The 122,064-nt window shown below is 39.5% G+C and overlaps 10 protein-coding genes across 20 annotated transcripts; 6 read left to right on the top strand and 4 right to left on the bottom strand.

Annotated features, from left to right (window-relative positions):
• Positions 1-11,162: 11,162 nt before the first annotated feature.
• Positions 11,163-23,649, bottom strand: LOC111240026 (TNF receptor-associated factor 2-like). 4 transcript variants are annotated; one of them, XM_022769986.1, is made up of 11 exons: positions 23,564-23,649; positions 18,160-18,362; positions 17,081-17,159; positions 16,748-16,846; positions 14,433-14,594; positions 14,265-14,339; positions 13,679-13,753; positions 12,402-12,626; positions 12,004-12,307; positions 11,560-11,708; positions 11,163-11,465 (listed from the first exon to the last, which is right to left on the bottom strand). In XM_022769986.1, exons 2-11 carry the CDS (start codon positions 18,333-18,335, stop codon positions 11,247-11,249), a joined length of 1,563 nt encoding a protein of 520 aa, XP_022625707.1. In that variant the 5' UTR covers positions 18,336-18,362; positions 23,564-23,649; the 3' UTR covers positions 11,163-11,246. The 4 variants fall into 4 exon arrangements, with proteins under 4 accessions (XP_022625707.1, XP_022625706.1, XP_022625708.1 ...); XM_022769985.1 differs by lacking the exon at positions 23,564-23,649 and adding an exon at positions 23,121-23,194; XM_022769987.1 differs by lacking the exon at positions 23,564-23,649 and adding an exon at positions 21,554-21,574.
• Positions 23,650-23,765: 116 nt separating this feature from the next.
• On the top strand, positions 23,766-29,845 carry coq4 (coenzyme Q4). 2 transcript variants are annotated; one of them, XM_022769990.1, is made up of 7 exons: positions 23,766-23,909; positions 24,429-24,581; positions 26,815-26,911; positions 27,039-27,141; positions 27,299-27,428; positions 27,898-27,991; positions 29,149-29,845. In XM_022769990.1, exons 1-7 carry the CDS (start codon positions 23,843-23,845, stop codon positions 29,330-29,332), a joined length of 828 nt encoding a protein of 275 aa, XP_022625711.1. In that variant the 5' UTR covers positions 23,766-23,842; the 3' UTR covers positions 29,333-29,845. The 2 variants fall into 2 exon arrangements, with proteins under 2 accessions (XP_022625711.1, XP_022625710.1); XM_022769989.1 differs by having other exon boundaries at positions 24,426-24,581.
• Positions 29,846-30,735: 890 nt separating this feature from the next.
• On the bottom strand, positions 30,736-36,698 carry bspry (B-box and SPRY domain containing). The gene is made up of 6 exons (XM_022770004.1): positions 36,262-36,698; positions 35,490-35,588; positions 33,683-33,913; positions 33,465-33,490; positions 33,228-33,352; positions 30,736-32,402 (listed from the first exon to the last, which is right to left on the bottom strand). Exons 1-6 carry the CDS (start codon positions 36,631-36,633, stop codon positions 31,867-31,869), a joined length of 1,389 nt encoding a protein of 462 aa, XP_022625725.1. The 5' UTR covers positions 36,634-36,698; the 3' UTR covers positions 30,736-31,866.
• A 3,265-nt stretch (positions 36,699-39,963) lies between these two features.
• On the top strand, positions 39,964-44,349 carry zmynd19 (zinc finger MYND-type containing 19). The gene is made up of 6 exons (XM_022769992.1): positions 39,964-40,177; positions 42,049-42,108; positions 42,210-42,316; positions 43,056-43,196; positions 43,780-43,960; positions 44,145-44,349. Exons 1-6 carry the CDS (start codon positions 40,127-40,129, stop codon positions 44,286-44,288), a joined length of 684 nt encoding a protein of 227 aa, XP_022625713.1. The 5' UTR covers positions 39,964-40,126; the 3' UTR covers positions 44,289-44,349.
• Positions 44,350-49,698: 5,349 nt separating this feature from the next.
• tmem141 (transmembrane protein 141) lies at positions 49,699-52,494 on the top strand. The gene is made up of 5 exons (XM_022770006.1): positions 49,699-49,847; positions 50,043-50,109; positions 51,187-51,270; positions 51,374-51,484; positions 51,759-52,494. The coding sequence occupies exons 1-5, from the start codon at positions 49,794-49,796 to the stop codon at positions 51,818-51,820; spliced, it is 378 nt and encodes a 125-aa protein (XP_022625727.1). The 5' UTR covers positions 49,699-49,793; the 3' UTR covers positions 51,821-52,494.
• A 4,572-nt stretch (positions 52,495-57,066) lies between these two features.
• On the top strand, positions 57,067-69,762 carry sapcd2 (suppressor APC domain containing 2). The gene is made up of 6 exons (XM_022770005.1): positions 57,067-57,744; positions 61,697-61,830; positions 65,868-66,014; positions 66,813-66,914; positions 67,887-68,003; positions 68,099-69,762. The coding sequence occupies exons 1-6, from the start codon at positions 57,075-57,077 to the stop codon at positions 68,225-68,227; spliced, it is 1,299 nt and encodes a 432-aa protein (XP_022625726.1). The 5' UTR covers positions 57,067-57,074; the 3' UTR covers positions 68,228-69,762.
• Positions 69,763-73,846: 4,084 nt separating this feature from the next.
• LOC111240041 (proteinase-activated receptor 3-like) lies at positions 73,847-74,737 on the top strand. The gene has a single exon (XM_022770009.1). The coding sequence runs from the start codon at positions 73,847-73,849 to the stop codon at positions 74,735-74,737; it is 891 nt and encodes a 296-aa protein (XP_022625730.1).
• A 1,399-nt stretch (positions 74,738-76,136) lies between these two features.
• On the bottom strand, positions 76,137-80,882 carry LOC111240032 (zinc finger protein 436-like). The gene is made up of 2 exons (XM_022769993.1): positions 80,597-80,882; positions 76,137-79,222 (listed from the first exon to the last, which is right to left on the bottom strand). The coding sequence occupies exons 1-2, from the start codon at positions 80,835-80,837 to the stop codon at positions 77,634-77,636; spliced, it is 1,830 nt and encodes a 609-aa protein (XP_022625714.1). The 5' UTR covers positions 80,838-80,882; the 3' UTR covers positions 76,137-77,633.
• A 1,293-nt stretch (positions 80,883-82,175) lies between these two features.
• LOC111240034 (PH and SEC7 domain-containing protein 4-like) lies at positions 82,176-93,158 on the top strand. Of its 2 annotated transcripts, XM_022770001.1 has the most exons (17): positions 82,176-82,362; positions 82,652-82,727; positions 84,206-84,951; positions 85,264-85,336; positions 85,523-85,865; positions 85,996-87,045; positions 88,620-88,700; positions 88,795-88,907; positions 89,022-89,080; positions 89,212-89,301; positions 89,408-89,451; positions 89,587-89,759; positions 90,235-90,305; positions 90,459-90,604; positions 90,737-90,881; positions 91,637-91,783; positions 91,876-93,158. In XM_022770001.1, exons 3-17 carry the CDS (start codon positions 84,421-84,423, stop codon positions 92,161-92,163), a joined length of 3,354 nt encoding a protein of 1,117 aa, XP_022625722.1. In that variant the 5' UTR covers positions 82,176-82,362; positions 82,652-82,727; positions 84,206-84,420; the 3' UTR covers positions 92,164-93,158. The 2 variants fall into 2 exon arrangements, with proteins under 2 accessions (XP_022625722.1, XP_022625723.1); XM_022770002.1 differs by lacking the exon at positions 82,652-82,727.
• A 9,909-nt stretch (positions 93,159-103,067) lies between these two features.
• Positions 103,068-116,251, bottom strand: pax8 (paired box 8). 6 transcript variants are annotated; one of them, XM_022769994.1, is made up of 12 exons: positions 116,152-116,251; positions 113,195-113,352; positions 110,042-110,207; positions 109,656-109,853; positions 109,279-109,355; positions 108,927-109,052; positions 108,044-108,219; positions 107,674-107,818; positions 107,196-107,435; positions 106,602-106,703; positions 105,282-105,371; positions 103,068-104,118 (listed from the first exon to the last, which is right to left on the bottom strand). In XM_022769994.1, the coding sequence occupies exons 2-12, from the start codon at positions 113,214-113,216 to the stop codon at positions 104,048-104,050; spliced, it is 1,413 nt and encodes a 470-aa protein (XP_022625715.1). In that variant the 5' UTR covers positions 113,217-113,352; positions 116,152-116,251; the 3' UTR covers positions 103,068-104,047. The 6 variants fall into 6 exon arrangements, with proteins under 6 accessions (XP_022625715.1, XP_022625717.1, XP_022625718.1 ...); XM_022769996.1 differs by having other exon boundaries at positions 105,282-105,368; XM_022769997.1 differs by having other exon boundaries at positions 107,674-107,794.
• Positions 116,252-122,064: the final 5,813 nt, after the last annotated feature.

Below are 122,064 nucleotides of genomic sequence, written 5' to 3'. Positions count from 1 at the left end.
GTCCTTAAAAGTGAAAAAAACAACACAGTATAGTAAGGCCTTAAAAGTGAAAAAGCGACATAGTATAGTATGGCAAAAAAAGTGAAAAAAACTAGAGAGTATATTATGGCAAAAAAAGTGAAAAAATGTCATAGTATAGCAAGATATGAAGACGTCATAGTTCAGTAAGGCCTGAAAAGTAAAGAAAACTACAGAGTATACCATGGCAAAAAAAGTGAAAAAACGACATAGTATACTATGGCAAAAAAGTGAAAAAACAACATAGTATGATAAAGCATAAAAACATAAAAAAATGTCAGATATGAGGACGTTATAGTATAAAAAGTCCTTAAAGGTGAAAAAAACAACACAGTATAGTAAGGCAAAAAAAGTGAAAAAGCGACATAGTATAGTATGGCAAAAAAAGTGAAAAAGCGACAAAGTATAGTATGGCAAAAAAGTGAAAAAATGACATAGTATAATAAGGCATAAAAACATCAAAAAACATCATATTATAATAAGATATGAAGATGTCATAGTAGAGCAAGGCCTTAAAAGTGATAAAAACAACACAGTATACTATGGCAAAAAAAGTGAAAAGACAACATAGTATACTATGGCAAAAAAGTGAAAAAAACTAGAGAGTATATTATGGCAAAAAAAGTGAAAAAACGTCATAGTATAGCAAGATATGAAAACGTCACAGTCCAGTAAGGCCTGAAAAGTAAAAAAAAATACAGAGTATACCATGGCGAAAAAGTGAAAAAACGACATAGTATACTATGGCAAAAAAGTGAAAAAATGACATAGTATAATAAAGCATAAAAACATAAAAAAAACGTCAGATATGAAGATGTCATAGTATAGCAAGTCCTTAAAAGTGAAAAAAACAACACAGTATAGTAAGGCAAAAAAAGTGAAAAAGCGACATAGTATAGTATGGCAAAAAAAGTGAAAAAAACTAGAGAATATATTATGGCAAAAAAGTGAAAAAACGTCATAGTATAGTAAGATATGAAGACGTCATGGTCCAGTAAGGCCTGAAAAGTGAAAAAAACTACAGAGTAAACCATGGCAAAAAAGTGAAAAAAACGACATAGTATACTATGGCAAAAAAGTGAAAAAACGACATAATATAATAAAGCATAAAAACATAAAAAAACGTCAGATATGAAGACGTCATAGTATAGCAAGTCCTTAAAAGTGAAAAAAACAACACAGTATAGTAAGGCAAAAAAAGTGAAAAAGCGACATAGTATAGTATGGGAAAAAAAAGTGAAAAATACTAGAGAGTATATTATGGCAAAAAAAGTGAAAAAACGACATAGTATACTAAGGCAAAAAAGTGAAAAAATGACATAGTATAATAAAGTATAAAAACATAAAAAAAACGTCAGATATGAAGATGTCATAGTATAGCAAGTCCTGAAAAGCGAAAAAAAACAACACAGTATAGTATGGCAAAAAAAGTGAAAAAGCGACAAAGTATAGTATGGCAAAAAAAGTGAAAAAGCGACATAGTATAGTATGGGAAAAAAAAGTGAAAAATACTAGAGAGTATATTATGGCACAAAAAGTGAAAAAACGACATAGTATACTAAGGCAAAAAAGTGAAAAAATGACATAGTATAATAAAGTATAAAAACATAAAAAAAACGTCAGATATGAAGATGTCATAGTATAGCAAGTCCTGAAAAGCGAAAAAAAACAACACAGTATAGTATGGCAAAAAAAGTGAAAAAGCGACATAGTATAGTATGGGAAAAAAAAGTGAAAAATACTAGAGAGTATATTATGGCACAAAAAGTGAAAAAACGACATAGTATACTAAGGCAAAAAAGTGAAAAAATGACATAGTATAATAAAGTATAAAAACATAAAAAAAACGTCAGATATGAAGATGTCATAGTATAGCAAGTCCTGAAAAGCGAAAAAAAACAACACAGTATAGTATGGCAAAAAAAGTGAAAAAGCGACAAAGTATAGTATGGCAAAAAAGTGAAAAAATTACATAGTATAATAAGGCATAAAAACATCAAAAAACATCATATTATACTAAAATATGTAGGCGTCATTGTATAGTAAGGCCCTAACGTCATAAGGGAAATCATTAAAGTTCCATGCAGAATGGTCCTAGGTGGGTTTTGAACCAGCAGCTGCTCCTTGGAAGCCTGGAGCTTTAACCACTGTACTACCTTGTTACCTCATAAAAGCATCAGGTAAAGCAGTAAGTTGCTAAAAAAAATATTATCAAGGCCAAACACGTCATGGTATAGAAAGGCATAAAAACATCAGAAAATATCACAGTATAATAAGGCATGAAAACAGAAAAAAACATTATATTATACTAAGGTATAAAAACGCCAAAAAAGGTCATAATATAATAAGGCGTTAAAACGTCATAGTATAGCAAGGCATAAAAATGGCAAAATATGTCATAGTATAGTAAGGCATAAAATCGTCATAGTATATTAAGGTATAAAGAAGTCATAGTATAGTAAGGCCTTAAAAGTGAAAAAAAAAACGACATAGTATACTATGGCAAAAAAGTGAAAAAACGACATAGTATAATAAAGCATAAAAACATAAAAAAACGTCAGATATGAAGATGTCATAGTATAGCAAGTCCTCAAAAGTGAAAAAAACAACACAGTATAGTAAGGCAAAAAAAGTGAAAAAGCGACATAGTATAGTATGGCAAAAAAAGTGAAAAAAACTAGAGAATATATTATGGCAAAAAAGTGAAAAAACGTCATAGTATAGTAAGATATGAAGACGTCATGGTCCAGTAAGGCCTGAAAAGTGAAAAAAACTACAGAGTAAACCATGGCAAAAAAATTGAAAAAAACGACATAGTATACTATGGCATAAAAGTCAAAAAATGACATAATATAATAAAGCATAAAAACATAAGAAAAATGTCAGATATGAAGACGTCATAGTATACTAAGATCTTAAAAGTGAAAAAAACAACACAGTTTAGTATGGCAAAAAAAGTGAAAAAACGATATAGTATAGTATGGCAAAAAAAGTGAAAAAAACGACATAGTATACTATGGCAAAAAAGTGAAAAAATGACATAGTATAATAAAGTATAAAAACATAAAAAAAACGTCAGATATGAAGATGTCATAGTATAGCAAGTCCTTAAAAGTGAAAAAAAACAACACAGTATAGTATGGCAAAAAAAGTGAAAAAGCGACAAAGTATAGTATGGCAAAAAAGTGAAAAAATTACATAGTATAATAAGGCATAAAAACATCAAAAAACATCATATTATACTAAAATATGTAGGCGTCATTGTATAGTAAGGCCCTAACGTCATAAGGGAAATCATTAAAGTTCCATGCAGAATGGTCCTAGGTGGGTTTTGAACCAGCAGCTGCTCCTTGGAAGCCTGGAGCTTTAACCACTGTACTACCTTGTTACCTCATAAAAGCATCAGGTAAAGCAGTAAGTTGCTAAAAAAAATATTATCAAGGCCAAACACGTCATAGTATAGAAAGGCATAAAAACATCAGAAAACATCACAGTATAATAAGGCATGAAAACAGAAAAAAACATTATATTATACTAAGGTATAAAAACGCCAAAAAAGGTCATAATATAATAAGGCGTTAAAACGTCATAGTATAGCAAGGCATAAAAATGGCAAAATATGTCATAGTATAGTAAGGCATAAAATCGTCATAGTATATTAAGGTATAAAGAAGTCATAGTATAGTAAGGCCTTAAAAGTGAAAAAAAAAACGACATAGTATACTATGGCAAAAAAAGTGAAAAAATGACATAGTATGATAGGCCATAAAAACATTGAAAAATGTCACATTATATTAAGGTATAAAGAAGTCATTGTATAGTGAGGCCTTAAAAGGGAAAAAACAACACAGTATAGTAAGGCAAAAAAAGTGAAAAAGCGACATAGTATAGTATGGCAAAAAAAGTGAGAAAAACTAGAGAGTATATTATGGCAAAAAAAGTGAAAAAATGTCATAGTATAGTAAGATATGAAGACGTCATAGTCCAGTAAGGCCTGAAAAGTAAAGAAAACTACAGAGTATACCATGGCAAAAAAAGTGAAAAAACGACATAGTATAATAAAGCATAAAAACATAAAAAAACGTCAGATATGAAGACGTCATAGTATAGAAAGTCCTTAAAAGTGAAAAAAACAACACAGTATAGTAAGGCAAAAAAAGTGAAAAAGCGACATAGTATAGTATGGCAAAAAAAGTGAAAAAAACTAGAGAGTATATTATGGCATAAACAGTGAAAAAATGACATAGTATAGTAAGATATGAAAACGTCATAGTCCAGTAAGGCCTAAAAAGTAAAGAAAACCACAGAGTATACCATGGCAAAAAAAGTGAAAAAACCACATAGTATACTATGGAAAAAAAGTGAAAAAATGACATAGTATAATAAAGCATAAAAACATAAAAAAACGTCAGATATGAAGACGTCATAGTATAGCAAGTCCTTAAAAGTGAAAAAAACAACACAGTATAGTAAGGCAAAAAAAGTGATAAAGCGACAAAGTATAGTATGGCAAAAAATTGAAAAAAACTAGAGAGTATATTATGGCAAAAAAAGTGAAAAAAAACGACACAGTATACTATGGCAAAAAAGTGAAAAAACAACATATTATAATAAAGCATAAAAACATAAAAAAACATCAGATATGAAGATGTCATAGTACAGCAAGGCCTTAAAAGTGAAAAAAACAACACAGTATACTATGGCAAAAAAAGTGAAAAAACGACATAGTATAGTATGACAAAAAAAGTGAAAAAAAACTAGAGAGTATATTATGGCAAAAAAAGGGAAAAAACGTCATAGTATAGTAAGCTATGAAGACTTCACAGTCCAGTAAGGCCTGAAAAGTAAAAAAAAAACTACAGAGTATACTATGGCAAAAAAATTGAAAAAAAACGACATAGTATACTATGGCAAAAAAGTGAAAAAACGACATAATATAATAAAGCATAAAAACATAAAAAAATGTCAGATATGAAGACGTCATAGTATACTAAGATCTTAAAAGTGAAAAAAACAACACAGTTTAGTATGGCAAAAAAAGTGAAAAACGACATAGTATAGTATGGCAAAAAAAAGTGAAAAAAACAACATAGTATAGTATGGCAAAAAAAGTGAAAAAAACTGGAGAGTATATTATGGCAAAAAAAGTGAAAAAAAACGACATAGTGTACTATGGCAAAAAAGTGAAAAAATGACATAGTATAGTAAAGTATAAAAACATAAAAAAATGTCAGATATGAAGATGTCATAGTATAGCAAGTCCTTAAAAGTGAAAAAAAACAACACAGTATAGTATGGCAAAAAAAGTGAAAAAAACTGGAGAGTATATTATGGCAAAAAAATTGAAAAAAAACGACATAGTATACTATGGCAAAAAAGTGAAAAAACACATAGTATAATAATGCATAAAAACATCAAAAAATATATTATCATAGTTAGATATGAAGACGTCATAGTCCAGTAAGGCCTTAAAAGTGAAAAAAAAGACATCATATAGTATCGCAAAAAAAGTGAAAAAAGGACATATTATATTATGGCAAAAAAAGTGAAAAAACAACATAGTATAATAAGGCATAAAACCATCAAAAAACGTCATAGTATAGTAAGATATGAAGAAGTCATAGTACAGTAAGGCCTTAAAAGTGAAAAAAACTACAGAGTATACTATAGCAAAATAGGTGAAAAAACAACAAAGTATAGTATGGCAAAAAAGTGAAAAAAACGACATAGTGTAATAAGGCATAAAAACAAACAAATATCATATTATACTAAGATATTAAGATGTCATAGTACAGCAAGGCCTTAAAAGTGAAAAAAAGAACACAGTATACTATGACAAAAAAAACAAGAAAAAAACGACAAAGTATAATAAGGCATTCATTCAAGTTCCATGCAAAATGATCCTAGGTGGGATTTGAACCCAGTATCTTCTCTTCAAGAATCTGCAGCTTTAACCACTGCACTGCCTTGTTGCCTAATAAAATTAGCATATTATAGTAACCCATAAAAACATAAAAGTTTAGTATAGTGCTAAAAAAAATGATATAAAAGCAAAACATGTCATATGGGCATAAAGACGTCAAAAAAACGTCATAGTAAAATAAGGTATGAAGACGTCATAGTATAGTAAGGCCTTAAAAGTGAAAAAAACGACATAGTATAGTATGGAAAAAAAGTGAAAAAACGACATAGTATAAGAAGGCATAAAAACATCAAAAAATATCATATTATACTAAGATATGAAGACTTCATAGTATAGTAAGGCCTTAAAAGTGAAAAAAACAATGCAGTATAGTATGGCAAAAAAGTGAAAAAAACGACATAGTATAATAAGGCATAAAAACATCAAAAAATATATTATACTAAGATATGAAGACGTCATAGTACAGCAAGGCCTTAAAAGTGAAAAAAACAACACAGTATACTGTGGAAAAAAAGTGATAAAACAACATAGTATAACAAGGCATCAAAACATCAAAAAATGTTATAGTATAGTAAGATATGTCATTGTATAGTAAGGCCCTAATGTCATAAGGGAAATCATTGAAGTACAATGCAGAATGGTCCCAGGTGGGATTTGAACCAGCATCTTCTCATTGAGAGTCTGCAGCTTTAATTTGCACTACTCTGTTGCCTAATTAAAGCTGCATATTATAATCACCCATAAAAACATAAAAGTTTAGTAAGGTGCTGAAAAAAATTATATCAAGGCAAAACACGTCATAGTATAGAAAGGCATAAAAACATCAAAAAACATCAAAGTACAATAAGGCATGAAAATGGAAAAAACATTATATAATACTAAGGTATAAAAACATCATAGTGAAATATGGCATAAAAATGTAAAAAAAAACGTCATAGTGTAATAAGGCATAAAACTGCCTAAAAACGTCACAGTATAGTATGGCATAAAAAGTCAAAAAACAACATAGTATAGTAAGGCATAAAACGTCAAAAACAACATAGTACAGTAAGGCATAAAACATCAAAAAACAACATAGTATAGTTTGGCAAAAACGTTAAAAAACAACATAGTATAGTATGACATAAAATGTCAAAAAACCTCATAGCATAGTATGGCATAAAACGCTGAAAAATTTCATAGTATAGTATGGCATAAAATTGTCTAAAAACGTCGTAGTGTAGTATGGCATAAAACTGTCAAAAAACGCCATAATATAGTATGGCATAAAATCTCAGAAAACGCCATAGTATAGGAAGGCATAAAGATGTAAAAAAATGTCATAGTATAGTAAGGCATAAAAACACCAAAAAACTACATTGTTTATTTGAGCATAAAAACATCATAGTATAGTCAGGAATAAAAATGTCAAAAAAACGTCCTAATAAAGTATGGCATAAAAATGTCATAGAATAGTAAGGCATAAAAACGTCAACAAACACCATACTATAGTAAGGCTTAAAATTTTCATAAAATGTCATAGTATAGTAAGGCATATAAAAACATAGCATAGTAAGGCATAGAAATGTCAAAAAACATCATTGTATAGTGAAGCAAAAAAACTGCAAAAAACGGTATGTAAGGCATAAAAACTTAAAAAAACATCATAGAATAGTAAGGGATAAAAAATGCAATAAACGTCATACTATAGTCAGGCATAATAAAAACGCCAAAAAACGTCATAGTTTATTTAAGCATAAAAACATAATAGTATAATATGGCATAAAAACGTTATAGTATAGTAAGGAATGAAAACGCTATAGTATAGTAAAGCATACAATTGTCAAAAAAGGCCATAGTGAAATTACGCATAAAAACATTTCATAGTATGGTAATGCATAAAAAACGTCACAGTGTAATTATGGATAAAAACTTTAACCATGTCATGATGATAGGGTTTAGGTTCGCTAGATCATAAGCTCATGAAGGATGTGTTTGTGGTTAACATGCAGTGAGAATGACCTATCTGTTCAGAATGCAGTAACAGCAGAACTTCAGTGAAGCAACTCCATATTGAGTCATTGAGGTTTTGATCAGAAAGCTGAGGTTTCATTTACTTGAAAAATACTCGTCAAGAATTTGGTGATGCTGTCATCCTGCAAAATGAACTTGAAGCTGAGAAGTCTCGACGGTTGGCGGCAATGGACGCAAATAAAATTCAATTTAAACAACTAAGTCCATAGCCATGCTAACAGATCTGTGAGGCTGTAAATGCTGGCATTAACATGCTCACAGTCACAAGGTTGACATGCTTATATTAAGCAGATATAATAGTTACCATGTTCCCCATCTCAGTGTTGCATGTTAGCATGTTAAAATTTGCTAATTAGCTCTATGGTACAAATGGGAATGTTTTGTAAGAATTTGGTTTAAATCAAATTCAACAAATTAAAATTTTAAACTGATAATCACCAAATTTATTACCATTCATGCTTGCAGGAGTATGACTATGTGTACTAAATTTCACAAAAATCAATCAAATAATTGCCGTGATTGAGCCTCAAAGAGCTGCTAGTGTTATACTTGCGATACTGGTGAACTGATCCTTTATTGACATATAAACATATTAAAGTATCACATTTCCCAAGCTTGGTGTTGTGACAATGACAACGGCTTTGCATTTACCCAATAGTACATGTATAGTTGATGGTTGACCTGAACCTTGAACTCAATATCTTGCTGTGTGCATGAAGTCTGATTGAAGGAGGTTTTAATCCAACATGCAGCTACTGATCTTCATATGCAAAGCTGTGAACTTGGAGCTTGTAAGGAAGGCTGATAAACTTAAAGTTAGTAATTTTTTTTGTTTTTACACCAGTACCGCTTTGTATCAGCCTTCATGCAGCATTCTTCATACTTCATCGAGTTCTTCTATCTTGTGATGTCTTATATGCACCTGAACCTTACTCTGGCAACTTAGTACTGCACTTCCAAAGATTTACCCCCCCACACACATATACACACACACACACACACACACACACACACACACACACACACACACACATTTTGGTACTGTAAATGTACATGTCTTTAAAATCCAAGCCCCAGATTACAAGGCAGCCTTTTCAAGTTCGTGGTCTCCCAAGACAAGATACTGTTTTCTCAGACTAGACAAAACGAGCCACAGACATTACACAACTGTAAAGTGTGACTTCACCGGCTGTGTAGTTCAACACATAACTAAACTGACCTTTATATGTAAAATTCCCTTGTTTTGGGGCAAATTACTTCAGCCAGCACATGCTCTTACAACGTGAAGGAAAGAAACAGCACATCATGCCCACATTCATGTCAACAGTGTAACAGCAAACACTAAATACACCAGTAAGTGGGTTAACAAACCGCCCAACCTATTTTTTTTTTTTTTTTGGTGACATGGTTGGTGTGTGGTTATTTCCTTCAGCACCATGCTGCAAAGGAGGTGACAGTTTTGAGTTGATGCAGGCATAGCAGAAACCACCTCAAATATCTCTTGGCATAGAACCACATAAATCGCCTACGGTGTCCCACAGGGGAAAATCATCAGCATGGTTAACTGCAATAAAAGGGGACTTGGGTTGTCAGAATATTTTTGACCTAACCATAGAGGTTAAAGTGGAATTTAGCAGGTGGGGGAAAACTAAGATTTGCGCACTCTGTCTGGCTCGAGCAATAGTCTGGAAATTCTCACCAGAAGCACATGTGGAGCTGAAAACATGCAACCACTGTATGCAAACATAGGAACTGATGTATATATATTCCTTCATAATGGACAAAATAGCAGTGAAATAGCAGTGAACATGGCACAACATGCTGAATTAAAAACAATTCGTATATACTGTATATTTACATTTAGACAAAAGCAACAAGTATGAAGTTTGTGAAGTTTATTCGGATTAAGATGTATAAAAGACAGTTGACAGAACCCTTCAAATTAAGATGTATATCAACAATCAGTAAAGACAATTTTAATGTTGCAGGTAAGCATTCTTTATGTTAGTAAATAAAAAAAAATATGTAAGAACATGTATAAATCAAAGTGCCTAACCAATTTTATTTTGATATACAGTATAATCTATGGTAAAGAATATAATTTCTAGTGTTCATTTTTTGGTTAAAATTTGTTATCACATGTCACACAATAGTAGATTGATTAATAATAAATGTTATACATGTACATATAATACACCAATACACCAAAGCATTATTAGTACAAAGGATAGATATATATATGTGTGTGTGTTATAGTGTACATTTCTGGTTACTAGTACATCTTAAGCAGAAATTTGGGCTAAACAGTAAGCTTTTTTTTTTTTTTTTTTTTTGACAATTTTTCTATTATTTGTTATAGATCACACTTGCTAGGCAATTTTGCCTAAATTCTTTTGTTTATTTCTTATAATACATCTGAGGTATAAAGCTGTTTGCTTTAGGCTTGACTGTGTAAGTTTGCTATAGGGTTACAGCAGCTACTCATTTGGCAAAAAAAATGACTCATATAAGTATGTTAAGTGCTGCACTAGGAAACTAGAGATGACAATTGACTGATACATTATCCAGACATGAGAAACAGTGGCCTGCTTAATCTAAGGAACAGATCTGCTTAGGTCAAACAGGCTAAAGTCATGGAATTTAAATTGTGTTTGAAATCCTTTGTTTCATTGAAAGGAGACAGGTCACTATTTGCTTTGCTCTGATGTAAGGAAGAATTCCTGGTAAGATACATCACATTTGTATTGTTTGACAGAGGTTAAGTTTAACATGATGCAAAGCGAAGTCTTGGCTATTGTAACACGCACATATATATATATATATATATATATATATACACACATATACTTAGTAAAGATTTTTTTTTTAAGATTTAGTAATGAGATATAATATTTCATTCAAATGCCAAGAGTCACATTAGGATCACAGTACACAGATGATTGGAGACCTCTTATATCATGAAAGATCATAACTATTCGACTCAGCAGCTCTTAATGTTACTGGAACCCAGAGGTCTTACTGTTTTAAGCACGTCTTCTTAAAGCCTGCTGACAGCTCTATATCAAAATACTAACAGATGTATGTATTAATGTATAGTGTGTACACGATATTTTGTAATATGGTCACATATATAATATAATATAATATAATATAATATAATACAATATAATATATTATAATACATATTATTATCAAAATATTTTCATTCATATATATTATAATTATTAATCATTTAGTTTAATTTCATTGTTTAATTTTTATTTTTTGTTATGTGCATCTTCCACAGTGCACTTTATAAGCCGGTGAGGTCTACAATGGCTTTAATGAAGATTGTGTCATCTCTCAGATAGGGGCTCTTGCCAGCCAGTTTAGCCAGTGGACAGAACAGCGGGCAGCCACTGGCGATGTTCATCTCACTGATTGGCCGTTGGAAGGAGGTGGAGGTGACATCAGGGCGGAAAGCATCGATAATGTGCTCCCTGTTGTTCTGATCCAAAAGCATTAGAGTCACCTGGGGAAAGAGGAGGAGAAGGACTTTATTAATCTGTGTCATTTGTTCTAGTGACTATGGATCAAAATGAGTGGAAAGTTACACTTTCTCCTACCTTCTGACTGAATGGCCATTTGAGCAGAGCGTCATACTTGCCCCTCATGACAACAAAGAACAGTGAAAGGTGTGTTCCTCGACCGGTTCCATCACCGTTCAAATACAGCCTCAGACACATTTTGTAGCCATATTTGCTGGAGTAAAATGCTTTGGAAAGGAAGAAAAGGAAGAATCCAGAATGTAATCAGAGCCTTAAAAACTATGTCATATTAGAATAGGAGTGACATGAACACTCCCTAACACTCCCTAAAGGACAAAAAGGGCGTAGATCAGTGGAATTCCCCTTGCCTAAAAGCCAAGAGTAAAGGTCATGCAAACAATGTGAACTTAACACAATCAAATTCAAAAATAATCTTGAAGCTCCGAGATAAAATATGCCACATGTAAAGTAGACCTTTGAAATGGATGCCCGGTGGTGTCGGGTTATTTTCTTTCATCTTACCAGGTGAGAACATTGCAGGTGTTCGACCAGCCACAGCATCCTGTCTGCGGCGAGAGAATTCAGTAATCTTCCAGACAAATATTCCATCGTAAGTGCAGAACTGGAGTTCTTGCAGCAGCTGTTCGGTCTCAGACAGCTGCAAGTCTCTCATAGTCAGCGTTCTCTCTAGCTGTCGTACTTTGTTGGACAGATTTTCAATCTTTTCTTGGTCTAAACGATGTTGATGTGAGAAAGCCTCCAATGTTACTGAACTGCGCTCCACTTCCCGATTCAGGACACACACGATGTTTTCTAAAGCGTTCACCTGTTGAGAAACAGCAACAAATTCGTCATTCCTCATTCAATACCCATGAACAGTGGTTAACAAATAGCATTAATTCCATTAATTCCAGACTCACCTTTTTTTCCAGATCCACAGACTGTGCGGAGGCTGCAGCTCCAGCGCCCATAACGTCTCCCTCCTCAGGAGCCCTGTACAGGCTCAGACCAGAGTCCTCCTGCCACTCCCCGGGACCAGGAGCCTCTGTACGTGCCCGAGCCACTGACATCACCATGGGCAGCAGCAGACGCAAGTGCTCCATGGTGCTGCTGTGCTCATGGTCACTGAGCTTCCCGTTCTCTATCTGAGAAACACAACAAAGCTTATTTAGCTGCTACAAAGTCACAACTTGGGAAACTGGTCAAAAATTGTTTTTGTTATTTAGCAGATGGAATATTTATTATTTATTAAATTTAGTTACTTATTTTTATTCATTCATTTTTTGGGTAAACATTGGTAAATTTTTTATGAAATATCAACCGATTGTTATGTGTTTACATTAAAAACTAATCTGTTTAAGATTTCCTGAAAGTCTGGTTTCAAAGCTCTATGACATTAAATATTTAGGACTAAACATCCTCAGGTAATATTTTATTATCAGAGTTTAAAATTGTGTGGGTGTGTTTTGACAGTGCACTTGCAATGTCACAGTGACATCGCATTTTTCAAATTGAGTCCCACCGACTTCAAACCACAACAGCCCAGACAGAAATCTTATCATAGACTATGATGTTGTGTTTGTTCATATCTCAGTTGTGAAACATATGTACACAAATGCGTGACAATTGCAACAGCAATTTCTTGGTATTTTATACATATACGCTGCTACTGATACATTTATGATTAGATAAATTGTTCAATAATACTAGCCAGTTGGCGTCCACTGCAAAGATGTTTTACCCCCATCTTAAGTGAATTATTTTAGTGCAGACTGTAAAAGGAAATATGCTTATTGCTTTCTTGTTGAGAGTTAGACCAGAGGATCAATACACTTTCATATCTGTATGTGAATACAGCCAATGCATGAGGGCATTTAGCTTAATTTTGCAAAAAGACTGGAAGCAGAAGGAAACATCTCTAAAGCTCACCAATCAACTTGTTATATCTTATCTTTTCTGCATTAATTGATTAGTCATTTAGTCTATATCATGCTTTAAATTAATTGTGAAAAATTGCAAATTACTATTTCTCAAATAAACATTTTTTTTTCAAAATTTCTTAAAATGTTGAATTATTCCTTTAATATATAAAAAAAGGCATCTTACAACACTGTATTTATGTGAACACCTAACTTGTTTAAATAAAAGAAAAATAACACAATGAAAGCATTATATTTGAGTCGATTACCACACATACCACAGATTTGCAGCCCACTTCACTGAATGGACAGGCGCTCTTTGACTTGGCACAGGTTCTGCTGTGATCATTGAACTGAAAGGTAGAATGGACAAAGGAAATGTTAGTGGACCAGCTCCAAACAATACATCAACTCAAACTGAAAGTCATGCACAGGATTCTTAGTCTGAAAGAAAACTAAGTGGCCATAAAGGGAATTCTGAATTCATTTTCCAAACCTTTAATTAGAAAGGAGACTTTAAATGTTCAGGTGATCAGTATGTGGAACTCACAGGTATGCAATCGGCTTTCCTGGGATTTTATCTAACTTATTGGCACATTTGTTGTAACTTGGGTACTATTGCTTGTGTTTCATATAATTCCATGTATTTTTTTATAGCAGAGTATATAAGGCCCAGGTGTTCAGCGTTTGTTTAGGCTATAAATGTAGTAATTTGATAGTTTGTTTATAGTTTTATTTTATTACAGAGTGAAAACATTTAATAGCATTTGTTCAGAGAGGAAATTGTCAAGCATTACCACACCAAATGCCTCATATACAAATTTATATGGAAAGTTAAAGGGTAATTTGGGTAATTGCTCTGACCTTTTCTCTTGGGATCTTCTTCTTGCCACAGTCCTTGCATTGTAAGGGAAACTTCAGGCAGATTTCATCGTGGGCCTAAAATACACCATGAAAGGGAATGTTATTTTGTGTCCATTCGTGGAAACACATCAGGCAGCTGCTTTACTCTAGATAATCTCTATCTCTCACCTTGATGTCTTTAAAGTTGAAGGTCATTTTGCAGTATTTGCAGTTGAGCGTTCTTGCCTCACATTCTCTCTCATTATGTCGATCCTTCTCTGTACGAAGGATCAAGGTTTGGCAGGCGTCGCACTGTATCCGCTCAAACTCACAGCGACCTTCATGCTGAGCCTATACATGGGACAGATCTATTGTCACCACCACATAACTAAAGTTTGTGTTTCTCATGCAGCCCAGATGTGCCTATTTATTACCTTTCATTAATATTATCAAAGAATTCAGTTGAACGTTATAGTGTTCCAAGTCATTTGTGTGATATAATTTGATGGCATGGTAGAACCTGCTAATCTTTTGTCAGTCCTTAATGAAGATGAAACACAAACTGACACACCCTCATATATAAGCAGGTCTGGTTGCACTGGCTGCAGTAAAGTGGGAAACAAGCTGTTTCTTTTTTTCGCAACCATTTATCTCCAGTGCATAAAGGAAGGTCAGCGGTAACAACACAGTACATTCATTTAATTATGTATGCTATTCAGTAATTATGATTCCTTAATTGTGTGCCTGCAATACAATAGCATTGAAGGTATATATTATTATTATTATTATTATTATTATTATTACTACGTTCTTTTCCTGTAACCGAATTAGAAATATTCCAGGACTTAGTATTTAATTATTTGTACTATATGATTGTTAAAACACAAGTAATATACAAAAGAAGAGAGGGAAAAAAAGAGATCGTTTTCAAACACTTGACCTTAAAATAAACGAAAAAGAAACCAAAAAACAAAACTAGGAAGTCATTGGAAGATGAGGAAATAAAAGTACAAAAGAAACAGAAGCATAGAAATAAAAAGTAGAAGTACAGCAATAAATTAGGGGGGGAAAAGGCTGTTTTTGATTTAAGCTATAAGTTTGATAATGTTATTTTTAAAAATGCTGCACAATATTCTTTTTGAAAAATACCGGGAAACAAAAGGGGTGGAGCTCGACTGTGAGGTGGAGTCTGTTAACCGAGGAAGTAGTTGCTTTCATAATGACTACCAACAGCACTCTGAAGCCACAGAACAAGAGCCACAGGTAGGTTAGCCTGTTTTTCGCTTTGACTGCTCACTTTCGAACATGCTACACAGACAAACCTTGAACCGAATCACCATACTAAATATGATTAATCTCTAACAGCGTTTCAGTTAGATCCCTCTCCTCACTAAGCCACTCAGAAACCACGTTTACTCTATTTTTCCAGCTTCGTGAGACCTAGTTTTGGGTGTGTATGGCTAACTAACAGTGACTAAGACAGCCATCCACAAATATTCATACAAACATGGGTGTATCACACAACAGCAGTAATTTCTCCAGCACTGCAAACTATAGCACACTTTTATACCATGGTCAAAGACAGCAAGCACGTGTGTCATAAATAAAGAATAGTAAGGTTCATTGGCAAGCTACCCGGTCAGAGCCACATTTGCAAAGCACGCAAAATAATTTCCAGTGTCAGTCTAGTGTTTTCATTTTAAACACATTTCCTTCCATCACCTTATTTTAACGTTTCCTATCTAGAATCTCATTTAGAGACGCTCATAGGGTATGGTTAATTAAAACCACAAACAAACAACAACCACTATAAACATCCTATACATGGAATTAGCACCAGGAAGCCACCTCTTAAACAAACACACTGACAAACTCACCAAACACTGAAATATCTACAGCAGAAACAAAACTGCAGACAGATGACACATGCAAACCAGAACACAACCAGCTAATGTGGTTATGATGGGGCTTTCCTGTATTTGAACAAACCCTAGTCTGTCTGAAGTATATGGTTTTAATGCCTGTTTCTGTTCTGGGTTTTACAGCCAGTATAAATCCAGCACTTTCATTATCAAGTAATGGTCAGCTAACTGAAACGCCATCAGCAGTCAAATAGGGTCAGGCGGGTTGATGGTTAAGCTGCCTGTCATATCCTGGTACTTTCCAACTGAGCTGTTGTTGATAAGTAAGCTAGAGACGACAGGGACTTTCCAGCTTGCATGTTAGTTTCACTTCCTGTTCTCTGCAGCAATAGCCGCAGTGCATGAAATACAGCCACATTGTTCAACCATGATGTGAACTAAGGCCTCAAGGGGAATAAACACATTACCCAGGAACGTACAAAATGTGACAGAACAGAAAGATTAAAAAGTACTGACAGGACTGGTTTGGGTGTGGTAAAGGAGTAAACTGACTCTTGTACAAGGTTCAATATGGGACAGGTAGAGACAAACAGTCAAATAGAAACCATTCACATTTCCAAAAAGTAGAACATTATACTTTACCTCATACTCTTTTATTGAGCCTGTCCAATCGCAGCCCTGGTTCAAACACCTGGCTGGCAGACTTGCAATTTCTCGACCTGCTGCATTGTCTGGAAATGCCTAGTAAAAGAGAAAAGAACAAAGAGTTCAGTGAATCATAAAGCCAAGAGCAAACAGACAGTGGGTTGCATTGTGTGTGGTTGTGGTGTAGGAAATCCCCATCAGACTGCCCATCAAACAACAGTCTGATTTTCCTTTAAACCATAGTGGGAGTGAGGGAAGGGAAACTGATTACAAGGAAAATGTCTCATGAAAGAACAATGTTGGTTGAAAACTGAATATTTCATATCTTACCTCATTACTATTCAGAATGGAAATAGGCTCCTCATATATTTCCTCTTGGCGGCAGGCTTCACAAGGCTTTGGGCCAGAGCTAACAAACAAAACAGGTTTGTGACTATATAGTGAAAATCAGCTGATTGGCACTAACAGTCAGCAACAATTTCTTGCTGATCCATGACTGGAACAACTGCTGACCAAAATGGATCACAGCTCAAGTAGATGAATGATTAATTAATGCAAGAGCAGCGACAGAAGCCTGTAGAGCTATACAAATGCAGTAATTTGCTTGATAAAGTGTGGGATATTCATGAGAAAAATGTATTAGCTATTGAAGGGTTGAGGTTGAGGACAAATAAATGACTATTACTCACACACACAAACACACAAATAAAACCCAAACAAAAAGCACATGTGAAATTATCATTATAGCCAAATGAATTCACATAAAAATTCACGTGAAATCACCTTTCAAAACATCAATTTCAGCTAGCAATGCACACCCAAAATGACACATGCACAGCTTGTTTTTAGACTTTTTAGACAAATTTCACAAATGCTTTTTGCTGAAGTGTGAATGTTGGAAGATTAGCAAAATGAGACGCTGGTTCCTTTTTTTTTTTTTTTAAGTTTAGTTTAATATATTATGTTTTATATGGTTTTTGTGTATAGCTATTATTATCAATTTTCAGTGAAGTTCAACATTTTTTTTTCACCTTATGTCTAATGATACTGTCAAAGTATCATTAGACGCAAAGTGACAAACCAATGTATTCTTAATAAATTCAAAATGCATGAGTCCATTAATGAACAAACAGTAAGTCAGCGATAGGAAAAAACAATGGAGACCTTGAGAATGAGTCAGCATCCTAAGCCAGATCCTTGTGATCAGTGATATCAGTATTAGAGTCCAGTCATGTGAGGGATGAGGCTGCAAAAAGTAACTGATCTTGGGTGCAAACAAATCCCCAGAGGCGAGCAGAGGTAAGAACACAGGATGTGCTGAAGCATGTCCAGTAAGAAGGTAAGCATTAGGGTGTGGAGGGGGTTTGCATTTCACACGGTTGTAGGTGGTCTGACGACCTCCAGTCTACCTGGTGAGTTGCTTGAAGCAGTGCACACAGAAGCGGTGGCCGCACTGAGCCTGGACAGGCCTCCTCAGGACCTGGAGACACTGCTGACATTTGTATTTATTCTCCATGGGCACTGACAGCACACTGAGGGGGATCCCTGGTAAAGAGCTGGGACAGTCCAACGAGATTCGGGCCATTCTTCTCCATCAATCTGGTGCTATATCCTATGAATGAATAACACACGTCAACAGCTGTCAACAGCCAAACAATAACATGTGCAGCAGAAACAGACAGAACATCAACCACAATGTTTTGTGTTTTCCCTGACTATACCAGTAAATACTTAATGAACGCTTCAAACGGGTAGTAATACACCAGTTAATTACATAACTGGTAAATAATTATTGGTATGGTAGAATTATACCTGTTGGATGTGTCAGCACACGGGGAATTCAGCAGATATACTGAATATGAACAGCACCTTTAAACTGATCATTATACAGTGAAAATATGAGGCTGATTCATCACTGTGAAAGACCTTCTTAAAAGTGTGAGGTTTGGCAGCTATAGCCTCAAACACGTTTTATATGTCACAGCCAAATGATGTAGGCCTGTTATAATAATGTAGAATAGAAAAGAGTAGAATAGAATGCCTTCATTGTCATTTCACAATAGTACAACGAAATTTGGAGTAAAGGCAGTGGGGAGCCAATGATTTTCTGGGCAGTGTGGATCACTCTCTAAAGAGCTTTTCCTCTCAACTCCATATGCAATGGTCATAATGCAAAAAATTTAAATAAACGGTGTACAACCCTTGAGGCTACAGTGGAACCTGTGTGCCACTAAATTTCGCTGTGACATAATGCGAGGAATATATTTTGTTCTATAAAGTTATTGGCCAAACTGTAATCACAGCTTCATCCGTGGCCAATTTAATGTAAGCATGTCTTTGCTGTGAAAGACATGCTAACATGCACACCATGATGAAATGGCTCGCCTTATCTGCAAAGTCTATGCGAAGACACACGTAAATTCTTTTGGGGTATCTCACATCATGAAGTCTTACAGGGAAAGCTATCTATGGGAGAGATACTGATCTGCCTGAGAGCAGACATGCTGGTGACAGATTTATCTGATAAGTTTCTCTGGAATGTGAATGTAACATGACTCACTGACGCTACAAGAGCTTCGCTAATATACGTGTTAATTCACAGAAAAAGGAAGAGGTAGTCATCAAATAGTGTGAACTTACTTAACACTTACTGCATTTCAACATTTTTCAGACATATTTTCTGTTCTATAAACTAATGCACACTTCCAAAGTTTCACCATAGAGAAAAGGTTGAACGTTGTTGGTCAAAATCGGATGTTAATTTGGCTAAGAGTCGAAAGCCTAGTCCGAACAACAGACAACTCTAAAACTCGCAAATAAATAAACTATGGATACAACAGATCATCATGGCTGCCCTCTGTTCCAATTCAGGAGATGCAGGTCAAAACATAAAGTTGTGGGTTATAGCACCATCATGTGTTCAGCCTGTCTGTGCGTTTTTTTTTTTTTTTTTCGGGTAATGACAGACATTTTAAAAACGTTCAATCTTCCAAACATTGCTCTAGAACAAAGGTATCAAACTATGTGACATCAAATGTCATTGTTTTATCTATATGCTCCATTTGCACGCACTGAAGTTTGAAATAGGTTTACCACGTGGTATTTAGTGCTCAAAAGTTGGAATTTATTAATGAGTACCGAGGCTAATAATCGTGCTTGTGCTACCATCTAGTGGGTATTATATGCTCTGCCCACTCATATAACATAATCCACAATGGATAAAAGTTGTTTCTTTATATAATAACTGTGCTTACATGAAGCAAACTTTAAAATGCAACAATATGAAGCCACCATGTTTATGATTTTAATATTCCTCCATTTAGTGCCATTTAGTGGAAGTATCATGAATTACACTGCGGCAAAGTGAAGGCAGTGAGCAGTCACTAATAAATAACAGGTGTACCACCAGGTAATTTGTGCAGTTTAAATAAGGTTCCGAGACCCTGCAGGCTTTTCTTCGATTTAAACGAGGTAGTGCCAAGGGCTCTAGAGGAAGAAAAGCATTGTTATACTGACCTTCATGGGCAGAAAGTGACTGAAAGTTGCATGAATGGTGCAAAAATTCTACAGACCACACCAGTCAGCATAAAAGTCAAAGCAAAGTAAAAAGTGGTGGCAACTTTCCACCGCTGTCAGTTTTCTTCACTGATTAAATCTTGCTTGGCTGATGATACTGTTTACTCCTACTTAGCTTTATCTTTATCTTTTCATCAATGGCTATAACAAAAACAAATGGGGAGGCAAGAGTGCGTCATCTCATTAGCTGTCTATTTCCTACTCACAAACAATGCCAGTAGTGCTCATTTGATTAAGCTGGAAGTATTGTTGCCATACTGGGAATGATTTTAAGCTGTCCATAGATTGAATAATGAGTACAACAATGTATGCTGGGAATTCTGCTAATATGTTGATAATGATTCTTTAGAAACTTTAATGACTTGAAGTCAGAAAAAGGGATTTTAGTCTCAAAATAAAAACTGAAATTTTTAAGTTAAGTTTATAACAAAACATTACTTGATTTCACAAAATCTTTGTATGCTGTATTACAGTGTAGGGACTGAAACGAAATTCCTGCAGTGGTGTCGGTAAAATGCAATATCATAGTTAGTCATTGTGATAATTGTCCAAAAAATAATTTTTGTGTAAGAAATCTGCAAACACTTTTACACCTTCACAAAAAGTACTTTCTTTTGTGAGGGTGTCTGCTATATGAATATTTATTCTATTAGTAATGCATGATTTATTATTGAACAATAACTTTTTGGGGGAAAAAAAGTTTTTTTTCACCATAAACCAGCAGATGTCATCATATACCAACATATTCCCACATACCCACCAAACTTTTCTGTTTCACATCGTAAACTATACTTATGCAACAAGCAGTTCATGTGCGTGTCTTTCCAAATTTGATTGCAGTTTTACGTGTCCGGACATGAGAGTATAACCTTTGAAATACTTCTAGCAGGAGGCCAAAGGTTGCATCATAATTTGTAGTTTATATGATTTGAACTGCGCTATACAAAGGACAATTTGAACAGTGTCTGCACCTATTCATTTGCTTCAGTCAAATCATGTTTAAAAAAAGAACAATTCACCCATAAATTAAAATTCAGTCTCACTCAAAATGCCAGACTTTTGCAGAGCAGCAAGACTACCTGTTTACACTAGCAGAGTTAAATACCATATTTTGGTTACAAACAATGCGCAAACTAACTGGGGAAAATCAATGGAAATGTTGTGCCTCTTTGAAAAGACAGCCAAACAAACTTTAAACAGTTTGGGATAAGGCTGAGACAGGCTTACTCATTGTGCTTTTGCTGGTCATGAGTTTGATGAACTTTTTTGTTGACGTGGCATACAAGTAGGAAATATCCAAATCCTATTTTTGTTCAAATAGGAAAATCTCCTGAAACTTGTGTGTTGGGAAGTGAGATAAAGAAAATATATGTGAACTAGGAACATTAAAAGGTTACTGTGCACCATGAATGATTTCACTAGCATTCTGAAACCAAAACACAGCAGCCAACTTTTACATCACACTGACATACTGATCTTACAGAAGAAAATCTCATGTTCAAAAGACAAATAGCAAGAGAACTTAACAAACGCTTATCATGAGACATAGACATAATGAGTCAAGTGAACATATGACCAGTCATGCATCATAAGTCATCATAATTGTAACCATTCAAGCTACAAACAATATAATGTTTCTTTTCATTATAATGTTTTTTTCATGTTTTTAATGAACATTCCTTATTTTTAGTATATCAATATTACTTTAAATGAACATTTGCCACATTTTAAATTTCAGTCCCACTACATGGGAAGTGAAACAGCAACACTGGTTCATTTACATTGAATTTTCTAGACTAATGGTTAGAAATTATTCAGCTGTCTTGTTCCTCTCTGGATTACTTATCAGTTTCAAGAAGAACACCAGCCAAGGTGGGAAATGTTTAACATTTCACATCTAAGAAAAGCCCATTGCTTCTTTACTTTGGAAACTCTTTTCCAGGTATAATTATCTGACTATGTATCTGACAGATGAATACATTCAAATTTCATGATGACTAATTGTTAACTGCTATGATTCAGTTCACAAGTTTCATTTGTTCAAACCCGTCCAACTTGTTCATAAAGAACATGGTTAACAAGTCGAATTATTCATAATGCTGTTGACATGAGCTCTGCTGTGAGAAATGAGCTAGGCCCTAATTAGTAACAAAATACACCCAAGCTGTTGTTTAGTTTGTATCCATAGAAACATTGAGAGGGTGGCAACAACAAATGCAGTGAAAATAAGCATTAAATCAGGCAATCGCATGTAGAAAACATATTATCTTAGCCATACAACACCACTCCACTTTCCTGAAAAAATTAATAAACAGACCAGAACCTTTAAAACAAGAACTGAAGTGACATGGAAACAAGCAAACCACACAGTAAGCACAAACAGCGAAACACTCTGAAAACTGAGCTGTCATAAACGACCTAAACAGAAAATACTAGCTTAATTGCTGTCTGAACTGTATCCACACTGTCATCTGGACTGTAAGCTACAGTTGTGAAAAGTTTACAATCCCGTTTGTGAAAGAAATACCACCAATAACTGCTTTTCAAAACAATGCCCTGAAAAATAAAGTGCGATCAAGCTTTCCCTTCAGTCTGCCTAGCCATTTCTTTCAATGTCTCAAAAAGATGTCCCCGACAACTAGTTCGACTACTGTGTGAAAACACCCTCCTGCTCCCTGTATGTTTGTTCTGTCACTCCGCCATGTTCTTGCTCAATATTCGTCTTTTACTCATGCCAAGGGTCTCTAGACTATCTGCGGCAGTGTCGTGAATCCAAACCTGAAGCTTTACTCACCGAGCTCCCAAACAGTGCCTGTTCGTTTTATAATAGTCCACCACCTCAACGTAGTATATGTAGTGTCCTCCCTAACACGTGAGCATCTAAGTCTATAAAAGCCTCGTTCAGTCTGACTCAGAACTCTGACAGCATCTTAGTCGTTAACTTGTGTCTGCTTGGTACTGAATAACTTCTTCAATTGTCAGATTTACTTCTTTTAGCGTCTATATTATTGGTTCAAAGGGAGCAATGACGTAACATATCAACGTATTTAACTTACACTTTATTTACTTATGTGTATGAGTAGCAACGTAACTTTTATGCAGCTAGGTTAATGCTAAGTTAGGCAGTGCTTGACTGTAGTTACAGTCAAGTTATGGGTTTAGCGAGTTTAATTACCCAGTCAGCTAACTGCTAACCTATTTATTTGAGAAGAAAAAACATCGCCTCAGCTAACTAACCTTGCCGTCTGGATTGCGCCTCTGTCGACAGAAAGAAAACGAAACTGTCTGTCCGTTACGGCATGAGAAGGGCAACTCAACCTTTGGTGAGCTGTTGACAATTTTTGCTGCATGCGCTTACTTCGTAAAAGCAAGGCAGCTGGGAAGAACGGAGTCACTTTGTCTTGCAACTAAACATAACTTTCAGAAAAAACTAGCCAACCCCGCCCCTATATCAGTGCTGCCCCGGAGTCGAAAAGTAGTACACCGTTCCAAAGCGCATGCGCAGTAGCGTTCACAATGTGGCCGTGGATTCGTAAGCCTTTGCAATGGTTAAATCAGCAACAATGCGTTTTGATCTCCAAAGGTACGAGTTTCCATATGTTTAGTCTGCGTTATTTGACAAAAACAATAATATGCATTTTTTTATAAACCAAGATGTCTTAGCTGTTCGAATTTAAAAGAAACGAATTTCAAACCTAGCTGCTAGCATAACATACTAGAGAAAGCTTGAACTGGCTCCACGGCACACTCTTTAGCTATGTTATTAGTTAGCTCAGAGCACTGTGTTGAAATGAGTTAGCGTTATATTATTTTGTATGAATGAACTTATCTGGGTGTGTAAACAATAACTAAGGAGAATTACAAATTAACTAATTAATTTCAAATTTTTGCGATAAAATATCATATACAGGTATCAGCCCGAATACCATACACACGTTAAGTGTCAATATTCATTGTGACCTCTTTCTGTAAAACATAAGCATACACATTTGTACTCTACAGCCTGTATCATCAGATAGTTTAAATGTTGTTATGCATTATGACACTGTCTCGGTCCAGGAGCGTAAATCTCTCTAATGTTGCTCCACCTGTGCCTCAGCAGTGCGTGTCCAGCAGCTGCACAGTAGCAGCAGTGAATTTACAGACACCTGCTATAATGGGTTGTATCCCGGACACATCCCCACCACCCCTATCCAGAGAGCCCTGTTGGCCGTTGGGTCAGGTGTGGCTGCACTGCGGGACCCCTACAGACATGGTGAGACACTCACATCACTAGCATGATGTCTGGGCTTCATTCTCTGTTATTGTTTGTCTTTCTTTTTTCCCCAACATCCCTTCCTTCCTTTTTACAAAAAAATGCCATGGGGCAACTCTGGCTAAGGACCTTTGTTGCTTGTCACACCCCATCCCCCACCAATTTCCTGCATTCCCTGTCTGTATTACTATCAAATTAAGGAAAAAGTAACTTTAAAAGGAAAAAAAGCCTCCTTAAGGACAGAAAAGTATGGCAGTAAAGCACAGTCACAGATAATGTATAGTCACTATGTATGCATGTGGACACAGCTCTCCTGATGGTGTTGCTACAGAAAAGTTGCAGTCAAGTCAAAATTATGAAGGTCATCACTTTAATTAAAAGCGGTAAGACTTATATAAACTAATTCAAGTTTTATTTCAAGATCCACTTTGCCAACAAGGTTATGTTTTCACCTGTGCCTGTCAGCAGAATAGTACAAAACCGATTTGCACCAAACTTGGTGGAGGCATGGAGCATTGGCCAGGCAAGAACCCATTAAAATTTGATTAGGATCCAGCAATTTTTTTATCACTTTCAACATTGAGCGACAGGGCATTTTCCCGTATTTTTTTTAAAAATTTCTCAGGACGTATGGATCTTGATGTAAAAAAATCAGACATATTTATGGTGTTGAGATCTATGATTTTGGTCAATTTGGTGCGGATCCAGATCCAAATTTGGTGGAAGAGAATGCTGACTCTTTATTACACAAAAGAGTTGTACTTTTTATTAATAGAAAGTAACAGTGCACATGGCACCAGCAACATTCAAAAATGCTTACATCAGTATTTCATTCAACATGCAACCACTAAAATTACAACAATTACAGTTGTGGTCGCGACATGCCAATGAGTGTCTCAGACCACTTCCCTTTTCCTTTTATTATTCAATTATAATAGCTTAACAGATTTGTTGGATTGTTTCGCAGAGGTATGCGCCAGACTAGTTCTTTTTCTCTCTTTCTTCTTTTCCATTCTTAGTAGAAGGAGTTTGCTGATGAAGTGCCACAAAATGTGGCTTAAAGTACTGAAAAAGCCAAGTATGTGAACTTGTGTTGAGAATTTTTAGCCAAGCTGCTATTTCCAAAGTCAAGAATGAACCCTTCAAGCTAAGTTCACCAAACTGCTGTACAACTTTTTGAGACTTCAACAGGCCATCATGACTAAATTAGGTGTCAGGAAAATGAAAATTTTCATTACAGATATTGTGTTTTAAGATGTGCTCTAAATTAAGAACAACACACAGGACAAGTAGGAATGAAAACAAAGTGTGCCACATGGCACACTTTGTTTTCATTGGCATGTTGCTGAAAACCTCAGTTTGCCAGTCTACAACTGATACTTCTGTGTCTCAGAAAGTTTGTAATCCTGGCATGCCTCCAACAGTTACTGGAACTTGAAAGAATGTTTCATCAGCTTCATCATCAAGTGATACCAACAGGGACTGTACTAAAAGTTTTTTTCTCATGTTCTGATTTTATTCTCTCGAGACCAATGTCACTCTTGGAAACAGAAATGAGAATAAATACAAAATGAGGCCATACTATATTTCAGTTACCCTGAAACTCTCATGGAGGAAGAGAGCACTAACACCTGTCATCTGACATTCAGCTTGGAGACCACAGGTGTCTTCAAATGCCTACTCCTGACTCCTAGTGCATAGTATTGGTTGATCTCATAAAATGCTGGATTATTTGATTATAATCCCTTTTTCATTAGACCCTGTCTGCCTGTTAAACACCCAGGTCATTCAAACTCCACGGCCCCCTGTTTCTAATGCAGGCTTCCTGATAAACATTTGTGGTCTCCAGATCTGAACTAAGATAACTCTGATGACATCACCACACTTGACATTTTCAGACAATTTCTCACACTTAAAAAGTCTCCTCCAGATACGCAGATGACATTTACCAGCTGTTTCACAGACTGTGGGGTACTCTCCATAATGAGTAAACTGATGTGACTCATGTAAAAAATAGTCGAGTGCCCCTTAAGATCAAGCATGTGGCTAAATTTAGGCTATATCACAAGCTCTACTTTCAAACAAACTGCACAAGTTTGAGAATCTTTAAGACGATATGTTATTTGAGGAAATCAATTATTTAGCTAAAGGTTTGGCAGCAACAAAAGGTCACATCTTGGAAAATCTCTCTATTGTACATTTAATTCTCTGGGACTCTCTATTCACTTAACAGACATGGTTGCAGTGCTCGGAGAGACGACAGGACACCTAGCGTTGATAAATCTCAGGGACAGGATGAGAAATGACCCTGAAGGCTACACTATCCTAACGTGAGGCATTGTATCCCTATTTGCTAACATTCTGATTTAAACACTTTTAAAAAGCATTTTCACTACTGTGATTGAATTATGATTTTTTTTATTTTTGTTTTGCTTGGATATTGACTGGTGATTGCAGAGAGAGGCCCAGGATCCGGCTGTCTACACTTGATCTGAGCAAGATGGCCTCACTGCCCGACGGCTCTTTTGGGAGAGAATACCTCCGTTTTCTGGAGGACAATGTGAGTGTTCGCTGATGTGTTGTGAAACTCCCCATAAAGAAAATGTGATACTTTCACATTTTACGATACAGATTTCATTAGGTTAAATACCCAGATTTTTCACTGTTAACATTACTCTTTCATATTCACTTTCGTATTGACTTGCCTTTTCTCTCAGCACGTGACGCCTGACTCAAGGGCAGATGTGAAGTTTGTGGATAATGAGGAGCTAGCTTACGTCATGCAGAGATACAGAGAGGTCCATGATTTGTTACACACCTTACTGGGCATGCCCACCAACATGCTGGGTAAGTCAGGCTTTGTGTAACCAAAAAAACTACCCCGAATGTATTTTAAACCATCGTGGTCCTGCAGAAATTTGGCATCTACAGTCAGATTGTGTTGTTTATAGGAACTACCAATCCAAGCTAAGCAATTTTGATCTTCTATAATGTCTTATTGATAAAATGGCTAAGGCTCAGCAAGAATTATTGTGCACATGGCAGACAAAACCTTGCCAGTCCCTTCAAATCTCCTGCTTTCAAAAGGCCTTTCTTTCACAATGTTGAGTGAATTAACATTTTTGAAGATGAAATACGAGTGAATTGAGTCACCGTTATAATGAATTTGCTAAAAGAGAAAAAAGACTTTCGCAGTAGTGTTTCACAACAGAGGTTGGTTTTGACACACTGCACTGTTAACTGATTTCTTGCTCTTTCTTTTACTTAAATAATTGGCATGTTGGTCTCATTCTCCATCTCTGCCTGATGCTTTCAGGTGAAGTGGCAGTAAAATGGTTTGAAGCTGCTCAGACGGGGCTTCCCATGTGTGCTCTTGGAGCTGTGTTGGGCCCACTTCGGCTAAATGCAAGGTACAATATCTGTGTGTTTCCAACAGTGTGGAATCGTAGATTTGGACCACCAAGGTGTTAAGTAGACCATGTAGCAGTATGATCAGAGGTGGAGTTAATTACAGGTTTTGGGCTGTGGGGGAAATACAGTTTAAAAACCATGATAACAGTGCACATTTCCAGACAGTGTCAGACATTCATTCATTCACTATTCATTCATAGTGTTGCATTCTGTTGTTCACATGAAAAGTGACAGAAATAGGTGAATAAAGGAAGGAAATAAAGAGAGTTAGAGAGAAAAGTTCAATCCTTGTTCCCTGTCCCACCTACGCACAGCTGGCCAGGTGTGAATGGAAGGGGGTTTCCAAAACTATTCAACCGTCACATAAGTATTTTTGCTGAAGGATGCTGGCAGCCTTACGGTCCAGGTGTCATAACACACATTAAAGGACGTCTGATAGACTCATTGTGTTCACACTCAACATTTGCCCTACAGTCACAGCAAACAGTAGAGCTCAAAGCTTTGGCCTAGGGATGTAACTAATATTTGTTTTCAAAGCCAATTAACTTTCCATTTATTTTCTCACGTAGTTAATTAACAGTTTATTCTAAAAAAAAAAAAATTCCCAAAGGCCAAACTGACATTTTCCATCATCTTTTTTTGTCTGAACAAGTCAAAATCCAAAATTATTTACGTATTTAAGAACAACCAATTCTAAGTGTCATGTTTGGTCTCCTCCAAACACGACATGTAGAACTGAGACCTTTTGGTGCTAATCTGAAAACTTTCACTGAGGAGAGGCTTCAGTCTGGCCACTCTGCCATAAAGCCCAGGTCGATGGAGTGTTGCAGTGTTGCAGTGCTGGCAGCGTCTGTGTCTGTCCTGCCATGGCAGCTCTCCATTTTACACAGACATCAATCTGGCTCTGTGACTTCCTCCGCTGCCAACGTAAAGGCTGAACAACAGTGCCCCATTATGATGAACAAATACCTATAAACTGTGTCTTTACCTGCAAATCATTTATCCTTCCTCATTCCACAACTGTGAACTTCCCTCTTTCCAGGGAAGTGGGCTGTAGCATGTTTAAATAAAATATAAAATAGATGAATTGTGGCAAGTTTCCTCTTCACTGTTGCATCATGTTCAAATTTTCCGCTCTTGTTTCATCATCTTTCAGCCGTTTACAGTCACTGTTCACATCTTTGGGGCCCTGGGCTCTGCAGAATGGGCGGCGGGCCCGCTGTGTCCTCAGCATCTTCTACGAGAGGCGATGGGAGCAGAACCTCGAAGACCTCCGACAAGAGCTCAACATCGAACCACCTCCTGTCATACTCAGTGCATCCAACAAGAGGAGCACCTGAGAAAGATCAACTCGTTCAGGAATCATCAGACAAAAGACTTTTAATTGTGGAGGAACCATAAATATTTCAAGTGTGACAGTGGAATTTTTGATATTAACTACTGAGGAAATGGGGAAATTTCACACTTGGCACACTTTGGCTTGTTCCTTGTGTGTGAAAGCGGATGTGTTTATGTTTTAAGGCTAAAAATCTTCTAATTTCATACAGTTGTAAATTATTGAGAAATAGTATAAAGTGCACCTGCAGTTGTACAAACACTAATAGTTGGGAAAGGAGCAGATGCATCCGCTTCTGTTATCATTTGACTCACTGTGTCTGCAAATCGTGTACATTGGTCAACAGGAGTTTATGATGAACACATTCAGTGTCAAAAAAGCAACATTTCAATTTTCTTAGAGTGGACACAATGCACAAAGGTAATTCTTGATTGTACTCATATTATTGCTTTGTAGTAATGTGAAATATTAACCCCTACGAGGATGTGTTTTATGCCAAATAAAGGAGTAAAATCCTGTTGGAATACATTTTAAATATATACAGTAGCCTTGAAGCGTATAACCATTAGATGGCTGCAACCAGACCCTCCCACATATATAATATATGAATCCAAAAAGTATGGCATCGTTATCAGATGGAGCTAGTTACATATTCATTAAGGCTCCAAAACCCAACCTTACAAAACAATGGAGCCCTATCATGGCTTTATTGACGCAAAGTTTATTACCCAATGGTACTCTGCCCTCCTGTCTAACGCTCACTTTCACATGCACACACTGCACACCATCCTTTGCCAGAGTTAATATTGCACCTGTATTTTCACCTATGTTATTACACCCTGGAGCAGACAATTAGTAGTAACATTTCTAGTCATTTCTTTGATGGGTTTGTGTCTCTTGCATGACCTTCACTTTGGTGATGATTGGATCCTCAAGCGCTTTAAAGATGTTTATGAATTTCAACAGGATTATGCAAAGGGTGAATATTCTATTATTTCCACTTGGAGAAAAAAAAACAGTTCTCTGGCAGCACTACACCTATTGTCAGCTCAACTGAAAATAGTTAATAATGAGAGAGCTGTTGGGACATGTGCAACCAAGCCTAATCCATACTAGATTCAAATCTGAATCACCGTCACAGTAGGTTTCTAAATAGACTGTTGAAATAGCAGAGTCAGAATAAATGGGCTATTACAGTGTTACACCCCATCTGATTGCGAAGCCCACTGTACATTGCTACACTGGAAGTCTTGATTAAACATGTCCATCCCGAAGCTGTAGTTCACTGGTTTAAAATGCTGATATACAAAGAAGGCAGGTGTTATAAAGGGGATGCAGTGTACTTTATGGTTAATGGCTACAAACAATATGTTATTTGCATATAAAATAACACTGATTATGAGCCGGTGAAGCCACTACTGCATAGTTTTTAATTTCCCCTCAGTTTTGCCTCACCCTCTACTACCCTCTTCTCACGTGTTTAATCTGGTATGAGAGGAACAAAGTCACTTTAATTTGTGCCTAAATCAAATAGAAGTATATCCAGCCTCTGTCTCCTACTGATATCAAATATGTCATTTTGTTATTTAAAATCACACGCACATTCATTCAGCAGGTACCACACATGTGCTCAGTTTAAGGGTTTGCTGAGTTTTTCTCATATTGTAGTCAGTACCCTGAACTTTCGATTGGTCCTGGAATTACATTTTCACTCGATTACTTCACTGATCTGACATGATGCATATTCAAGAGCAGCACTGTTCAAGGCTTCATTTGACATTGCTGCCCTCTAGTGGGTTCATGCATAAACTACTGAGAAATAGCAGCGGTGTAGAAATCTGTTTCTCCCCCAAAATTTATATTATGACCTCATTTCCTAAAATGATTCTTTGTCAAATATGGACTCAAAATGGTTTTTTTTAGGAACATCCTGTTCACACTCATTTACATCTGCAAGCTCCCTAGTTGTTGCCCACTGGAGCAGTTGGGCGTATAAGCTGCCCCAAATATAAAAATAAGAAGAAATTGAAATGACAGTTACAGTTTTGTGTTTTTGTATTATTGCAGGGAAAAATTACAAAATAATTGTGCTTTTGAAATAAAACAGTCAACTCATAATAATTGTTTTACTAAGTATTTGCCACATAAGATTTACAATAGTCCTGGATCGACCAGTGTAATTAATACTTTCTATAACAATTCTTGGAGAAGCTTCATCACACAGATCAAACTAATTATACAAACAATCATATTAAAACAAACACAAACTCCATAAAAACAATCATTGTCAGTCAAAATAGCACAACTACTGTGTAATATGCTCAACAGATAATGAATTTTAGATCATTAAAAACAGTAAAAAAAAAAAGAACCAGCTACCACAGTAAATAGAGTAAACTGATGCTGTGTCTGGAGTTTTCATTATTGCACAGATGGACGATGTTTAACTGCTGGTCATATTTGCATTAGAGAAAGTCTCTCCCTTGCATTTCTTCACATGTTTAAGGTAATTTAGCTTTTGGCTGTGTGGACTGCCTGTCAGTGCAGTATGGTGATACTGCGGTCAGTCACAGCACACGCCGGCAGCAGCGGGGCACTAAAGTGTTGCGTGACAGAGTACAGCACGGCACCAGAGTCTGGCTCGTAAAACAGCAGTGTCTGACTCGGCCAGTCCAGCAGCAGGCCGATCTTCTTGGGTGTCCTCACCACCTGCAGAGGCACCTTCTTCCCTGCATGGACAAAGGAGTAGTCCCCATCATAGTGAGACAACACCCAGGACTGAGTGTTGTAGCCCAGCCGCGCCTCATTCCCTGAGCCTTTGCGTTCCAGAGAGGCATAGCAGACCCCGACCTTAAAGGCACCGCTCTGGCCTACATCCACCACCCAGCTGTTGGTGCCGGAGGACATAGACAGTGAACCCAGCGCGTTGGGCCAACAGTCGAATCGTGCTGGGTCGTAGGGAGGGGACTTGCGGACTTTTTTGTAGAGGAAGGTCAAAGTGCAGAAGTCGTCAGACAGGGACAGCAGAGGACTCAGAGTGCGCTCGTCAAACTTTAAATAAGGCGATCCATAGGCTGTGGGCAGAATGACCAAGATGAAGAGGATGTCACAAACTGCTGCATTACTATAGGCAGACATCATATCTGGCATTTTGAAAATTCTTTACCATAATGAAATGTTCTGAGTACTGTAAACCACCACAAACAAAGATGTCAAGATGAAGACATCCAGCTTCTTTTATCATGCTTGTCCTTCATCCAGATTTCAATGAGAGACCCTTGATTTTTGTGCCACCCTCTTTCAAATCTTCTATGGTGTAATTTCTCTCAATTTTCTCCAATGTTTAGATCAGTTTTAAAATCAGCTCCCTTCATTTTTTAAAACGGAACCACGAAGACATCCAGGCCCTACTCTGTAGTATCACTACTGCTGCTTCCAACTCTAAAGCAAAAATACATCAGGACAAAATTTAGACTCGCCAGATACATGTGTGTTATGTGCAATTTACAGTATTTCCAAATTACAACAAGTCAACAACTGTCAACGACAGTACTGAAGGCAAGGTATCTGCACATGTGTCTCCAATGCAAGCACCAGTATATGTGTGATGATGAAATTAAAATTCAAAGAGGATCAAAGAGGTTGAAATAAAGCAAAATGATGCAGTTACTCCTTTTTTTTAAAATTACTATTACTTTTCTTATCACAAACCCAAAAAGCGATCAGAATGTAGAAAATAAGCACTCCTCCTCACTCCCTGCTTTTGGTTTGAAAATCTCCCATTTTCTGGATTTTCATCACTTCACCAGTGCATGTAATAACCTTTTATGCTCCCGCTGGATCTGTCGTGTTTGCATCAAGCTCCAGGATGATTTACAGTTGAATAAAAATCTACTAACCGTTTGGCCCGAGCAGCACTGCAGTGGCCCACAGACCTCTCAGCAGCTTGCTGTCACTGCAGCCCGGGTTCAGGTTGAGCTGCTCCGTATCACAGGGCTCCCCGACCCCCTCTGCCTCCTCCACCCTGACACAAACACACACAGAGAGAAGAGATATTACTCCTCTGGTATCTCCTGAGCAAGGAAAAATATATATATATATAAAATTCACAAGCATGTCATGTGAGAATAGATTACCTTTCAGCTATGTCCTGGACACTAGTCTGAAAGATGAGACAGGAAACAACCAATTACTCTCCTGGGCAGTAAGATAGCGCAGTAATTTATGACCATTATGAAGACACTGATATTTGAGCACAACTTCCTCTATTCTTCAGAAAAATCTTCCCACAATGATTCCAAGTCATCACTGAACCTCCCTCCCTTCTTGCCACAACTGCCCCCGGTTCTCTCACCACCAGCTGTGCATCTGGAGTGTGCGTCAGCGTGTGCACCAGACGCGAGCGTGTTTGTGAAAGACTCGCCAAAGCCTGGCTCCAGTGGGCTCTCTGGGTGAGGAGACACTGCTCCACCCGCTCCTCCTCTCTGTGCACCTCCTCTAAGAGACGCTGCTCCTCCTCCTCCAGGGCTTCACGCGCCGCGCTGACCTGAGCCAGCACCGTCTCCCTCGCCCTCCTCGCCGCTGCCTACAGCAAGAGACAGGGGAGAAGAATATATAGTACAGTCGAGAGACATTAGAGACCTTTATCCTGTGAACCCTTGGTACAAAGCAGCACGTATGACCATGTACTTAGCTTTGCATTAGCATCTCAAGCAAGGGTGATTTTTACTTGACTGTTTCATCTGAAAAGATGAACCCCTTAGATTGTGTGGATTTTGAATTTAATTGTACAGTCAAGGATTACTGTATAATTATCACTATAGTCAAAAGTTTTAAGTCACCAAAACACTTTCTGAATTTATGAGCATCCATGTGAGTCCAATTTGAGCAGAACAAGTGAATAACTTTTGCACAATGGCTCTCAAAGTCAGAGTTCCTAGTTGGAGAGGGAATCATATTTTCTAAAGCTACAGTTCCCCATATGAGTTGTGTGGCCCACAAATGATTCAGGCCTCCCTTAAATCAAACCTTCAGGTACAAGTTGGTCAAACAGTGTCCCTGCCCAAGGTTCTGTTGCTCGTAAGCAGCCAAACAAACACTTGGCAAATTCACAGAAAGTTAAAAAGATTCACTCACAAGGCTTTTGACCAACAAAATCGTTTCCACGATGTCAAGTAAGTTTGTTTTATATTGAGACATATTGGCTTTGGTGACTTGATATCATCTGTTTTCTTTCTACAATGTTCTTGACGTTTGCCCAAGGTCTGGTTTTCTCTGTTACTTGTAAAACTGCACATGAAGGACCTGTGTCTGTGACCACTGTGGACCCATTATGTCAAGAGAGGTTAATAAATATGGGTGCAGGGAATGAGGAGCTTTTCTGCGACCTTTGCTTTGTTGCCTGGTGGTGAGAAAATGACTGAATCAGCTAACAGAAACTTAACTTCAAGGTAAGAGAACAAATTCTATTTTTATCTTACTCAACCATTTACAACGACGAAATACCTCATTATAGGAAATTTGTTCTAAGATAATTTATGTGTCAATAATTATATGTCATTATGATTGTTAGGGAGTAAGTGAATTGAGAAAAAGACACAGCCATACCATCCACCTAATATTCAGAAGAATTTAGACTTAAGCTGCATGCTCAGTATATTGATATTTTATGCTGCACCAAGTATTCACATATTGAATCACATAAAGAAATATGAAGGTATTCCAATGCTGAAACGATTAGTCCAATAACGGATGAATCGATTAAGTTATTTATTAGGCAAAAATGCCAAAGATTCACTGGTTCCAGCTATTTAAGTGTATCAATGTAAACTGAATATCTTTGTATTTTGGAACAGTTGGTCAGAGAAAAAAAACTCATTTGAAGACACCACCTTGAATAATCAAAAGAAGCAGTCAGAAGATTGATTGATAATGAAAATAACCCTTAGTTGCAGCCTTAATGCAAAGAGACTTGTTATAGGGGAGAGTATCCCCACACACAAACTCCACATATGTCCGCGAGCCAACCAATGTCAAAACACTGAACTCATGACACAGTGTGGGCACCACTGAGCAATGTGTAACATTATTATGTTTGGAACTGTGTCTATGTGATTATTAAGTGTGTGGCTGAGTGGGTGGGGAACAGAGGTATTTCTCACCTGAAGCTTTTGCTCCTTGGTTGTCAGCGTCTGGTCAATAAACCTTTCAATCCTCAGCGCCTTCAGTTGCATTTTCTCACACACATCCACCAGTTGGTTCTGGTGAAAACACACACACACACACACACACACACACACACACACACACACACACACTGCAGTTTTTGATTTAAACAAGCACATCACAATGCCTGAACATCACCAGCTGGAGACACAACAAGAAAATCCTGTCTTTTTAAATTCCATGCAGAGGAATCATAGAGGAAAACCATACGTAAAAAGTGACACACCCAAGACAGAATGATTAAGTTGATTAAGTACACACTTATTACAATCAGTCAAATAATGTGAACACTATTTCTGCATGCTATCAGTCAGTCCTCGTGGCTTCATACCTGCTGCTGTCCTTGACACATGACTGGCTGAAAACATTTTCTCATGTTTGGCATGAAAAATCTCCCAAAAAGAAATAGCCAATCTCTTTTCAAGGAAACTAGATTATTTAAACGGTGAAATACATGATAAAATCAATAATAATAGTAAATTATGAGTCTTATGAGCTAGTTAGAAACCAACCCCACTAACATAAAGTGAAAGTAACCTTCCTGGGCTATTTTTTAACCCTACAGGTGCCCTCAGTAAACAAAACAAATATACCTCGTACAAACAACCAATAATGTGCCACAGCAAAATCAATGGGCTACAATATCAAAGAGAAATAACTTTATGATTACACATACAGTAGCCTGTACGAGCTGCTCGACACACTTACCCTGACTGTGGTAACTCTGGTGGCCAGAGGGGTCACAGTGTGTCCGTGGCAGGAGCCCACGATGGCGCAGTGAGAGCAGATGAGTTTCTGCTCGGTGGCACAGAACCAGTCCAGCTCAGACTCGTGCTCCACACAGAGTTCACATTCACCGGAAAAGATCCCGGACTCGGTGTCAGAGATGGTCGCAGCCGGTGAGGCCGCTCCACCACCGCCACCGTCACAGGACTTCCCCCCCACCTCCATCTTCACACCGCCGCTCAATACCGAGAAAATAGGCTGCTCACAATCCATCCCCTTGCTTTTCAAAGTACCCCCTTGTTCACTCGATGTAGGTGAGCATATTAACTCGCACGTTACGAGCTCCTTCGACATGGCACATTAACACAACAGGTGCACCGGCTGGGAAGGAGTCGCACCTATAGTCTACAGCGCAGCGCTGTAACACAGGTGTAACAGGTGAGCGGAACAAGGAAGTGACATGGACATCAGAGGTCAGAGCTTTGCTGGTTTTCTGTTGTTTGGTTTGGGCGTCAGCTGATAACCGTCTTCTGAGTCTTTTAAGCCATTTGCAGGATGATCTACCACAACTAGGTAAATCAATTCATAGGGCATATAACAACCTAAAATACTAAGTTTTATATTTAAAGTTTCTCTCCTATCTCCTTCTTTCTCTCCCTGTTTTTCTTTGTTACTCAAATTTTGACTTGTAATCAACACTATATTTCAGTGGGAAATATTGTAGGCTGCTTCTTACTTGACAACCTGACAACATTTCTGGTAAATATTTATCAGGTAAATAATTGGTAATGGATGCAAATTTGAATTTAAGATTATAATCTATTGGGTAGTTTGTTCTTAACACCACTTGCTGGGTCAGTTTTAATGTAAACACACAACATGTTAATATTAAAATTAATCAGACATTAATGCATCAGACATTTAAAAGTACAACTCACTCTTGAATTTAAGGGATTATGTGCAAATCACAGGATTTGAACCTGCATTCTCATATAATTTATATGTCTTTTATTGAGAGTTTAGCACCGATCAGTTCAGCACAAATGCAGATTTTTCATCAATAACTCCAAATCCTCAATTACAAGTTTGCCTTAATATGAATATATGAATTCAGCCGTTACTGTGAAATTGGTCTGGGTGAGATATATGTTACCATATGAAACCATGCAAAACCACATTTGCAGTAATTCACATCAGACGAAACTCTTCAGATATAAAACAAAAGCTGCAGCTTCTCATTTTATGATTACTATTTGAAGTGATGTTGCTACTTAAGACAACAGGATTTAGCAAAATGATATATCATATCATATTATATCATCAATATGATTCTACTGAAAGACAATAGACAGTAATATTGAATTATTACCCATAGTATGAAGGAAACTGTACAAACTAACTAAGAAACTGCAGAAGAGTATAATTAAATTTTCCAGGGTGGATAGGTGTGATAGATACTCTGTTTCATCATATGAGTATGCGCAGGGATCAGAGGTGCAGCCACACCTCAGAGACAGCTCTGTTTTGCAACAGTAAACAACACCCAGTGTCTGGAAAAGCACTTAATTCCAGAGAGAATAACCTCAAGGAAGACCAAATGTAGGCTACATTATGAAAGATGGTCTGGGTCTGCTATTATAAACAGGTGCCTGGCTATTCACTGAAAATGTCTGGAGGTGTCGGTGTGTCAGGTGTGGCATTCCAACAATGTTTTTATTTCTAAAAGAACACTGGGGGCAACTAAAAGATATACAAAAATAATCTATTGATAGTGTTAAATTAGTAGAACTGTTTACAGTGTGATAATGTCACATGAAACTAGCAGTAGAGATATTCCATTGAAAGTAAACAGCTTTGTATTGTCTTTGCATCCTTTTCTCTCCCAAAACAGACTTCTTGTTTTTAAGTTTGAGAGGAAACAAGAACGACACATCTCCCACTCCTCCCAGCTCCACGTCTGTGGGTAACTGGATAGGAGTGACTGACAGAAGAGTGGCAGGCCTTAGGTGGGTTTCCACACATTTCACTTTGAAATGGAAACAGCAGAGGCACAGGGAAACCATTGTTATACCAGCATAAAAGGCTGTTTTGTGAAGGGTAAAACTAGTAAACACAAGACATATAGGATACAGGTGTTCAGATCATGTATCAAACAAGAGTTTTCTGTGTTTGGAAGAAAGATCTGAACATGTGAATCCTTGTACTCTCCTTCCTTACAGGTTTGCAGGAAAATAGTAAACAAATAGAAAACAGGGAGAAAAAAGCTATTTCTGTCTTCATGTCTGACATCATGCTTAACATTTTAACAGGTAAAGTATAGACGTCTTATTGCAGCTGGACAGCTTTTCGACAGACAATATACAGTATACAGTAGCAGCAATTACCTGACATTTCTTTTTGATTTGCATCATCATGTGATGACGTTTTAATTGAGCTTACATACACGTTTTGGTTCATTCTTATTTCATTATTACAAGGTTAAAATATCCCTCACCTGAGTCCCTTACTTGCCGTGGAGAAAGAAACATGAGTTTTACTTACCTTTAAGAAAATCTGAGGTGTGTTCAGGCTTAAGAAAATAAACGTGTTCTTGTACTTGTGTACTTGTGTTTTTAATGTCATGAAAAGATGAAGAAAAAAAGTAAGTTAGCTTTCTTTTCTAGTAAAAATTCTTAATTATCTTTTTAAACACACCTTTTAAATTTCCAGTTTTCCAGTTTTCTAAAGCAGCCCCTGACTCAAGTTTCCATTGCTTCTTTCTGTAATACGGCTCCTGATCTCCAGAGGGTGCTCTTCACCTTACTAACTGAACCATGAAGTCATCTTCATCATGGAACAGATGTGCAGGGATTTAAACTCAAGATGCAGGTGACCACATGACAGAAATCAGGCGCTGAAGCTTATTTAGATTGATGAATGCACTTATTAAGCTGCTATAAGATTAACCTTCTTTAATGCCCCTATATTCCAAACTTCAATCTCTGCATTTCTTTCTCATTTCCAGCTCATCCACTGTTGCTAATTGGGATGCAAAATGGCACATTGTGTTTTTCCTTCTGTTTTAACACGTGTTCAATTTTTTTCAATATTTCATTTTAAACTAAGAAATCATACCAAGTAGCCAACTGAATACCATCATCAGTTATATAAAAAGGTCAGAAAAAAGCCATATCTAAATAATTTATATATGCATGCACTCAACTTTGAAACCTTTGTTGCCGGTTATTACTTGATACACACCTCTAAGCACATAGCTGAGCAATAAGCATTCGTGTATAATTGAATAATTTTGCAGTAGCATCGATGCAGGGCAGTAATACTGATGTAAATACGCTGCATATTCAATGTCCTGCATCAAGCCTAATTTCGCAGTAAACGTCATAAACCATGACGTCAAACACATCTGTAATAAATCGGTTAGAGGTTTGAATAAAGGCAGATAATCCCACCCAGCTATCAAACATTTCGCGGGAAAATGGCTGGAAGTCACGAGAGTGTGTTGACGTAGTAACTGAAACAGGCGGTTCTTGGAGATACTCGTTTTCTATTGGACAGCGTGATCGGACGCCTGGCGTTAAAAAACGTAACGTCGAATTTGATTGGACGGTGTGGTTAGCGGCTCGTCCCGCCCCGCCCCCAGCAGCTCGCTCGGCTTTCCTGCGCCAGCGGCGGTGTGTCACCGAGGCTGGGCTGCTGCCGGAGAGACCCGGAGTCAGCGAACACTCAACCAGTTAACCCAAACTGGCAGCGCAGCTGGGGCTGAGGGGCTGCCCCGGCGAGTTTTAAACCTGAGTAACGTTTAGGTTGGAACCTACGCCTCTCTCTGTCACCACCGCCCGTCCTCCTGATGTCTGACTTCAAGCTCGGGATCGTACGGCTCGGCCGTGTGGCCGGGAAGGTGAGCTGGATCCCAGGACTGCCATGTGCGGCCGGGGGAGGGCCCGCGGGGACCACAAAAGGCGCTGGAAAAAACATATTTAGCGATGATGAGTCGCTGCTAGTCTACCGCGCAAATTGTTACCAAGCCTTTGCCGATGCAAGAGTGGTTCGGCTGTACCGATTTTAGCCGCATTTGAGCGGATTAGGAAAGCCGGCCGTGCCGAGCCAGACTGGTTTTCTATACCTCCGCCGCCGCCGCACAGTCTCGCTAGGAAGCTAACGCTAACTAGCATGTAGCAGGATACGTTAGCTGTTGGCTAACATTAAACGGTGAAATAATGTCACAAAGGTAAACTAGTGGGTGCTTTTTTGTCAGTACCCGTTCGGGTAGTGTGGAAATGGAGAATACTGTTGTTTTGTTGTCGGCGTTGGGTCATGTCACGTTAACGGTCGGTGGTTCAGTTAGCAGTGCCACGCTAGCTCTGTTATTTGGATTACACGGTGAAGAGTCTGCTAATGAGGAAGCCATTGCCATGCTCCATCAACTGATTCTTTTGTGCAACGTGACAAAGCACCGGCAAGACAGCACACTACTCAACAGCTGTGACCCAAAACTTAAACGTGTTTTTTGTTTTGGATAAAGTTACATAATTATCACAATGTTAAACTGTGACTGAATGTTGGTCAAGAAATGCTCCGGGTTGCTGGTGTCACAAGACCCTCACACTCGGGGGATGAACGGTGCAGACCGTTTTGTTTGCCCACCTGCTGAGTGACAGGGCTCCTGGGCTCCAGTGAGCAGTCACACAACTACTTTACATGATGTCACTCCGGTGGTTTAGATCAACACAATAGTCTGGCAGTCGAGACAACGTGTCACATTGCATGTTTCGACCTTTTTGGTATGTGAGCAACACCACCCGTGAGTTGTACCATGCTCAGTGAAGCGTGGGGCTACTGTGTTGGTATCTTGTCACGTGTATTTGTAAATCCCACCTACTAACTGAGGGGGCAGGTAGCTCTAACAAGGTTAAAACTATTGTCTCCTTTTTATGAAGGTGTTGTATAGAGTCTAAATATGGTTAATGTAAAGAAAATGAGGAGAAACATTCAGTTCAGTTGGTTGAAAATAGGTTGTCAAGATCATTTTCCTCTTGATGATATTAAAAGTTTTGATGGTTAAAAGAGATGTTCCTTCTTTTTATGTCTATGTTGCAGCTGTCATGTGCAGGGAAAACTCCCCAATAGGAGTTTGAACATACTCTCAGCTGCTGGCTTCCGTCAACATGCCACATTTAATAAGTAGCATTAAACCAGCAAAATTGTGCATGAGTATGTGCTAAAGCTGTATTTCAATGTAATTTTGCAGGGGGAGGTGGTTGGTAAAATGTTTAACCTGGTCATTGGTACCTGAACTCAATGTTGCGGGTAGCCATTGCTAAATAACAGATGGTGGTTCTGCAATAGACAAGCATTCTTCCCTGGAAAAACTGATGTTTTCCTACTACTGGGCTTGTCAAATTATTCACTTTGAAATAATCACTAATTTAATTTGGAAATCATTTTATTTATTATTTTATTTATTTAAAATTTAATTATTTGAATAGAGCTTCAAACTACTCAGACAGCTATTTGTGAATGCTTGGAGAGGGCAGACTAGCATGTAGCTGACATTTTGTTATTTGATGAGTTTATAGGGTCTTCCTCTCACATTGGCTTTCCCCCCCCTTTGGGCTCTTTGTAAAGGTTTCCAAAATGTTGGTTTTAACAAGCTGACAGTTTGCTAAAGAAAGCCATGGAAAGATTGCTTATCCTGAAAGAGTTGTGGTTGTTACAGATCTAAGTGTTAAGATAAAAATAAAGTATTTTCTCTCAATTTTCTAATTTCAGACAAAATACACACTGATTGATGAGCAGGACATACCGCTTGTGGAAAACTATGCCTTTGAGGTAAACAATGAGGATTCAACTGCAAATGATTATCACAAGATTTGCCTTTGCCCCTTTTCTGATAGTGCCAATATTAAACCATGATATTATTCAATTTCTAGGCACGCATGGAGGTAGATGCGGATGGCAATGGAGCTAAGATCTTTGCCTACGCTTTCGACATTGGCAAAGGCCGCTGGGCAGGAAGGCCATTGCATGAGCTGCTCTGGTAAGTAAATTGTTCATTATATCAGGTGCAGTATAAACAGTTTTTACTGTTGGAGCATCTGGAGTCAAACTCTCTGTGCTGGCAAGCATCCTTATTGTGGAATTGTCCTTGATGGGACCTACTGATCGTAATCAGCCCAGAAGTAAATCGTCTGTATCCAGATGTCTTACTATTGTTTGTACTGTCTGTTAAAACTGCAGAATGAGTGCTGTAGAGGTGAGCCGGAAGCAGTTGGTAAAACAAAGCAGAGATGAACCAGATGCATATCGCTTTGTGCATCTTTTCTTTACCAAACAAGATTTGGAATCCTTGCTAGTGCAGGCAGGTGCGTTATAGCTGACAATACCCCTGTCGTCCAAGACAACTCTCATGAAACTACCAGTAAAACTTTTGGCAAAAATTTGGTACCTTAAAAAACTCTGATGGTGGAGTGGACAAGTGATTCGTGTCTCAAAATGTGTCATTTTTTAGTTGCTGATAGGTTGGTATGATTGTTATCATTGATCTTTCATATGGTGATTGCAGTATCAAATTTTTCTCAACCACTTAAGTGTCTCTACACTGTACTGTTTTTAAAAAGTATTGAGTAAGCTGCTGATAATATTTTAATAGGAAAAAGAAAAAGTCCTGCTCTCAGTCCTTAGAAGTCATGCACTGTTATTGTCTTAATGAGCTGTGGTTATTTTGTAAGTTGTAGTGGACTGGCTGACTTATGATCTGGATACATGTCTTATCCCAGGGAGAAGCACAGAGGTGGCATTGCACCCAGTTTTCAAGTCATCCACATCAACTCTGTGACAGTGGACAACCGGCTAGACAACCTGCGACTGGTGCCAGTAGGCTGGAGCCCCAAGCCAGAGGAGATTTCCAGCAAGCAAAGGTCAGACCACAGCTGTACTAGTGCTACTGTACTAATGGCTGAATTCTTGTAGCACTGTAGGAATGTAGAGCATGGCACAAGCATGAAGTTTCATCTATAACAGAAGCCAGTCTGATTTATTGAGGTCCCAGCCTGTCCTGTGCAGAAGACATAAATGCATTTGCTCAGAAAAACAAGTGTCAATATTTGCTTTTCTTCCCCCCATGTCCTTTCTTAAATTAGCTTTGCGGTACGATCACATTGGGTTCTTCTTACATTTAGTGGTTCATTTTCTTGAAAATGAGTAGAAAAATATCAAGTTTTGTAACCTTGGTTAGCTGACACTTAATTCTTAAGAAGTTAAGAACTGGCTTCTTGCCTCTTAAAGAAGCAGTAGAAGTAAATCTAGCAATACTTACACAATATAGAGGAAGAAAGTGCTGTGAGTGGCCTTGGTTAAGAGAAGTGGAAGTTTGGATCACTGTCATCATGTGACTTGTGGAAAAGACAAATGTAATATATTTCACATGGCACATGCATACATTTTTGTTCTCAAACATGTAACATACCTAATATTTCTTTTCATATTCTCTTTCTTGTCCAGAGAGCAGTCTCTGTACTGGCTGGCCATCCAGCAGGTGCCAGCCGACCCTGTGGAGGAGCAGTATCTGGAGCTGAGCCGCACACGCTACTACAACGCTAACGGGGAGCTGGTGGAGGAAGAGGAGTGCTCCTGCACCTACTACGAGTGTCATTATCCTCCTTGTTCACTCATTGAGAGGAGGGTATGTACTGAAACTGGCATTCCTGTGAAACATGCATGATTTTCAATTATTTGAATTTAGACCTCTAGATCCCATCCACATGTTGATTTGTCCAGTGAAATTCTTGCCAAGGATCACAGTAACAAAGCGTTTGACAGTCTGATCCTCAAACCCTATAATGACCTTGTTCCCTGTCTTTCCACAGCTGCGGGAGTTCAACATCTGCGGTCGCTGCCAGGTGGCACGCTACTGTGGCTCCCAATGCCAGCAGAGGGACTGGCCCGCCCACAAGAAGCAGTGTCGTGAGCGCAAGCGGGTGCTGGCCCTGGAGTCAGAGCCCGAACGATGATTCGCCTTCATCCTCGCCTGGGAGAGGATGAGGGAGAATGGGGAGGGGGGCAGGGCTTGACTTGGGGAGGGGAGCGGGGATGAAGTGCAAAATGGGGAAAATTGCTGACAAGAGACTAACGACAGAGGACAATGTTGGTTGCTTGATTGTTTGGATTCAGGGGGAAAAGAAGATGGAGGAGGGGAAGAAGAATAAAGCAAAAAGACATCTGCCACTTCCCAGAACTGGTAGTTCTCCATAGCTTGCTTTTCATGTGGATGACGGGGAAAGGTATTATTTGTTTTTGTTTTTTTGTTTTTTTTTCTTTGTTTGTTTGTTTGTTTTTTGTCTTTATTTTCCTCGAGGAGGGAGATCCTCGAGCTCTACCTGCTGCTATGGTTTTGTATGTGAGGGGAAAAAGTTGTCTTGTTGATGAACTGGACAAGCTTCTTTGGACCACAGTCGAACATGGACAGTTGTCGTCATCCACTTTTGTTCCTCCACCCAGCCGCTGGGTGTGGTGACGTCTGTGCAAACGGGGGACCCAGGGGCTACAGTACCCGTCGTTCAGCTGGTACAATGGGACATGGACCTTTTCACTGTATCGCTCCCTTTCTGACCTCTCTGGTGCGCACGGCTGCCGTCTTCATGGTCATCGACACCTTAGCCGCCTCCCTGTCTGTCGTACTCACCATGCAGCCAACCACGACACACATCAGATAGATTTCACTGATTGAATCACACTACCAGTATTGAGTGTGGGAGTGTGTGTGTGTGAATGTGTGTGAATGTGTGTGTATGCTTGTGTATGTATGTGTATGTGCTGCCAATATGTACTGAAGGACATTGAATTGGTCAACATAGGTTACGGGCCGGACTAATGTTTGTCTGTTCTCTTCTTAAAGGGGCCATATTACACAGTTTTAAATTTCATATTTAATCATAGACTGGTGGGTTAAAATATTTTCACTGTTCTATAATAAAGTAGCTGCCAAATAAAGGCTTTAATTTTTTTCTAGAAGTTTTCTTGACCCATGAATTTTTTTTTTTTAATCAGTTTGATTGGACTTGTTTTGATGTTTAAGATGTGGTACAAAGTTTTTAATTGCCTAAAAACTAGATTTATTACACTTTTCAAAAAATCTGCATTTTGAAAGTTCTCCAGTTAGTATTTAAAAAGCTGGTCCAGGTGTTATTTGGTACTTTGATAGACCTTTTTTATGATCACAAAAAAAAAAAATTGTTCTCTTGTGATCACAAAATAATTATCTCATGTTCTCGAGACAACGTATCTCTGTCAAAGTTCTCTGATAATCAAATGGAAACAAAATTATCTCTACCAAAGTCTGCTCTTCTTCTGTGGTTTGGCACTTCTTTATCACCTAGTATGAATCCCTCCAGTCAGTCTTACTTTGCTGGTTTTTAACACACACCTGTCTTTTCAACGGTATTTTTACATCTGCAGGGTTACGGTATGTGTGTTGGGGTTGGGGTGGGTGGGTTAGTGCTCAGTTTCTCGTGTGAGAGTTTGCTCTAAGGGTTATTTTTTTGAAGAAATTCTATCAATGGAGCTATATTTATTTAAAACATTTGATTGTGAAACATGTTTTTGTCCTGGTGATATTTGAAGGCAAACATTATGAAAAGTGGACAACGTGGGACCTTTATGTGTCACATGTGTGGGCAGGGAGGGGGACTGAACATTTCATCCCCGTTACTTGATTTTTTTTTATTTTTTTTTTTCCTAATCCTGAATGAGTCCTCCTCATTGTCACCCTTCCAGATTTTCCATGAAAAAGCTGCACACCATCATTGTCACTAAAATCTTCCACGTGAGAAACGTCTTGGAGTGTAAAACTTGAATTCCTCCCCTTACATTTTATTTTGAAGAGTGGTTTTATGAACAGAACCATTTCCTGCTTTTCTTTTCTAAGACACGGCAGTCCAAGTGAAATTATTCTGTGTCAGATTTATCCTCAATCGCCTGCCTTCCTTGTATTACCTACAATGCACACCTGCTTAAACGTGTCCTATTGTGTCTTAGGTGAGGAGTCCAGACACTTAACACGCATGTGATTCACAGACGTACATGCGACTTGTTGATTGTTTTTTTTTGTATGTGTGTGTGAACAGGTTTTCAACACTGCACTAAAATTTGGCTCCCATGTTAGCGTATTTGTCATAGATGGGTTGAAGGGAGGGGTGTGATTTGGACAGCGTGTACAGATTGTGTCTGAGATCTTTTTGTTTTGTAAGAATATAAGCATTAATCACCTAGAAATAAAGAGCTACAATATGTGAATGGAAGTACAGTTTGGGATAACTGACTTTTGCTTTTCCAATGTAAAATGATAATAAATAAAATGAACCTCATTTGGAGTTGAGTGAGTACTGAAAAGTGTAGCGGGGGGGTTATGTTAATTAGATTCAGTGATGCTCTTACGTGGTCAAATGTTCATATTGAACCTTGCATGGCAGCTGTCACCATATGATTGTGTGTGAGCAGGTGAATGAACATGTATAGTGGAGAGCTTTGTCTTTAGAAAAGTGCAATATACGAGCAGTGCAGATTTTATAAACATACAGAGAGACTGAACTGACCAGTGTACAATCTCAGAGTAGGGAAACGGATTCATTGTTGCCTTGTGGGTAATGTTTCAGTCACATTCCAGAGATCACATCGAAGATCTTAAATTTTAACCAAAGTCAGTTTTAAAAGAAATCAATTAACCAGCCTGAAGAGTCTAAAGTGTCCTGTCCTGTCTTGTGTCACTTTACTGCTGCGTGTTTCTTGGGTCGTTTCAAGATAGTGCACTGAAGAGCTCAGCTTTCAGAGCTGAGAGTTGCCATTTAGACGGAGGTGGAGTCTGTCGTTGTGAGGAGTGAAGAGGTGAAGAAGATAATGAAATATATGTAAAGCAAAAATTACAACACTAAACACTTTAACACCCCTTGTCTGGCATTTTACTCTATAAGCACTATTCAAAACATTTAATCATGCACTTGTAAGCAGATGTAAGTACATTTTGTCTTCATGGACAGCTTTGTCAGCAATTATATCTTCTCCTCTGAAGGCATGTATTAATACACGTGTTATTACTGTGTTTTACTAGATTCTCACCCATTATCTGTTCACACACCAGTTTTCCGCGTACTGAAAATCACCGTAAACGTGAGGTCTCTAAATCTCTCTGCCAATCATCAATGATGTCATCATCATTTTCATTCATTTGTCATGCAAAACACTTGACACAACTTGATGGAGCCATGTAACTTTCATTCATTCCACACATCTTAAAACTCTTTGAATGCGCATTCATGGTGGATATAAAGAAAAATTATGACATCTGTTTGTCATAGAGCTGCAAGACAGAGGACACAAGGTAAGTTGTTTTTTGATTTACTCATTGGGAAAATCTCCTCAGTCCAATATTTTACTATGATGGCCAGCCAACTCTGGACCATCAGAACAGTTAATCAAGAAAAAGAACATTATATACTATATGTAACTTAACAATAATAGAACTTAAGCGTTGATAAATCACAATTAACTAAATCTGCATGCTAGAATGTCAAATTAAATTATCTGTTGTTTATTTACCCTATATAAAAGCTGCCTGTAAATGATAAATTGTTTGGAGAAAAAAAAGTGAAATTAGGGTAAAAGTGAGGGTGAGTGGAAATGATGTTACCCAAGACTTCTGGCTGCTGGTTTGGACAAGGCTGAGACCATCACACTGCTGTAGGAAAAATTGATATTTGATCTCCCACTTACACCACAGTTAACAGGCTGCTCAGTCAGATCATTTCCTCCTCCGCTGCCTCCCTCCGACTTTCATGGTGACTTGCATTTTGTCCACAAAGATGTTAATGCTACCATTACTGCCATTAAAACTGCAGCACCACCCAGTCAGCTGGTGGAAGGTGCTTCACTTCTCTCAGAAATGGTTTTAATGATCAGCTCCCCCATCATGGTACCTGGTGCCAGATGGGGGACCTTCCTGCTCACCACACAGTGCTGCGACAGTGCTAACCACTGAGCCATAATTAATACTTGTAGTTAATTTGTTTTTCTTGTTAACGAGTTGTTCTTTAAATTTTTTTATTTTACTTTGTTTTAATGTTCTTTTTAAATCTTTATTTCACTGTTAACCCTGTTGATCACTTATATATCCATTATTTCCTCTTTATCTTGTTTGTAACTAGTAACAGATGTTCAGCTGCACTGCTGCAGCTGTTTTGTAACTTGAGTCTCTCTGTTGTTACTTGTGTGTCAGCGGGTAGTTGGATTCTAGTTGGATTCCAGCTTCTTCTTCTTCTTCTTCTTGCACATCTCCAGTCTTCAGGAGAGCCATTTGCCTCTTTGAGATCACTGTGGTGTCAAAGGTCAACAGAGGGGTCACAGAGGTCAGCGGGGTATGCTGTTGTAGCAGGCCTGAGGTCTCTAAGACAAGTTACTATGATGACTTTATTTAAGCACCAGTTTTCATGTGTTAATCTGTTTGCTGGGTCCTACACTTCAAGCTGCTGTAGGTGCCAGTAATGGATTAACATTAATTTCCAAGTATGGTGATAAAAAACAAATACTTGACTAATGGTCAAGGTAAGACTGATAACCGAGATAAAACTGAGATAATAAAGCAGAAAAACATATTTATGATGCACCTGTTGGAATTTTCGGATCTGCTAATGAAACAGCAACATCTCTAAAACGCAAAAAATAATCAATAGTAAAGGAAGTTGAGACCAATATACCATTGTAATTCATTTTTGTTCAGACTGTTCAGACTCTTTATGTTTTTTTCCTGTGACTTTACCAAACGTTACCTGTACATATCTACTTGAAAACACTAAAATGGATATAGCTTCGTTTTAGGAGTCACAAGTTAAAAAGACTGGGAACCACTCATTAAAGCAAACTGTCTTCAGCATAAAGTATCTCCAGAATCTGACCTACTGTCATGGTCCAGTTACATAAACATGGAGTGGTCATAGTTTCTCCTTTTTGTTAACACCTTAACTTTGGTGTTAGCCATTGGACTGCTGTGCCCTTTTCTGTAGTATCGGGTTTTTTTCTTCTTCTTGTTATGTGTGTGTTGAGTCTTCACATTTAAATTTAGGCTTTAGGCTTATTTGAGGAGTTCATTCACTAAAATTTTGTATATTATGGTCTTTTTTCTTCTGGTGTCTTTTAATTCACATTTGTAAAAGCAGGCTACATTATGTTTATTTCATCATTTTTTTTATACGTTCTTTTTTATGTTAAACAAATTACATTTTTTATTTCCTAATTTATCAAATCTAATTTGTCATTTTTCTACGATTGAGGAGTTGCAGTACCTCCTCCTCTCCATCAGGCGGGGCCAGCGTTTTATTCAAGCTGCTGTTATTCTCTCTTTCTTTGGGTTTTTTTGGTTTACAGAGGAAGTTTTATAACAGCACAGTTATGCATACACTCTCAGAGTGACAAGCTGATGTTATTTTTCGTGTAAGACTTTAACCTCCAGCTTCACAGCAGCCGACAACATGGTGAATCTCGGTCTGACCAGGGTGGACGATTCGCTGGCAGCAAAACACCCGGTGGGTTTTTCATGTATTTATCTCTTCTCTTCATCTCTTCTGTCTGCGGCTCTCTGGAGGGCACTGACAGTCAAACCAGCGGGTACACACATTGTGACACTGTGCTGGCATATAAACAACATATAAATGTTTTAGGAAGAGGGACTAAGATGTCGTTTTAAAAAAAAAAAAAATTGTTCTCTCTTTGTGTTTCAGGGTTTAGGGAGTTATGCTGCCTGTCAGTCTCATGCCTTCATGAAGGGAACTGGGACCTTCATACTTGGTAAGTGATGTTTAATCTCTCTAATGCTCACTGTCGACCACATTAAAAACTACAGTGTGTAATCATTTATTATTGTATCATTATTAGGATTATCAGACACTTAAGAATAACACATTATATTGACTTATTCTCTATTTAGCCTACACCCTCTTTCTTCCATTGTCTCTAAATCAATTCATCATCTGATAAATCTTTGATAAAATTTTTCTGAGCTGTATGTCAACATGTCATAGACTAACTGAGAAAAAAGGCCAATAAACTGCAGAAAAAAACATTATTTTGACCAGTGTCTACCACAGGAGGGAGCTGTGCTCTTATGGTATCAGCAATGTTTTCCTATCACATGGTGCACACACTGAACGCAACAGAGGGATGATGATGATCACTTCAGTGTTATAGTAATATAAACTCTCATATGCATTATTTGTAATGACTGTATGATAACACATGACTGTTCATATATTCTTCTATTAAACATGAAGTTTAATGTGACGTCTATGATTTTACTTATTGTTCCAAAACAGATATACACTGTTGCTTATAAAGTTGGAATAAAATATGTTTTACCTCTTTCCATGAAATGATTGTGACAATGTGATTTATTTCATTTCACGTGGGTAATTGGGACACACAATGTAATCATTGCACCTGGTCAAAAGTGATTACTGATGCATTTCAATAGGAATAAACAGGATTGTGTCTGAAAACAAAATTATTCCAACTTCATGGGCAACAGTGTAGATAAATATAGACATTGGGAAATGGCGATGTTAGTTTTTTTCATGTTGCTGTTTATTGTTGCCATTAAGCATCCCCACGGTAAATATTGCTGGTAGTCAGCTAAAGATTGCTGTCATAATCCTTTTTTTAATTTCTTTTTTCCTAAAAATAAGATATAAAGGCATTTACACTATTTTTTCTAAATGGACCGTCATAGTTGTACCAGGAAGTGATGTATACATGCAAAATCAATGATGAAAGTACTGCCTGACTACAGTGGACAATATATTGATTGTCAGGTCAAAAAGTAGATAAAGAAATACAATGAACAAATAAAAATAAACGTGTTGTTTGTAGGTGCTGCCGGCTTATTTGCCATTCAGACGGCTTTACAGAAGAAGCGACCTTATCCTCTTCAATGGAGCCTGCTCATTTCAATAGGTGAGAGGTGAAGCATTGGCTTTGAACGGATACTAACAAGACAAAAATGAGACATTAGTGCTGTCTCTGCAGCCTGTGTGAGCTCCCCTCTCTCCTCTCTCAGTGGCGTCATCAGTGGGCAGTTATGCAGTGACTCGCTGGGAAACACAGAAATGCTCAGATCTCTGGCTGCTGCTGGAAACAGGAAAAGTCCCGGACAGATCGCCACCACGGTGTGAGTACAATGTGTGGCTGCAGACCTGCTCGCCTTTCCTCGTGACTCATACTGGAAAGTTATGAAATCTGGATTTTTTTTTTTTATGGCAGTATTGGTCTTTTTAGATCACATTCAACAAAAATGGCCTAAGAGCATTTGTCAATATTTTGTCCTGGGCCCTTTATTCTCGACAGATTTAGCTAAGCCACCTCTGTTCCTGAGACATGATGAACCAAATGAAGACAGTTTTCAGACTTTTTTGCTCAATATTTATTCTCTGTGTTTCTTTCAGTGTCTATACCAGAGGAATCAAAGGGACCTGAGAAGACAAAATATGGGGATGTAATGGACTGAACATGATTATAGATAGACATGTATATCTATTGTATATAACTACACCCTTTCAGAAAATATACTCTGCTGGAGATGTCCAGATAAGCTGTTTTTTTAACCATCAGGAGAGCGCTGTATTTATTTGCACCTAGTGTTTTTTTCACTTTTATTTCTTAAACATGGCACATGAATGAAGTGTCAGTTTTTTTCAGTTTCAGAGTTTGTGGAGCTTTTGGATTTCATAACAGCATTAACGTGTAGATACACAGATGAGTTTCCTGAATCAGAGGTCAGGACTTAGTTTGGGTTTTTATGAGGAATCAGATGTTAAGCTTATGATCCAGTATTATTATTTGGACGCGTTTGTTTGACATGCGACAGAATTAATGCTGCACTGCCAAAACCAGACATCAGTTGTCACTGTATACCTCATGGGATTTGCAGAGCTGTGTATTTCAGACCCTCGTGGGTCAACCAGCCCAGTAAATGACCACTTTCTGTCTTCAAGCTTAGGATCTAAATGACACATTGATTTAATCATGTATGCCTTGGACTACAGAGAACAAATCATGGTGGAAAGATTCATCCTTTTAGATAAATAAAAATTCTCAGCTGTTAAATAAAAGTCTCAGGGCAGCAGTGTAATCCACATGAAATCATTTACTGTTGCTGCTTTCAGCTGCTGCATGTTTATTCACCCGTCCTCAGTTCTGTTAGTTTTGTCCTTATTTATTTATTTATTTAGAGTATAATTTTAATTTTTTAAAAACGTATGGTACATTAAAAACAGAAAAAGTCTATATTGTATTGTATACATATACTGTATATTTAAACACGCAGCCTGAGTATGAATTCACTGCTGTGGACCAAAGCATGTGTCGAACGAATGTAATTTAATATATTTTCTTAGTAATAGTGCCAATATATACAGTACAAAGAAATGACACAAGGATTCATCCCCCCTCATCCACAGACACAAAGACGCCCACATGTTGATGTTTTTGACTACACAAAGATGGAAAATAGGACAAGATGCCATGAAAGGGAATGAGTACTGAGCAGCTATCAGAGCGGACCAGGTGCTCCGATTTAAATACTTAGGACCAGCATCAAACTTCGTGTCAAATATATCTCGAAATAATGATCATATTTTCTGGACAAGAGGCAGAAAGTCAGTAACTCATTAGGATTAGAGATTACACTATGTTAAAAACACACATACAGCTATAAATATTTCATATGTCTTTTCTTTATGAACTTGGGATCAGAGGCAGAGGGCTTCAACCAGCACGCTGGATGCCTCCGCTGCATGAATTGGTTTTGATCGAACGAATATAATCCCTCAAAATTCCAAAAATATAAGATATGAGTACGAGCGTATTTGCACAGTGCTCTACAGACGCATGCAATAACCAGCCACATAGTGTATGTGACACAGAGGGGAACACTGCTGATCCTGCCTTGGCAAGCACCCAGACTCAGAGGTATTACCATTTTGAGCATCTGCCATCCTTGTAAAAAAAACAAAACAAAACACTAGCACTGGAGACCTTTACCACATAGACATGCAAAAATGATGAGCCCATCCAGGTGCAGCACTCATCCCCTTCACAAAGACAGATGCTGTTATGTGAATGTGATGTTCAAGTGCCAAAAAAACAGCTGTAAATGCATGTAAATAAGAGCTTTCATTTTAAAATTGAGAAAATTTGAGTCAATGCGTGAAAATTTCTAAAAAAATATATATGTAGATCCCATCAATACAGAATCATTTTGTGGTGGCAAAGGAAAAAAAGTAATTATGATTACTTTCTGTTATTTGCATAGCTGAACTAGTTTGCACATGAAGGTGTTAGTAACATAAATTCTGCACCATGCAGTGCAGGTCACTGAGACAATAGAGCCTTTCAGGCATACTTTAACACCTCAAGTGAGTGAAGCGACCAAAGTCCAGGGCGTTTGATTCATGCAGAACTAGCCAAAGAAATTCTGAGAGCTGAAAACACCAAGCTCACAGCGGCAGAGTGGAGAACATATTTTGAGACAGAAAAAGAGAAAAGGCATGGATGGGAGATTCTCATAGTAAAGACAGTCTGAATAAGGGAGGATTTTGGCTTTGGTTTAATATTCCTTTTTTCTCTCCATCTCTGTGCAGACTGATTCCACCCCCACTCTTGCTTCCTCTCGTTCTTGTCCTCCCACTGACTGTAATTCAAATCTGATTTAACACCTCCAAGATTTGAAGGTTTTGAAGTCTCTTTCTGTGTCTATCTCCCGTCCAAAAAAAGAGAGAGAGAGAGAAAAAAAAACAGGCTTCATGAATTGAATAAGCTCTCAAATCCTTTGTCACATGCACACTGATACGGCTGAAGGAAAAGACTTAGAGAAAGAGAGGGCAAACAGGAGATAATGAGGGAAAAGACTGCGTAGGCTTCGTGTTACATGACAAGACTGACTGACCAGTGGAGCTGAAGATCAGCCTATTAACTAAAACGAACAGCGGTATGGACTAGCCTGATGGGACAATTGGCAACCACTTGGCATAGTTAATAAATCCTACAGTGTGTGAGTGTGTATTTGGCTGTTCTGTGCAGCAGCAGCAGCAGCAATGCATGTGCGTGACAGCATGGGAAAGAGAGACGAGGAGAGCAGGAGTGAGTGCTCAGTTGTCTGACTCGAGTGAATCGAGTGATCGCACTGATCTGAGCTGCAACTGGACAGTGTGTGTGTCTCTTTCTCCTCTTTCTTCCTCTGTCTGTCTGTCTTTGGTTATATAAAGAGCTGAATAAATCCCAAAAAAAGCCTAATAATAAACATAATTTCCAACCTTTCCGCAGCCCCAAGTGGAAAAAAACAAAACCAGTCCTGGGTCAAATCTATTGAGCATTTGAGCATCTGATCTATTGGTTCTGCTCTCTAGCCTAGAGTCATAATCAATCCTCACGAATTAATGTGTTAACAAGAACAACTGGTGTGTGACTGATTGCCAGTGGGAGGGGGGTACATATGTTTGCCCTGAGGGGATTTATTGGTTGTGTATCCTGTCTTGCAACCTCTGTACAGTACATTTGAATAATATAATAGGGAAAATATGTGATTCATTATCTGGTCTGACAGGAACAGTACGCATTAGGCAGGAAAATTATAGGTAGTCCTTTGTGAGAGTGTGACAATGTCTTCAGCATTCACCAAGCCAGGTCAAGTCACTTTTATTTGTATAGCACATTTTAAAAACCCAAAGTGCTTTACGATCATGCCAGATGGATTAGCACTACAAGTATACATTAACTAAGGAATATGTAGTGTGAGGATAAAATCAAAATCAACACAAGAGAAATGAAAGATATAAGAGACACTAAACCAACAAGAGATTAAACTGCTAAAGTTTTTGTAGATGGTGACGGGATGAGAGTGCAAGTCTGGGCAGATCAGAGATAAACACTGGTCTGTGCAGGGGCTGAGAGTTTCTATGTGTGACTCATCCCTGGAGAAAGAGAAACAGAAAAAGTGTCACTGATGTGCCAGAAATGGTTGCAATGTGTTTTGACTGTGTGAGAGTTGGATTTAAGTTGTGTGCAGGGAGAGTGCAGATTTTAAGCCTGCCTGAGAGAAGATCTTGATATAAATCGTATTACATAATATCAGAAGTGACGCATGATGAAAAGGTCTTTGGTGTGGTAAAGAAACCTGGCACTTTATTTTGATAGGAGTAGATGTTTTCTTTGATGGTAGGAGGTCAGGGCTACTCTGTAAAGTGTGACCAAATCAATAATTAATGGTTGTTTATTGGAACAACATCCCATAAAATAACAGTAAAAATGCATAAAAGAGCCTTAACCTTCAACTTCAGAGATCTCAGAGTTATACAACTCCTGTGTAATATATAATATTTATAATATTTCCCACAGAAGATTAGTTTAAATTCTAGTATAGGATTATGAAAGATTTTAGCCTTTAAAGCAAGAACATGTTTAAAAAGCTAACTCTAACCCTGCACAAGATGCACAATTTTCTATTAAATGTCATTCCACTTCCATCAAAATGGCAACTGTATAGTTTCCCCATTTGATATGACACAGTACAGAAATATCTGAACAACATAATGCACTGTAGGTCAATAATAATTTCATAATTTTCATAATTTTGAGAATGCCAGGAGGTGTAGAAGAAGAAGATAATAATACAGCTTTTTAACACAACTATATTATTGCCTATAGCAGAATGTGTTGCACAGGTGTGTCTTTTATTATTCCCAGCTCCTGTGGCTATGTGGCAGTGCTGGAGGAAATGTTCATATCATTTACTTCTGTAAAACTAGCATTATCACACAATACAAATACTCCATTACAGGTAAAAGTACTACAATCAAAACTTTACTTAAGTAAAATATACTAGTATTGTATACTTAAAGAGGGAAAAGTAACAGTTGCAAAGTGTTAATATCGTACTGCAGATTTGGTGGAAATCCAACCTTGCATTAGAAAGGGAGTGTGAACAGGGGAATTGATTACAGCAAGCAAAATCTCTTTCAATATACACATGTGCTATACATGAGTACTATTTTAAAACAGACTTGGGAAATTGTGAAGCTTTCCTTTAATCATAGAGTTAAAAAGTTTCAGGTGAAACAAAAGGGTTTTGTTCCCCCATGATGACTGTGTGTGTTAGTGGGGTGGGGGGTGTGGGGGGCTGTAAAGGGATAGTTTACCCAGCTCTTTCTGATTAAGAGGAGGGGAGTGTATAATAATATCCAGGCTTTATGAATAACGTCTCAGCAGCGTCAGTAATAACAAAAGCACAACTCAAACTGGAGCTTACCTCAGGCCTGCACCAATGAACGCCGAGCTCGTGCACACCGCGGCCAATGGCTGGTCCCGGGACCCTCGCGCACAGCCGTTTGAAGGGCGGTCCTCGGCAGAAAAAGGAAAGTATGGATCAGAGAGCGGTGGAGTATCGGTGGAAGGTAGACTGCAGAAACGGTGAAACATATATAGATTTCAGGCTAAAATCCTTTTAAAATACATGTAATTTGCTTTTCAGTGAACGATAATTCCCTGTGTTACTCTGTATGTTCAGCTGTCTGTTTACATAAAGTAAGCCAACTTGTGTTGGTTTGTTTTTGACTAATTAGTCAGCGGAGATTATCAATACCTCCATGGCTTTGATAGCGACTGACCGAGGCTGCAAACTGAACGGGACGTCGGCGATTTACGGCAGAGTTGGGCCAAGAAAAGAAGTGTTTCAGGGCAAGGCGGAGGGCTTTAAAACTGCAAAAATGCAGCCAAAAGAGACGGAGTATTCAACAGATGGTCTGCCCAAAGCCTTCCTACACAGCCTGAGGACCCTGTTTGACATTTTGGATGATGGTGGACGGGGCTATGTCCACATCTCGGAGATCGAGAGTCGCTGGCAGGGCGCAGACACCCAGGACCTGCCCGGTGGGGTGCTGGGCTGCCTGAGGAGGGTCACTCCACCGCATGGCTGTCTCACCTTTGAGCGGTTTGTTGCGGGGCTGCGGTACTCCATGCTCAACCCAGAGAACAGCTCCCACTTCAAGGCCCAGGCTGCCGTGCATCCGCAGCAGGCTCCAAAGCAGTCCCAGAAACCCGCCCCGCTATCCACATGCAGTGTCGGAACGCGGGTCGAGAACAAGGTCCGTCCGCTGGGGTCGAGCAACGTGCCCAACACTCAGCAGCACCGGGCGTCCTCCCTCCAGAGCCGGGCCAGGCAGGAGGAGGGACCCGGGTACCCCGCGTGTGGACCAGCGAGGTACAGCGCGGGCTTCGAGAGGTCCGGGCGGAGTTTGGAGCGGATTCCTGTCGCTCCGGAGGGAGGTTGTTACAGAACCGACTCGGGCCATGCCACTAAACCGACACAGCCCCAGCAGAGCCGGGTCAGGTCAATTGAGTCACTTGCTCTGGAGTCACCACAGCTCCAAGGACAAAGTAAGTGCAACCAAGAAAGCCATTTCTAAGTAGTTGAAATTATGTGAGTGCGTGTGTATGAGGGGCTGGGGGGACAGTTCGGTGAGTCTATTATTAACCCTATAAAATATCAGGGAATAGTAAAAAAAACATCCATCACAGTTTATCAAAGCCAAAGAAGAAGTCAATAGTATATAATACTTCAATAATTAATTTGTCTGACCAAGAGTCAAAGATATTCAATTTACAAAACAGAAAAACAGCACATCCACACATCTGAGAAGCTTTAACCAGCAAAAGTTACAATATTTAGGATGTAAATGATTAGAGAACTTGTGGTCAAGTCGTTTTTTATTGATTGTCATATTTGCCACTACTCTGTCAAAGGTTCATGCTAGATGCTTCTGCTAGTTGCATCTGCACCTCCCTCAGTACTCCCATCCCTCTTTAAGGATTTTTAATCCAGCTACTGCTTTTGTTTGCGCCTCCGTTTGCATTTGCTCCTCCTGTTGCTGCAACCTTGAAACAACAACAAAATCTTATTTGGGCACCAACAAATGTGCTTAAGGATGTTAGTCAGAAACGGAGCTACTGCGTCCCTGAATAACTATCATGATACACCCAAGACTAAATTCCCATGAGCAAGCCATTTGACTGCATGCATAACTGAACTGATATGTCCACTGCAGTCTTGCCAGCTTCTATCTCATATTATAATTTAATTGGATGCAGTGATCCATGTAGTACACACAAGTGCACAATGTCTGCATAGTGCTTGCATGTCAGCTTTTGTCATTCAGCAGGAGTCCTACGTTAAGTTAAAGTTAAAAATGGAAACTTTGCCTTAATCCTCAAAGTGGTCCAAAACAGTCTTAGTTGGGGTTTTGACAGTAAACATCTCAGGTATCACTATTATGTCGCCACTCAAACAGGCCTCTTTAAGGGCCTCTGCTTCAAAGATGGGTGCCCAGTTGAATAATTGCTGTTGTTAACCCCAGGTCAGGTCAGAGATCATGTCAGAAATTCCCACAGAGATTTATAAACCTTGAGGGTCTGGCTTGTGGATGGAGGACAAAGTTATCCCTGCCATGGGTATCTGATTGGGGAACAGGCCATCGCCTGTCAGTTGTTAACGTGTTCATGTGTCCAGTTTTTCTCTGGTGTGTCGGATGTAGGTTAGAGGAGCTGCTGCAGAGAAACTCCCAGTTCGCTTGCTCATTATGTCGTTCATACATACAGGCTCTCATACAGGCTCACTGTTGTTCCTCCTCCTCTCACAATCATACCAGAGTCCTTTTACATGCTGTGTCTCTTTCTTTCTCTCTCTCTCTCTCTCTCTCTCTCTCTGTCACACACACACCCACACACACACACACACAACTGGAGTCCATCCAAATTTGCATGATCTCTATACAGCTAGGCCTGTCTAAAGCTATAAGACTGACACTGTCACACTCTCTCTGTCGAGCCCTCTGGGCTTTCACTGCTTGCACCACTGAGGATGATGTTGTGTTTTCAGAGAGTTAGATAGATGGATAGATAGATACAGTGGATGGACAGAAAGAAAAGTTCACATACTTTTGTGTGCTTTCGGTCAGCAGCTGTTTGTGGTTTGGACTCCTAAATTCAATTAAGGGAAATCTTAATGCTGCAGCATACACTGACATTTTTTAGGGCTTTTTTTTCCAAATTTGGGGGCAGGCCCTTTTTTGTTTGTGCACAAAGTGAGGTCTTTAAAGATGTGGTTTTCTGTGTTTGGTGTGGACGAACTTGAGTGGCCTGCACGGAGTCCTGATCTCGACGCCGTCCAACACCTTTTGGGATGAATTGCAACAACTGTGAGCCAGGCCTTATCACGCAACATCAGTGGTCGACCGCACTAATGCTGTCATGGCTAAATGGAAGCAAATCCCTGCAGCCAGGTTCCAAAATCTTATGCAGAGCCTAAACAGAATATTGCATGAATGTTAATGCTGCATATTAATGCCCATAGTTTTGGAACGAAAGGTTTAGTAATTACATTTGGGTGTCCACATACTTTTGTCCAATTGGTGCAGAGAGCCAGACCAGCAGTTTCCATGATGTAATCTCTCATATGCAGCCAAACCCTGCTGGATTAGGCCAGATTACAGCAGAAAGGCCAGAGCTCACTGAATCGCTGCATCTGTGAAAAACTCCCCTACACCCTGGGCATCAGCACAAATTCCTGACACTCTCACTCCCTCGCTCCTCTCATGTTTTTGAGAAAGGTCAGCAGGGGTGATATGCACTTACATCTAAAAAATCTGACCATAATAAAATACCACAGTAGATATCAGGGGAATTGATACTACGGGAAAAAAGAAAAAAACAGCCACTGAGATGCTTTGCCAAGTTTTCACTCACAGTTTTGAGCAGCAAGGAAACAGCCTCCACTTACTCACAGACCTACATGTGTTGACAGGAAACAGAAAACACAGAACAATGTACAAACCCCACACACACAGGAGCAGGGCAGAGATTTAAGGGGAGTTGAAGGAGCAGGGAGCAGAGGAAAACCTTGTTATATGTCATTTTTGGAATATCTGAAAACAGTGCTGAGTATCACACTTTGCTGTTGGACAGGAGCTGACAAAACAATGTCACCACAAGGACCATTTAGTAGTTGCTCGGGAACTTTCAAACATCACATGGTTTTCATCAGCAGATGCCAAATTGTCATGGAACTGAAGATGTTCAAATTTCCCTCCTTTTTATTAAAAAAAAAAAAAAGTTTAAAATGAAATTGAAATTCACCTGTTTTGACTAAAATGGACAGAAATGCAAACCCAAGTTTGACTCAATAACCAATCAATAATAATCAAGAAAAACACTCCCTCTTTCTTTGTCTTTCTCCTGATCACGACAAAGCAAACACAAACACATCCTAACCTTGTGCCAAAAAATTCTTAAAGTGGTATTTACTATCCACCTTCACACTTTGCTTATTACACTGTTAATCGCTGTTCTTCCAGCTCTCTTGCCCAGGTTGCTCAGGTTATCGTGTGTTGTTGATTTCTAGCCCCAAGCTCAGATACTTCACATTTTTCCCTCTGCTCCACATCCTCAGTCAAATAATCAGACAAGGGACCATAATTAGTTTCACATTTAATAAAAAAAAAAAGAAAGAAAGAAAAAATAAGAAAGTTTAATGAAGCCTTTTCAGTATCACTGTTTTTGCCACATTTATCACGTCACTCTGTGTTGAGTTCAGTGCACACCATGAAATAAAAGTTGTCCTGCTTTGTTGATACCAGAAACATTTGCAGAGTACAGCTCCCTCATGTGGTATACATCATACACTGGCAACCCAAATGCATTATTTTCATCATCGTCTATAGATGTGAAGGTGTTTTGCCCAGTAAAATTCAATCTCACATTTGCTACATCAGGGACTGATTTAGACACACATACTGAACCAGCTAAGGATGTGAGAAACACAATGCATTGTTATAAAACTTTGACATGATAAATGTCTTAATGATTCTTTTTCTTTTGAGATGTACCTTTAGTGTTGTTGACTATGCAGTCAGTTGAACATATGCAGTCAATATTAGTTGTTGCTGAGTGAGTTAGTTTTCAGACTCACCTGGATTACATACCTTGGATGAAAGTTTGACTGTATGTGATTCTAATCACTGTGTGTGGCATGTGTCATTGAATGCCTGCTGCAAAAATAGCCTTTTAAATTTTTTTTTTCACCACTGTTGCTTCTTTGCTATTAAAGTTGTACATGGTGGTCAGAAGTATGTTGTATTTCACCTCAAGCAATCACCTAAATGATTAGAGTGAGTCATATTTTCAAATGTTTCCATTAAGGATTGTGTTTTTCCCTGTACTGTTGTCACAGTTATGTTCAGCAGGCGACAAACAAAACTGCAGTATATACAGAGTGCAGACCAGATGACAGTGTTGTGTTGAAATTTATTAGATGTGTCTGTCTCCACTTTTCTAGGTGTTGTGAAATCGGGTTTACCAAGATCTCAGAGCGAATCAGCAACAGGATTTACTGGTGGCTCTAGACGACACGGGCGGAGTCGGGAAGAGCAGAGACGGCATACCATATCCAATGGAGTGGATTACGGAATGGTTGGTATACACACATGCGCGCGCACACACACACACACACACACAAACGAAACACTGGGCAGTAGCCTTACTTGTGTCTGTATATCAGCGATGACGTTTGCATACATAGTTTTTCATAAATAACCAGCAAACCAGGTTCTGGGTGACATTAATGATGAGTGGGTCTGCTATGGATCGCACCACCACCCACCTCCTTTAAATTGAGGCTTTGGACTGTTGGTCAAATAAGACAAACTAATTTAAATGTCACCTTGGGTTGTGAGAAATTACAATGGGCATTTTGGACAACTTTCAGACATGTTATATACAAAACAATTAATGGATGAGTCATGAAAATAACTGACAGACTAATTGATAAGGAAAATCAACCTCAGATTTGTTGCTCATTTTCATATTTAGGACATTACAGTAGCTTGGAAACATGTCTTTTCACTATTGGTCTACATTTACACAAGCTCACTGCTCACAGCACTGTCAGTACATGTTGAGTTCAACAAAACTATGGCAGCAATCTGAGTATTGGTTCTGTTGCTGCGCTTCCAGGATCATCTTCTCTTCTCTGTATTAGAATTAGGGCTGTAACTAAAAATGATTTTCATTATCAAGTAATCTGTCAATTACTTGAATTAACCCATTAATTGTTTCATTTTTACTCAAAGATATTAAGTTCACATTTATTATAAAAAACAAATACAGAAAATTGACAAATGTTCACATTTATTGAGCAGGAATATATGCAAATATTTAGATGTTTTTCCTAAATAAATGATAAATGAATTAAACAACTATTAATAATTGTCTGCAAGTATTAAAATTGTTGACAATTAAATTCTATTGATGGACTATATGATTAATTGATTTTCCAGTTTCTCAAAGGTCAGAAATTGCTGCTTTTCTTTGTCTTATGTGATTGTAATTTGAATCTTTGGATTTTTCAATGTTGGTCGGACAAAGCGTAGTTGAAGTTAGATGTCACTTTTGGCTCTGAGACATTGTGATTGACATTTTTCTGACATTTCTTAGACTAGCAGGTTAATCATTAATGAAAAGTTGTTCAGTTGTTCAAACTGACAAAACGTGACAACCGTTGAGTAAAGGTGTTGCATGAGATAAATTGTGTTTTGCTGTTGTATTTATTATCATTTTAGTTGTGTTGAGTTGTGTGAAAACAGTGGATCATAGGTCAAGACTTTGAGATAGACAGATTTAAGTATGATTGGATGTAATGGGGACAGAGGCTTTTAAAGATAGACTGTAGGTCATTCAATAGTTTATATCTGTAGTGATGTAAATAGTTGAAGCATGTAAATACCAGGAGAATGTAAAAAAAAATAGTTTCAAGTGCAGGCTCTTCTCCATTTCACTTTCCATTGGCCTCCACATTCCCCTCCCTGTGCCCCCTGCCTCCCCCCTCACTCTGCCCCTCCCACCTCCAGTCAGGAGCTCATGCCTCCTCTCACTCTCCGTCTCTCCCCTTGCCTCACCATTTCTCATTCTCTCCAGCTCGCCTCCTCTCCCTCCTTCTCTCCCTGTTTGTGTTGCCGTCTCCGTCTCTTTTCCCCTTGGCCTCTGTGTCTGGAGAGGCTGACTGACCGACTCCCCTCCTTCTCCCTCCCTCCCTGCCCCTCTCCTCCTCCCCCTTCCCTCTGTCCCTCCCACCCAGGCCGACTTGGCCCGCTGCTGCCCTGATGGTAGTGAGCCGGGTTGGGCCCAGGGGCCTGGTAGAAGTAGAGGACTCGTTCGGGCGGCCCGGCCCAGCCTGGACGGCTGTGTGGGCTGCCTACACTACCGTCTTCATCCCCCTCAGCAGTAGCCTCTACAGCAGCAAAGCCCTGCACTTTTTTCTCTGGGTGAGTAGGACGAGAGGGAGAGAAGGACAGGGAGGGAGAGGGAGAGATGTTTGTCGAGGATAGAGGAAATTGAAGCTGGTCTTTGAGATGGTTCTGCAATGAGTCTATTTCAGGATTTGGAGATGTGTATTAGGTTGTTTTGATACTTAATTGTGACAGTTGAGCCAAATAGAGGAGATAAAAAGTTATGATTAGGTTCACTGGGAATTCAGTGTTTGTGTTGATCAGGATAACAAAAACTATTTATCTGCTTGTTTTAGGGATTGTGGAACGTGTTGGTTGGTTTTAGAGCCTCAGGGTTTGGACAAGTGCTGTAGTGAGGAGTCGACAGACAGAGCTGAATCGACAACTGTGTTTTATTTTCTGGTTGCAGTTTCGCAAATTTGAGGTTTTGCTCCATTTTTCTTTTTTATATCATTGTAAATTGAATATATTCGGATAATGAAGTGTTTGTTAGACAAAACAAGCAATATGAAGAATTTCATGGGCATTTTTCAGTGTTTCCTAACATTTGATAAACTCGTTGATGACAGGTCAAAAATGAAAATATATCTTTTCTGTTTTGTGAGCAGTAACTGCTTAAGTGTTGCAGAGCTTCGGGGTGTGGATAGTGCTGAAAGCAGTAGTCAATTAGTCGATTAATCAACATTGAGCAAAAATACCAAACATTCCCTGGTTTTATTATTTTATTAATATGTGGTTTTGCTGTTTTTCTCTCTTTAATATAAAGCAAAATTAAATCTTTGTTTTTTTACTGTTAGTTGTACAAAACAAGCAATTTCAAGACATCTCCTTGGCATTTCTCACTATTGTTTTACATTTTATAAACTAAACAATGAAACTAATCAGAAAAATAGTGAACATATGTAAATATTTTGTTATTTTGGGACTTGTTGCTTCTGACCTGCTGTTCTATTGTGGAGCGTCAAGGTTCGGGCCACTCTGTCTCCTGGTGCTTTGTAGATGACGTTTTGAAAGGCTGTTATGTTGTTCTTTGTGTTTTTTAACCTAAACAGCTTGTGCAGTGGGTGTCATGTTATTGTACGTGCGTTTCTGTGTGTATTCATTCCCACTCATTCAGCCAGCAGAGAGAACACAAACATACATGCACAGACTTTTCCATAACCTTTCAGCCATTTGCTGCCCTGCTCCCTCTCTCTGTGTATTTTCTCCTCTGCTCCCTTTCTTTCTTTCTTTTTAACAGTGGGTTTTCCTGCCTTTGGCCCACCACATTCATGCAGCCTGACACTGGGTCATGCTTCATTCTAGACACGGAGCCCAGACCCCCTCCTCTTCCCTGAACACCCCCCCAATTCCTGTCTTCCTCTGTGAACTCTCTCTGTCGTCAGGCTTTATGTGGAAAGAGCACAAGTATGTTAAACAGGATTTGATTTTGGTCTCTTAAATCTGTCGTCCTCTGTTTAGTTTACCGTGGTAACATGTATTCTGGTGTATGAGCGACGATCAGTGGAATGTACTGAGCTACACGGGGGACGGAGGGATGGAGGGATGGAGGAATGGAGCGATGGGTGGATAGAAAGATGACACACCAGGTGGCTGAATGCCAGCAATGAGGCCTGCACTGTGGCAATGTGCCGCATGGACAGCCTGGTCAGCACAACTCAATGCAGCCTTGCTGGGGTGCACACGCACATGCACGCACACACACACACACACACTCACACACACACAAACAAACACACCTCTCTCTTCTTTTTCACACACACTCATGCACACTGGGGTGGCCATAGTTGAAGTGGGTCCGCTGTTTGCCCCATTCTTAGGTTGCTGCGCGGTTGCCATGACGCTGGACTGATTGCTCCTCTAAACATTGTTCAGGATGGGAGAGAATCCGGCACAATTGGTATGGCGCCATTGTCTCCACCAGCACAAAAGAGTTTGCTGCAGATGCCCTTGTGAAAACATGGGAGTTTGTCTACCATGCAGACTGCTGGCAGCCCAAAATCAGTGATTAGATTTAATCTTGGCAGCAGTCTGAAAGCTCTCTTAGTGATGGCATGGGAAATACGAAAATTAAATGCTTTTTTTTTGCTGTTGGGTCTCTGTGAAGTCTGGTTTGATGTTGTGTGTTCTTAATTGAATTTTTCTCCTTCCTCTTCCACCATTTTACTCCTTTCCTGTTCCTTTCCTCAACATACCATCCTTTTTAACTTCTCTCTCACATAGTTGAAGCAAATGAAAGAGCTGGAGCAGGAGAAGGACTCTCTGCTGGCGGGCCTGGAAGTTGTGGAGCGGGCCCGAGACTGGTACCAGGGCCAAATCCACAATGTCACAGAGAGACAGCGGCAGGTCGGCCAGAGCTCCCACTGCACGGTCAGTTCAGGCGCTGGTCTGAGACTCTCAAAGCTAAAAAGCTACCATACAACAGCCTGTTGTATTTTGTTGTTTTTTAATGGTATGAACAACTGGCCAAATACAGACGATATTACATCATCCCACGCACAATACGTATTTATAATTTTTGAACTTAACTTTTATCATATTCCCAAGTCAAACGACAAAATAGAACGCAACACAAACAACAAACAATACAATCAACATCTAGCATGAACTCTAGTATAGAGCCATGGTTTTTACTCCTGTGTGTACTAGAGGCTGCACAAGAATATGTTCTCAAGTACAGAAAAAAATCATGTTTTTTGATTCTTCTCTCTCATGCTGTTCGTTTAGATTTTACTTGTCTGATTGTTTAAAAAACAAATAGAGAAAATTTAATGCAAAGTTAAATTTACTGCTGTTCATGTCCTGCCTAGAGATATTATTTAAACTATAAGTATTCGATTGTCTGGGCTCTCCCTCTCCCCACTGACAGTCCAAACGTTTAGCATGCCTTTAGTTCAGGTTGTCACTTTCACACAGGTATTCTGGGAAATGTGAAACTGAATAGCTAGATGAGGCAGGTTAAGGGGAACGTAGGTATACCTGACAGAGTAAAGTACCAGCCAGAGTTAATACATGTTTTGGTGTGTTTTTGTTTGAGTTGTGTAATCTTTTCCTTAATCACTATTTCAAACTGATCTCCTTGTACCTAAGCTTGTCCTTTTCATGACATTTCTCAGACCTTTACCCACTTTCTTGAGTTCATTTTGTCTCTGTGTTCTCTCCTCTCAGGATTTCTTCACAGAAACTAATCAGAGTCGCATGAATGTTCTCATTCCCAAACTGCAAGAAGTCAACCACTGCCTTAATGACCTTATTTCCTGCACTGGGATGGTGAGTGTTACTGACCATACATATTTTTACTTTGGTAACACTGGGATCTAAGTTAAGTCAAACATTCCTTAATGTCCCAGGATATGTAGATGCAATCTAAATATAAATCTAGATTGTAAACTCACAATGTAGAGATAATGTAACAGGTCGTTTGTGTTGGTTTGAATTACTGTCCCCTGCTCCTGCATCAATGGAAGTAGTGGTTTAGCAGTATTTTGTGTTTGGGACATAGAATGCAGATGGACATCGGAGAGGAGATTAATCTGCAGGACTGATTTGAGAAAATCTAAACTGACCACCACCACAAGCGAGCTGTACATTTACAGTGGGTGAATGTTTGCAACGCAAAAGACATAATCTGTTTGAGCCATCATTTTAAGGTTTTAGGTGATCAGAATTACAAGGTGGGTTTTTCTAGAAAAATAGGACAGTCTGCATGTGTTAAGGCCACAAAATATGAAAAAAATGACATTACAAAAACAACAATCAACAACAGTGAGCTTTTATTTCTTGTAATTAACATTCTTTCTATCAGATGGCCCATTCATCTTTTCAATTTCTGCCAGCTACTTAAAGAGGATTTGTTGAACTGAATTTGAAATTGAATTTAAGATGTTTCTGTGTTTTTTATTTGGGAAGCCAAAACTACGAGATAAAATTGTGGACAGTGCCTAGTTCTACACAAAACATGTCTGTTACAAGGAAACATGAGGAGGCTACAAGAGGAAGTCTTTCTTTTTTGTTACTGGAAAATTTGTCTGACCAAAAGATGAATGCAGTAAATATTTCTCAAAATAGCGTTCAAGGAAATCTCTGTCTGAAGATGAAACGACCACAGCAGGATATGGGAAACTGGCTTTATGAAATTAAACATGTAAATTATGACGCGCCATGACAAACCAACATGATATGTAACAGTATATCTGGTGTTGATTTTTCATTTAACACTAGTTCCTCTTTGTTTCCCGGCAGTCATTTCCTTCAAGTGGTGCTCAGACAGCAGCGCTCTCAGCAAACTCCCAGCCTCCACCTCCAGCTCCTCCACAAGCCATCCAGAGACTGAAGGACCAGAACCGACTCCTCACACAGGTTCAACGCAGTCTACAAACTGCCAATAGATATAAGTCACCGTAGCCTTTAGGAGTAATGTCTGACATTCACTTCGTTTCCCTTTTTTCATCAAGGAGGTGACGGAGAAGAGTGAACGCATCGCGCAGCTGGAACAGGAGAAATCAGCCTTGATAAAGCAGCTTTTTGAGGCGCGAGCCCGCAGCGCGCAAGACACCAGCACCATGGATTCCACCTTCATCTGAAAACAATTACACCCAACATCGTGACATCACCGTGTTTCTAGGAAACATCATGACGTAATGTTGAAATATCTGCGCTGGTCTGGATCCAACTTTTATAGGACTGAAGTTAACTCTTTGTTTACCCAACTGACCACTCGTGGCAGTGATGCACCTTTAGCCAGGACACGCCGAAACCCTCGACTGCAGCATGTCACCACTCCACCCCAAACCAAACCACGCACTACCTAGACGTGAACACTCCCGAATGACTTGACCCGAGAGTCGAAAAGGCTCTCTTACTTGCTGCCTTCACGCTCCCCGCACAAGCACTCCCACCAAGCTGAAAAGACTGGAACACTATCAAGATGCGAGTGGGGTCCCATGAGATCCCATCTCTCCATTTCTTGCAGCATCTGCAAGATCTCCACTCCCACTCCCAAAAGACTGTTGTTTTTCTTCTGCTGCCTGACTGCACAGGCAGCTCTAAAAACAGAAACTTTAACTTAGTGGTCCAAAAAGGAATTGGACAATAGTGGGAATGGTATCTGTTGGAATAAAATGCCATATTCTTACAGTTTGATATGAAAACAAATCAGCTGCATCTGCTTGCTGTGACCTATCATTTACATTTTTGTTTAAACCTTTTAAGTTTGATACTTTAATCTCAGTCATTATGAGATACACTTTACCCTCGTCTTCAGTATTTCCTTCCTTTTAATGTAAAATGATAATAATAATGTTTACCTGACATTTACCTATTGGTTTTTGGTTTTTAATTTCAAACACTAAGAGAGAGGAATGGCTGAGAAGAACAGTTTTACTATATTTTATAGTAGCATGTTAAATGTTAAGACCTTTCATGAATTTTGGGATTTTTTAAAAGACTGAAACGAGATGGAAGGACAGTTTACAAGCCTACGAAATGTTGCAGCAGAGACAGATGAGAGAAGTTTGCACGTAGAAGAGAGCTGAGGAGGACAAACATGGTAGATGGTGAATGTGTCCGAGTTGGGAGATGTTCTGATGTCATGTCAGAAAAAACAAAAACAAAAAAAAAACACTTTTGCTATCTAGTGCTACATCCCCTGTGTGTCTTTACAGTGGATTCTTTGCATGGGTCATATTTTCAGCTATAAGATATTTATCATCTGAAGAGATTTCTGTTTGAAACCTGGAGATTAAACATTAGCACAGATGTAAAAACCCATTTTGTCCTTGTAATCGTGCCCTTTAACCAGGATCAGCCTGGAAACTGTTGACTTTAGACTAAACTGAAAAAAACATTCAGCCATCCACAAGTTTACAAAAGGCATATATAGTTAGTGGGTGGTGGTAGGAAAAAAAAACATAGTTTTATAATGGATTTGTACGGTACTGTTGGGATGTCTGCACATAACATAGTTATATACTGTTGATGTCTGTTTCCCACTTGTTTGATTGTATGTTTCTTGCTGCTCAAACTACATTATGTGTGAGTGAAACTCTTCCTTCTGCTTTCTATTGAGAGTACTCAGACTTCTGACAAAATGTTAAAAAAATAAATATGACCAAACGGTGCTGACTGTGGCTCTGCGATTCTTTGTAGTGTCCTTTTTAGACACGATCAGAGAAACACAATCAGCCCATAAAAGATTTATGAAATGGATATTTTTCCAATCTGTGCATTTTTTTTTTCATATTTCTCTTTTTTCCAGACTTATAAGACGGAGATGATCTATCCTATCCTCCAGGTTTGTATTCTTCTAAAAATTATAACAATACAAGTATTTTTATTTTTTGTTCAGATGTGTCATGATAGATGAGTTTTGACCAACAGATCTCTTTGGGCTCAACATGAGAGTACATCAGTTCCTGAGATAAGCTTCCTACTATTCGTTTTTTTCCCCCCTTTTCTGCTCCCACATTTTTGATGCACTTGACTGGGTGTGTGCTGTGTTTGGGTTTTATATATTTAACCTTCACTGTGAAGAGTCATGTGTGTGTGAAGTCTGACACTGGTGTTGTCACATTTGTCTGCTGAAGGTGGAAAGTACCAGTAACACTTCTTTACCTCCCCCATTTAGCATTTATATTCTATACATTAACAGTTAAGAAATTGTTTATATGGTTTATAACACACTATAATGTAGTTGTAAGCTGATATGAGTTTTTATTAATGTAATTGGTAACAACTGTAACTCGCCCTGTGGACACCCATAGAAGGAGGCTGTTGTATAAACAGATGATGAATGACAAAACTATAAAACATAGTTGTAACAACATAAAAGGAGCAGGTCTTGGTCCAATGTCCAACTAAAACAAAAGGTCATGTGGAAACTTTGAACCTCCAGTGCTCTAAACATGAGTCCAACAGTTAATAATTGCATATTCATAGATTTTGGATATTTGATTGAGGGATAAATAATATAATAAATATTCATGATTAAATAAGCAACGTTTACTGGAAAAGGTTGGACAGTTTGAAATGATCAGACTTTGTGACCAAACAGCTCGGCAACAATCAGACTCTTATTCACTGATCCTGACGTTTGCAAATGGAATTGTTTTGATTCAAATACTGGTACATCCTGACCTGTGCTCAAGAGTGCATGACATTTTTCACACCTGAGCCCCACCCACATCAAACCACTAACAAGTGCACGGACAAATACAGAAATACAAAAATGTGTTGTTAAAAAAACAAAGGGGTTGGGAAAACAGATTTTCAGGTTTTAACTAGTACGTTTTTTGAGGAGAAACTCTAACAGACCCAAACTATTATTGAAAGCAATACAATTTACAATTTTATACATGTCTTAAAACATGTCTGGAGGGGGTCTTTAACTTAACTTTGGATATTTGAGCTCATTTATCCTCAGTAAATACAGTTGTGTGATGGTTAACCTTACTTCCTTCTTTCCTTCGCTCTCACTGCCAGTATGTTATATATACTGTATATAGTCTATATGTTTCATGCTCAGGAATACGTAGCTGAGTCGATACAAGGGTTTACTATCTACTATTTGATCAAAATCTCACAAAATAGCTGCTAAACAACATTTTGTACACCTCTCTTTGAATCCCTGTACAGCAGACTGGTGTTTTCTGTTGGATTATGATCTAACAAGGTTCCCCATAATGACAAAGATAACCATTTTAACATTTGTACCACTGTTTGTCGTGGTAAAATACTAATCTGCAAAAATCATCTTCATTGAAATATCCAGCAACATGAAATTACAACATCAAAAAGCTCCTCTGATCTCTCAAATGGGGCCTGTTAGGACAAAAGCAGTTGCGTGCTGCTGCTGCTGCTGCTGCTGCTGCTGCTGCAGTGTGTGTTTCCACTGCGATGCAGAATTTAACAAACCTGTGAGACTCTTCTACCTTATAGGATGGAAACACATGTCCTGTGAACCCGACACCAATACAAACAGGCTCAAAGACACGCACAAAGGAAAACAAACCTGAGTCGGGTTTCAACAGACGGGCCGTCAAGCTGTTCAAACACACAACACACTGTAACGCCAGCAATGCACCATAACCTGTAATGAAGTGATGAATGATAAAATAATCCACAGGCCTTTACTGTAACGTTCACAGATTATTATATATTGACAATGTTAATTAACATAAAGAATGATGATTTAGTAACTGCATGCTGTAGAATGAGTCTGAGCCACACAGCAGTCTTTTCACTGTCTCTAAAGAATAGGCCTAAGAGGTCAAAGGTCACCTGAGGGGTCATTGTTTAGCCCCTGAAAAACAGCGGATGATGTGTAAATGACGTTAACACCCTGACGCATAGAAAAACACTGTCACATACAGACTGCGACGGTGAAGTATGATGAAGTGATCTGTAGTTTCCAGTCCCTCCTCTGCACATTGGCTGAAGAGCAAACCCCACCGACAGACATCACTCCTCGAAACATGTCCGCCTCACGTAACATATTACACATCGTTACACTGAAGTGAATCAGAAGTGATTTTCTGTTCTGTTGCATCAGTTGTTTACTGCCGATTTTTCCGTCAGGCACCATTGGTTTGTTGCATCATTGCCAATCGGTGTGAATGGATGATGGCTTGCCACAACACGTCCTCCACATGAACCTGTTTTAAATTTCAGTTCAACCCCCCCACCCCCCACTCACTTTTACACTTTCACATTATTTAAGTGATTATCCTCCTCGTTGTTTAAAGATTATTTAATTTGTTCATTTTTAAGGTGCGATGGATGTACAGGGGCCAAACAAGACATTATGGCATCCAGGGGGAGATCTTCAGCTTCCACACCCTCGTCTCGACGCTGCGATTGGATGATCAGATGGAGCAGGATCCCAGAAGTGTTGGGTCATCTTCCAAAAGGTGTTTTCCATTCATTTTAAGGAGAGGGGCTCAGCATTTGATCACACTAGGTCAGACTTGAGCAGGAGTCGCAAGGATTAGGTGGAGAGTGTGGACACCAGTCACGTTAGGAAGGTGCTGCAGTATCCTGTTGAACAGGTGAGTGTCATTTTGCATAAAACGGTAACTCCTGACCTCCAGCACTGCCATTTTTCATGAGTCTCTTCTGCATTGGGTGAGTAATGTTGTCCTCTAGCCAGGTCCTTTACTGTGGCAATAATCTGGCACCACAGACTTTATTAGTTCTAATGTTCTGTAGAAGACGATGCTGTGTTCATAGTCAGGTTGCACATTTACATGTCACCCTTAGATACAGAGATAATGGAATATGACGCATGTTGACCCGGAGGAAACATGTAGGAACACTTTGCAAACAATTCTGTGAGTCCTTTAAAGTCACGTCAACATGTAGTCATGTCACTCAGCTCTACAGCGCTGTCTGAAAAAGAAATGGGCTTGGGAGTCAGTGTGACGGTGAAACTTAGAGGGCAGAGGAGATTAGTTCAGTGGAACACTAATTACCACATAAAGGTAAGAGGCTTCATTAACAAAACAAAACTCGATGAAAAAATAATGTACATTTTGAAAAATGCACTTTAATTGTGTATCTTAAGAGGGGTTTTTTTCTTAATGCAACATCTTTTATTCCACTAATGAATTAACACTATCTTATGTTCGCCTTTTTATTTTTGATCCACTACATCAACTGTTAAAATATACGTTTTTCTTTATAATTTTTATCTTAAACTTTTTATACTTTTATTGTTACTGTAGTCTACTGTATCATGAGTACACTTTGCTCAGTGAGTGGAGCATTTCTTTTTTTAGCAGAGGCCGTTTAAGGGAAGTGCAAATTAAAGGTGTGAGTTCACTACCACTAACACTGATACTCAGAGACAGGGCAGAGCTGACTCAGAGCCCCCATATTAATGAGTTAACATGTGATATGTCCTCTGACAGACATACAATAGATACGGTGGAACACTTTCATTTCGTTTCACTTTCGAAGTTATGAGTTATTGTGTTGCCTTTAAGACCAAGAAAAGCAACACATTTAAGTTAAATTCTGATATCACAATAACACAAATGATGTTTAGTAAAACATCAAAATATTCATGTTTTATCAGTTTTATCAGTATCAAACCAGTTTTAGTTTGTCTTTTGTCTCTAACAACAGAACCTAATGTGTTTGTCAGACAGATCTCTGTTCCTCCGGCTGGTGTCCTCTGTCCACTTCACTCTCTGTTTCTGGCCGTCATGGAGGTTTTATACATCAACTCCTCCGTGCTCTTCGTCTCTCACAGACCCATCAACTACACCTTTGAAGAGAAGACGGTGTACGAGCGTTGCAAAGACATGCCCGCTGTTCTCATTTGGTACCTGGCCCTGCAGTTTATTAACATGTTCCTGGGCATCCCGGCCAACCTCATGGTGCTGTGGCTCATCCACAAGAACAAGGGCGACTCCTCCACATCAGATATCTTCATCCTTCATCTGGCGATTCTAGACGTACTGTTCTGTCTCATCCCTCCTCTGGAGCTGGCCAACATCGTCTTCCTCACCACCAGCAGCACCTGGTACGTCCTGCGCTTCTTCTACGGCATGAAAGACTCCTCACCACTCTTCCTCTCCTGCATCTGCCTGGACCGGTACGTAGCTGTGGTCCACCCCATCACCTTCACCGAGCTCAAGGACCGCCAGCACAGAGCAGTCCTGGCCATGGTGGTCTGGCTGATCACTCTGGCCTACGCCGCTGCTAAATGTGTAGGCAACATTGTCAACTTTGAGAAGGTCTTCACGGCGATGATCCTTGCAGCGTTCGCCTTCATGGTCTTCTGCAACATTGCGATTCTCTGGGCGCTGCGGCAGTCCGGGCCCGGCAGAGACGAGATGCATCCTGTGAAGAAGAGAGCCTTCAAAATGGTCCTCATCATCCTGGCCATCATAGTGTTCAACTACTTCCCACCTGTCGCATTGTTCCCCTTCCAGGACTACTTCTCTCCCGATGTGTTTCGTTGCTATATTCACTATGTCGCCTTTGGCTTGATGGACTTCAGCAGCACCATCCAGCCCATGCTCTACCTGTCCAAAGAAAAGCTGCCACAGAGCCTCAACTGTTGTCAGACCAGCACGACTCATATCCAATAGGGAAGTTTTATATATTTTCTTATTTTTTTTTAACTACAAAAGTTTGCTGTATAAATGCGTTGATATAGTGAAATACATGAGAATAGGTTATGTTCTTGCTTTATTAGATATTGACAAATGCCAGTAAATAAAATATGTACTGTGCAGCGGTCCTAGGGTCTGGGTCTGTTATGATAACTTAACTATGAGAGAATATGCACAAACATAATCAGCAGCAGCACGGCAGCACTCAGTGAACTCTGGTGGTATGAAGCCATACAGACTTGTTTTTGTTCCATTTTAGAGATACTAGAAATGAAGTGATAAGTCAATTAATCAACGTGGTTGAACAATATAAATTCATCTTCTACTATTCTGATTATTGATTGATTTTTCAAGCATGAAATTACAAATATTAGCTGCGTCCAACTGCTCAGATGTGAGGATATTCCTCTAAACTCAATATTTTTTGGTTTTCAAACTGAAAAAACAATTTGAAGATGTTACTGTGGGCTCTTGGAAATCGTTACGGGCCTTTTCCACAATATTTTTTCAATTTTCAGACAAAGCAATTAATTAATAATTGACAGAGTAATTGATAATGAAAATAATCATTAGTTGCCTCAACAGCCCTGAGAATTAGAAATGGAATGGAATTTATTTTGTGCTGATTAAAATATTCAAAGATTACGCTTGTCTTTCCCGAATAATGCCCTGGTTACTCTGAATAATCCACAGACCTTTGATAGCTTCATTATAATGAAGAAATAGCTCCTCTGAAAACAGCTGACAGCGTGTTTTGAACACATAATGAATTCCATTCATCTCCGCTGCACTGGGGAAATCTCAGTCAAAACTATGTAAATTAAAACTATCTACATCACTAGACAGGCCGCACTAGAGTTGGGTGGAAAAATATGCCTTTTGTCATTTGTCATTTGAACTGAACCTTCAAAATGCCTCTCAGTAATATGCTACATTTTCACACCTCAAGCACCTACGATCCAAGCATGTTTCATAATGCTACTGAGATGACTAACTTTTAACATGTAGCGTTCTTGTCTATCACGCCATCATTTTTTCACCTTTGAAAATATCTAAGAGTATCTATAAACTGTAATGCTGCTGAAACATCTGATGGTTCATCAGAGCATCAAAAAACTTCTGTCTAATTTCCATCACTGTGGATTTATGGTTAGGCAACACACATTTGGACTATTAAGTGTCCTCCGTTGTACTTCTCTGTGTGTGTGTGTGTGTGTGTGTGTGTGTGTGAGTGACGGAGAGGCACTTTTATATAATGTGTATACTCATATTTTCTTTTCCGGTTGGACCAAATGTGTAAAAAAAAAAACCTCACAGAAAGCAGATCTGTAAAGCGTAAATAAGACAAAAAAAAATGTTTTGGTTAATGTTTCTCTTTAATTTAGACACAAATCACACAGAAGTAAATCACAATAAAATCCTAGTAGCAAACACTCAGTTTAATATACATTGCTATGCAGGTATATCAACCAGTTGCCACAATGAACAGTAGCCCTATGATCATGAACATGAGATTTTACTCCAGCGTGTGTCACTTGCACATTATTCATGGTAAGAGATGGTACCACAGGGAAAAACCTAAAACAACTCCACGAGAAGCTCGACATTATTTGAGATCAGCATGGCTTACACTACTGAAAGCTGGTCGCTCGATACTGAATGTTTGCAGTAACATTATTTTCAGTAATATTATTACACAAATACATTCTTGTCAGTTCAATAGATCAGACAGCGGACTGTATAATTAAAGCTATATACAGCATTATATTAATGGTCTTCACCTTACATCACTGAGCGGTACAACATTTCTAACTCTCTGGCTACAAAGTGTATAAATGTATGTAGAAGCACCTTACTTCTAAAACAATTAAGATTCAAATTTTTTTACTCAACCCTGTAGGGAAATTTTCATTTTTTTCTCTCACAGGAAGGTCAAAGGTCAGGACAACACAACGTAAACCTGGACCTGGGATGCAGTGTCTTGCTCAAAGACACATCAGCAAGGTGAACGATCACACCCTGGCGATCTGACAGACATTCAGTCATTTTTATTTTCTTGTAAAGCATTTCATAAACATATAATCAGTATTTTGGTAACATACAGCAGGTTTTAACGTTATTTTAGAGTCCTTTTTTTTCTGCCTGTATCTCTTACACTGTGAGAGAGATGCCTACAAGAAGAATATTAGAGTTAATCAATCAAAATTAAATAATTAATCATTGCTAAATAGTCAGCCCTGTGTTGAAACAGCACAGGGGGCTACATTAGGGGGGGTGTCTTTTTACAGCTATCAGGGAGACAATGAATTATGATGCAGGAAGTCCAGATGGCTTATCAGACATCAAACCACTGCACGAAAGCTTCTGTTGATTTTACAACTCCACCACAGCGGCAACTATTTAATATTTTGTCATGACCATCACACAGTAAACAGTAGAAATGCAATGTTGACTTTACACAGTAATCTAACGCAGCTTTAGACTGTGTTCAGACCGACAGTACCCCTGTGTGAAGACGGCATTCATCTCAATGAGGCCACTGCAGCTCCAGCAGGAAAAAATGCATAGTATTATAAACCGTAGTGCAGTGTTTTGGCGTCTGATAACCACTCAAACTCAGGAATCTGTTACTCATCACACAGCTGGTTTCTGGTGTCCATTCATCCTCGTGTTCAGTGTCCTTGCCGTTTCAACAACGTAGTGCTCTCCATCATCTCCGTGACAAATAAGCGAGCTCCATCTGCAGATGTAGGCTGTGAGGTGTGGTTTTGAAGTAGTCAGTAGATTTTGAATCTTAGCTTTTATATTATTCAACTTTAACAATTTGGTTCGTATTTCTATCAGTGTCTGAAAGTGTCTCCGAGGCCGCCGGTCAGACTGGGTTTGTTTCAGCCTTGCTGGTGCTTCCCTTGCACTGAGCCTTCTGCTCCTTGGCCGCGTGCATCTTCAAATGTTTTTTAAGGGAGGACTGGTCCGTGTAGGTCTTTCCACACTGGCTGCAGAGGAAGACCTTCTCTTTGGTGTGGACCAGCTCGTGTCTCTTCAGGTGGCCCGACCTGCTGAAGCTCTTGCTGCAGTACGAGCAGCTGTACTCCTTCTCTCCCGTGTGAGTCCTCTGGTGCAGTTTAAGGCTGCTGGCCACCGTAAACTTCTTGCCACACTCACTGCAGCTGTACGGTCTCTCTCCCGTGTGCATCCGCATGTGTATGGTCAGGTGGCCCGCCTGGCTGAAGGTCTTCTTACACAGCTCGCAGCTGTAGGGCCTCTCTCCAGTGTGAATCCTGTAATGTGTTTTGAGGTCACCCAAGCCGTTGAACCTTTTCCCACACTGAGCGCAGCAGTACGGCTTCTCGCCAGTGTGGATCCTCTCGTGTATACGCAGGTTTCCTGCGTTGCTGAATGTTTTGCCGCACTCCTGGCAACTGTAAGGCCTCTCCCCGGTGTGAGTCCGCAAGTGGACTTTGAGCTGGTTGTGCTCGTTGAAGCGCTTCCCGCAGTGCGAGCAGGAATACGGTTTCTCTCCAGTGTGTATGCGTTTGTGTATCCTGAGCTGACTGGGATGCGCGTATGTTTTACTGCAGATGTTGCAGCTATAGGGTCTTTCTCCTGTGTGGGTACGCTTGTGGGATTTGAGGAGATCAGCCCGGCCGAAGCGTTTACCACAGTAGCTGCAGCTGTGGACCTTCTCGCTGCTGTGAGTCTTCATGTGAATGTTGAGCGAGGTTGCTCGACTAAATGTTTTGGGACAGCTGGGACAGCGTAAAAAGTTGTCACGGATCTCCAAAAACTCATCAGCAGGAACAGCGAGTGAATCATTTTCCTTATGTGTCTCCACCTCTGGCTCCGAAACCTCTCTGCTCGCCCCCTCAGGATCTCTTTGTGATTCAGGATAATATCTCAACTCCTGCTTAGAGAAACTGTCATCATCACCATACTGCAACACCCCGTTCTGCTCCTCGTCCTCTGTCTTAATGGACTGTCCATCCTGCATGTGGCTGTCGGAAACGATGGTGACTTTAACTTCACTGTCGCTGCCTCTGGAGTCTTGTTCAGCGCCTGAAGATGGCAGCAGAGGTGCATATGCATTTTGACTGTCACAACAAACCTCTGTGCTCTCATCTTTTACTGGCCTCATTGTCAGATTGAGAACAGATGAAGGCTGGGAGAGGTCAATAGCACTGTTTTCATCCAAGCCAGGCTCTGCTTTTACAGATACCAAGGTTTGTGTGGGCATACATACCTCTGAGGTGTTCACACATGGTTGTTCAACATTTTGATTAGTCTGTAGAAAGAAGGAGGCAGGGGACATGCTATCCCTCAGCTTGTCTTTGTGCTTCCTCCTGCAGCTCTTCTTGTCACTGCTGCATATGGACATTTTGAACGTGCCCTGGGTGGAGCTGATCGGACCGCTGCTCCATTCTGAGGTCAAAAGCTTTTCTGTGGCATCTTGTTCAAGGGCATCTGTGAAAATTCAAGGCCAAAATAATGAGCTTAACAGTACAGGCTGTGACTTTGAGTTATGCATGTCCTAAACTAACTAAAATAATTGATTAGTTGATAGCAGTACTTTAAAATTCACTGAATGACACTGTAGGATCATAATTAATTAAAGCTGCATTCACTATTTTTTTTTTTTTTGCCACTGGGGCACAGCAGAACAAGCTCAAAACACTGGCACATTAAGTTATGTCTGCTTTTTTTTTTTTTTTACATATCAAAAGCAACATATGCATTCATTTAGAGTTGTGTTTCTGGCCACCTAACAAATGTAACTCCAATATTCTCTGTTTAGCTGTTTTTGTCTCCACTAAATCCCAAGGGAAATATCCTCTTTAGCTGCTAAATGCTCCACCATGTTCACCAGCTAGATGCTATCTTTCTCTGTTTATCGGTTTGGGGCTAGACAAACAGTGTACAGTAGGTTACATCTTTTTTCTGAAAACAGCTGACTGTTGCAGTAGGACATGAAGTGGAACTGAGTGGCATTGCAGGCCAGAAAACAAAACTGAAACAAAGCTGACAATAAACATAATGAAGAGACTTCTTACTAGTAGGTTTAACATTAAATAAAATAGTGTGAAGCTCATCAAAATATTATCTGATGCTGCATTTCCTTCCATGCATACATACACGTGATCTTTATGTCTGTGGGCTGGTTTTTCTACATAATACAATAAATAAAAAAGTGTGATTGATTTCAGCTGATTGATTGATTGATGTTTGAAAAATTTTTACTGACATTGTAGGGTTACATTACAGGAACACATATTGTGATTTAGTGTGCACTGAAGAATTACTTCTTAGTTTAGTTTATTAAATGTATTTATGAGGGACCATGTACTTATGCTGTACTATAATCATTAGTACAGGCAGGATATTGTGATAGTCTTGTTACAGTATACTAAGTCCTGCATTACACATTCATTATTATGCCTATTTCCTACCTCATAAACCAACACTTATTTTCATTATTCAATTAACAATTTGTCTACAAAATGTCAGAAAATGATAAAATGGTAATTATAAAAAAGGCCATGGTTATGTGTTCAAATTGGTTGTTTTATCTGACCAACAGCCCAAAACCTGCTTAAAAAATGACTGGAACAATTAATCAACTGACAAAACAGTTGCCGGTTAATTTTCAGTTGATTAATCAGCTTTGAACGAAGTGAATGCAGCATTGTTTACGTCTCTTTGCTGTCTGTTTACTGTAGTACTGCTACCTTAATTTACATCTACATAAACAGACATGCACGGCCACAGTTTGCTGACTCTGCGGGACAAGCTTAAACAAAAGGTCAGTGACTGCATGAAGCTGCACTCTCCGGTATTTACCAACTCTCTCTGCAGACTCCCTGCTCTTGTGTGCACGCAGCAGCCTCTTCAGGCCCTCGTTTTCAGACTCGATCCTGTGTATCGTGCCCTGGTACTCAGACAGGGTCCGGTCCACTGAGTCCAGGATGTCGCTCACTGTGGCTTTGAAGATCTCATTCAGAGACGACTCCAGGAAATTTTTCAGGTCGTTTGCCATGTTCGACCTGAAAGTATTTTGAAAGTATCTGGAACAAAAAAACATACAAATAAGGTGGGTGTGTGCGGCTGCTCTGCTGCCGTGTGCGGAACAAACAAAGCGGGGACAGGCGCAGGAGAGTGACGGTGTAGACCAGCTGCCTTTTAGCTCCCAGGCCAGCCCGCAGCGCCCCTAGCGGTGTGGCGTGACACCGCTGGACTAACTTGGGCCCCGGCAGACGTTACTGTGACCCACACAAATAATCACGGTGATGATGGTGTGTAAATAACAATAAGAAAAACTGCAAAACCCCAGCAGCACTATTAGATTACTACTAATAATACTACTAGTACCACTACTACAAAACCAGCTACAACAACTACTAGCAAGGACGCTCACATTAATGCTAGGTAATGCTAATGTTTTAATACCGACGTTTATCTGAATGCTAGTCGTGCTAATGACACTGTTTACACTTAGGTACATCAATAGAAAAGCTAGTAATGATGGACATGTGATGAATAACGACGTTACGTAATATTACTTAGTTAACTAAAGGCTTCTACAACCAGCTAAAGTACTTATAGCTAATTGCAGCAAGTTAATAACAGTGCTAATAGTAATAATTTGTATGAAAATGCTACTAGTTTAGCTAAAAATGATGCTAAATGCTGCTGCTAATGATTTTGTAACTGATGCAAATCATGTAAATAATTTTATTTATGCTAATTTGTCAGTAAAGCTCAAACTGTTTTTATTGTCTTTAAGTGGTTAGCTACCGAAATTAAACAGGCAAAATGAAAAAATAAATCTAATATAATTATGATGATAATGATTGTAATAGTAAAAGAAATGTGCAGTGTTGTTAAAGGAATTTCTGTGCACAGCCAGAAACCAGGAAGTACACCAACATTACCCTCAGCTATGATGTGCACATTGAATCTGTTCAACTTCTGGTTTTACCACATTGCTCCTGCTTTCATTTGCAGGAATGAAACTAAGCCACTCCTCTCACCTGACCTATATGTATGCTTGCATGCCTGCAGGGCAGTGGGCGTGGGCCGAGGCCTCTCAGGTGTCTCTGAGCTCTTGAGTCATCTGCCAATCACGATGTACCTTTTTCTTCCTCTTTGTTGCCATTCAGCAGCTTTCCCCTTCTTACCCTCCTCTAAATATTCACCCTTTTTTCCCCCCAGCCATAGCTGCAGAGAGGCAAACAGGACGAAGGTTGACGGAAGTCTGATCTTGATCTCTCCAAAATGGACAGGAAGGGGGGGAGGGGGGGGGGACTTGGTCCAGACTAGGACTTGTGACTTGCATGCATCTTTATGCGACACCACAGACTGAGAGGCTGCCTGCCTTTAAAAGAGCGGATGTGAGGGTGGTTTGTTGTGCGCAGCAGGTTCAGACACAATCAACTGAGGGGTATTTGTATGCGTGTGTGGATGAATGTGTCTGTAAAGGCACAGCTCTTTGACAGCAGTATCAACCCAGTGTAACACAGTGGTGTGTCTTACCCTCCCACAAGACTTGACTTAAAACCTCACAAGCCGGCTGATCATATGATGTTGCTTTAAAGAGCCTGGAAGGGGTAAGTCATGCATCACAGTTGAAAAGATTCCTCTTAATGAGATTTTATTTTAGCTCTTTGAGGTTTGAAAATGTTCAAGTTTATGTCTGTGCCATGTTCACTGATAGTAATGAATGAAATACTAGGCAGTGTTTATCCTCTGTAGACAAATTCTATTATTGCACATGCATACATTTATAACTCATTTCACAACTTTCACTGTACCCAGAGTGGCTGTGTTCCTCTTTTTATTTTGTTCTCTCTGGGATGTTTTTAAAATATATTTGTACTTCTGCTTTAACGTTTTAAGCATCCTCTCCAGTGTGACTTGCTGTAAAAGCTTCCCATGCATTGTTAGCAGCTTCTCATGGCGATCTGCATTTAAGGTAAACTACATTTTGTCTGAGCAATTTTATATTTGCCTGAAAGTGTCCTGATTTATTTGTGTTCTCTCTTTGGACCCTGAAAAATGTTTCTGGAGATCTCCAGAGTCATTTGAGCATTCAGCTACAGTTTTTAGTATCAACAATGCTGCCAAAGATACCATCACACACAGAAGATTAACCATGTTATCATGTGAAACGCTCAATATTTTTTGAAAGAGCTGTGAGAGATTATAATCAGTGCTGGATAATGTTGGAATGCCCCAAATTATTTTGAAATTCAGTCTTTTAAAGTGGAAACATCAAGAGAGACAATTTTGCATTTACACTTTGCAGTTTGTAAAGTTTCAGTATCTCCACTCATTTTGTTTCCAACACAGTGTTTACAGATGATCCTCTGTTGCTAATCCTTGTTAACTGTCGAACATATACTGTAGCACTTGTTGCACCCTGACAGGAACTGAGAAGTGAGCACCCACACAGGAAATGTGGTCAAAGTCTGTCCCGGATGTTGGTTATATGACGTGAATAGAATAATGAAGACAGACGGATAGGTATAGAAAAAAAGTGTGACAGAGAGAGGGAGATATAGATGAATCTGCGATCAAATCTAAGATTAAATGAAGCAGAAAAGAATAAGATGATGTTTTAACTGTTGACATAACTGTTTCACTGTTCACTTGAAAAGATGCCCTTGGTTTGTGTTGACAGCACACCATGGCTACAAGTTTAGGGTTCAACACGGCTTCATCCATCATCCATGGTCCCTGTGCAGCACCATGATAAAAATGATAAACATAGCGTAGACAGTTAAACTGCTCACCAGAGTCAACCCTTCAACCCCACCCTCTGCCTCCTTTCTTAATCCCCACACATACACCTCTGTCTCTCTGCCTCTCTTTCTTTCTGTCTCTCTTGCTCACTTGCTGTGCTGATTTTGTACGTCTGTGGTCAGGAAGTGCAAACAAGCTTTTGTGATATTTCACTCAAAGTTTGTTGCACTGCACATCTGCAATGCCATGCCAAGAAATTAAGAAATTTGACAAATGATCGTGATGGGCTAAAAAATCTTGGACTAAAACTAGATTACGTGGTGGGTCAGTGGAATATTTTTGTCAGAGTGATGCTTGTAATTTCAAATGCTGTCCCCTGTAGTTTTAAATCAACTCTTTCTCACAGATGAATAGAAAAATACAGAGCTCATCCCTATCACTCTACAACCAAATATAGTAGAGGGTTATGAATGGCTTCTTTTGTCCATCAGCTATCAGATGTTCCTGCTGGAGGTTCCCCGAAAAGTTTTTTTTAAAGTGGTATTCAGATAGTTCATGAAGAGTTAGCTTAACAGAACAGTTTGGTTTTTGTTAGGCAACATCAGGGCCTGTCTGACCCAAGATTCGAGCAAATTTTTCTTGTGCTGCTTAACATGGGGGTGTGGTTAAATATTTTTGAACATTAATGGGTTCTTTCTTTTGTTACAGATATGTGAATGGCGCCGCTGGAAGTTGGAACATGACTTGGGATTTCAGATTTATGCAGCCTTACAAAATGAACATCCAAATGAACTTCATATAGCAGAGGAAGACATTTTGTAATAAGGCAACATTTGCAGCTACAGCGTCTTTTACCAAAATCCACAAAAACCTCAAAAAGAAAAAAAAGAAAAAAAAAACGGAACTAACTGAGAGAGACGCTAATGGAGGAGGAAAGCTTGTGCTCCTCTCTGCCAGATCATACAGATTCAGTCCTGCAGGAACCCCAACAAGACTCATGGACCTCTACAGAGCACCAGTACATCAATGGAGAACAGGAGGCCATTGTTTGGGGCATGACAGAGGTGCAGATAAACCAGGCACATGGGACAGATCAACTCAATCTCACCCCGAAGGCAGCACAAGAGACTCCTGAGGAGGCAGAACAGTGGGAGCAAATAATATGGCCAGTACGCTCCATGAGCTGTACCAGTCCTCGGCTTTCTTTTGCCACAGTACAGTGGGACATACCCGGTCCCTTTACAGAGACGCCTTCACTCATGACTGACGGGAGCTTGGCGAATGAGCTGAATTATGGTGGCATGACGAGTCTAGATACCACTTCCCTGTCACTTCACCAATCTGACGATGATAATGAGCCTGAGCCTCTCATGCAGGGGGAGAGAGAGGAACTCGATGGGTTTGATTCACAGCTTCCGAACTCTAATGTAGAATGGACAGGAAACAGCTCTGAGGTAAGTACTGTATGAATAGCGATGTAATACTGTCATTATTTAGATTTTTGTCTGTTTCTGTGTCTGTATACACCTTTTAGATACAGTTTCCTGTGTCATTAAACCTTCCCTCACTGAGCATATGCTTGGCTTTAACCTCACCACCTCAAACTTTAGGTCCTTGTTTGGGTTAGAAGTGGGAGGAATAGAGTAGACATCATGTTAGTCAGATGAGGCTGATTGTTACTACCTACTCATGAACCCACTGGTGATCACAAGTTTTTCTCACACATCTCATGCTAATGATCGATGGCCCTGTGTTGCAATTTCCAGCCATGTGATGCTGCCGATGTACAAGAGCTGGTGACACAGGAAAAGGATTCAACGCACGAGTTGTTAGACAATGGTGCGTATTACTCAGAGCAACACCTTTATATATGTCTTTATATTTGTTGTTCAGTTTGAGAATACACTTGTGATTCTTGTTTATTGTTGCATTTGTAGTGGTTTGAGTATTTTGATCAAAATGAAAAAGAAGGGGAGATTTTACTACAAAACTGTGATGTTCACATCTCTCTGCAAAATCTCCCAGAAATCCCACTGAGCGCAGACGCAGGAGAAGAGGAGGGAGACTCATCAACGTCAGATCCTGTTGAAACTGTGGACGTAATTGATACTCTTGAGACGATTGAAGGAACAGAGGATGAGGCGGAAAGTATTGTAGATTTAAAACTAGAAGAGGAACAGGAGGAGCCCAGCATTCTGCTGACTGGACAAGGAGACTCAGAGGAACAGCAAACTTCAGCAAATGGTGTAGAGATTGAAGAAGAGAATGAGGAGGGAGGTGAAAAAGAAGAAGAGGAGCAGATTGTGACAAACGTGACCTGTACTGGTGATGGTGAAGAGGCAAAAACTGTCAGTTGTCTGAGTTATGTGTGAGTATCATTAAAAGGGGAACAGGAAGTGTGTACTAAAAGTAAATGCTTTCATTATGTTAATTCGTTTCACAGCATTGTGTGCAAATATAACACTGACTACATTGCATGTTTCCTCCCCTCTTTGTAGGGAGGTTTCTGCAGAGCCACTACAATCTGATGATACTGGACTAACCCAAAGCCCAGATAAGCTAAGTGATCTGCAACAGTCAGAGGTTTTAGAGGAAAGTGGCCACTCAGGAACTGAAGAGGATATAGAGATACTGGAACAGTTACATGAAGAACCCACTGGTCAAATTGAAGAGCCAGAAATGTGTAAAGATGTAGATTATAACGTGGACCCTGAACAGTCAGAGGCTGCGGACAACAAAGAAGAAGCATCAATAGAGGAGGCAGAAAATGCAGAGAAAATAGAAAACTCACAAGACATACTAGAGCTGACTGAAAAACTGGAGGAGATAAGTTGTTTAGAGCAACAGGATTGTGACCAGACAACTTCACCGGAGAGAGAGGCGTCACCGCAACCTGAACACCCTGAGTCCGAGCAGCTGGAAATGACAGAAGAGCCCGAGCAGATCCAAACAGAGGTGTCACATCAGATAGAGGAGCAACACTCTGAAATCTCTGAGCAGTTAGTACAATCACAACCTCTGGAACAGTCAGCACAGATGGAGCTGACAGAACAGCCCGCCCAACCTGAAACTGCAGAGCAGACAGAGGAGTCTACTCAGTCAGAGCAGACGGTCTGTGCTGAAGCTGAAGACACCGAAGTTGCAGAGCAGCCAGAACAGACTGAGCCGACAGAGCAGAATGAGCAGTCCCTGCCAACCCTCTCCGAGCAGCTTCTGCAACCAGAGAATTCAGATGAGTCAGAAACAACAGAGCAGCTGTCTCCTGAGACTGAAGTCACACAGCAGACAGCAGAGGCTGATTTAAATCAGGTGGGCACACAGGCCGAGACGCTACATCAGGCTGAAGAAGTAGGAGGTTCGGAGGATGGTGATGTACAAACAGTGGTGGCAAATGGAGAACAACCCAAGCCCCCTGAGACAGCCGTGCCTCATATGAATCATATGAATGGAGGTGAGGTGGAGAGAGAGATGGCCTGTCGCCTCGCTGAAAGGCTGTATAAGTTGGACGGGATCCAACGTGTAGATGTGGTGAAGCACTTGGATAAAGAGTAAGCGCATGTTTTAAATTTTTTAAATCTGTCTGTTCATAACTGAAGGGTGATGGCATTATGGGCATTGCTGTGGAACCGACAACTAGCCAGTTCTGTTGTAGCTGCAGACTGTTTTCTGTTGCAGTGGGGAATTCCCAGTGTCAAGCACGACATCGCTGAAAAACCTGTGAAGTCACAGAGTTGGCTATAAATAATGTAATTTGAAAACATTGATAACATCAGTGAATCTATGACAACTATGCCCAGGCAAAACAAAAAGAACCCCGAGTTCTGTGTAAACATCTTCAAACAATAGATAAGTCCAAAAATAAATAGCCAGCTTTCACGTTCAAATCTTTAGAACTTTATTACAATAAATTCCCATATCACTGACAAAACATTTACTACAGTGTATAGTGCTGGAGAAATCTTTCCTTCTTTTCCAGGCTCTTGAAAAAGTTAGCCAACTGAAACGCATTCAAATTAAACAACCTTTGTCATGTTTGGTCATATATACACCAGAATATTTCAGGGTTTTGTCTAGGCATTTCATGGAAAATTAACTGTCTGAAATCATCATAATTTTACAGTTTATTTATAAGAAAATGGGACTCACTTTCCACATCTCCCAAATCAGAGTACACAGTGTTTGTCTCCAGAATATTTTTTAATCTGCCAACCTCAATGTCAGCAGGAATAACATCTACTAAAGTATTTAAGCTTCTACATAAACAAGATGTGACGTATGATTCAGAACTTTCATTTGATATACACATACTGTACATACTAACATATTTTATTTTTCTTTAAATGTCAATAAAACCTGACTTTTAATAATATTAACATAGCAACATTAATGATTCCTTTAGATATACAGCATAACCACCTCCTTAAAGACTGAGTGAAGCTCTTTTGCCCACAGAGGACTGTGTGATTTTTTCCACATAAACACCTTCTTATTTATTCCATCTTCTGCCATATAACATTAAAGGGGCACTAGAAAGATTTTACACATTAAGATCAATTTACGTGTCACAGTGAGGGCTGCTCAGCCTGTGGAAAACAGTGGTGTAATGACCCCTGTGGTTAAGGATGCTCTTTTGAAAATCTGATAAAATCGCCCTGGTGATGCCATCACGGTTATCTTGCCTACAAATTAATAACAGAAAGTCTGTGTTACACACTGGGGGCATTGAGGTTTTTGGGTATTTTTACTATAACGATACAGTTTAAAATAGTCCCTTCGTAGTCGTAAATGTGACCTTATGGTTAAATGATGCAATTTTATGGACCTTTTTTGACAGCTTGAGTTGAGGGAAATGATCACTGACCTCCTCATACTCAAGAGGTCACATGATTTCTTTTGTCCGCACCACATCGTCTTCTTTTTCTTCCAGTTTAGCTTAAAAGCTGCATTAAACCATATTGTCGCATTATTAAAACGAGATGTAGAGTTGAAGATATTGTGATCCTTCAGTGTTTTTTTTAATAGTGGACCTGGAAAAGTCTTCAGGTTAATATAAAATAGATTATAAAATTTCTAAGAAAGTCATGATGATATTGACACCAAATGGTTTTTTTTCCCTGTTTAGTAATGACTTCAGCCAGGCTGTTGGAGAGGAATACCTCAAATTTTTTGACTTCACTGGGCAAACTCTGGATCACGCCCTGAGGTGAGAATTACAGAGGTAGAGCTAGGATGGCATGCCATCACAAACTCATAAAACATCTCACAATCTTTTTATTTACTTTTGGTTTCTCTCTCAGATCGTTTCTGAAAGTTGTGGTGCTGATAGGAGAGAGCCAGGAGAGGGAACGTGTGCTGCAGCATTTCGCCTGCCGCTTCCATCAGTGCAACCCCAACTCCTTCTCCTCCTCAGGTGAGTGTCAGTCACCGTTCACTTGATATTTTTGGTTCAGGGTCAGAGGTACAGCAGTGAGCGCTCTCGTGACAGATGCATGTGTCATTATCAGTTTTTTTAATATATCCTCAGGGTCTGTGTTGGCTTTGACGTGTGCTTTGATGCTTCTCAACACTGACTTGCACGGACAGGTGAGACACATCTATGACTGTAAAAGAAGTGATTGATGACATTGTAATTTTGTTTTGACTTGGCACTGTATTAGCGGCTGATCCCTGTGAGATATGTAGTCAGTCACACGTTTTTTTGTCTGTGTTGACAGCATGTAGGAAAATCCATGTCCTCCGCTAAGTTTGTGTCCAACCTGGATGGGATGAATGAAGATGAAAACTTCAACAAGGATCTCCTGAAAGTAAGGCCTTCATTGAAGCTTTCAGAGAACACATTTTATCGAAGTAAGGTCAAGTCCCTGTTGATGAATATGTCATTTGAATTTTTCTTCTCCATCTCCATTTTAGAGTCTTTACAATTCTATTAAGAGTGAACCGCTGGAGTGGGCTGTGTAAGTGGACAGTACTTATTTCACTTTCACTTGATTTAAAAAAAAAAATCTGTTCTCTCTCTCAACCATTCCTCCTTTGTCACATCCCTCACTTGTCTAATCTCACACTTAATAATCTTCCATTGTGTGTTGAAGTGATGAGGAGGAGTTGAAAAGCTCTGTGTTGCTGGATGAAGACACAGGAGACAGTGCACCGCTGCGCTCAAAAGCCAACCCCTTCCAGGATGTTCCTCATGACAGAAAGGCCTCAGTGGTCAAAGAGGGATTCCTCCAGAGAAAGCTCCATGCCGACATTGACGGCAAACGCAGTGAGTCTGTGGTTGAGCATTTTAAGTACATGAAAATAACATTGATTTGTGACCTGAGAATTTATGATGTTTGCCTTTGCCCAAACTTTTATTTTGAAGAGTGTGGTAGTGAGATTTAATGTTCTTTTTTTTTTTTTTTTAAATTTCATTACATTATCATTAATTAATTAATTTGTTATTTATTTTCCATTATTAGATTTAATTAATCATCATTTGATGTTTTGAATGGATAGTGAGCACACCATATCATCCTGCTTTTGTCAGTTAAATCAGAATGAAATTGTATAACCTCTCAAGTAATAATGTGTCTTGGACACTGTACCCAGTAAGAAGCTTCAGCTCCCCATTGATGTAACAATTGACAAACCTGAATTTCGATGTAATGATTGTGAGTTACTTTTATTGTGTGGGGCTTTGACATCAGTGTCGTTAGTGTCTCATCTTCACATACCTGACGAATGTTTCTGTGTTGCAGCTCCGTGGGGGAAAAGAGGCTGGAAGACTTTCTTTGGAGTGCTGAGGGGAATGGTCCTTTTCTTACAGAAGGTCAGTAACTCAGATCCAGGTTTTATTATGTGAAAATAATTTTGTATTGTCTATGATTATAAATACATTTCTGTAATCTCCCCTTGTTCTGTGTGTGTGTGTGTGTGTGTGTGTGTGTGTGTGTGTGTGTGTGTGTGTGTGTGTGTGTGTCAGGATGATTACAGGAGGGACCACCAGACTATCGAGGAGGTGGTGAGTGTGCACCACTCTCTGGCCGAGCAGGCAGCTGATTACACCAAGAAGCCAAACGTCTTCCGTTTGCAGACGGCTGATTGGAGGGTTTTCCTCTTTCAGGCCTCGTAAGTCACAGCACAGCTGGAATCTGTATGTATATGTGTGTATGTATATGTGTGTGTGCGTGTGTTTGTGTGCGCGCGCGCGCTAAAGAGTCCAACAGTTAGTGTCAGAGCTCTTGTTTGTTTTGTGCTCAGTTCCAAAGTGGAGATGAACTCGTGGATCAGCCGCATCAACCTGGTTTCGGCTCTTCACTCCTCACCGCCGTTCCCCGCTGCTGTCGGCTCCCAGAGGAAGTTCTCCAGGCCGATCCTCCCCGCCTCGCAGTCTGCTCACACTCTGGTACACACTCCCACTTCTCTTTCTTGGAGGCTTTGAGTTCTTCATAGTTACAAGTTATTTTACATATTTTTTAATGAATTGTACTGTTCAAATATGTGAGTGTGTTAAATGTTTTCCAATGCATGTTAGTCAGCAAGCTACCAGCCAGCCAATGAATTATATGAACTGCTCAAAAAATGCTAGTTGTTCATGGTATAAAAATTCTTTCTAAGCTCATGTTTTGCCTAGTAAATCAAGAAATACCACAAAATTATTACCATGATATACAGCTGTTCACATTAACCTCCTAAAATCGTGTTTCCATTTGCCTCTTCTTAATAATATCAGGGACAACTAATAAAACCGTCACATATGTATTTTTGAACAATCCCTTTTGACCCATTAAAGCGAGACTACGTGCCTTTTGCTGAACAGTGGTCACTGTGGATAATTTAAAGAATTGAGTTTCATTTTAAATTTGATAACAGTTAATACAGCACAGCAATGACATACATGAAATATATTTTCCATGATACACATCTGTACTGTACACTTTCCTGGAACACTTCACCTCTGCAGCTGGAGTATGATGGGAAATTTCTTTAGTTCTTTATTCAACAGGCACAGAACAGATAAATATTGTTAAATACAGTACAACAGATCATTTTGCAGACTCTGTTCATCATACTTGATAGTCATTTGTTCTGTTTAGGATTTGCATCAAGTGTATTTGCATGAAACCTTTCATCTGTTCCTCTGTCCTACTTCCTGTATAGGAACGTCAGCAGCAGTCTCATGCAGGAATGCTGGAGTCCTTTAAGGCAGACCTGTCTTACCTGCAGCAAAACCTGCCAGAGGGCAGAAAAGCCAGAGCCAAGGAGCTGGAGGAGCATCGCGTCAGAGCAGAGTACCTGCAGCACGAGGTAGAGAGGGTGTTGTGACAGAGAGAACGTGTGTATATGAGTGTGAAAGAAAAACAAAAAGTGACCCTGCTTCTCTTGCTAAAACCCTGCAGATGTGTCGCTATGAGATTTACATCCAGGTGCTGGAGAGCTGGAAGAGCGTGGAGAAGACAGGCAATGATGTGTTGAGCACAGCAGACCTGAACCTGTTTGATAAAGCCGTGTGTTCAGAAGCTGTAGGGGAGGAAGAGGAGGAGGAAGGTGGGCTGAAAAAGTCCCACTCCAGCCCTTCTCTGGAGCTGGAGCTGGCTCCTCCGACGGTGATCAAAGTCAGACGTAATATCTCTGAAAGAAGGACTTATCGCAGGACTATAATCCCTCGATGGAATAAAGAGGTCTGAAAGGTGTCTTACTCAGAGATAATACGACTGAGTCATGGCTCTTTGAAAATGAAAATGCAGATTTGTTTTTCTTCTGCAAGCTGACGGGACCACAGATTTCTAGTTTGTGGAAGCACTGAGCACAGAAGCAGGGAAACTGCTGTCTCAGCAAGTTGTTTTGTTTTGGAGTTTTTCTGCATTTTTATATTGTGCAATTTAAAAAAAAAAAAAAAAAAAAAATTTAACCTCAGGGAATCCTTAACGCTCAGACTCTCTCTTGATAGAGGGGAGAACCTGATTCTTTTGTTGAGTGACTCAAAGTGTCTGGCCCTAATTTTTTTGTTTTTAAAAAAATATATACTATACTCAAAATAGTACAAAATTGGTCTCATTGGCAGTGATGTGCTCCGGGCAAAAATTGTGCCTTGTAAAATGCAAACCACAAGAGGGTGCTGTAGTACAGGACATGTCTGAGTGATGGTAGGGGGATAAAATGTCCTGTCAGTTAGTTACAAACTTGTTTTAAGGAATCCTATTTGCACTTTTTTTGTTTTTAATATTGTGCGTAAATTGTTGATTTGTTGACAGTGATGCCACTGTTACATATTTGTTACTTGTTGATATGAAGGTTTTAGTTCCAAACTGCTGTGTAGTTTTTTCTCTTTTGGGGAAAAATAAAATGTTACTTGTGATAGTCATTCATTGTTGGTGAGTCTGGTGATGGAAGACTTCTGTCTTAAGTGTCTGTAATTCAGTTGTTGTCTTTAAATGTATAACAAATACCAGTCATTCAACCATTTACTCCACAGTTACAGGCTTCGTGAGCTGTAATGTCAGATACAGCGTATTTTGTTCAATTGTGTGATTTTTGAACTTTCCAAGATCAAAACTCTTTTGTAACATTTTTCTCAAAAATTTAAGATCTGCTTTACTGTTCATTGGAACACAATGAAATGTTTACTGTGAATGTGTGTGTTTGTTTCCACCCCTGGTTCAAATTACATAACTGTCTGTTACAGGGTGCAGCCTTTTATCTTTTAATTTTATGAGAAAATGTACTTTGAAGGAAAAAAATGTGGCCAACATGAAGAACTGTATGGTGTCTTTTAACATCATTATATGTACAATTCATGAAGGACCCACCAAGTGATTAAGAGAAGATATATTAACAGTGCCTGAACTTTTGAATCATGTGTTGTAGGGCTAAACATTTATTAGAAATATTATCGAAATCACAATATGGCCAAATGCAATATCCAAATTGCAGGAGCTGCAGTTTTATGATAAAGGTAAAATGTGTCACAATGTACCATATACATATATAAATGAAGCATTGTGGTGCTACAGAAATTCCTTGTCTAACAAATCATATTCTCCAGATGTTAAGGTACCTGCCTGTTTAGAACAGATCCTACAGAACCCAGCAAACATCACATATAAAAACATTTTTTCAGTGGAAATGGTTCATCACAATCTGACAAAGTATTTTGTGTTTTGTAAAAAATATATTCCTGTACAAGAAAGCTACAGCACGATATATGTGTGTGTGTGTGTGTGTGTGTGTGTGTGATCGCTCAGTGTCATGGGCCCCATTTTGTTCTCTTTCAGCCTGACATGTTGAGCAGCAGTCGACCTGGGGCAGTTGACAATAAGAGCAGGATGTCTGGTATTAACCCCCCCCCCCCTCGGCTCACACAAACACACACATCTCTACACACTCACAACACACACACAGTCACACTCAAAACACACACATTCCTCCTACAGGAATGTGATGTGACAATAGGAAATGCAGTGACGAGCACAGACAATACAGACAGGGACACACCGTCCTGTTTTGGTGTCCGAACCGGATCAAGGCGCTGGATAAGCGAGTATTTCATTAGTCCTGAAGCTCCTGGTTGGTCTTGTAGATTTCTTTTTAAGATTTCTCCCACCTGGACTGACAGACATGAGGAGAAACTCAGGATCTGATCATCTGTGGTGCTGAGTTAATGTGATAATGCTCAACTTGTCCTCTGAATGTAAGCAGTCTCCATTCATTCACAGGAATAACAAAGGCTCATTAAGATAAAGTCAGATTCTGTAGATGAGGATGACTGATGGGCCACATGAGTGACAGGGGCCCGGGGCAGCACCTTCACAGCACCTTCAGCGGGGATGGGAGGGGCGCAGGGGCAGATCTACCAGCTATTATTACTACTACTATTACTCCTCAGTGGTTTGAGCTACAGACATGAGTTTTTTTCTCAGTTAAACTAGAGAATCAGAGCTTTTAGACAAGCTCCTGTTTGTCTGTGTGAGTCATTTACTTTCGTCAATAATAAACGCATAAAGTTGGAAAAGATTTGGATAGTCTCATAGTCTCATGTTGCTTCATCCCATGAGACAATCTATTGAAAACAGAGCATGGATGTAAATAAACAAAATACTACTGTGAATATTTTGACTTATCATATAGGATTCTGGCCATGCAAATGTAACTTATATATACAGTATAATATATATATATAGTGGGAGGGGATTTAGTGAAAGACATTTATGTATAGGCTAGCTATCGTATTTTGTTATGATGATGATATTTTAACTAGAAATTCTATTCTATGTTTGTTTTATCATGATGACTCCTAACTGGACAGATCTGAAAGAAAAGAGATCTATATTTATGGAATTGGGCTTCAGTCGATCAGACAAGGAGTTCCATAAGTTTTGGATTGTGTCACAAACATAAAACAGGTGCTCTGATGTTTCTACATTCAGGCTACCTGGGTCTGCCAAGGTGGCGCTACAATGGTGCGTCACTTTAAATGTTGTGGCCGCAAGGAATTGTGGGACAGAATTTTCTCCTTTCCTTTTGTAAAGGAAGGTCCAGTGTTCCCTATGCTAAAGGAGATAAGATAGGAAGCATTGAAGCTCCTTTCCGTATCATTTAGAGAATTCCACCTGCTCAGTTAGGAACCTTCCTAACCAAAAATGACTTTTCGACTGCAGCACTGACTTTACAAGGAGGCCTCCATTTTGTAGCCAGAAAGCTAACAAACAGCAGACCCGCTAACACAGCCGAAGACAGAGTTGGACTGAGGGAGAGGGAGATGAGAAATCAGGGAAGAGCAGCGGATAATTGCTCGGCTGTCTGCTTTGGACTTCTCACGACGATATTCATAACCTGGAATACTTTCATGAAGAAACCCTTTTGATTTTTGTGACCTGTGCACCCTTATGGACTAAAGGAATAGGAATAATGGACGAATGGAGCGGGGTTCTACACATCTAAACGGTAGGCAGGCACCACACTCAGCTGGTACAAGATTGCTCGTAGATATTAAGAAATGTGGTTATGGTTCGCGCAAAATGAACTGAATGTTTGAATTCTAGAGGTACAGCCTGTTTATATTTACAAACGTCCGAAGACCCTTTTGATGGACCCGTGGATGAGCCGTTGGGCCGTTTGAGTTAATAAGCTAGCTAGCAAATGTTTCTGAATGTTTGATAGTTTTGATAAAAAGTTCAAGCTAATTAACATCGTGTAGACCGCTATGTGAGAAGTTGAGAGGATGAGAGCGAGATGTGGGATAGACAGAAAGTCAAAAATAAATTTTTACTTCCATAAAATATGAAAGGCACACACAGCCCTGTGATTTATTCCCAGCTGCTGTTTGCTGTCCCTGCAGCAGGCTGCAGCTCCCTTCGTTTTCTCCCTGCTTCTGCTGCACAGTGACAGCTGATGCTGTGTACAGGGATGCCAACTTCCACTAGAAATACAGTACAACTGCAAATAGATAGTGGTGGGGTTTAATTGAGTACTGTATATTTATAACTTACTAAAGGTATGACTTTTACCTCACTACATCTAAAAGACAATTATTGTACTTTTGACTCCACTACATTTCTAAGAAGCACTCTTACTTTGAAGCAGAGCTTTTAGTCAGAGGAATGAATTTTATTTTATTTTGAAAATGTGATCATACACTGATCATCACAGGAGGAAAAACTCCTCCACTGTCAGTCATGTTTGAACCTGTCAGTGACCTATCATTCTTCATCAGAGCACCATTTGCTGTGTTTAGCACAACCACACTTCATCACATGATTATTGCAGTCTGGGCTTATAATTGAGACATGAATGGAAATAACTCATATTATTTCTGAATGACAATACAAACGAGACTTGTTTGTTGTTTACCATAATCATTGCAGTGATCTTTGCATAGGTTTTGTGGCTCCTACTGGTCTAATAGTGCAAAGTACAGTGTTTTGTGGGAGGGCAAGTCAGCTTTTTTGTCTATTTAAGGTTTTTCTTGTGCCAAAAGAAATATTTTTAAGTTAAAAATATATCTTCATTTAGGGGCATTTCCAATCTATTACGGATATATGTGATTGTTTCTGAATAAATCAGCATAAATACTTCTGCCACCTTTTAAAATCTCCATGCCACCCTCTTGACACCCCATGAGTTTTTCTCTAAATCCTCCCCTGGAGGGGCAGCCTGGCATGCTGAGAGGTGACGCCATCTTGGCTAACCTACATGCTCCCGGGCCTGTGACGAAATGTTACAGCAAAGAATCAGCCATTAGCAGCTCTTGTTTTTCATATCAAATTGAAGCGTTTAATAATGTGTTACGTTCAGGACCACAATCTGTTAAAGGTGCTCGTCTGGTGCTGGCGTCGCAGAGGAGCTCTCGACTGAAACTCTTCTCACATGGCCTGTGGACCATGACTTTGGCGGCGGCGGTGGCCTTGTTTTGGAGTGCCATCTCTCTCGTCCTCTCCAACAACAATAATGACGGGCTGGAGCGGCAGAGGCTGCATTAGCTGCCGGGTTCAGAGGGCATCCTTCCCGAGGAATTGGCCTGTTTTTGTTCCATTTGTGCCACCCCATTCTCCAGCTTTGTGCGACTCAGTCAGGCCTGGGTGGGTAATTAAAAAGGCAAGAACTCAAGTTGTGATCATTAGGGGCTTGTCCAGCAAAGACCCCGACATGTAAGGTCACTTCTGCCCCCCTTTTTTTTCGCTTTTCTCCTCCCCCTCACCATGCAGTGCTGCTTTGAACACTGCTCAACATGCACAATAGCTCTGAAATGCTCAGTAAATATAAGCCGCAAACACCTGCAAACAAACATAAAGTGGACTGTAGATGCTCACATTCATCCCTGAGTTTTTTTTTTTAATCTGCCCTCAATGCCCCTCCTGACGCGCATTCTCCATCTGCTGCTAACGCCTTGCACGCTCTACTTGTTACTTTTTATCTCTTATCCGCACTAACACTTGATTTCTCCCACTCTAGCTATTGAAAAACTGTTTTCATCCCCCCCCCCCCGTTTCTCTGTCTACATCTTTTGCTCTTGACTGCTGCTGTTGTGATGTGGCTCTCTCCATCCAGGGGCCCTTGAAATCTCTCTGTGGTCCTTTCAGGGGTTTTGTTTTTTCACTCAGACTCCACTCGCCTCTTTCACTGAGACATTAACTCTACTCTTATTCTCTCCTGCTCTTATCCAGCATCCACTTGTACCTCACCTGTACTTTCTGACTGCAAAGGACCAAACACTCCATATATTCAGTTTCCATATGAGTGTCATTTTCCTTTTCAGTGGAAGTGATTTTCTTTTATTGCTATAACTTGCTTTCGAGGAGATGGGAGCCACTGAAGAAAAACATCTTCTCTACGCTTTTTCTCCCAGACTGGACTCATTAGTGTAGCTTCTCTCATGGCCAGACTCAAACCCAGACGTTTTCATTTTATTTGCCAATCAGACCCAGTCCAAACACGACTCACTCTTTAGATATCATCATAACAGACTCTTCGTAGCCCTTTTACAAACTCTGGCTTTTGTAGCAAAACAAGCCTCTCATTGAAAGAGTTAAGGCAAGCGCCTTGCTTAAGGGTATTTCAACGCATGACCTCTCTTCGCCCTCTCCACTTCCACATACACTCCCGTCTCTTACAACACTCCTCGGGCACAGACTCAGCGGCTTTTAAGATGCAGGACAAACATACCGGACAGGCTCTCAAAGTCAGCGCTGCGTGGGTTAATGCGATGTATAGGTCAGAGTGCTTGTGGACTAGTCTCCTCCCTCTTATCTCAATTCATCTTTTAACTACAGGAATCAGTTTTAACTCCAGTATCGATTCCACATCTCTGAGTATTTGTATCTATTCTTTCCTTACTTAGTAATATTTAATCTACTGTGTGCAAGTCAGGGATAAAATAGTAAAATTGAGACGTGTATGTGATGTTGAATGAGCTATTTGTCAACTGTGTTTGACTCCCCCGGCCTCCGCAGGTCAACCCCCACCCTCAGGGCAGTACCTGATACCTGGCAGATTTTATCCACCTCAGTGTGTGTGTGCATAGTGTTGAATGTGTGTGTGCTTTGAAAGGTGTGTTTTTCTTGATGTCTCCCAGTCAATAGTAACTTCCTGCCTTCAGGGCCTGTGTGTTGTTTAATAGGCCAGTCTGACACAGGGCACCTGTGTTTCCTTCCTTCTGTTCCTACACAGAAACACCCTCTGTTGGGCCACTTTGCTCTGTTTGACTGGCACATTTGTTCCATTACGGTTAAAGGTGGGTTAGGAGATTAGATAGCTTCTTGAAATTTGAGGACGGTGTTGTCTTTTGAAGTCAGCTCAGGTATTCTGAGACCTTTTTTTCTAGCCCATGATAACAAAGTGTCTCTGATACCACTACTTTTTTAGCCATGCCAGTGCTTGACTCTAGGGATGGTGATGTGGTTTGGTCATTCAGTCCCCCACTTTGGTCCAGACTGGCCAACTGCTGAAAGTAATGCAATAAAATGCAAAAAGCTGGATTGTGTTGAGTTTTTTGATCAAAATGTTGGATTACCATGAAAGTTGGTGCTTCCCTGAAGATGAACTGTAAACGTTTGGTGGTCACCTGACTTTTCTGCCAGCGGCATCATTGAGTTAAAATTAAAATTCTTCCAGCACTTTGATTTGCAAATCTACTGACAATAGCATCAGCCTCAGCTATGTTGTCTCTAATGCAAATTAGCATGCTAACAGACTAAATTAATATAACATGAACATAACTATATTTTATAGCATTGTCATTATGAGCATGTTTGCATACTAATGTTAGCATTTAGCTCAATGCATCGCTCTGCCTCGAAGCCTAACAGAGCCACAAGCATGTCTGTAGACCTTTAGTTTTGCTTCTATTAAAATCAAACTGCTTTTCTTATTTTCTATATATAGTGATCATTGAAACATGGTTACAAATGATGAACATCAGCATTAGAATTTAGCTCAACACTTCTGTGTCTATAAGCACAGCCTGAAAGAGCTATTAGCATGTTGATGCTAACAACCAGGGTATACTTGAAACAAACTAGTTTGTATGTGTAGGTTGACCATGTTTTGAATGGCCAAATCTGAACTGTCATAGTGCGGGGTGAGATGTAATCATTCAAATGGGTTCATGGTCCACATTTTTTGGGCAGTCCCACCTTAAAGGCATTCATAGTGTTGCACTCCTTTGTACATAGGAAAAACATGGGTAGCTTTGTGAAGAGCTAAAGCTGGAGTACGAATGTCAAACGAGTTCACAGAATGCTAGTTAAGCCAGCACCAAGTAAATCAGATGAGAGAGGGAGAGGAGGAAAGAGGAGCTCATTGCATTGTGGGAAGTCCCCCGGCAGTCTAGGCCTATATCACATAACTAGGTGATGGTTCAAGGCAAGCCTGAGCCGGCCTTTACTATAAGCTATATGAAAAATGAAAGTTTTATGGCTACTCTTGAAAGTGGAGAGGTTATCTGTCTCGTGGACCCAAGCTGGAAGATGGTTCCACGGGAGCGGAGTCTGACAGCTGAAGGCTCTGCCTCCCATTCTAATGGGTGTGTGGGTGTTCTTGTTGGATTGATGGTTTTGCAAAGTTACAAAAATTGTCAAACAGAGCTTCCCCAATACCAAAGTCAAAAAGGTTTTTTTGGGAGGAGGTTTTAGACGCTCTGTCAAGCACTTAAGTTGTAGCATATTCACATACTCTAGTTGTGTTCTAGGTGTATGAAGCCAAATAAGAATGAGTTGGTATTGACACTGACAGCAAATGCGACATAGCAGAATGAGGATCTCACAATGTGAAAGAGCTCCAAAATATTTGCTTAGATTCAAAGAAAAGGATGGTTCAGGAGAAGGGTCAGAATAATCAGCCATGCTTTGTCCAAAACAATTAATAAACAAGGTGATGAGTTCACTCACACAATCTGGGTTTTCTCGAGGGCCACAAAAAGCCTGAATCGGGCGGGGCCAACACAGCAGCGCTGCCATTCACAGTTTAAAACAACGGCGTGTTCTGCAGCTCATTTGGACGGACAAACTCTGTCAGACTACATAATACTTATTTGCCAGGCTGAATTGGTTGGCCAGTGTCTCGGGCCCAGAGATAAGTGGAGAACTTTCCAGATGACTGGTGCAGGACAACCCCAACCCGTCATCCCACTGATTGCCACACACTTCTCTGCTGCCTTTTTGGCAGCAATTTCTCCAGGGGCCTCCCATTCTGTCTTTGAGTTTGTCCCCATAATGGTAATGGGACACATGCCTTCTCTTCCACACACACACACACACACACACACACACACACACACACACACACACACACACACACACAGATAGACATACTTGCCTTGTCTCTCCATCACACATACACAGTGTTAGTATGGCTCTGTGTTAAATGTAGTAAGTCTCAGTCGCCCCGTCCTGCCAGCTTTGTCTGCCCTCAGCTGTTCCGGCCCGGTGCCTGTATTGTGCTGCCGGGCTCATTACCAGAAGCACTGTGGCCCGAAACCTCCTCGCTAATAGGCCCACAGAGAGACAGAGGGGAGTTATTTCTGCTGTGCCTTGTGTGTTGCAGTATAATGTTTTGTTTTTTACTCTGTTGGCAGTGAGACTGTTAATGTTTAACGTTTGCTGCCGTTATTTCTCTGGCCTGCCGTCAGCTGGCTGAGAAATGTGAAACTGGGTTCAGTTGAAAGGTCCGCCTCGTCCCTGTGAGGCACATCCACTTAAAAGCTCCTCTGTATGTATGAATGTATATGGATGTGTGTGTTTCTGCATGCCTGAGCAGGGAACTGGAAAGAATGAGTGTCCAGTCAGTTGATGGGCTGTCTGGAGTGGGCCAGGCCACTTGGACAACAATGGGATGAAGTGCAGCTATTGTTTAAAGTTTACAGGGCGGTACGCAGTGTGTACAGTAGTGCGACTGCAGGAGAGGGATACAAAGAGAGGGGTGTAAAGAGGTGAGTCAGGAAAATGTTGAAATGTGAGGAGAGTGAAGGCTTGGTGGAACAGAGAGAAAGAGTTGTGCATACTGTAAACAGAAAGACGTCAGAGCTGGTCTTCATCAGCAGACAGATACGGCTCTGACTGAACTGATATTGAGGACTTTAAGTGATTGTCTTAGAAGTCAGACAAAAGCCTTCATACAGTCTGATTCAAGAGTTACGTAATTAGGTTTGAGGGTTTCTTTAATGATGAATTAGGCCATGAACCGCGCAGGAGTTTGTGAACTGAAAATTACTGCAGAAGTTAGAGTGGTCTAATGAGACCAAACAGTAGCCTCCATAAAAGAGGATAAAACCCAGAGCTGAAACTTAATCAAGTTCAAGTTCACATTTGTTTTCTTCACTGCTAGAAATACTAAGGTTTCTTTAAATAATAATAAGTGCATAAACAAAACATATAAAACAAAAATATGTTTTAATTTTTTATCAGGTCCAAAATGATGCCCAATAAGTAAGTTCTAACAAAATAAAAAAATAAACAGGAAAAAAACAGTAAAGAAAAGATTCACTGGTATATTTTATCTATGGACTTAAATTGATTTTTTTTTAATGATTTAATAATTTCATATTACACATAGGCTATTACATATCTACATATCACATTTATTGGCCTATTCATACATTCATCATTACTCATGTTATCTATAATTTTATGGTAACATCTGATAACGAAGATCATGCACTATGATCAAAAGCTCCAGCACACCTGCTTAATGAACAACTTGTTTATAAATTATATTCATATTAGAGTTATTACAGCCTGTATTTTTTACAGTATGAAGGATTTTTTAAATATGTAAAATATTATTTAGGTCGACGTAATGTACATTATTTCATTCATTTCTATCATTATTTTTATGCAATTTTTAAAATGTATCTTGCAAATAAATAAAACTGAAACTTAAAACTCAAAATTCCTTGTATCGTTGCAACATTAGTTAAATCTATAACTATTTAGCCAACGTTGTGTCCAGTGTAAACCCAACTGTTTAAACACCCGGTTTCACGTGCTGTGGATCTCGTTCAGGGAGTGCGCGGCCTCCCTTTCCATCATCCTTGCGGGCTGCGTCCCGGGCGATGGCACCAGGTGGGCCGCGGCACCGCCGAACCGTGGCCTCGTTAACGCGCTGCGATAATGAGGCCGCAAAGAGGGGCCAAATAATTGCAAATAAAACTACATGATGCAGAAAATAAAAAAAGAAATTAAACAGATGCGCGTGTTTTCAGGATCATTGATTTCGTCCTTTTAAAATGCTGATATTTGCAAAAAAACATGAAACATTTCAGGGTAAGCTGCTTCCTGGCACTAATGTGTAATATAACTACAAATAATAATAATAATAATAAAGATTATAAAAATAATACAAGCAAACAATACAAATCTATTATTTTGGAAAATGAACTTCAGCTGCCTTGCTAGAACTTATAATGTAGTAGGCCTAATGGAGCATTGTAAAACATAGTAGGCTATATCAAAAATAACAGTAGACTACTGTACACCCTTTCTACAATTATTTAGGCTAGCCTAAAGAAAAAAGAGAAAATACAGAATATTTATTCTTAGCTTATACCTTAGCTTTTAAAGTCAGAGCCATTCTTAAAAAAGACAACAGTGAAAAGTTATAAATTTGTCATGCTTTAATTAAAATAATTCTTTAGAAATTCATTATTTACATCTGCAATAATATTAATAACAGTATAAGAAAAAATAGTCACAGTTCTTACCAAACATCAGAACATCAGCATGACAACAAACTAAATGTATTTGAAGCAAAACAAATGTATTTCAAGCCTTGTTGGTTTTAGTAGCCAAATCACCCCCTCCCTCATCAGTCATTCTCTGAGTAAAATTGCATCGCTTCCCCATAAGTAATTCATCATTTACAATATGTACATATTGCTAAACAGATACATTAATTGTATTTGAGGGGCATACGTGGGCATTTTGTTGTAATTGTGATTTAATGTGTCACCCTTCAGTCTATGTTCACTACAGGAAAGCTCTGAATATCTGAATTTACAGTGAAAGCAAATCACAAAATGAATTTGCAAGCAGACACAGATCAAGAAAAAGAATTAATTTGTGATGATAGGACAGGATTCACAAGTAAAAAAAAATGAACATTGTAAACAAAAGCAGGCATAGTTCAGTATAAAGAAGTTGCATATCCCTACTCACTGAATCAGTGGAGTCAAGTTGCAGATGTGCGAGAAAGAAAGTCTTTGGCCAAAAACAGCGTTAAAGAGCTCTATATACTGAAAATATGCACCTTGATGTGAGACGTCAGGCTGAGTCTCTGGAAACAGGCCCTGTGAGGAGTTCAGTGTTTGCAATGTGTAAACGTACATGAGTCAGAGTTAACCCTGGGAAATGGTATCAGTACTGACAAATAAATAACGCAGAAGTAGGTGTGGTGGACCATGAGAGGATGTTAAAAAACATGTGTTGCTGGTTTGTCAGCAGAGTCTCAAGTTCACATCCAGTTTTGACTTTCATGCCTTGGTCCGTGATCAGATGTGTCAGCTGATGTGACGTACTCCGCTCTCGGCCCGATCTGAGTCTGTCTGGTCCATCAGCACCAAGTCTGTCCATGCAGCAGGGACTAGAGGTGGTCGTAGGCAGCTGCAGACGGTGGAGCTGTGCGAGAGGCCGAGCTGTAGTAGTAGGGAGAACCTGCGGGGGGAGACACAGGAGGAAGGTGTTGATGGTTGGTGCTGGTGGTAGATCAGGCTTTCTTTATCCATCTTATCTGAGGTTTTACAGCAGATGGTTGAGCTGGACGTCTGAACAGCTTGGACTGTTTGTCCTGGAAGTGGATTGAGTCTGAATCTCTCTCTCGTGACTCTTGTGGAATCGAAAAGATAAGAGAAATGCAAGAGGGGCAGTGAAGGAGATATCCCCTAAAACTTGCCTGATGTTCCTCTGTACTCTTGAAAAAGAGCTTTAAAGCTGATTTTCACCAGTGTACTGTCAATCCATAGTCTACATTACAGCATAAGAACAAATATAGGGTGATAGTTTTTCAAATTATCTATAGTTTTTGTTTGTATAATTTTGGATCCCAGTTTTTAATTTTATCTCTGTGTATCTGGTGATGAGACAAATGCAAGTTCTTGCAATCATTACATCACTGCATCTGTCCGTCCTGATTGTTGTGAGATTTATTCTTGAAGGCTTCTCTACTGTTTACCTCATTAGTATGCCAACAAATGAATAAATGTGGATCTAAATGTAATGTTTGAACAGAGATGGGAAAGAAACGCCTTCATAGTTTCTGGAATAGCCTGTAAAAGGAGTTTAAATTGGAGTATCTGATTGTAAATTTGGTTTTGTCATTTGCCTGATTTTATATTGTTTTGTCTGCAGCTTTTTATGCTGCAGAATAGTTTCCCAACCTACAGCAGGACTTGTTGTGGACTTGTTTGGTTAAATAAAGGTTAAAATAGATAAAAAATAAGACAGTAAAACTAATATTAAAGTTGTGGAACTCAGAGTTCCAAGTAAATCCTAGTTAGCAATGCAACTAATGGTGTCCGCAGGGGGGGTATTATATGACATGTGACTGTGGGAATTTACATGCAACTTCCTAACAGCTGTACACTGTCATGACAAAGTGTTTGAATCATAAGGTCAGCAGAAGTGAGTTCTTCTTCTTCTGAGTTTACGCAGATAGTCCTGAAAACCACATCAACATCTAAACAATTTGTCTTTTATTGTGAAGGTCACGTTCATTACCATATAGTAAAACTAAATATATTCATAGATAAGCTGTTAGATGCATGAGGTTGTCGGCAGCAAACAAACATCGTCGGTGCCGTCAGTGTGTCCTGACTCACCCAGTATGCTGGAGTTGGTGAACCTCCAGGCTTCGCTGTAGGAGGTGTAGGGCGAATGGCTGTAGGACTGACCAGTGTAGTCTGCACCTGCTGCAAGGGAGAAAACAAAAACTTCATCAAACACTCACATCCTGCAGATAAAACACACCAGAACAACAAAGGAAAACATTCGTTATTAAAAGGAAAAGCTAAGTCATGGCCGAGAGCTCTGTGGAGCTGGGTTGTTTGTGTGTGTGCCAGCATCTGCTCAGCCTTAGCTCATAATTCACCAACAGTTAGTGCAGCCTGTAAACCATTAATCTGTGGTGCAGGTGGATGGCTGAGGGTAAAATCCCTTGGCCCAGTGGTGCGTGCATGCAGCTAGCCCTCTGCACCCTCTTTCCTCAACACTCGGCCCCTTGCATCGTTCAGCCTCTGCCCTCCTCCTCCTCTCCGTCCTACACTTCCTGCTTTCAAGCACTCCTCTTTCTTTCTTTTCTCTTTTTTTAACATTCCAATATCTAATTGGTAATTATGTTGGTTGGAATGAATCCCTGAGCTCCCCAACTCCACCTCCTCCTCCTCCTGTCCTAACCCCCCCTCCCCACCCTCCCCTTTCACTCAGTAATTGTGTATCAACGCTTCCTCACAGCGAGCCCACCAGAAAAATAATAAATCAGACCCTCTCATTTCGCGCTTCGGAGGGCAGACTTCAAATAAAAAAGGTACATCACACACACACACATGCACGCACACGCTCTCTCTCTCTCTTTCTCTCTCTCTCTCTATCTGGTCGTATGCAGGCATCTTGACATAGACACACATACACGGAAACCCACACAAACACACACACACACACACACACACACACACACAAAACACACCACAAAGACCGCCTCCTCTTCGTTCATACCCAGACTTTACGCCCCCTCCGCCCACCCTTGCATCTCCCTCCCGGGCCCCCTGGTTCCCATGGCAATGTGTGGTCAGAGGTGTCTGGGTGGGTGGGGGTGGTGGGTGGGCAGCAGGGCGGAACCCCTAGCCTGTTCCCTGTACCCCCTGGGCCCATGTGCACCCGCACACACACACACACCCACACACACAGACAGACACACAGTTCACCACCCTGGCACGGCTACTCATTAACTCAGCCTGTCTCCCTGTTAATCTACAAGCTTCCATCACAGCCCTCTCTTACTCTTTATTCCTTTTCTTCCTGCCTTCATCCCCCTCCTTCACTCTCTCTCTACCTGTTTGACTCATTCATTCACTTTGAATTTTTATTTTATTCTTAATTCTTCATTTGACTCAGATATTTTTGGTCATATATGTGTCTCTTACCTGCTACCATGCCAGTGATGGCAGAGGTGGAGTATCCTGTCTGGGCAGGGGAGGGGATGTGAGGTGGGTAACCTGGCAGGGTGGAGCTCACCATGTCACGCCCTGTAAACACACACCAAAACACACACCTTCAAAGTCAATATGGAAGCTCAAGTCATTATTTTACATTTGTTACAGCTATGCTTTAGTTTTTTTTTTAGTAATTTTAGGTTTAGGTTTTTAGGTTATATTTTGCCTCAGAGTAAAATACACTGAATTGGAGCTGAAACAATGAATCGATTAACAGATTAGTTGATCTTCAGACTATTAATTGCAGCAATTTCAATAAAGGGTTATTATTTAAGTTCATTTTTATAAAGAAGGATTCAAAAAATTAATTGGTTTTAGCCTCTCAGATGTGAGTAGTTGCTGGTCTCCTTTATCTTCTATTGTAGAAAATTTTCACTATTATTCATAGACCAGATGATTAATTGAAAAATTCATCAAATAAAAAGCAGAGTAATCAATAATGAAAATAATCATTTGTCTTGCAGACAAAAATGCAAATACCTTTGTTATGATTATGAACATGAACAAGATGGATGCCTGCATTACCTGAGATGACAGACTGACCGCTGAACTGCCCATACACTGGTGCATGATGGGAGAATGAGTTGAATGCATTGGGGAAATGGTTGGAGCTGCAGCTGCTGCTACTGACAGAAACAGGTTTCTGCAGCGCCTGCAGCTCCATGAACGCCAGGTTGGATGCTGCCAGGTTTGGGGAGGGGCTTGTGCTGGTCACTTCTGGGGACATTTCCTGTTTTAGACAGAGCGGCAGTGGCTGTAGGGGCTCTGAGGTGGTGGCAGCCAGTGTGCAGTGACGGGGGCGGGTTGGTGAGAAAATGAAAACAAATGGTGCACATGAGTGGAAGTACAAAAAAAATTAACTGAGTGACATGTCAAAAACAAACAGTGAGTGGTTTCAGGATTGTGTAACAGCCTACAAGATGCTGATGCTAAGAGTTAGCATGTTGAAGACTGTGCTTGACAGGAGTCAAAAGGCGTCATCATCTAACATGGAGAGTCTCACCAGTCACCATGGTGTAGCTCTGGTGTGCTGACAGATTCCGTCCAATGGTGGAGCTGGATGTTGAGAGGCTGGTCTTGGCCTCGTCCAGGCTGCCATTGATGAGGGAAAGTGGGTACAAAGTCTGGGGATGACGAACAGGGATTAGCTATTGGAGGAAAGTGGAAGGAGCAAATGTGCATTTGTGCAAGTGAAAAATCAATGGCAGATTCTTTTTTTTTAATTTCCAGTTTTAAATAGTAGTTAAACCAGCCTAAAATGTTAATAAAATAAGAAAACAAAACTAAATAATGCATATATTTAATCCGTTGTCTTTCCAGTTACCAGTGTTTCACTGTATATTGAACATTAGTTATTTGCTGTGTGCTGCTACCTGCTCTGTCTTGCTGCTGGAAGCTGAGCTGAATGAGTCCGGTGGGTAGGGGTGACGCTCAAACCCGCAGTCCAGATGTTGCGAGGCTGCTGAGAAATTATCCACTCTCATCTGTTTTCTCGGGACGCCCCCGCTGCCCTGAGAGTCCACGCTGTGCCGACAACTGTCCTGATCACCTGTGAGAGACCGAGGGGGACAGAGGAGAAATTCCTTAGGCAGGATTCTGGCCTCAAAAATGTATTTATTTGAATTGTTTAATTAGTAAATGTTCGAAGAATCTCTATTATTTAACCGTTTAACTTGAAAGCTCATACTAACATGTATTCAAACATAATGTGGTTCACTTTCAGGCCAGTGGCCGAAACAAAAGAAGAAAGGGTGTCATGTTTTTGTAGAAAAGGATCATCTTTTTATGTATGTAAATTGCCTTTAAGGGGTGGTATTTTGAACTGAACCCAACTGAAGCAACACTTTATAGCTCTGTTTGAGGCCTCTTGGCCTGTTCTCACTTGTGACAGAGAAAGTTGACCTTAACGGGAATTATAAAGGTCAAATAAGTGATTAAATAGTGAGTGATAGGTGTTTTTCAGCTTTCAAAGACATTATATTTTAGAGTGAATGACTACATGCAGGATGTCAAAGTCCTAAACTAAAGTAAACATTAACCTGAAATAAGTTGCAGGATGTAAGTGCTTGTATTTGGAAATTACTACAGTGAAATTTGCTTTACAGCCGAATTTGCCTCTGTTTTCTCGTGTTGGTGGGAACAGTAACAGCCTCTTCCATCTTTCATGTTGATATATATCTGATCGGTCCCACGCGCCACCACAACAAAACAAATTTGCACCGACATGCTGTCTCATTCGTTTGATCTAATTCTTACTGTCATCGTGGCTCCTCTTGCCCTCGGCGCTGGGATGGGGGATACCCAACAAGCCGCTGATGGAGTAGGTGGAGCCCAGGGAGTCCGACTGAGGAGATTCAGGAGGGGTGACAGCTGAACTGGGGACTGAGGGCGAGAGGAAAAACAAAAACAGACAGATTTGAGACAGAGAGCGGAAATAATGTGGTACATCTCAGCGGTCTTGTTACCACAGGGTCACAAGCCTAATCCTACAGAACAATGAGCCCACTCTTTAACCTTAATCCTTCAGCATTACATTATAATGCTTGTAGATATGGATGATGATACACAGCCTTCGCCATGCTTGTGTTTGTGAATGGTGCAGGCTTACTTATGGTATGTCCTGGACTCAGGCCTTTTCCATCCAGAGGCAGATTGAACGGTTGTTGGACCTTTGTTCGGATTATTCTGAAACAAAAAACATTTAACATTACCTTTAAATGTTTTGTTTGGTGGGAGCATTGCCATAATGATAGCATATTAGTGATGATGGTAGATGGATAAGGGGAAGTTTGGGACTATTAGAGTTTTCTCTTGTGCCTTCAAGTAACACATAGCCTTGATTTACTGAAACATCTTTGATGGGAAGATGCTGATTTCTTAACCCCAATCCTGTACTTCTTCTCACTCATCCACCTTTCCTTAAACACCCTGACTGCTCAGCCACAGCGCCTCTAACCTGATTACATTCATAATTCAGTTTGTCACCTGTTAATGGAGCTCACGCTGGGCACTGTGTCGCCGTCACACACTCCCTCTGCCAGCAGCCGGTCTCTGATTTCCCACGCGAACATGGTGGGGTTCTGCCTCTTGTACTCTGCAATCTTCTCCACGACTTTTGGGGTGGCCACCTTGGGCTTGGAGCCACCAATCACACCAGGCTTGATGCTGCCTGTCTCATAGTAGCTGAAAGAAATGAGGGCGATAGGGACTTATACATTGAAGTAAAGGAAGTAAAGGATTTCAGTCACTGCTTTAGGTGTTAAAGACCAATGTGTCCTTGATGAGTAAACAGACTTTCAGAGGTCAAAGGACACAAACAGGCGGATCAACAGTAACAGGAAGTTGAGTAAGATGCTTGTCGGTGTACTTACCGACCCAGGATCTTGCTGACGCAGCCGTGGCTGACTCGGAGCTGCCTCGAGATGTCACAGGGCCGAACCCCCTGGTGGGCCATGTCCACAATGCGTTGCCGGATCACCTCCGGAAGTGGACGTCCATTAACAAACATTCCACCTAGTTGGTTAAGACCCCCATGACCTGGGGGAAGAGGGGGGATGAACACTCATAAATGTCATGGAACCTGAGACCTGAGACATGCCAACATCACCGCACTGCAACTAGGGAGGTCATACACACCTGGACACACACACGCACAGATACTGAGATATAAATACTCCTTCACTGCTCAAACAAACACACTCATCTCAGATGTGAGGACATTCACACAGAACCTCTGTCTATGACAAATGCACATTTCAGTCTTTGACTAACTTAATGTTACAGGCAGAAAAAAAAGTAGCTGTCCAAAAACAGAGCAAAAAAGCTTGGGAAATGTGACATTATTATAATGAACTATTGTTGTAGAATCCTGCATCTTATTTGACATTTTATTTGGCTTAAAGTAAAGTAACTAAAATGTACAGAAGAGAATTATTCACAACAGAATCAGGATGTTCTTTCTGAAAACCGACGAGCCACATTGAATCTTTCAAAATGATCTTCATGAACTCTTTAACAAGCAGAGGGTTACAGTTTGTTTTAGAGTAAGTTTTACATTTAAACAGGAGGACACAGGACAAGAGGACAGCAGTGAAAAGAAAGAAACCGTCACTGCAGAGAGCAAAGTAAGATAAGATAGATAAAATAAGAACTTCCTATAATGAAAAAGTCAATCAAATAAAATCAAATAAAAAATAAAACAATCAGGTTGTGATATTATGCCCCTATTTAACTTACTACCTACAAACAGCAAACCCCAAACTTTTAGACTGATGATTGTTTGATTACTTACAGGCTCTTTAGCTTGTTATGAATATAAACACCAACAGGCTTACTCTCTTAATTCTTATTGATAAGCAACTAATTTGTTGTGAGAGTTGAACCATGAGGCTCAGTTAGCTTCACTGAAGGTGACTGATTGTTTTTTGTGCTCAGAGATTAAAGGAAAACATGTCGTTTATTTAAGAAAACAGTTATTTTGGATTTGCATTATTTAAACACACTTATAAACAGAGACATAAAGCTGTGAAGCTGAAATGAATTTAAATTATTAAAAATACATGCACTCACTTGTTTGAAGTACACTGTATTAACCCTTTTTATATAAAACACATAAATAAAGTTTATTGTTATTATTATTCAATTCAATAAACTTTATTTGTCCCCAGGGAGACAATTTAAAGGGCACTATTATTATTATCATTATTATTATTATTAATATTATTATTATTATTATCTTTTCTGAGGAATATGTCAGCATGGGACATTGCAATTTTTTATTTCTGTACATAGAGTAAATATGTTTTTTTTTACAATTAAAAAGAGTTTTTAAAAAGTTACTTTGGTAAAATATATGCAATATAATACCAAAACATTTTAGATATGTCCGATCACTATCATTTATTACATTTTAATGCATATGCCTAGCATAATTTGTTATCTCTAATGTCGTGTCGTTTTGACATTAGTGTATGCATTAAACGGATGTTGAAAATATTGTGAGATCAGAGTATAACTGCAAAAAAGAAATGATTAAAAAAACCGACATTGTCAATATATTTTTTCGTCATTAATGTAAAATGTGTAAAAAGGACAGAGGACCTGCTCGCCTCAACTCCTGCTCCCGGAGAATAACAACTGGTGTCCCGGTAAACACCGACAGACAAAGCGCCCGCCGCGTCGTGCCAGCGGCCTCCACTATGTTCTCTATAGACTGCACGGTGGTGACTCTGCAAGAACACCATTGCTTTTAATTTAACCCATTGAGCCACGTCTTCCTCTCAGCCTTTTCCCAGCTTTCATTTCCACATCAAACAGCGGCCGGACGAAGCCGAGGGAGGGAGGGAGGGAGAGAGGGAGGGAGGGAGGAGAGAGGGGAGGAAAAGAAGGGGAGCCTCTATTAACGCTGCCACCGGAGTGTGGAAAAAAATCTCCCCGCCAAGCTTCATCAACCTGCAGGATATTAAAGCGGAGAAGCCGAGGGGGAGAAAGGAGGGGGTGGGGGGTGGTGGGTCACAGACACGCGCACAGAAACCGCGTGCACACCGAAAAACAAAGCAGATAGATAGGTAGATGGAGTGGAAGTGGCTCTGACCAGGGGAGAATTGTTGTTAAGTGTCATCCAATTAACTTCCTCAATATCCTGCACAACAACCAGAGGTAAATATCAATTCACCCCTTCAGGAATTACAATGTGAAGATGAGACTCTGTGTGTGCCACTGTATATTCCTCAATAGAGATTTTCAATGTTTCACAGCTAATATGTGGCTTAATGTGAATGATCTGCCTTTGGAGCAGCCATTATAGTGATACAGCCAAATACCGTTCATAACCAACAAAACTTTGTTTTGAAGTGGAGGGCCCAAGTATGTCAGGCCAGCTTTATGTTTAGAAAATGATGCATGGGGTACAGACATGGGTTTGATTGTTTACATGTAAACATCATGTAGCATAAACAAAGAGCTGGAACAAGCTGATACCCAATATGGTAACACTTTACTTTAAGTCCCCACCTAGCCTTCAAAGGCAGTATACAAACATTTAATACATGGTTTATGACACACTATAATGTAGTTCTAGTTTTAAAAGTTTATTATTTGTCAAGAATTATAACCTCTGCTACTTAGATATATACTGTTACAAATGTGTTTCACCACATTGTCATTTACATCTATTTATATACCAGCCTCCACTTACAGGTGCCCACACTGACAAATAGGCTATGTTAACATTTAATTCTACTTACAACCACATTATAAGCCATTTATTAAATGTTTATAAACAGCTTATAAATGCTAACTTCAAGCTACATAATGTAAATCAAAAGGGAAATCCTGATGTTAAGTAGTTATTAATATGAAGGCAGATTACAATTCTCATATAGCAAAAACATGCAGCGGTTTAAAAAACAAGACTTGTTTTTAGATCCTGTTAATGTCAGGGAATGTCAGACATGTTAAAGGAAAAACGGTTCTGGAAGCACAGGATTCTGAGAAGACGGGTCCAGCTTGTGTTGTGTATTTACCTCTTCCAGTGTGGTTGGACATATCCCTGAGTTTTTGGTCCTTGCTCCACCAGCCGAACGTGATGCTCGCCTCCACGCTGTCCCAGTTAAAGTGTTTTTACTCCTAGTCCTGCCCCGTCTGGCATGAGTGTGCTCCTGAGTGCACCGCCGATCACACGCTGCGGGAGGACACAGGGGTATATGAAACTGGCTGTTTGTCTTATGTGAAGCCTCTGAGCTCATACAGAGCAAATACTCAGCTGGTGTTCTCCACGGCACTCTGGGTGTCTTCATTAATGTCTACAGAGATGCTGGGCATTGCCTTCAAATTACTGCCTTAAATGAGCCAGGCTGTGGACAGCGCAAGGCCCAGTTGCAAAGCATTAAAAATACTTTTTTAAAACTCCTTTAACTTTAAGACTGTGTAGAAGTCCATGTATCTATATATTTGTTTAAAAATACTGTAATTTAACAATCTGTATTTTTAAAACAAAGACTTTCTTCCCCTTCAGTCAACCCAGATGGCTGCTCCTCTTACACATAAAATTTCCCTTCATTAAGCGCTTTGTAATTAGGATTGACTGGCCTCATTAATCACTTTATAATTGTTATAACCAGGAGTGTATATCATTTTGGCCCTTGAATAGCAAAACTGAGGAGTGATAAATGTATTATGATGTAACCTAGTTTTGATCTAAGCGGAGAAAGTAAAGCAATCATAGTTGGGGTGAGAGTTTGAGGAGAGAGAATCACTCTTCTGAACTGTGTTTCTTATTAGTGAACAAAATTACTATTAAACAAAACCTGACATTAACCCTAATTTAAAAAAGAAAACATCAGCTATCACTACAAGGCTAAATTAAAGGATTTTTTTAAAGATCAGGTGGCTACTCCATGTTGGATTTGTTGAACAGAATAGACATTGAAAAGAAAAAGAAAGAGGACTTAAGGATTTAAGAGATGTGACAAATTATTAGCATCTTCACTCTTAACTAAAAGATGTTACGTCTGTTGTAAATGTAGTGAATGCAGTTGTTATTGCCCATATAAGCCTTGATTACAGGCTTCATCTGCTCAGCTGCTGCTGCTGCACACTTCTCCACCTGAAGAATGAACTGTGTGTTTTATAGGACTCCACGTAGCTCACAGTAACAAGAGCAAAACATTATGTGATATATCAATAAAAGGAAACAGTGACACCATCTTAATGAATGCACAGATGCTGGAAATGTACATTGAGGTCAACTGTTGGCATAATATATGATGATTAGTTTTTAAAACACAAGTGAAAAAGAATCACCCTGTTGATTTGAGTGTGTGTAACTGCTTAATGCTAAAATTTAAAGTGTCATTTAAGTGTGTCAGGTGCTGTTATGTCCTGCTGGGTGACACTTAAAAATAAACCAAATAATCAGCAGACTGTCACAGACTGTTAGATGTGATGATTGACAACACAAGTTAAGGTGCAGTGTTTGGTTTGATTCAAACTTATTTTGGTTTGTCGCTAATAACATTTAGACTGTGATAAGATTAGGAATAAGGCCTACTGTGCTGTTGCCAGGTTTAATTAAGTTTTGTCTTTTGATGCTTGTGTGAGGATTAACCTATTTGGCATCAATACATTTATTGAAAAGCACATTTGAAAATGCAGTATAACTTAAAATGTAATCTAAACTTTACATTTGTGTAATCTAAAAGTTTTTCTTTCTTTTTTTTAGTAGGCCTATATCATGACTGTTTGTATGTTGTGATGTGAAAAACTCTCCAAAATCCTGAATATTTTAATTTCAAACTTTGGCTTACCTCTAAATCATATGATACAAAAATAAAAATCATATTTTAAAAAATTCCACATTTTAAATGTGAATAAAATAATTTTACTTCTTAATTAGCTGTAACACAATTATATAATTATCCTGATAACATAACAATATAACTGAGTAATTAATAAATCACTAATCGATTGAGTTATCAATTAATCACACAGAACTGACTGAAAAACTGAAAACAAAGAAATTTCTTACATTTCCATGATTTTGAAATTGAACAATGTGGCTCTGAGTATAATATAATTAAGCCTTTTAATATGAATACTTGTATATAACTACTGTTTTAACTTTTACTTACTGATATTAATTGTCCGTATATAGTTAACATGAAGATATGAACATTTAATACCTGCAGGATTTTTCCACTTGGCCTCGGTGTTGCAGAAATTTTAAATGTATTTTTTCATCAGGTCATCACGTGACTTTTTGCATTTTAAATCACGGTTTATGTCTATCTTGTTTTTTCTGTTTTCCATTTAACGGTTTCTGTTTAATTCTAAACGTGAATTGTTCAACTTAAGCTGTACATTGTTTATAGCCTGTCGCTCACAGTCGACCCTCACGCATTTTTTATTAAAGAACGAGACTAATGGTTTGCGCATGGTTACAAGGTGTTGTGATTTTCGCATTAAAGGAATGTAGTGATTTAGAGAGTTAAACTGCATTAGATGAGAGGAAATAAATATTGTAGTAGGACTACATTAAAACTACAGCCTATAAACTCTTATACTGGGCCAAGCATATATATGCATGCATGTTTATTGTTTATCTACAGCCTCGGATTCACTTCTGAAAATTCAGTTTAATTTAACATTCAGGTACTTTTTCGCAATGATGACTGTCACCATGAGGAGAACGTGGACGATTATTTTTGTTCTACAACAAACTTTACGCTTATCTGGACCTGGCTCATATCTTTACATCGTAATTATAATTATAAAAATCTGGTCTCATTAATAATGCCTCATTATCTACCTATCACCAGACGGAACCACATTGAGCAGGCAGCGCTGTCTGCTGCGTGTTTTTTGGATTATTTAAGTCTCTGGTTCAGATCGCTCTCTTCAGATCTGCGGATTACGAGGCCATCACAATCAGACATCATGTAACTCAGCTAGATTTCAGCGAGCACTTTAAATGAGAGCCTACCTTTCTCCGATGGAGCTCCAAATAAAAACGTCCCCCAGCAGATATTGTGATATTATCCAAATGGTGGGACTCTGGTGGTGTAACGCGGCGTGCGTCCGAGCTGTTGTGTTGTGTTGTGTGTGTGCGCAGCCGACACTCAGCCAGGTTTTATCCAACCGGGGTTGCGCAGAGGATGGAGCCCCGCAGCCATTGGAGGAGGAGGTAGAGAGAAAGGAGGAGGTGTGGTTTTATGGAAAGGAGAGGAGCAACCCCCCATCCACCCCTCCAGGATGACTGACCCTGTGTTTTGATGGCACTGAGCGACTGTACGGAAACACTTGTCACGGAGACGGCTTGTTTCCCATTCACCTCCAGCGACAGCCCCGCTTTGATTAGACCGTGTACTGCAATGTGGCACCGCTTCCGACGGTCCGAGCGCCGTTTACACACACGATTTAGTGCTTGATTTGCTGCGATCCGTCACAGGTTCCCCCTGACAGGTAGACTAACACCTGACTGAGAGGCGGTCCCGCAATTTGGTCTCTTAATTCCAATACATGTTTACTGAGCACTCGTTGTGCAAATAGAGGAAAATGAAATAAAATCACCAAAGGAGCAAAATCAGTCTTTGGTCCAAACTTGCTCAGGAAACTTTTCAAAGTTTGTCAAACTGATTCAGATTTTAACCTTCAGTTCTAAAGTCACATAAATCCAGATTAGTATGATCAATATCATATCATTATAATAGCCTATAAAATTGCTAAACTGTTGTGAATACATCCAAGGGGGTATTTAAATCTCTATCCGTGTATGTTCACATCTGTCTTGCTCAAATAAAACATCTGGAATCATGAAATAACTATATATCTCAAGTCATGTGACAGAGTGGTCCAGAGAAGTATCTTTTTGTAAAGTTTGGACCAACCTTTCTTCTATTTATTTCCTAATAATATTTTAATTGTGTGGCCTTAAAACTATATTATTATTATTATCATTATTATTATTATTATTATATAACATCACATTTGGTGGAATCTGTCGTGTCTCCTCTTGCTCTTTTCTGTCAATTCATCTTTTAAATCGAGTCTTTCTGCCTCTATTGGTCAGATAAAGAGTAATAAAATCAAAATAAACACAAACTCGTTTACAACATGCACATGCCACAATGGAATAAGTAAAAATGGTAAAATCTAGAAGAAACAGAAATCGCAGAACTTCTCTGCTCAGTTCGTAGCTGCCTCTGGATGCTGCAGTTTATTTCTCAGCCTGAAAAACTTGCACGTATGTCTGTGCTGAGCTGTGAGTGACTGCATTAGACAATATTCCTGTGCTGCGTTTTTTTTTTTTTTTTTTTTTTTTTTTTTGCTTGGATGAAAAAGACATGAAGCCTCTGGGAAGCGCAGTGAGTTGACTCAAGTTGACTTCTAAACCAGGCCCTGCATATACGCGTGATGTCACACCAGGGTGCCAGGACCCCCCTTAGTTAAAACGCTGTTAATGTTGTTCTCACAAACCTGTAAAACAAACTCAACACCTCTAATGACACTCATCCATGGCACCATGTCCCCTGTCTGATTTATCCAGCCATATGGAGCTTCTTTTTTTTTTTTTTTTTTTTAAAGGGAAACTGATCTATGGGAGAAACCAGACAAAACTTAAATGAATTGCTTCACTTGGTGTAACTATAGATCTGAAAAAATTTAAAAATAAAATAGTTTATAGACATGTATTTAGTTTCAGGACAGGTTTTCAACCAGAAAATGGAAGAAAAATGCGGATCTGAGCAACTTCATTCCTTATCTGGTCAGTTTGTGATTGAAGTCTTTTATTCCTCGTCTTTTAAAAGCTCTGACTCGACATCAGTGCCGCTGCAGAACAATGGGACGAGTGTTTTGAAATAAATAACACCGTCAAGAGACTAAAGGGAATCATAACATCAGCTGGAAACAGAGACAGTCCTCTGTAAAGTGACCAGAGCGCAGAGAAAATGACAAAGTGCCTGGAGGGAGAGGTGGCAGAAGAGAAGAGAGAGAGGTTACAGAGAGTTTAACAAGGGATTAAAACTCATAGATTGGTATCTATCACGATGATACTGTGAATTAAAATGGCTCGTAATTACACGGGTCCACTCGCCAAGGGGCAGAATTCATACACGCCCTAAATCCGGCCTCTCATAGCGCATAAAGCGGGATATTAAGAAAATATCCAAAAGTAATGATGTGAAGCTGCAACTGTGAGATGTGAAGCATCTCCATATTAACCCCCGAATAGGTTTTTCTTTTCGTTTTTCATGTGGCTTGTCAAGTAGGATGCTGACAAATATCATTTGAGCTCAGTTACAACAGTTGATCATTGTAGTTTAGTGGGAGACAAAATTCTCGATCTCACCTGCGTCAATTCGCTGCTGACACCAACAGAGAGAAGAGAGGAGGTAAAGTGAGGATCATAACGTAGATCACCTTGAACACACACACAAAGAGAAAGAGAGGAATCCAAGAAGACAAAGACATATTGTCGTTAAATTATTGCCATTCTGAACTTTATAATCATTTAAAATCGTCCTTTTCACTTGGAAAAAGTCTGTTGTCAAAAAAAAAAGAAAAAAAAAATGTTGGCCATGGCCTATACTACTGTCCTCATTTAAAACTAAATCTGGTAGGCTATATAGTGAAAAGACAATTGACAGTTTAATGGAACAGCTGACGGTTTAATGACACAAATTATGAGGTTATTTGTCCTATTAAACAGTTTTTTTTGTTTTTTTTTAATGTTTTAATGTATGTCCACAGGCCTACTCCTGAGAGATGTGGTAGACTATAGAAAGGAGTTGAATAACCAATAAAATGCTTCAGTGATGCTGACAAGGTGCAACTTGATCAACAAAACCCGGAAGATAATTAAGAATACATAAAGTAGAAAAAAAATTTGATAAAATATCATTTGCATGCTGGTTGACATATTTAATAAATTGAATTTTGATGCAGAATTATCCAACACTAGGCTAGCAGACAAGAGATGCAACCCTCGTGAATAAAAGATTCATTAAACACACTTTAGCATCTATAAAACCATATACTGTAGTCATAAGCAACTAGAAGTGTTTATTAACGTATTTGTTAACAACTATATAAGCCTTGAGTGGAGGCTGCTGTATAAGCAGATGATGAATTCAGTAATAAAGTTATGATTCTAGACAAGCACAAATACAGTAGCAGGACACTTGAAATGTTACTCACCCTTTGGCAGACTGCGTGTAGCCTTGAACACACTTCTTCAAGCCCTGGCCCACTTGCAGTTTTTATCCCCAAATCTGCAGACCCATCATTTTTCTTCTCGTGTATATGCTGCAGATTTTAACTGTATATACTCTGTAAACTGCAGCTACATAGAGTAAAAAAGGTGAAAACTGCTTAGTTAAAGTGTCGAAACAAATTCTCATTTTAAGCTTCCCCTTCACTTTACAGCAACTGTGATTTGGTCGTAGCTTATGATCTAATATTACATGTTTAGGTGTTTTTTTCTTATCGGGTGTGTCTTGTTTACTGCTGTTTCTCCGGATTTACTTCTCGCAGCAAAGTTTGTGTCCACGTAAAAAAAAAAAAAAAAAAAAAAAAAAAAGCAGCGTAACCTGCGGCGACAGAGGTGAGGGTAAAAGGTCAGAGCAAACACTTCCGACTGCAGCGATAAGAGGAAAACACGCACAACTACTTTGCTGTTTATCACCTAGTTTTTGGGATATTTTCAACGTGACTGACACAGGAGCTGCCTGATGCCAATACAGCACAAACATAAAGTGGAAAGGATTCGGTTTTCCAGATATAAAGTCCATTGCTTTCAGCTCATAGGCTATAAACGAGGATCTTCATTTTAATCGGTACGGGCTATTTCTGCATGGAGGGCAGGGGTATTATAGCAGAAACCTTATTAAACTTTGCTCAAAATAAAACATCACAGAGAATAGTTTACAAGTAGGATAATAATATGAAAAGTACATAAAGAATATGGGCTAAATAAAGTCAGAAAACGTCACACCAAAGAGCGCACATGATATTGGAGGTATATGACTGTGAGACCTATGAAGATGAATTAGAAACGCAGTGAGTGACTCCACACCAAACTCTCAAAGAACTTTACAACATTTTCAACTAAAAATATATGTTTATCAGCAGCTGTGAGCAGCTCGGCCTCCCCCCATCTTTCATCCCTCACTCGCAACTGTGCAGAGGTGTGACTGTCCATGTCTGACTCGCAGTGTGCGCGCTCCCGCAGTGATGCATCACTCACCGCCCGCTCCGCTGCGCGCTCCCGCAAGAAAAGATGAATGCTTCCCGGGGAAAAGCACCCACTTAATGACAACTTTTATAAATCTGGCCGAGCGAGCATGCACGCACGTCTCTTTGTGGCCAGCCAGTCGAGGTGAGGCAGGTAATTAGGTCATAATAGCTGGAGAAACACCTCAGTATTGATGATCCCATTAGGGTGATGATTTTCCCAGTGAACAAGTTGCTGAAACCGACGTTTTCTACCCTGGTCTTGGTTAAGAGGGTTTCCTGCACTGATATTTACATGGACAATAATTACATTTTATGCAATATATACAAGGTGAATGAGAGTCAGGATTGATATTTATTCATTCAAATTTCCCTTTTCTGTTTTTAGCCTTTGTTTGTAATTTAAATAAAACATTTGAAATTTTGTTAAGGGCCTTCTGAGGACCACAGAAAGTCCTCAGGTGTCCCAGTATGTCACTGGGGGGTCTGGGACACAACATAGTGAAGTCCACAACAGCACATATTTGATATGAGGAGTTTTGTTTCACAGTTTGCCAAGAAAGCAGTATAGACATCTGAATATAGCAGTGGTTTACAGCGTTGCCTATATGTTGCCATATGGGATCCAGTCATGTTTAGGTTCTGAGCCCCACTTCCTCGCTGTTACTGTCATGATGCATGTGTTGCCAATAGCTTTTCAGCTTTCCCTCCCTCATCCTTTTCTCTCCAACCAGCCTTTACCATCTGTTTTGGCTCCCCTCCATTCTGTCCTCTCATCTTTTTCTCCTCATCTTCCTGTGTTTTGTGCACTGTCCACCCTCCCTCCAGCTTTGTCTGTCTTAGTCCAGCCCCGTCCATTGTTCCCCCTGTGCCTCCCATTTCCGCTTTGGTGTTGCCCTCTGACCCCACACTCTGTCCTCCCCCTGTCCCTCCTGCTGATGCCCCCACCCCACCCTGCCCGGGACCCCAAATCTTCTTGTTCTTCTCTTGACTGCTCTCCCTTTAAGTTTTTTTTGGAGGGGGGGGTGGCTAATAACTGTTGCCAGCAAGCTCCACACAAAATCCCAGTGTGATTGCTATTGTGAGGCCTACAATGGCATACAGGCTGTAATGGCCATTAGCAACAGAAGGGCCTGGTCTGTGAGCAGCGTTTAGTTGTGTTTAGCCCGCATGAAACTTGGAAGGGTGGTCTGATGCGAACTCTACTAACCTTCAGTTGATCAGCCACAAGTTTTTCATCTGCTCCGTCTCAGTGTCTGTTGGTCCATCGCCAACTCTCTTCCTCACTTCACGTGGTAAAAGTGGAAGAATTGACCAAAATGTGCAGTCGTCACCTTAATGATTTCCATGAATGAATTCAGCGTGGGTGATACAGGCCACAAACACACACACGCACCCCCATCGACACACACTAGTAATTGCAGGAGACTTTGAGGATCAGAGCGACTGGTGAACCTTGTCTTCATGCCTGTCAGTCAGAAGTGGTTTCCACGGAGACGGGCATCACAAAGTTGGCAATTGGCTGTAATGTTGTGAGGGATGTGGAGCCGAGTGTCCTCATGGGAACTCAGGTGCACCTCCTGCAAGCAGAGAGATGGGTAACAGATTTAATCAGATGAACAGGAGCCTCATTATCCACAGAGCAGTTTGTAGCTGTAATGCA

The sequence above is a fragment of the Seriola dumerili genome, unplaced genomic scaffold (genome assembly GCF_002260705.1).
Source record: "Seriola dumerili isolate Sdu_G_001 unplaced genomic scaffold, Sdu_1.0 BDQW01008603.1, whole genome shotgun sequence".
Taxonomy (NCBI): domain Eukaryota; kingdom Metazoa; phylum Chordata; class Actinopteri; order Carangiformes; family Carangidae; genus Seriola; species Seriola dumerili.
Note: the sequence above shows the minus strand (reverse complement) of the source record. Positions and strands in the feature narration are given on the sequence as shown.

What these genes read in the sequence shown, in the direction of transcription:
- bspry (XM_022770004.1), bottom strand. Translation starts at nt 36,633, where the DNA reads ATGTCGAAGGAGCTCGTAACGTGCGAGTTAATATGCTCACCTACATCG. An exon ending in CCAAGGAGCAAAAGCTTCAG is followed by an intron (nt 33,914 to 35,489) that starts GTGAGAAATACC and finishes CTCTTGCTGTAG; the next exon opens with GCAGCGGCGAGGAGGGCGAG. An exon ending in AGTGCTGCTCGGGCCAAACG is followed by an intron (nt 32,403 to 33,227) that starts GTTAGTAGATTT and finishes TTCTGCCCACAG; the next exon opens with CCTATGGATCGCCTTATTTA.
- LOC111240034 (XM_022770002.1), top strand. Translation starts at nt 84,421, where the DNA reads ATGGAGGAGGAAAGCTTGTGCTCCTCTCTGCCAGATCATACAGATTCA. An exon ending in GCACGAGTTGTTAGACAATG is followed by an intron (nt 85,337 to 85,522) that starts GTGCGTATTACT and finishes AAAATCTCCCAG; the next exon opens with AAATCCCACTGAGCGCAGAC. An exon ending in CGCAGTCTGCTCACACTCTG is followed by an intron (nt 90,882 to 91,636) that starts GTACACACTCCC and finishes CTTCCTGTATAG; the next exon opens with GAACGTCAGCAGCAGTCTCA.
- zmynd19 (XM_022769992.1), top strand. Translation starts at nt 40,127, where the DNA reads ATGTCTGACTTCAAGCTCGGGATCGTACGGCTCGGCCGTGTGGCCGGG. An exon ending in GAGATTTCCAGCAAGCAAAG is followed by an intron (nt 43,197 to 43,779) that starts GTCAGACCACAG and finishes TTTCTTGTCCAG; the next exon opens with AGAGCAGTCTCTGTACTGGC. An exon ending in GTTCACTCATTGAGAGGAGG is followed by an intron (nt 43,961 to 44,144) that starts GTATGTACTGAA and finishes GTCTTTCCACAG; the next exon opens with CTGCGGGAGTTCAACATCTG.
- LOC111240032 (XM_022769993.1), bottom strand. Translation starts at nt 80,837, where the DNA reads ATGTTTTTTTGTTCCAGATACTTTCAAAATACTTTCAGGTCGAACATG. An exon ending in GGAGTCTGCAGAGAGAGTTG is followed by an intron (nt 79,223 to 80,596) that starts GTAAATACCGGA and finishes GAATTTTCACAG; the next exon opens with ATGCCCTTGAACAAGATGCC.
- coq4 (XM_022769989.1), top strand. Translation starts at nt 23,843, where the DNA reads ATGTGGCCGTGGATTCGTAAGCCTTTGCAATGGTTAAATCAGCAACAA. An exon ending in GCGGGACCCCTACAGACATG is followed by an intron (nt 24,582 to 26,814) that starts GTGAGACACTCA and finishes TTCACTTAACAG; the next exon opens with ACATGGTTGCAGTGCTCGGA. An exon ending in CATGCCCACCAACATGCTGG is followed by an intron (nt 27,429 to 27,897) that starts GTAAGTCAGGCT and finishes TGATGCTTTCAG; the next exon opens with GTGAAGTGGCAGTAAAATGG.
- sapcd2 (XM_022770005.1), top strand. Translation starts at nt 57,075, where the DNA reads ATGCAGCCAAAAGAGACGGAGTATTCAACAGATGGTCTGCCCAAAGCC. An exon ending in ACCACAGCTCCAAGGACAAA is followed by an intron (nt 57,745 to 61,696) that starts GTAAGTGCAACC and finishes CCACTTTTCTAG; the next exon opens with GTGTTGTGAAATCGGGTTTA. An exon ending in TTATTTCCTGCACTGGGATG is followed by an intron (nt 66,915 to 67,886) that starts GTGAGTGTTACT and finishes GTTTCCCGGCAG; the next exon opens with TCATTTCCTTCAAGTGGTGC.
- LOC111240026 (XM_022769986.1), bottom strand. Translation starts at nt 18,335, where the DNA reads ATGGCCCGAATCTCGTTGGACTGTCCCAGCTCTTTACCAGGGATCCCC. An exon ending in GCTCAATAAAAGAGTATGAG is followed by an intron (nt 14,595 to 16,747) that starts GTAAAGTATAAT and finishes TCCCATGTATAG; the next exon opens with GCTCAGCATGAAGGTCGCTG. An exon ending in TCAACTTTAAAGACATCAAG is followed by an intron (nt 14,340 to 14,432) that starts GTGAGAGATAGA and finishes GGTGTATTTTAG; the next exon opens with GCCCACGATGAAATCTGCCT.
- pax8 (XM_022769994.1), bottom strand. Translation starts at nt 113,216, where the DNA reads ATGTCCAACCACACTGGAAGAG. An exon ending in GAGTCCAGGACATACCATAA is followed by an intron (nt 109,053 to 109,278) that starts GTAAGCCTGCAC and finishes TCTCGCCCTCAG; the next exon opens with TCCCCAGTTCAGCTGTCACC. An exon ending in CATCACTGGCATGGTAGCAG is followed by an intron (nt 105,372 to 106,601) that starts GTAAGAGACACA and finishes TCTCCCTTGCAG; the next exon opens with CAGGTGCAGACTACACTGGT.
- tmem141 (XM_022770006.1), top strand. Translation starts at nt 49,794, where the DNA reads ATGGTGAATCTCGGTCTGACCAGGGTGGACGATTCGCTGGCAGCAAAA. An exon ending in CGCTGGCAGCAAAACACCCG is followed by an intron (nt 49,848 to 50,042) that starts GTGGGTTTTTCA and finishes TTTGTGTTTCAG; the next exon opens with GGTTTAGGGAGTTATGCTGC. An exon ending in GGACAGATCGCCACCACGGT is followed by an intron (nt 51,485 to 51,758) that starts GTGAGTACAATG and finishes TGTTTCTTTCAG; the next exon opens with TGTCTATACCAGAGGAATCA.
- LOC111240041 (XM_022770009.1), top strand. Translation starts at nt 73,847, where the DNA reads ATGGAGGTTTTATACATCAACTCCTCCGTGCTCTTCGTCTCTCACAGA.